We start from the raw sequence: 144179 nt of genomic DNA, 5'->3' as shown, positions 1-144179 counted from the left end.
GTTATTTTCTCTGATTGCGTGCCTCCCCCCCGTTGGAAGTCGCGTGTCCCCCCCGGTAGTTATGGTCTTGCGCCGACTCTGGTTGTAGTCCAAGAAAAGAGATTTATGTTGGAGACGGTAACTTGTGTCATCGTTTACTTTGGGGTATGTACCTTTTGCATATCGTTAACATGTACTAATACACACTTACACACCAAAGAAAATTTAAATCTTGAATCAGACCACCATAGGTGCTCTTTAAATACAACCTGAGCCAGATCGACCATGATTATTTTAAAAGACAACATTAATTTATGTAATAGTGCAATCAACGTCATGGCAAATATGCAGTAAGATTAAAACCAGCCTCTAAGGTGAAATGCAAATTCCCATCTCTAATTATGATGATTTTTTTTTCAGTTTATGATTACTTTGACATGCTTCCAAACATCATTCTATTTTGTAACCATAGGAATTTATCTGTTTTGTAATTTGAGGTGTTTAAATAAGGTTTGTTGTCGGCTTGTTTCCTAGATACCTCGAAACAATACCGTAGTGGGTCCGAAACTCTTTTAAGGATGGCCAATATCCTCAGAGGAGGGAAGGAAACGGTGTCAATTGCCCTGGTCTGAAGATTGTCAGATAGTCCTTATGCCACTGCGACCCGTTCACACCGTATATTACATCAGTGTGCCCATTATTTACTATCATGCACTTTTCCTGCTATAGAAATTCTGCATGACTTACGACCTTTTTAATGGGCGAGGCAGGAGCCACTGAGAATCCCATTATGTGTGTAAGGTTGTGTTTCAGGGGACGTGTGTGTGTGCTGGATTGGGTGCGCAACAATGGAAGAAGGGAGAATTAAAAAAGCGGCATGTGTGCAAATTCACAGCCTTTTCAATACTGTGACCCAAACAACATGGGTTAAGTTAACTATTTTGCATAGACCATCTAGTCACTGTGATCAAAGCTCTATTGGAACATGCTTAACCCATGCATCAGACCAAAGCTTTAGATCACTTATCAGCAGATCATTCTTGAATCAATAAATATATTGTAAATGAACACGTGTTAAACAAAAGCAAAATACATTCCAAATGAAAAAAAAAAATGGTTACTGGTCATCGCTTGTTTTGGGCAGTCATCAGACTAGAAGACCAGCTTGAAACATGCTAAAGAGATGACCAGCTAGACAATCTTTAAGAAGCAACTATGTTTAAAATCTTTCAAAGCAGGGTTATCACGTAGGGAAAGAAAGGCAAGTACATTACAAATTCCACCATTCCTTCAACTGAGACATAATGAAAAAGTTTTTTATAAACATTGAACTCATCTTGGGTGTCTTAATCACAGACAATCCCAGTCTGCTGATCCTTGGTGGAGTCTTAACAAGGAAAACAAGACCTTTAAACTTGGTGATTCAGATCATTCTCAAGAAGATGCTCGTGTTATATTCCCGAAAATATTTTCAACTCTGTAACCTGCCTTCCTGACTGGAAAACACATACAAGTATGTACAGTACACTGCATACAGCATACTGTACTGTATATGATGTGGACAGGAAAGGTTATATCCTGTGATTGTTAAGATTGATCATCTTCGATTCGGAAAAAAGGCAAAAGACAAATAGCTGGTAAGGAAATTAATCCTTACAGACGAAAATTTTGTTGTTTTAATGTGTACAAAGAAAACAGACAGAGTATAATTTGAAACACACCTCTTTGTACTTTATATATCAGAAACAAACATCTTCACAATCTATCAAAAGGAGAGCAATTATTTCTACACTGTCTATACCTGCGTGATCCAGACAGGTAAATGTGTAAGAAGGCATATATAGAAAAACTGTTAAAACAAGTCCCAATAATAATCTATATTCTCTCTGTTTGGGAAATTGCACAAATCAGAATATCACAAATGCCACAGAATGACGTAAACACATAATGATGTCATGTATTACAACGACTGCCATTGGAATTTAGAGGAAAAACACAAACAGCATCTGCTGCATTCTGTTTGAAGGACTGCAAAACAATGCATGCATGCCTATTTAAATCCCTGTGCTTTGGAGATGGCACTTATGTACAATGAATGCTGTTATTAATTCCTGTTTAGTTCCATAAATACATTAATTGTTTCAGAACAGCCAATGTTGGAATGCAGCTGTTTGGGTTGATATAATGGTGAGAAGTTTTATAGTTTCCTTCTTACAGCTTTGACTATTAAACAATTCAGGCAAAAAAACATAAAAAATCTTTCTTTTATTAGCATGAGCATGCAGTATATGTGAACCCAAAAACTTTAAAGGGATAGTTCACCAAAAATGAAAATTCTGTCCTGATTCTATTCTCATGAACACAAAGGAAGATATTTTGAGTAATGTTTGTAACCAAACTGATCAGAGGCCCCATTAACTCACATAGTAGGATAAAAGAATACTATGGAAGCTGCTTGTGCTATCGAGTATTATGTTATGCTATCTGTCGATTCTCTGTGCTTTCCACTGCTGCTATTAATGTAAAGCTGTTTTGAAACAATCACCAATTGTGAAAGCGCTATATAAATAAAATTGAATTGAATTGAAAGACCATGGGGCATCTGACTGATTTGGTTACAAAAAAATCCTCAAAATATTTTCCTTTGTGTTCATCAGAACAATAAACATAATAAATATAATAATGAGAGTGAGTGAATTATGACAGAATTAAAGAAATTTTGTGAACTATCTCTTTAATATTTTGCAATTTAGTGAGTATTTAACAAAAAACAATATCCTCTATACCTCCCTATAACAACTGAGTAATTTTAGATCACTGGTAACCAAAATGCCTAGTATGATCTCTTTAGAGCTATGTTATATTTTTCCTACTGAGGCTTTTGCATTAAGATCCCATGCAGTTTTCTTTTACACTGAAAAAATTATTCATTCAATTTACTCAAATATTTTAAGGTAAGTGGTTGCGATCAATTTATTTAAGCTATATTTTAAAAAAGTTTTTATTTTATTTTCTTTAACTAATCTTTTTCGTTTAAATGTAGCTTAAATAAATTGATTGCAACCACTTACTTTAAAAAAAATTAAGTAAATTGAATGAATCATTTTTATTAAACATATTTCAGACAGCTTGGTTTACTCGATACTTGATACAATATTCAACAACACATGGAATTGTACAATTTGCTGTGTAGATAGTTTTGTGCACAGATTTGTTACTGTGAAGAGAAAAGTTTGAAATGTTTGTCCATTCAGTGACTACAACTTTTTGGATTAGAGTGCATTAATACATTGGACATAATCCTTTATTGTGGGCAAATAAACATGCATGTGACGCAAGTAAAGCATTATTGGAAAGACTAGGTATAAGATGTAACCTCAAGTTCAGGCTTTTTGTTATATTTATAGATATATGAATACAAACATGAGTGTTACCTGCAAAATAATTCCTAACAATAATTCATGTGTAATGTTTACCGTATGTTTATTATAGATTCCAAAAACGTCCTTAACGTTTGTCTGTAATCCTGAGAAAAGTAATGAGAAAAAAAATCTGAATTATTCAATCATTAATTTTGACACTTAAAGTTATGTATAACCAATGTGGTTTTGTCTTATTCGCCACTATTACCTCTTTTTAAACCCTGGTTTGTAGATAAACACATTTTGCTAGAAAAGTCCAGAGCTCTCTTTGTCTAATTGATTTACACAAATGAAGGTCAATTTCCTCTGTGATTTTACTGTAGCTCAACATATTTCATTAATGCATGTTAGAGATGGAATGTTTAGTGTAAATATTTGGCCTGCTATTACTGGATTTCCCTTCACCTGCTCCCACTGAATGAGAAACCTTGATGTTTTGTTTTCTTTGTGTCATACAGTACAATGGTCACCTCGCAAAGGAATTTGACAAATTTGTGAGATGTGTTAGCTTTTATTTTCCAATTGTTTTTTTATTACAGGTCTCTTGGTATGATGTCATGACAGTTTGTGTATTGCCTCTTAGAATGATGTTATCAAAATCTGTATATTACATCAAGAATAGAATTTGAGTTAATATAGCAGACTGATCTCACAGAAAGTTGTGTTATAGTCACGAAAAATGTTATTAATATATAATTCAGCTTTATTCTTGCCTTGAGCAAAAATGTCTTTTTCGTGTCACTCGCATTAAATTCTTTAAATAGTTTTTCGTGTCCATGGCACGACTTTCTTTTTCCTGTAATTTTATGTATTGCTTTCTCATAGTTTTTTCTTATCATTGTCGCTTGGGGTTGGAATTTGAATCACTTTCTGTTACATTTACAAACCAAACCCTAACTCTAACCCCAACCCCACAATGATCGAAAAATATAATACTTCAATCAATTTTTGTGACTATAACACGACTTGCCGTGAGATCATGTTGCAATATAGAAAAAATATATAGTGGAAATTATAGTGGAAAAAATCTTTAATTTAGGAAACAAATTATGATAGAGGTTTGGATGAAAGATGTAAAACATGCGCATAGCCTATTTTATTATCCTATAGTAAATGGTGGAAGCTGACATTGACCCATATAATAATTTGGGTATTGTGGTCCTGTGCTTGTTTCTGTGAGTGGTTAAACAAGGCATTGATGCATTCCTTCAGTGTTGTTTTTTTCCTCAGTGGCCTCTTTCTCCCCATGCTATTTATGTTTCGCTTTTTACAATACATTTCAATGAGCAACTGTGATATGCATATATCTGAGACAGAGCATTTGGAAAAAATGTGGCAAGCTTTCTTCAAGAGAGGTTTGTTCCCCATGATAAATGGGTTGTGTACAGAGTTTTAAGGAAAGAATGCAATCTGTGTGCAGGCAACAAGAACGTAAACAATTCTGCATAAACTGTATATGTCTCTGGTCCATTAGCATGAGCAATTGATGGTGTATTGATTCAGGCCTAGTGTGTATCCGAAAGTTACATGCACAGTAAAGCATCCAATACATAAAACAGGCTACAATAGACAGTTAAACCTGCAGAGATGATCATTGCCGCTTGTTGCCTACACATCCAGATTGAAGACACTGGCCAGCAAAATTGACTCCACACACCCAGGGCCAAATCTCTTCCTTCTGGTAGTAGCAGCTGAAGAACTGACAACCACCAGAACTAGACAGGGCCGTTGTCGTGCCCAGGTCCCATGATGAAATTACAGCCAATTATACATTATTAGTGTCGTACAGTAAGATTTGTAGTGACAGCCCTGCAATTGAAAAACGTTCTTTTAGCCATCAATATAAAATACTCCAAATATAAAATACTAATCATACATACCACCTATAAAACCATGTTTATAACCAGAGGGGAAAAAAGTGTAGATATACAGTACAGTGCAATATGAGAAGACAAGTAGGCTACCTTTACAAAATCTGCCCTTTCCAAATACCCATGAGTAACAACTATCTGCAAATATATCCTTCATGATATTTTTGTTTATATGGTTCTGTAAAGGTAATTCTAGTTGGTGTATTTCTGGAAGCTACTGTCACTAGTGAATGCCCTTGCGGGCATGGCCACACTTGCCCAATTAAAAGCATCTCAATCCTGAAGTCATTTGCTGCCATCTGGTGACTGAATCTGGAACTGTTACTACAATAAATATTAAGTGCATTCCATTAAAATGTTATTACACAGGGTTAGTAGTGCAGCAACAAATACTGTTTAATTTAAATCAGTAAGTCTCTTTAAAAACTATCCCACTATGGTTCTGGCTGACCAGCATCACACACAGTAGTTGCAAACTTGGCCAACGTTGTACACCTGCCTGTAATTTTGAGGTTGGCCTGCCTGAGGACCTTCATTAGCTTGTTCTTGTTAGATTATGGTTGAGGATTTAAACACAGCAGGATGGCCCGCAAAAACGTATTTAAACTGCCATACGTCAGTGTTTTTCAACCGCAGTCCTTGGCCACCCTCCCAGAATGTTTTCGATGCCTTATATAAAACACCTGATTCCACTCATTTGCTTGTGTTTTGGTAATTCTGGAAGGAGTTTAATCAGGTGTTTTATCTAGGGAGATATCTAAAACATTCTGGGAGCAGGGACCAGAGGACTTGAGCTAAGAAACACTTCACTGAGTCACTTGTTTATACTCTTCCCTGGGCTACCTACTTGCTGGCAACCTGATTCACACACCTGCTTATCATTTTCAGATAAACCCAAGTACCTTGATGAATTCGGCCAGGTGTTTTTTGGATACAGCTGAAGCTGAACTCTGCAGGCTCTACAGGAGTAGAAATAAAAGTGTCTAAACTTAAAAAACTGCTTTTTATTTAGATAATAAAGTTATGTTAAATTCAGCTATGAAGGGCCACAGTATTACACTTGTTTTTTTTTTATTGTCAACAACTTTCCAACAAACATACCTCAATTGAAATTCACATTTTGAATTTATAAAAACAAGAAATTTACAATAAAATTTTATTATAATCAGACATGAATTCTCTCACTGTCCAAAACAGTTTTACACTGAAACAGTTATGGGGTAATCATGTCTTTAACTTAATTTGAAAAAAAAAGTAACAGCATATGATTCTGACTTCCAAAATATTAGTTTGGTGAAAATAATTCAGTAAGAATTTACTCCTTTAAACAATTTTCCAGCTTTTATTAAAACCCATACACAACACAACATTTACAAACATGGTTTGGGATGAACTTGAACAGTTCAGTAGGTCTTTGCGGTTTCATATGAGTCAGGGAAGGGGATAGACTTGTGTCCTGATCCCATGACCAGTGGCAAGATTCCGGCATTTGGCACCACATTCCATGAGAGAGACAGAGTGATGTTCTTATTTGCCCTGCATTATAGAAAAATACAAGTAAAGTAAAATCAAATACACGCATATATCAATATCTGTACTACTCTGTATGTTAAATATTATTAAAAGTATGGATGGTGCATAGGACATTTGTTTGTTCTCTGGAAAAATTGTAGTACATGAACCGCAGAAAGAAAAGTCAAAGAAAAGATACAAGAATGTGATCTCAATGGCTCTAAATCTTGGGTCAACACTTGAGGAGCTCAGATGCAAAGTCGCTAAATTCCGCCTCCTCCAAAATGAGAATGTTATTTAAGAAATTGTTCACCCAAAAATGAAAATTCTCTCAACATTTACTCACTCTCATATTATTACAAACCTGAATAAATTTTTGGTTCTGATGAACACAAAGATATTTTGAGAAATGTTTGTAACCAAACCGTTCATGGACCCCATTTACTTCCATAGTATTCTTTTATCCTACCATGGAAGTGAATGGGGTAGGAAATGGGGGGGCGAACGTAAATGATGATAGAATTTTAATTTTTGGGTGAACTATCCCTTTAACCAAATGCTATCAACCTGGCACAAATGATACGTTCATCAAAAACGTTCGATTCTAATCCCAGCCTCAAGCCATTCAGAAATACCGCTTTGTTGGCAGAATCTGATAAATGCCATAACGATTTATCAGAAAAGTCCTCTAAGTGTACGGAAGAAGAATTGAATGAACAAAGGCATGCGTGCGTACCTTGAGGGGCAAGAGCTTCTTACCAGGTAAAAAAAAGTTTAAATATATTAGGATATTAACTTTATTTAGAAAAGAGATTAAAGAGTGACTGCAGATTTTTTAATTGTGGAGGCAGTTCACATTTGCGATGCTAATGCGTTATTTTCAATGTAGACACGAGACAAAAGTGCTCAAATAGAGTGACGCGGTTGAATTGCTCAAGTGGTGCAAAGATATTGTCACTTGGCACTGCAGCGAGTTTGAAATATTTAAACTTTTCAAAATTCCGCATCCGCACCGCAGGACATGTGACAAGAACCACCCAATCAGCTTCACTCTTTAAGATGTAACAATATGGTATCATGTAAACATTGGATTATTCCGTATTAACTCAAAATGAAGGAAAAGCTGATCGGAGCTGTACAGGGCTATTATTTTGACACAAATAGAAGAAACAAAAGAGCGCTCAAATAGGAGACACATTACTGAATCCATGCAGAGCGTGGCTTTATGTTGCTTAGCAACGGCAGCCTCTACCCAAGCGCAACCGCCCAAACACATTGGAAACAAGGAGTAAAGCCACATGTGTTTTCGTATTTTCAGCGTAGTTTTAGACGTGAAATGTGAAACGCCTCTTTTGAGAGTTTTGCAGCTGAAGACAATCAAATTTGTTAAATACCAATTAAATATTGAAGTGACTTTTGTGGAAATAAGGCATTTACATTACTGACTAATTACCTTTTATTGCCACCAAAGTGAAATTACTGAACCTAAACATAAGAGCCAGATTGAAAAATGCTCATTTACAAGAAAACATGTCAGATGCACTTAAAGGGTTTTGCATCTGAACTCCTCACTTTTTCAGTAAACCTGGCTGCAACCTTGAATTTGATATGTATATTGTGAAAAAAAAAACTGGGTGCCAAGTACTTTTTTCTCTATCATTACCAATGAAAGGTTTCACTACATTTAGGCCCAATTCCGTTTCTACCCCTTACCCCTACATTTTCCCCTACGCCGGCATTTAGCGCATTCACGTGAAGGGCTAGGGATGTCCCAATTGTCTTTTAGTTGGAGGGGTAGAGTCAAATAGCCCTTCAAATGAAGATTTTTCACAATAATGTTCCAACATGGCTGCTCATGCGAGTATAATTCAAGTCTTTTTTCACATTAATACTTTTTAATGATAATAGGGCTGGGCGTTATGACGGTACATTCTGTTACCGTGGAAAAAATGTCAGATGTAACAGATTTTTTCTATTCTGCGCAATGTAAATAAGGACATAGGACGTATGATGTCATATGACAGTGTTGTAGTGGTGTCCCATTTCTTAGAGGAATATTTTTAATGCTTCCCCTTTTCACTATGTTTCAATGGTCATGGGGAAGTGCAATTTAACACCTGAAACGCGGTTGGTGTAAACGCAGCATTACTGTGTAATCTGAATGAAGGTGCTCACCTTAGACCGTTCCCGTCATCAAAAAAGAAGTATTTGGATTTAATATCCCTCAGGTTTAGTTTGGTATTGTCACCTCTCAATACAATTCTGTCCCATAGCACCACCTGGTTCAGTGCCTAACAGAAAACAAAGCGCAAAACACAAACAGATGACACAATAAAATGTACAATACAACATTCAAACACAAAGATTTTCTTTTAATAAAACAGCTGAAACACAGTATTTAGTGTTTAGACTGAATGATCAATACTTACATTGCTTTTTGTTGTATATTCAGCAGACAGGTAAAGAAAAAGCTCCTTGACATTCCAGTCAAATATTGGTTGAAGATGTAATACAGAGATTAAGGAAAAAAAATTAAATGATGGTTAAACTGAATGTTTTTGTTTGTTTGTTTGTTTAGTACAGCAGTGATCTGTTATGTAAAGGATATCAGCAGTAACATCAAATGTTACAAAGCCCAAGTCACTCCTCTCTCGTGGTCCTGTGAAGTCATCCACATTTTTACTAGGATGAAAGAGAAAGCACAATAATTAATTTACTTTACCATTACCAGAAATTGCAAAACAATGCTCCAAGTCACTTGCATACATGTGCGACAAACAATCATGACAAGCAATGCATATATAAAAATAAATATTTACCGCGCATACACGTCATAAAAATAAACCACATAATATTTCGCGCTTTTGCATAGTTGACGTGCTGCACTGTTATTGGACATCAGCTCAGCATCTACAAGTCCCATATGTTCCAAAAAAAAAATAACTGATTCAAATGACCTGGGATGCTGTACTCTTTCCCAGAAACTTTTGTTGTGATCTTATCATTGCTTTTAGTCCACAGTGCAGTTTACTTACATCATTACTTTGGATACGTGTATATCCACCGGAACACTTCTGTCTTTGAACGCTGTGGTAATGAAGCATCCGAATGTGAGCGCTGCCATTACACTGAGCGAAAAGGCGAAGAGCGAGTTCGCCCTCGATAAAACTGTATTCATGATTCTGCCCGGTTATAATCACAATACATAAACTGTATTGCTATAAAAAAATGTAAGAAACGCTACCAAAGAGGTTTTGCTAAGCAGGAAGTGAGGCAATGCGAACTGACGAAACGGAAGCAAGACCTTCTTCCTGTTTCTTATGGAAAGGGGTTAAACTGCCACCCAGTGGTCAGGAAGTGATATTGCATAAACATTCAATCAGCATCAATGCAAGATGAGTTATTGACCCTTTTAAATGTAAATCACTTTATATTTTTATAATTTTATCTAGATTAAAAGTATGATACACCCTCTGGTGGGATAACAAGTACTGCTTTATAAAACAAAATGTAAGGTTCAATCTTAGGATGATGTACTTTATGTAACAGTGATAAAATAAAAAAGCTGTTTAAAAATGTTGAACAATAACCGTTTTTGTCTTATGACAATTTTGATGATCCACTTCACATGTTGACTAGTATAGAATACACACCAGTAATAATAAAAAAGGAAACAAAGCTGTCATAAGGTATCATGGGACAAACATCCCAACACTCCCCTCCAAAATGCCAAAACTCTTTGCTATGCCTCAGTCGAGTGGCCCATTTTCCACTAGCTTAAAGTACAACTGCATTCATGCCTACTCTGAGTCCAGCTGCCTTTGGGAATAATTATGGGCCGGCCTGGCATATGATCCCCATCAACACATCCCCAGATCCCATTCCAAAACATTCAGAGTTACTGAGCAGCAGCAATGACCGAGATTCTGGAGGAGCGGCCTTTCGGCTCGCACTATACCAATGTCTATCTCTCAATTTTTGTCCTCTTTTGCTTCAAACTCTTCGTCAAGATCAGCTTAAACATACTGACCCACTTCTATGCGGTTAAAGGAAACCGTAAGGAGGCGGCACGGATTGCAGCAGAGTTTTATGATTTTGGCCAAGGACACCGTAAGTAGTCTGTATCTGTGGGATATGACTATATATTGGGTGAGTTTTGCAATATTATGGTTATTATTTCTAGGTAAAATGTTGAAAACTACACTTGTTGTTGTGAGGTGACAGAGGACAATCCTATAGCATGGCCCAGTTTGTAACACAAACAAAACTGGGTCATAAAGTATTCTTATCTTACACTGAGTTAAGGAAGATTTTCCTCATAGCTGTATGTGTTTTTAATGGCAGATTATATTTGGATATAATGCAAGGTTTGCATGTGAGATAAACAGACTGCTTTAAAAATGTATAATTAAAAATGTTTGGGGCAAACACACTGCATATAGCCTACATCTCCCTTACATCAGAATATTCAATTTGCAAATCTTATTATGATTTTGTTTTTTTTATTTCATGTAAACTAAATCCTTTGACATACCTGAAAATATGTATAATATACAGAAAAACTAACAGCATAATAATAAGTGCAATTTTGGTTGTCAAACTAAGCTCAAGATGATGTAACAAAACAGTAATCAACCTTGTGTTAAAATAATACATTTAAAACACTACAAATATATCTAGTTTGGTTGGATCTTTGATGAACCCTGAATTTATTACTATCCACTTGCTTCGGAAAAACAGTAACACGGTTCTAATTTTAACCCGTGTTATAAATAGTCGGTGCTGGTTTTATTGGAGCGCTAGCGGAAATGCGGATACTATGGCGAAGGATTGGCTCATGAATATTATTTACGTTCTGTGACGTGCAGACAGCCAGCCAACAGATTTGCCAAAAACCGGACGTCAGTCTCTTCGCAAATGAACAGGTGTTTAAACTCATGCGGCGCTGCGCAGACCGATCGGCTTATGACGTAAAAATATCGCGTGATCTATGCTATAAGCTAGTTTTTCGAATCGCTCTCGCGGTATTTTGAAGACATAAGCCATTGGTCTGCGCTGCACGAAGTCCTAACAAATCCTACTATGGCGAATACATGAATATTCATAAGCAAATACTTCGCCATAGTTGGAATAATAATGTTTCCGTGCCGTCGGCTCATGATATCAACAACAACTAGTCGAGCAGCCAATCAGGGAGAAGCACTGGCTGTGCAAAGAGGACATACAGTAGGCTACTGTAGCTTATGCAAACATGCCCGAAGTTCCCTGTAGAGACCCCGAGTACTCAGATAATACTTCAAAGAAAAGAAAGCGAGAGGACATCGACTATTTTCCTATTCAAAAGAAATCCCGTTGGGGTATCTTGACTAGTCAAGGTGAGTTAGCAACGCGTATTGATTATTTTGTCTATATACTGCGCCCTGTTGTCACCTTGCAGTAATGCATTTTGCTTATGGGTTGGACGTTCTGTTTGAAATGACATACAAATTCAGTATTTATATGATTTACAATATTCAATAAAATTTCGTTTGAACTAAATAAATATTTTGTAATAGATATAATACAATTTTTGTCTAAATTATTAATAAATAAAATATATACATAACATTTAAAGCACTACTATGGAGTGTGCTATAGAGTGAAGTAGATATACGTTAAATGAAATTTAAGTGCACCCACACCTGCCAACATCATTGTCAGTGGAACTAATTTCAGTATAACATACAGTAGTGTACATAAGTCTGATCTGTACTTAAGGTATAGGTTTGGTTATCTTCCTGGCAACATTTGAACCCACTTAGCAAAGCAAAACAGGCGGATTTTACTAGATTTTGTTATGTTTTCAGGAAGCAGCATGCATGATATTTTCCCTCTTATGTGTAGTTGTTTTCTGAAAAGATTGAGGAAGTCAGTGACAGTATTTCAATGCACCGCAGACTAGTTAAATAAGACTATAGCATCCATTGTCTCTATAGAACCCAGCTGTAGTTTACAGAACAGGACCTAAATATTCATGAGCGCACTTGCTGTTGAAGTATTAACAACACTTGGCAGCCAATGCACAGTAGTGCCCATAAAGAAAAATCCTGGTTTATTTTTTTATGAACTGAGTAAACACAGTTTATTGTCATACTATTTACTCATTCATTTTTTAATGAGACAACTCTGAGATCACATTGAAAATTTAGGATTAAAATTTAATTTGAACCTGGACATACAAAAAGTTGAGAATTGTGATCAATTTAAATTAAGAAACAACCCAGATAAAGTCTCTTTTTTTGTTATTTCCTATTTTCTACATAAAATCACCCTACATAACATAAAAAACATTCTATAAAATTATAAGGTAAGGTAATTTCAAAGATTGAAATTAAAGTTAAATCAATTATTGAAATCAAACTTTGGTGCTCCTAATCTCATAATTAGATTATGAGACTTTAGCCTGGATTTCACAGACAGGGTCACAGATATGTATATTTTCTAGGTTTGAATTTAAACGAGTAGGTTTATTCATACTTTACCCAACTATGGATTGAAACAACCCAGCAATTTGTAGAGTTCATCTGTAGAGAAGCACATACAATCCTGTTTGAATCATTAACAAATCATGCTGGATTATCATAAATTATCTAGGAAAGCTCAGGCTTTTTTCTAACTCTTTCCTAGCCATTGACGATTTATCTTGTCAATTAAGAGAAAACATTTGCATTAAAATGTGTTCCTGATGAATTTTTATGTTAATCTGCATTACCGCGATAATCCGCATTTATCCAATTTATAAAAAAAAACAATTATCCAATTTATGTTTTGATATTCATTCTAAATCTGATCTCAATTATTTTAGCTTTTTGCTAAAAAAAATATTTTAAAGAAAAATACCCATAGTTAAGAGATTACAAGCAGAATAAAAATATAGATAGGATGAAACTTTTTTCCACTTTTGTTTGTGTTTGTTTGTTGTTTATTTGAAACCAGAGGGTCTGTTCTTTCATTTGATATATTTGTATGTTTTTGTATTTTTCAAATACATTTTTTCCTAGAAGGCATTTTGTAAAACTTGTGTGAAAATTACAAAAAATGCTGGTAGGCGACTTTTCAAAAAATGGCTGCCGTGGAATGAGTTAAACACGTTCTCACTGATTTAATGTTTCAATGCAACATGTCACATATATTGATATGCTAAAAGCATATTAAATACATAAATAAAAACATTTAGTAGTAAATTAGAAATATGCAAAATAGAAGCATTTTCAATAGTGGTCTCCGATGTTATGTCTACAGTACATGTAGTCTATAACATGAAGCATTATAGTGACTTAAGCACAGCTGTGACCTAAAGCTCCACATGTCAAGAATCTCAGCACTCAGCTAGGCTAAATCGAGAAAGAGGCTGCTTTTATGCTCTCCAGTAGTTCCCAAGATGACAGACGTCCTCTTATTTACAGGCTATGGCGTATAGGTATCAGTGGCTAGATGGGCCTTGGGGCGACGGAGACATGGGTACGTATAGAAAGGAAACTCCTGCTCTAAGGCCTCGTTCTGTCTGAGCAATGACAGTTGCAGGAGGCAGCTGTCATGTGATATTATGGCTAGACCCATGGGTGTTCCTGTAGCTCAATTGTGATTGGAACACAGAAGTTGTTGTGGGTTTGAATCCCATACACACTGATGATAAATGTTTACCTTTGAATGTACTGTAAAATGCTTTGGATTAGGTGTTGGCCAAATGCATGTGAAATGTCAAATATGGGTCTCGTTTAGGCACTCTGAATAGATGCATACAGTAGCTGCGCTAGGAACTGCTAGCATTTTGTATTAAAAGAAACCCTTGTCAGGACCCCAATACAGGATTAACCATGCCAATATTGTTTCTGTTCCTTGAGTCTCTCTATTTGAGGCAAAGTTATAGAGAATGGCAGTAGATGTGCGTTGATAGATGTGTTTTTGTCACTGTTGTTAGTCTGTGTTGATTTCTTTATAACGCATTTGCCATTGCTAGCAGGTGATGTCACATTTTAAAATAGCATAATGAAATCCTGCATGTCTGCAGCTGTGTATGATTAAAATGTATTTACTGCTTGACTAAGCTCAAAAATGCTTTAGAAATACAAGTCTTACTGACACACTGTATTATATTTTTTCAGTGAACCTGTTGTTAATTTTTTAACGTTGGCACTTCTGATGTGGTCTAAGCTGTTTTGGATAAGGAGCAGGAATCTGGCACAATCTGCATTATATACTGTAGTAGATTTAATATGGGATGCTGTTCTATTTAATTAAATATCAGGCAATTTTGCATTATATGAGCAATTCTGTAATGTTTAGGACAGTTAGTACTAGTATGCAAAAATGAATGCTGTGGAATTGAGGCTATTGTTGTCAGGATACAAATGGTAAAGGACGAAGGAGACGAGGGATATCCTAAATTATATAAATAAACAAAGTGAGCTTAGTTAGTTGATGAAGGTGATTGCTGACAGGTGAGGATTGTTGTAGATATGGAAACAGGTAAGGGTGCGTGAAGGAAGTTGAATGGGGAAAACATGCAGAATAATAGACTGTTATCATGACAATTGTGTACTGTAGAAAGATTGAGATTGGAATATAGAAATTGTACAGATAAGTGCAATTGACATAATGGTTTGAATAAAAATTTTTTTGTTTACGTTGCTAAACATTTTGGTTTGCTTTCTTTATAAGTAAATATTATTAATAAGGTAATGCCAATGCAATAGTTTTTTTCTGCCTAACAAAAATTGGTGGCTATTTTATTTATGAAATAAGTGACTATTGTTAAGGGGTACAAAATGGAATGTTTTATCAGGCTCTGCTAAGGGTGGCCAGTTCTTTAAAAATGTGGGCATGGCCTTGTAAATTAAAGCTATCTAGGTTTCCTCAGTTATGGGCAAAATCATAATCATGATTATTTGGGTAAAAATCATAATTATTTAATATGATTACTCAGTGATTTTGAAAACATGTATTTATTTATCCTTTTTATTAAGTAAGTGTTGCAATAGGCTACACGTGTCAAAGCAAAGTGCCTTACAAACACATTGGTCCAGCAGAATGCAATTTATATTTTAATCACACAATAAATGTTTTACCTTGTTTTTGTAATTGTTTTAATCAAAACATTTAAATTGAAAATTAAAAACAATTAATTGCACAGCCCTAGGGTTAACCTTGTGTCACATAACCAAAATACCTGAGAAGTATGGCCATTAATGTAGTTCTTATAAAAATTCAGTCATGTTTAATTGAATTGAATTGCACCAGCACATGAGAATCTATTACGTAAATGGCTCGACTGTCGAAATAGTCAACTATTACTCTGTTACAGAAAGCTGATCTCTAACAACAATGATTTGCACTCACAAGCTCTCATCTCAACAGCTGTCAATAGGCAGTGTTAAAACCACCTGCACACTCATCACTCTCACTTTAAAATGTGCTGGAAAATATTACACTAGATTGCGGTTGAGTGGATATATTTAAGGCTCCTGAATCACACTTGATTTACAAAACAATTCAATTTTAAATACAGCAAATAATGTGGTTAATGTAATATTTAATAATTCAACATGTTTTTCACAGGTTCATGGGCAGATCGTTCTCCGCTGCATGAAGCTGCGTGTCAGGGTCGACTGTTGGCACTTAAGACTCTTCTTTCACAGGTTTACACAAATAATACTTTCCCCTATTTAAATTGCTAACATTCTGTATTTAAAGTATTTAATAATAATGCTCTAATAAGTCTGATCACATAAATCACGTTTTATGGTGTTATCTATTTGTAAGTCACTTCGGTATTTTTTTCTTCTTACCAGGGTTACAATCCAAATATCATCACTATTGATCATGTGACTCCACTGCATGAAGCCTGTCTTGGAGATCATGTAGCGTGTGCCAGGGCCCTCATAGAGGCAGGTGCCAATGTGAGTTATTACCACACACAAATGTTATGCAAATTATTGTACTATTATTTTGAATATATTATTCATAGTTTATCATTACTCTCTAAAGATCTGGAAACAACACAACTACAGTTTTACAACTACGTTCTACCTCTCTTGTAGGACTCATTTGTCATGCTATTGGGTTAAATGTCTCCTTTTATACAGTATGTACAGAACACAAGACCAAACCGCAAACACAAGTCACAGGTTTGGAATAAGACAGAAAAATATATGACAGAGAACTGTGAGAACTGTGGTTATTAACATACCCACCATCTCAGGTTTGGGACTGCAAAAACTATCATTTATGTCCACACTTTAATGTACTGTAGTTGCCACTAACCCTAATGTATCTCAGTTCTGTAAACATATAAGTTTAAAAGCTCCCGTTCTTTCTGTGTTTTTGAAGCTTTGATTGTGTTTACAGTGCGCAATATAACATGTGTTCATGTTTCATGTGTAAAAAAACGTGGTATTTTTCACACAATTTACTTATCTCTATAGCGCTGTTTTCACTCTCCTCGAAACAGGCTGATGTCTTTCTTGTTCTATGAAGTCCCACCTTCAGAAAAACGTAACGATTTTTTATTTTTATTTTGTTGTCATGCATAATAGTATTTTTACTAGCAAACTACTGCTTTCGTGTTTTGTTTTTTATTGGGAGAGTGGGCATGAGAATAATATAATTATAAATAAATAAATATATATAGACAAGCAAAGGGAAAACGTCATTCGTCCAGATGAACTTATAGACCTTACTAATATAACTTTGGACAAATATTATCCTTCTACATCTATCTATCCATCTATCCATCTATTCGTCTATCTATCCATCCATCCATCCGTCTATCTATCTATCTATCTATCTATCTATCTATCTATCTATCTATCTATCTATCTATCTATCTATCTACTGTATCTATCTATCTATCTATACGTGCCATTCTTCCCAGACGCTATCTATACGTGCCATTCTTCCCGGACGCGTCCTGGCCAATGGCATACGCCATTCAGTTAAAAACATAAGACATGCAATCGTAGTTTCATTCTTATCTTAAAATGTAACTGTTGCTTTTCTGTAATAATAATAATAATAATCGTTTATGATGTATGCGGTTGACAAATATGACTTCCGGAAGACGCACCCGAAATCCTGGCTAGGACGCGTCCGGGAAGAATGGGACGTATGGTCTGCCATTTGCAACAATCGCTAGCCGTGTTTCGCTCGCCTGCCTCTGTGTTGTTTGCCGTAAAGTGATCCTGCTTCTCGCGATATCTAAGACTTTGCGAGACTGAAGGACACCGGGTCGGATACAGCGAACTTGCAAGTGGGATATTATTCCTACAGAGGTTAGGGGCGGGCGATAGAGTCTTCATTCGTCCTGTTATGAGTCATTTAATCATATACCGACTAATGAAGTTGATAACTTAAAAATGCTACCTAGTGTCCCTTTAGATCAGGAAGTAGAGGGTTGTAGTCCAAACTGGGCATTCGCTGTAGGCTTTGACAGGGGAATTCTGTTAAAGAAAATATATGCCTGGCAGTGAACTTTGTGCTTTATTTATTTAACTAAAGTTTGAAAAATGGGATCAGGAAAAACGTGACCTTTAAAAACGGTATGGAATTTAGCAGTGGTCAATTGCTTTAGGTTGGGGCATCCCAGCATTTCTCAAAGTGTGGGCCGGGCCCCACTGGTGGGGAATAGGAACGTTACAAGTGGGACGTGACAAATGGGAGGAAATTTTGACATTTTTGTGCCCATCTCGATTAATTCCTTTATTTATTGACCATACACTCAAAACACCACATTTAAATATAAGCCTAACTTAAAACAACATCAAACTGTGAAGAAAATGTCACACAGAACTATAGCCTACAAGAATGAATTAATGTCGGAATGTTAATTGAAGCGGAACAAAAACCTTAATGTGGAGAGGTGGTGTATAGGTGGTAGCCGGTATAAAAGTTAACAATGGATAAGTTTGTGACACAGAATGTGTCTTGTCAAAATAAGTGCCTGCTGCTGACATGTCTAAAAGGTTTATGATAAAAGACACGCTCCCGTTTGCCAGATACTCACATAATGCGTAGAGTTTACTGTTATGGGAGTGTCTTGCGTGTATCTTTTATCATTAACGGTTTTGACGCGTGTGCAGCAGGCACTTATTTTGACAAAACACGTGATGCACATGATTAACATGATGCAACAAAGACTTATTTTGAATGAGCGCCTCTCGGATGAGCAGTCACAAGCCGCCACTGGTTACATTAAACTAGTATCTGTCCAAAAAGGCTTGAGTGATGAAGAAAAACATATTTTTTTCTCATTCAGGCAACAATAAACTTTACACCTCTATGTGCTGAAATGCATTTGGCCTTATTTTATTACTTACTGTATGCTTTAACACTATTAGAAATGTATAAAAGAAAAGCCTATAATTTTTTAAAGGGACACTCCACTTTTTTTGAAAATATTCTCATTTTCCAGCTCCCCTAGAGTTAAACATTAGATTTTTACCATTTTGGTATCTATTCAGCCGATCTCCGGATCTGGCGGTACCACTTTCCGCATAGTTTTCTCATTCGTGATGCTAATTGGTTAATTTGATAGTTGTATCCTTCTGTGCAGATCATTCTGTTGACATGTTGTTATGTGTGGTAGGTGAATGCCACCACCATCGATGGTGTGACCCCACTGTTCAACGCCTGCACGGCAGGAAGTGTCACTTGCACAGAATTGCTGTTGGAACACGAAGCAAAACCACAGTCAGAAGTGTGCCAACCTTCACCCATTCATGAAGCCTCTAGTAAAGGTGAATGATTCTGCCATGAAATAATTTGTGTGGATTATTGTGGATATATGATTGAAATGATTTAGTGTAAGTATAGCAGAAATGTATTAACATATCAATGATATCTTTATTCTCAATGTAAGTGTTTTTTTTTTGTCTCAGGCAGGGCAGCATGTGTGGAGTCTCTTATCTCATGGGGCGCGGATGTAGATTATGACATTCCCCATCTAGGAACACCGCTCTACATTGCCTGTATTTCACAGGAACTTCAGTGTACACAGAAACTTCTGGATGGAGGTATGTTTGTAAGTGTACTGTGAAACATTTTTCTTTGGTCAGTTTAATCCTTCATATACTGTTAAAAATACAATTAATGTGTGTTATATAAGGTTAAAAGGAATTATATAAAACATTTTAAAGTAATCATATAAAATAAAGCAACCCATTTAAGACTCTGCAGGTTTGCAAGCACTATGGCCAACCATTTCAAAATGTTTTGTAGGTGCCAATGTTCAGAAAGGCCGTTTTTTGGACACACCGCTTCATGCAGCAGCACAAAAGGACTGTCCAGAAATCATTAAAGTGCTACTAGAGTTTGGCGCTAACATCAACGCTCGTAACGTGGAACTACAGAGGCCTGCGGAGACAGCGCCACCCGGCAGCATGGCAGAGGGCATACTTCTGCTTTATGAAGGTAATGCTCCTTTGAACGCATTATATTTTTAAGGACATTTCTCTTCATATAATTTGATTTAAACCTAAACTCATATGCTTTGACTGTTTAATACTGTTCCACAAATCGTCCTCACTTTACATTTACTTAATAAACTACTAAGTTGTTTAATAATGTTTGTTCTTTGGTAATGTGATGTCTATGACCACCACTGGTGCCCCATTAAAAACTCTGTTTATAACACCCCAAATTATCTTAATGTCTAACAAAGATGTGTTTGTGTGTACTGATGCTCATTCTTTTTCTACCTGGACAGCCACACCGAGGTCTTTGTGTCAGCTGTGTAGGCTGAGTATCCGGAATTACATGGGCCGATCCAGACTGCATCTGATCCCTCACCTCAAACTGCCTAATCTTATAAAAAGTTTTCTTCAGTATAGATAGACCTATACATAACCTACACAAAACTCTCTCACTTTTCTTATATAAAGTGCATTAGTATATGAATGGTCACCAAACCATGTTTGTGACCATGCACGGAAAACACAACTTGCCTTTTATTTAACTTCTGTTAACATGTTTTTGTTGTTAAAATACTTATATATTTTTGTGCAAGTTATATTTTGGTAAATACTATCTGGAGACAGTTATTTGTAACCTGTGCATTAACTTTAGCTGCATGTCTACTATGATACCAATTTATTACATGGTGGAATTGATATGGTTATGCCTTGATGTGGAATGTAAGCAATCATTTTAATCTTTAAAAATTAGTACGAAGTTACAGCAGTATGCAAAAAAATAAAGATGCTTTTATGGTTTTTACAGTAATCTCTTGAACCATTTACATCATAACACTATGATAAGGAAGTCCACTTCCAAGGTTGTCTAATACTTTTCCAATTAGTATTCTTTGCTAAAGCATGATACAAAACATAAAGATAAACAACAAATAAACTATTTCAAAATTGAATGGACTTTCTTTGTCATCTCTTTAAAGCAAACTGGTATTGAAAACCCATATTTAGCAGATAATTATTTAAATCATTTTAATTGAAAAATTAATACATAAGTAAAGTGAAACTCTTGGACACTTAATCGTTTTAATAGTAATTATCACAAAAAGGTTGACATACTAGTCTTGCCAATTCTTACATATATCATCTTGTAATTTTATGATAAAATCATTGTTGTCAATATGGAACAGATGAGATGCTTGGTTCATGCAGAGTTGATGGATTTGGGTAGGTCCTCCTGGTCTCCAGTATCAATATGTCATTCCTTCTGTTGTGTACGGACAGTGATCATGCGAGTAATGTTAGGTACACGCATATTAGCTTTTTTAAACAAACTCTACAATAAAACTATGTACAAATAAATACAATTCACAGTGCATTTTGATGAAAATATGTCTCTGCATGTGGGGTTCAAATCTTCAAATACAATTCCTCCAAACTTTTCAAAATTCTTAGCAACACATTCAAAAGTTTTAAGATTAGAGTCACTTATTTAGAGAAATAACAAACTTATCAAAACTTTGTAATGACACAAATATGTTACTGTTTATCTTAAAAGTAGCCACCCATTATTATAAACCATTTGTATTCACACTGGTTGTATTGTAATGAAATAATGTGTTGGCACAGTTTTATTTTTCCCAATTTGAAAAATTCAGACATATGCCTTTAGATTAAAAGGCTTTTTAGATCATGACCCTAAACTTTTAATTAAAGCATTTAGAGGTGGTTTCCCAGACAGGGATTAGACTAGTCCTAGACTAAAATAAATGTAATAGCTGTCCAAGCTGAAAACAACTTGCACTGACATAATCTTAAAATACACCAGTGCCCTTTGATTTGCCTCAAAATGCACACAAGCAATGTTTTTAGTAAGGCATGTTTGTTAAAACTAGTTATATTTCCTAATTAAATTTATGCACAGTCCTGGCTTAAGCTAATCCCTGTCTGTGAATTCACCCCTCAGTTATTAGTTGCTCTTATGGGGCGGTTTCCTGGACAGGTCTTATCCTAATCCCGGACTAAAACGCATGTTTGAGTTGCCTTCATTTAAAAACATGTTGCATTGACATATCTCAACATATATCAGTGCTGTTGTTTTGTCTCAAGATGCACACCAGTAATGTTTGCTTGTAAAAACTAATTTGTCTTAAAGGAATATTCAATTTTCTTAAAAGAAAAATCCTGATAATTTACTCACCACCATGTCATCCAAAATGTTGATGTCTTTCTTTGTTCGGTTGAGAAGAAATTATGTTTTTTGAGGAAAACATTGCAGGATTTTTCTCATTTTAATGGACTTTAATAGAGCCCAACATTTAATACTTAACACTTAACACGGAGTTTCAAAGGACTATAAACGATCCCAAACAAGGCATAAGGGTCTTATCAAGTGAAATTTTTGACAAGAAACATAATAAATATGCACTTTTAAACCACAACTTCTCGTCTAGATCCGGTCGTGATGCGTCAGCGTGACCCCACGCAATACGTCATGACGTCAAGAGGTCACAGAGGACGAACGTTCCTACGAAAGAGGACCGTTCCTACGTTGTTGTATGTCAACTGATACTAATTAATGTCTTTGTGGCAGTTTATTGTTTACAATGGTCCGCAAATGTGCGTTTTATATATGTAACAAGTGACCTCTCTACGTCACTACGCATTTACGTTAGGTCACGCTGGACCGGACATAGACGAAAAGTTGTGGTTTAAAAGTGTATATTTTTTATTTTTCTTGTCAAAAATGACAATTGTTTCGCTAGATAAGACCCTTATGCCTCGTTTGGGATCGTTTATAGTCCTTTGAAAAAAACTGTTAAGTGTTGAGTTAAGTATTAAATGTTGGGCTCTATTAAAGTCCATTAAAATGAGAAAAATCCTGCAATGTTTTCCTCAAAAAACATAATTTCTTCTCGACTGAACAAAGAAAGACATCAACATTTTGGATGACATGGTGGTGAGTAAATTATCTGGATTTTTCTTTTAAGAAAATTGCCTTTAATATAACTATGGCCTAGTCCTGGATTTATCCAAACCCTGTCCGTATGTTTAATATCTATGTCTTATATGCCATTTTGCTAAAAATGTTGTCTTTATAAATACACTCCAGACATACAGCTTTCTGCACTAACAGATAGCAGAATTATAATGCGTCTCACTTCATGTATGTGTGCTTTTTACAAACTTATTGCCTAAATTAATCTAGACATATATTTTGAATGTAACAGCAAGGCTTAATCTCCTGTTCACACTTTATGGCAGTAAGCCTTTAAAACTAAATTACTGAAGTTTTAAACTCTCAGCACTCCTATATTCAATAGTCAATTAATATATTTTATACATAGACAACGGACATGATTGCCAACTTGTTTTTACAGTATGTTAAAGCAGCAAAATGAAAGAAAAAAAAAACATGTACAGATAAATACCTCTTACTGTACTCAAGTCTTGAAAAATAAGTTAGCTCTACAAAACATTCATAAGAGTGCATGATCCAAAAGCTTGACCTTAATAATGACGTGTACACCAACTAAATAGCAGCTAGAATTGAGAAATCCTTTTGGCTATTTCAACCCTTATACCTAAATGTAACATCATAATCCGTCTGTGTCAATAATTGTCCCACTTCATGTATAAGATTCATCAGCGCATCCAGCACAGAATTTCCGTAATGTTACTTAGATGTTACAAATGGCAATGCACAAGACTGCTAATCTGATTCTTTGCATATGCTCTGCAAGTCTTACTGTAATAAGCACATCATGAAGCACATTGAGGTGAGCAATCAAGGCAAAGCCTCAAAAAATGTTGGAGTGTTGTTCTGCTACCAGATGCTGAATTACCAGAGCCGGACCAGAAAGAATACTGTTCACATTCATTTGTGCTCAGAAGGGGTTAAGGCGTATACCCGTTCCCAGCGGAGAGAATGGGTTCACCTTCGCCCACATAAGGGCATCATTTAAAGAAATGGCTGATTTGCCATCCTCCAGGAAGAACATGGGACCCTATCGTTCAAAACAAAGATATGAGTTTAATGCCATTTAAGTCATGCTGCTCAGACACGAGTAAGAAAAACAGACCCACCTGTATCCTGAGGCCTGTGAAGCAGGAAATCTGGACATCAGAGTGACTGGGCAGGTTGGAACCGGTGACATAGTCAGGACCCTCTAGGCCATTGATGGGCTCCTCTCTCATCCGACTCAACAGCTGGTTGTACTCTAGTTTCTGGACCTCAGACGGTGAAGTGTACAAGCTTTCATCTGGCGCTCTGTGTTTGTGTGTTCATGTTTCACAGGTGTGCATGAAAGAAAGAAAGAAAGAATGAAAGAGCAAGAGTTAGAGAGATCATTTGTTAGATCTACAACCTAGAAAAATGACATTAGTTGTTTTCACAGAGTGTCACACATTCCAAAAATACATTTTAGATTCATTCCAATTTACCCTTTTTAAAAAAATGGTTCCCTTCATCTCAGTGGAATAAGATTTTGTGACTTTTCTACATTTTTTGTCAATGTTAATTTAAAAAACTGGGCTTGATTTGATCGTTTTGAAGATGTGTAATTTATTTTTTGTTAAATGTTGCTTTTACTGACTCAAATAGCAGCATAACTTGCTGACTATGTTGTGATTTAAACATTATTGCTTTAAAATTGTAGTATCTGTCTAGACAGGCAACCCAATAGATTTGGAAAAAGAGCTGTTGTGTAATATGAACAAGTCACTTATTGCACAGACTTTAGAGATTGAGTGCACGCTCTCCAGGCCTCCAACTCTACAGACAACTGCTCGATCTGCAAAGGCACAGCCACCTCCCTTCTCTTCAGCAGCTGACTGAGAGAGAAAGAGAGAGAAAAAAAGAGAAAGGAAGAGAGAAAACATATTACCATAGGCACATGTTAGACTGTTTGATTGCCTGATATCAGTGTCAAAGATTACTTTTAAAATGAAAGATGGCTTTGCACTATATTTTGACTGGAAGTAAATACAAAAAATGAAGTATAAGACATTAAAATCAGATTGTAAAAGTGAGAGTCTGGCTGATAGCGTCAAAAACATATACAATATAACTGTCTATTTAGAAAAGCATCTGTTGTTACATTTGCAATATTATGAATGTATGGCAACAGATACAGTATGCAGAATTCATAGACGGTTTCAGCAGCAACAGCATAAACAAACTGCTTTTGTTGACTAAACGCAACTTTCGGTAGACTTCCACATGATCAATGACAACAGTAGTTTATTTCTGATAACAAGGGAAATAAATGACAAGTAAATTACCTTCGTATATGTATCATATCTAACGCATATTATTTATTACACTGAGCTGTGTTAAATTAATGTATACAATCAATGTAAGCTACAGGTCCTTGAATTCTGCCTAGCTGCCAAACCTCTCTGCACAGTTGTAATCCATCCTTATTGTCTCCCCTCGTCTTTTGCAAACCAAACATTTTATTTTCGACAAGGTATTTTATATTCGACAAGTACACATACATATTATTATTATTATTGTTTTACTTGACTTACCTTGTGTATTCATACAATGCAGGCACTATACTTGAATACTGTCTCCCAATGGCTAAAAGTGCACCAATATATCCACAGAGAATCAGCAATTCATTGCGCTCTCTAGCCAAAGACACACACAGAGAGAGAGACAGTTAGACCACAAAACCTAAATTTGCAGTAAATGACACTGGTGACAGTTTCCAATGGAAGGTCATTGACTTACTCACTACACTTTGGGAGAATAAGACGGTCGGTTCTGACGTAGCTCAGTAGGTCTAAAATGTGATATACAGAGTCTACAGTCCAGTCAGGAGAGCTCAGCTGCTCTGTGAGGGGAAGAAAAATAGTCAGTTAGTAAAACAAACATAGCTTTGCGCTTTGGCAATCCGTCAGAGGAGGCAAGAGAGGCTAAGCCACTTCAAGACATGTATACATTCCTGAGATATAGAGTATAGAGTACAAATGCTAAAGTGATACAGTTGTAATAAGTTTAGTGCATTTGAATGTGCAGATACATATTTTGTTGTTGATTTGATGTTGTTTCTTGCACAGATGAAGTGATTTTAATTCCAGATGTTTACAGCATAAAGGTTTCTCTCATAAGTAAATGTCACACCTGCAATAGTTGTTATATGTATATTTAATAAGATACCATGTATATAGTTAGATTTATACCACGGGCCTGTTAAATGCTTTATTCTAATTGGTTGAAAAATGTTGCATTGCTGCTGATTTTTTTTTTTTCTGTAAACCGCATACCTAACCTGTCAAATGTCTTAAAAATAGGCACCAGAGCAATGTTTGTGGTAACTGTGGTATAAGAGGAATATTTGACTGCAGTCCTTTGAATATTTTGAAAATAATGTCCACCTGCTTCACGTCATGCCACATTACCACCTTGGTGTGCATTGTTTTTTTAATAGTTCAACGGCCCGCCGTCAATTATTCCTTACAATGTATATGACTTTGTACTGTCAGCCAAACACTGTCTGAGTTATATTAATTAAAATCTTGCCTCTTTTCACTTTTACAATGGCATTGGATAGTGCCCCATTTTTTAATTTCCAGAAAGTGTATCAATCCATCAAAAACTAATCCATACAGTTATTAAACGTGTTTTGAGGCAAAGTGATGGGTTTTTGTAGAGAAATGTTTCAATTTGTATTATCTAGCCCTATTCGGACGGGATTAGTTTTACAGGGGGACCTCTGAGAAAATCGTGCTTCTCAGAGGTCCTCTGTGTTTTTAATCCCGTCCGAATCGGCCATGTCTGTGTTTTTCTCTTACGACCTCCGTAAGAATTCCAGAGCAATTTACCTACTGTTTTTCGGCGAACTCAGAGGTCCTCTGAGAAATTTAATCCCGTCCGGATGCAAATGTCTGTGTTTGCCCGCAATATCTTTTGAAAATGCGGTTCATTTCATGTTTTGGCCACCGTGATCTGCCGTAAGGTCTTACTAATGCGCGTATATTGTATTTTCTGAGTCCCATTCATTCAGATATGGATGTTTTTTCGCATTCGGCAAAATAAAATAATTAGATCAAGACGAGCTGAATATCAAACACTGTTAAGACTGGCCACTGTAATATCAGTAACGTTATAAGAAACTCTGTTCAAAGTTGTTCAACTCCGGAATGTTAATGTTAATTAATAAAGGTAATAAATTGTTATTAATCATTATTTCTTCATTTCTTTGGGTTTATTATAAGCAGACAGTTAAATAAAACACGTAGGCTAACGGTACTTTAGTAGGATTTGTATATTTTATTTTGATTTGTTAAAATTAAATTATTAAATTACATGTTCTGTCATAATTTTACATTTAAACTAAAATATTAAACATTACAAACATGCATATCCAGAGCACGTGATCTTCTGCAACGGCCAAATGAAGAAACAGACACTCCCATCTCTGGAATACCCTGCATCATTTTAATCCCGTCCGAATCGGTACATAAAATCACAGACGTCCTGGGGGACATTTTGAAACTCAAACGTTGTTTGGAAAACTAATCCCGTCCGAATAGTGCTTATGACTGTAGAAGAGTCTTGAGGCCAGGCAATAAGCTGACCTCTGACCCATTGCTGCAAAAACCCATTGCTTTGCCTCAGAAGGCAATTCAGTTTGCCTTGTCATGTACTGCGTCATGTACTGTAGGAGATTGCTTAGAATATAATGAATTATTTAAAATGTATAGTTATTTTCATAGTTTCAACAATAAATATTCAATAAAAATTTCCTCTATATATATTCTCTGGCACATACCTTTGACATATGATATTCCAATGGGAAGAGCCTTTTCTGGTTCTTGGCTCAGGAGGTAATACTTTACTGCTTGGAAGATTTCCCCATCAGCATAAGCACTCTCAGCAAGCTCTTTACATTCTTCTAATGTCGGTAGACCACACTGAAAGATTAAAAGCACCTGGTTAAGTTTTATTGATTGATACAGTACTTGCTAAAATATATCACATAAAAGTAGCTAACTGTTTAGTGAATTTTACGTTTTGATATTTTTCGTAGTTTTTATGCACAGCAGAAACTCATTGAGATGCAAGTAAAACCCCAACACAAGATCTTAAATAAATCCATTTGACCAAATGCATTTATTTTCTAAATGATCGCAAAATAAAATGTATCTGTTGATTTGAATATGTACAATCTGAGAATGTTTATCACTTTTACTGTGCCACACAAGCATGTATTACAGTAGGTCATCACCTTTTCGTGCAGGTCGTTGATTTCAGCTGAGCTGCCAGGGTAGAAGGCACACAGTTTGGCTAACAGGATTTCATTATCAGGGATCATCTGAAGTAATCTGGCTGCAAGATCCCTAGGGATTAAAATACCAATGCAGCATGAGCACAGGATGAGGCAAACGCACAATGTCACTGCAAGGTGTAAGATGATCCATTCACATACTGATGTGACACATGAATACAATAGTATTAAAATGACTTGGATAAATGTTGAAGCTGATAAATTTGGTTAAACCATGCAAAGTTTCGGTTATTTAAAATGAGTGCTTAAATGTCACTTAATGTCAAAGTCTTAGCCCTGTGTTTATCGCCTTCACCTTGCCCCTATTTGTTTTGATTATCATCCTCATCGGTTTCTTGTTTAGTTATCATAAGTCCTTAAGTCCAATATACCATAGCCTTTGTTCAGTCATTGTGTGATCTCGTTAATGTTATGTGTGTATTCCCTGCCGTATGATTTAAGTTTTTCAGTTATTCTATTACTTGTCGTCCTTCCCCAGTCACGTACCATGACACTTAATGCATTCAAAAATGCCAACAGATGAAGGACCTAAAGTAAGGGGACATACAGTATAATTTATGATTTATTTAAACAGAGAATCTATTAAGTTTGCTTTAAATACGCATACGTGCATATGAACACAATTTTGACCAAACCAGATTTAATGTATGATGCTCAAAAAAGGCAGAGAAAATACCTGCATGCCACAGATGGAAAGCTAAAGAAAAATGGAGATGACAAATGTAACAGATGCATGGCAATAACAATTAACAGGATCATGGCAACACTCTTGTGCATGGCAATAAAAAAGATGGGTTAAATTTAAGGAAAGTATGCAAGCTACAGTATGTCTAACAATGTGATATAAACATATGGGGTCTACTTCCCCTTCCATAAGATTTGTACAACTCAAAAAGTCTACAATAATCTAATCCATCAGTTTTATGCTCACCATGTGGCAGTGGTCATGTACTTCCTGGCCAGGAGCTCCAGAACGTAGTGGGTGGCTTTACTGGCTGATTCTCCCAGGACTTTGCCCACACATACTGCAAGTTCCAACTCATTGCCTCTGATCAGTGAGGCCATAGCCAGCTGACACAATAAAACTCAAATTAAACTAGTTATAAAGGATTGTATATGAGCTAATGTTTATTATAGTCTACTAATATTTATGATTGATAAACAATTAGTTTTGAGTTTAACCTCACAAAACTCTCTCAGAACATATTAAAGTCACCCTCGTATTTGACATAAAATAAAAATAGTAGTTATTCTTAGACTCCATTTAAAACAATATCATTGGCTTGATGTTCTATGACTTTTTTAGGTGATATCTATATGTGACCTTGTTTAAGACTTCAGCCAAGTTTAGACAGAATGGGTCACATATGTCAGTACAGTAAACATACTTCAGAATTGTCTACAGCCAGGTGACAGCAGGCCGCCAACACAGCGCGGCCATCTTGGAAATACCACTCCGCCAGCTCTTTACACACTCGATGCAAAAGCCTGCTCACAGAAACAAAAATGAGAACGTGTAATAGGTTGTTGCTTTGTAAAAGCATTGCGTTAATCACTTACCCGCAGTACTTCTCTATGTTGTCATTGTCTGAATTTGCAGTGTGGTTTATTGGCATGACCTGAGGTCCACGGATATTTCCTTCACAAGCACCCTGATTGAACCAAGCATCAAATCACATCAGACTCTGCACAAAGAAGTCTCACAAAACCTATAAGTGGGCATAAATAACACAGTGACCTATACCTGAGCCACCAGCACAGCTTCTTTCACCTGACCTCTAGAGGTGAAGAAATTCACCAACTTTTTCACCTCGCCAGTGGCGATGCAATACGGGATGACGTCGTCATTGCCTTCCTGCATGAGCTGGTCCGCTCTCCTGCACAGGAGTGAGTGAATAAGAAATGAATGATTTGCAAATAACAATTGATTTGAAATGACAGATGACTGTATAAAATACCTTTGCATAAGCTTCTTCCAGTACTTCATGGAAACACCAGGAGCGACAGAAAGAGCCTTTTCCCACTAAAACATAATTATAAACATTATTTCCCAGCTACATAAGCAAAATTATGGACCTTAAAAGAAAACACTACAGTTTTTCAATATTTTACTGTGCTATTACCTCAAATTATTCAAATGAATACATACCTATCTATTTTCAATGCATGCACTTGTACAGCGGGTTGTGAATGTGTTAGCATTTAGCCTAGCCCCTTTCATTCCTTAGGATCCAAACAGGGATGAATTTAGAAGCTACCAAACACTTCCATGTTTTCCCTATTTAAAGACTGATACATGAGTAGTTACACGAGTAAGTATGGTGGCACAAAATAAAACGTGGTGATTTTTTAAGCGGATAAAAAATGAGAACTGCTGTATATCATATGGAAGAAAAGCATTTAATTTGCAGCACTTCGACCTTGGGTGCAGTAATATTGACGGAAGTTTGATCGAGAGGGGGAGTAGTTAGGAGTGATGATGTTACTGTGTGCCGAGGTCAAAGTGCTTTATTTACGTTTATTTTGTGCCACCATACTTACTCGTGTAAAAGTCTTTAAATAGGGAAAACATGGAAGTGTTTGGTGGCTTCTAAATTCATCCATGCTTAAGGAATGAATGGGGCTAGGCTAAATGCTAACACATTCAGGATGCGCTGTACAAGATTAAGTGCATGCATTGAAAAAAGATAGGTATGTATTAATTTGTCTAAGTTGAGGTAAGAACGTAGTAAAATATTGAATAAAGGTTATTTTCCTTTAAGCTTCAACAGCACACAAATAAGCTTTTAGATTGTACCTCTCCCAGTTCCACCATAAGCTCACAGTATCTCTGGATTTGACCCAGCCTGATGTGGATTTCTGCTGCATTCTTTAGTCGCTCTTCTTTACTGGGGGCTCCAATTCCACCTCCAAACTTTGACATCTTTACTATGGTCAATTCCTGTGCTTCAGACTACAGGATATACAGTAAAAACCAAACTCATAATCTATTCAAAAGATTAACAGAAGTACTAAAAGTAGAAAATAACTTTCAGCCCATGATTTCAGCCATGCTCTTAACCCTCATAAGCCCCTATATTTTCCTGTATACGTTAGAGTTCCATGGGGGTAAAAATAACCCCAGAAATTAAAAGGGTGATTACAAAAAATATATTTTTTGTAATCACCCATTTAATTTCTGGGGTCATTTTTACCCCCATGGAACTCTAACATTTTTTTAAAATGTATACATTTTTAATGATACAAATAATATATAATTTTTTCGTTTACTTCCCATCTATACAATAATGCTGTGTTTTGGGAGATATGAAGTACTTTTGTACCTGTTTACCACTCAATTCCTCAACTACACCATTAGCTTGCCTGTAAAATATCAAATTTTTATGAAAATTCACATAACTTATTATCTAAATTTGATTTAAATTGTTTTTAGATATTGATCTAGATGTTATGTGTTGAATTCGTCCATTTGGTGTTTAGAAAAAAACAGTTTTATGGTTACAGTTTAGGAAATAAATCATTTTGACCAGCAGATGGCCATAGAGACCCATTCATTTTACTGGATGTGGCCAACTGCTCAACAACAATACTTTAGTGATACATTTTGTGAATTTATGTTTATATAAACATTAGAAAGGACATTAAAAATAAATATTATTTCAAATAGTATAATTTTTTGTAGTTTTTGGAGAATTTTGAAATGTCTGTTTTTGCAAAATGCCACAGAAATTTGACTAAATGTAAGGGTGTTTGTCTGTGTGTGTGTGTGTGTGTGTGTGTGTGTGTGTGTGTGTGTGTGTGTGTGTGTGTGTGTGTGTGTGTGTGTGTATTTGTGTGTGCGCGCGTGTGCGTGCGTGTTTGTGACTTTGTCTTTTTGTGTGTGTCTGTGTCTTTATGTGTGTGTAAGTTTTACTTTGTCTTTGTGCGTGTCTGTCTGAGAGTCTCTGTTTGTGTGTGTTTGTACATGTGTGTGTGTGTGTGTATGTGTATGTGTGTGGGCACGCACACACCTGTGTGAGCATTTTACATCTTTGTTTTGCATCTGTGGCTGTTTTTGCCAAATTCTGTAAAAAAATGCTCTCCGTGGCAGTCATACCTTTGTGTGTCTGTTTGTGTGTGTCTGTTTGTGTGTGTGTGTGTGTGTGTGTGTGTGTGTGTGTGTGTGTGTGTGTGTGTGTGTGTGTGTGTGTGTGTGTGTGTGTGATTGAGCATGTCTTTTCTACAGTATATTGCATTTGTCCTCTAGTACCTTTCTATGTCAAAATTTTCAGATTTATTCTGGATGCATTGATTTTATTTGATGAACAAGATAAAAATTAGTTTTTTTGCATTTCCCATTCATTTCAATTTTTACCCCAAATGGCCTCTTTTGGTGAATTTGTTTTTACACCTCTTTAGAACAACCGAATCAAGCCCAGTTTTTTTTATATGAATCTTGACAGATAATCTGGAAAAGTCACAAAATCTTATTCCACTGAGATGAAGGGAACCATATTTTTTAACTAAATAAAAGTGGCTTGGGGTAAGATTGACCCCAAGGTACTTATAAGGGTTAAGAGGACGCAATGTCACTTTTTATACACTCACAGTTTTGAAGCGAACCAGGTGTTTCATATGCACAATACCCTGCCCATAGTTCTGTGGGAGAAGGCTATCATCTTGGCCGTTGATCACAGCAACAAGGTCCCACAAGTTTTGACTCCCCCCTGGTGGCTACAGAGAGAGAGAGAGAGAGAGAGAGAGAGAGAGAGAGAGAGAGAGAGAGAGAGAGAGAGAGAGAGAGAGAGAGAGAGAGAGAGAGAGATTGCAAAATTCTCAGTATCAGAGATATTGAGATTTACCCAATATATATTGAGATTCACCTACAGAAAAACACTCTGAAAACCATCTGAGCTTCTTCATGCGAACATCGCTGGTGAGTTTATCCAGCTCCTGTTTGATATCTCTAGAAACTTTTCCACACAGAAGGGGAGGGGCTCCGGGAACCATAGCACGATCTACAATCAAAAAGCATTGTGTCATAACAAGCTTTAAAAATTAAATAAAATGTATAAGTGTTTAAACTGATGATTTTACCAGTGTTGCCAATGATATCATCCCAGCTGTGGTCAGTAAGAATGTTGACCATTAAGGGAGCAATTAGAGGAGTGAGTGACCAAAGCCTGACTGTTGAGTCTCTGGAGCAGGAAGCCATTGTGAACGGACAGCTGGGGTGACATGTCAAACCTGAGGATTTCATATTTTTGACAAGGCTGCATGAATGATGTATAATACCTTGTAAGGACACATAATGACATAAGTGTTCATCTTATTGTTCTACAAGAACAGGGAGTATTATACAAAAATAAGAGTATCTACTGCATGAATGAATAATAATTACAAGCCATTAAATAGTAATCTATCAAAATTGAAAACTTTAATGAGGTTACTACCATAAACATCGGCTCCGTGGTCATATACAGTGTCTAGACAAGTGCCGTCTCTGGTATCCCAGACACGGATGGTGTAGTCCCAGCTCCCTGAGGTCAACAGGTATGGTACCTCTGTGTTCCACATCAGACCCCGAACCGGAGCCGTGTGGCCACTCAGCACATTAATGCAGGCATCTTGGGTGTAGTCCCAAATCCTAACAGTTCTATTAAACATACACACAAAAGCATTATATACAATGCATTTTTTGATTTAAATGATTAGACTTGACTTCAACCGAAACATGTTATTATGCAAGTAATAATGATTCATTACCCATCATCTGATCCACTACACAGTATGCCCTCTCTGAGGGGTGACCAACGTACATGAAATACTTTGGCTGTGTGACCCGTAAAGACTTTTAGTGGCTGATCTGAGCTGGTGGCCAAATAATAAACTCTAACATTCTTGTCTTCACAGCCAGTTGCAATCATATCTCTGTGAGAGAGAAACAGATGATTACACAATTAATTATAACAAGTGAGAATTTTACAGAATAATAATGCTAGAAGTTTCTGTCTGTTCTGTATTTGACTAATGTACATACTTGTTATTTTGACTCCAGTCACAGCCAAACACTGCTGCTGGATGTTTGTATTTGTGCAAGACTTTACCATCAATGGTTCGAATTATGCTGAAATCAGATTCCATTAACAAAAACGGTAAGAATGTGTAGGGCATGTCTATGAAAAAAAATTCAGTTAAATAAAAAACTCACCAAAACCCATCTCCGCTGCATGTGGCTATTCTTTTGGAATCTTTGTGGCTCCAAGCTACACAAAAAATACCATTCTTCCCATGCTGGAACACAGTCGAAAATTGTAAACATTCAGGTGACAATATTAATCTAAATTAAATTCATATGAATTCAAATTTTTAAGATTAAGAAAAACTAAAACTGAGTGTACTCTGAACATACAAAAAAACAATTAAACATTTTGATATAGATTATATAGATACACAATAGAACAAATGAAGAGTTTGCTTCCAAAACGCAATAAATCTTTTTTGACAGCGATCAGCTGTAAAATGTTTTGGTCCTGCTCGATTTTCGTTGACTTTTCCAAAATAATGCACATTTTTTCATAAGATCCCCTGAGATCAATGTGTTCGCATGACAGAAGCTTGATGCTGTCGTGTGAGAACAAGCAACAGCTGGCATTTTTTCCTTCGCCCAAGTCCCTCTCATGTAAATTATTTGATTTTGATGGCTTACGTTTCTTCCCTGCCACAGAAAACCACCAAAGGTTTATCAATGCCATCAAAAGTATTATGTTATTGTTTGTTGATCATAAAGTTGAGTACAAAGTAGACGAGAAAAACTAGGATTCTGTGTGTATTCAAAGTCCCGCCATTATTGTTTACAATGCGTGGAATGGTGCGCTGTGATTGGTTAAGCGGATTTATTGCATTCCGGTGAGAAAGAGGACTGGTGTTTGTCGCAGTTTCGCAGGAGAAAAGATGGCAGACATAAGATTATGGATAAAATGAAGAATTAACTTTTTAATATTGACCGGATACACCACTGATTTTGGCCCGTAACAATCTTTTTAAATAGCGCATTTTGGAACCAAACTATTCAAATATAGAATTTAATTAAATATACAGATAGATCGATTTAGAATTAAATATGAAATCTGTGTGAGCACTGTCTGGATTATATTTAGACAAACAAAAAATATGAACCAGTTCTCTTGCCTCATTAAATCTTGTGATCATTTTCCCCTTCTTCACGTCCCAAATAAAGGCACCATTCCTGGATGTGGCTCCTGCTATGCAGTTTAAGTCTCCTTTTGGTTTCAGTGAAAAATAAAGAAGACAGTTTTTTTCATTAGCTTTGCTTATATCCTTAAAACATAATCTGTCTAAATCTGCAGTATATTGTTAACACAAGCTTTTGTTCAGAGTGATTGCTGTGTCTCATTCTTACCAGGGGCCCAGGACAGAGAGTAAACCACTCCCTCATTGCCAGGTGATGTGTATACAGCAGTTAAAGTGTTTATGTCCCACACCTTTATCGTCCCATCAAATGAAGCTGTAGCTAGAAGGTTTGGATCATCTGGCTTAAATTTACAGTCAAAGATGGTTTCAACATGACCCTGCAAGAAATATTCAAATCATACAAATCATAATTATGCCATGCTATGGTTTATTGTTTCCTAATCTTTGTAAGTCACTTTGGATAAAACATTTGCTAAATAAAAGTTTCTGCTAAATGCATACACTCGAAAAAATGCTGGGTTATTTTCAGTGGAATTTCAGTTAATTTCTGAAATTCCCTTTTGACCCAGCGCTGGGTTGAAAATAACCCAGCATTTTCAAGATTGTATATTTAAATGTAAATGCCTATTGTTAAACTCTTAATTCTGACTGACAGATGTTGATTTATTAAGTGCAAGTTAATAGTTTTTAAAAAAAATAAAAGCAGAAAGCTACAGCTAAAAATACTTTAGTTTAATGTAATTAAATAAAATCATAATTCAAACTTTAATTCAAAGTCAAAGAATTGCAAATATTTTAGATCTGGATGAAAGCTGAATGGGGTTGTCTGGCTAAAATAAAGGCTCTGAATGTGTCTCTCCCACAAAATAACTTGTTGACTGCTTGGCCTGGACATAGTTTTTTTTAAGTCTTTACAAGACAAAAATCTAGAAAAGTATGAAAATGTATGGAAATATACATATATCAGGGTTGTAGTCGAGTCCAAGCCGAGTCCGACTTGAGTCCAATAACAGAGTTTATGTTTTATTGAAAATGTTTGGTCACCATTATTGTGATCACTGTTTCCTTTAGTTGGACAGTTTGACTCTTTGTTCCAAGTAGTTGTCTTTGTAAAAAAAAAAAAAATTTTGCAAGGAAAGTTAGAAATAAATATATCATAGCTTATGTAAAAATCCTTTGTTAATTTTGTCTTTCACTAAAAGTGATTTTTTATTTTTTTTATTTTTCTTCTTATAGTGTGAGTAAAAATCACTGAAATGAAGAATGACAAAATCAGGTGTTTATAAGTCTCATTTTGTTTTAACATTGGGGAATTTTTTTCATTGCACAGCCAGATATCAAGAATCGGCTCATGAATCAAAATCATGGTGACATAATTTATGTTGCAATGCATTCTGAGACCCACTCATGTGGATTCATGTGCCGATTCTTGATATCTGGGTGTGTGTTGAAAATTGAATTGAAAATTCCCCAATGTATAAAAAATGAGATTTTATAAACACCTGATTTTTTGCATTCTTCATTTTGAAAATTTTCCTTCATTTTAATTGAAAAAAAAAAAACTATATACAAATAAAATAACAGACAAAACAAACAAAGCATTTTTCTTTCACATAAGCTATGATAGCTTTTTATTTTTAACTTTCTTTGCAAAAATGTATGTGTTTTTTTAAAAGACAACATGAAACAAAGAGTCAAACTGTCCAACTAAAGGAAACGCTGATCACAATAATGGTGACCAAACATTTTCAATAAAACATCAACATCTTAAACTCTGTTATTTTTTAATCAGACAAAGACAGATGACAGAAATAAGAACAGCCTGTTTGGTAATAATAGAGATTTAATGTCTTTTGAGTTGATTTTATCTAAGGCAGTGGCTGAAAGTCATTTGTAGTTCTTGTGTTTCTCTTTCCTTCAGTGATTCTGCTCATTATCAGGTGTCTTTAATAATCAAAAAATCATCACTTAAATGAACATTTAAGAATCCAATTGACTCTAACACTGCTTCAATGTTACTTTAACACACTGCAGGTGAAATCAATAAATTCAATTAACACAGCGTGATTGACGTGGACTCGAGTCGGACTCGGCTTGGACTCGACTACAACCCTGGACATATACATATATGAAGAGCTCAGATGCAGATTTCAGAAAACACCCAAAGGACTGCACATTCATGATCACACTACCACCTTAGTTGCGCATTAGTTTTTAAACGGGACATTTCACAAGAACCTTATAAGATGTCAAATAATTACTTGGTGTCCCCAGAGTACGTATGTGAAGTTTTAGTTTAAAATAACACATATATAATTTATTATAACATGTTAAAAATTGCCACTTTATAGGTGTGAGAAAAATGTGTCGTTTTTGGGTGTGTCCTTTTAAATGCAAATGAGCAAACTCATATTTTCGAGGTTGATACAAGCACTTGGGACCCAATTATAGCACTTAAACATGGAAAAAGTCAGATTTTTTTTCATTTAACAATTCAAAGGCTAAACAACTAATATTTCGAACTTAATTACAGGGAAAAAAGGTTATATTGCATTTTTATTTTCACAAACAACAATCAAAGCAACAGTCTTTGTCTGACTAAACAACATGCACTCTTAGAGAAACTGATCAGATGACCTTTAAAATCTGCACCTTTTCAAAAGCAGGATAACTAATATAAATATGTCCTTTATGAGGTGCTTATATAAAGCTTCAAAACTAAAAGTTTTTCAGTTTATTTAGTGTGTTAACTCTGTATGTTACCTTTACTCAGAAAGAAAAACAAATAAAAGTTACCCAACAGATCATACCAGATCACGCAGGAAATCCCACTTTTTGGTGCCCATATCATACAGTCCCACCCCTCCATCCATGAAACAGCAGACAGCGTGACCGGGCGGGAGGGAGAAGGCCTGATTCTGTGAAAGAGTCGGTGGAGGCACAGCCTCACTAGTGGAGGAAGTGTAGTGATTCTTGGAAGGGGAATTTGAGCTAAATGCTAAGAGGGACAAAACAACAAAATGTATTGAATTACTGTGACATAAAAAGACACATAAATGCTAAATGGCAAACGTAAAATACATACATTTCTTTGCAGGCGGAGAGTTTAATACATGAAGTGCATGAAAGCCGGTTTTCTTAAGCTTGAAGTTATCCAGCGGTGTCACTCTCGATACATTCCATATTCTCAACACACCAACTTGAGAGTCTAATGATTTCATAAGTAGTAACAACATATCATTAAATCAATGGTATAAAGACTTTTTAATATGTGGGTGAGATAGTCTTGGTTCAGTTCCAGCTTAAAATAGTATAAAGAAAATATCAACTAAGAAAATCACAAAAATAATTATCTATTTATCAAAACATATTTAATATGTTTAAATATATTTACTAGTTCTTACTAGTTATATAAATTACCATAACAGTAAAAAAATAAGTACAATACATTTCTTGTCTACTTAATTGGCTCTAAATGCATCAATTGAAGCCCCAATGTTAAGGTGACCAGATGCCCCCGTTTTCCGGGACAACCCCGTTTTTTGGTGTTCTGTTACTTATAAAACCACAACAATAAAAAGTCAAAAACATTCAATAAGGTCTTGTCCTCATTTTTAAATTCATAGACAATAACACATAAGATTTCAAGGACATTTTAACCAGTGAACTAGGACTCTGACAAAAATATGGTCACCTTACCTAGGGTGACCATACGTGCCATTCTTCCCAGACGCGTCCTGAACAGGATTTCGTTGCGTCTTCCGGAAGTCGTATTTGTTGACCGCATACGCCATTCAGTTAAAAACATAAAACATACAATCTTAGTTTCATTCTTGCCTCTAAATGTAACGGTTGCTTTTCTTTAATAATAATAAATATAGCTGCAAGCAGCGATACGGGGCCAAGCACCTTTAACGCAATGACCACCCAAAGCACAGCAAGAAACATACAACGCATTGAGCACCCAAGGTGCATCAAGAATACAAGGCGCAACAAAGAACCCAAAGCGTAGCAATCACAGAGCAGAACCACTGCAGTGCAGAGAAGCAACCGAAAACATGGCAAAAATAGAACATATGTGAACTACAGACAGGTTGAGAAGAATAGGTGAGAAAGAACAAAACGTTAATAGAAGAAATTAACACTTGCTTCAGGAGGGATTCGAATCCAAGAACTAAGAATCTCTTTGCATGTGATTTACTAGATGCGCCACTCAGTTGACACAGTTCAAGGGGCAGCAGAAAAGAGCTTACAGAGATGCAAGCAAAGACATATGCCAATCACCAAAGATGCAGAAATGACACTGCAGAGCAGAAATAAAAGAAATACAATGTATATGAGAATCAAAAAGCTTAAGTAAGATTGAAGAAAAGAAGAACATTCTGTAGAGTAACGCTATAAAATGTAATATACAGTAATTAACTATGACAAATAGACAACGTCACAGGCACAATCAACTTTACAAAGGGAATTTCTCAAAAAAATTCCTAGGTGCCAGAAAAATCGCTTAGGTTACTCACGTAACCCCGGTTCCCTGAAATAACGGGAACGAAGCATTGCGTCAGTTTGCTGACGCTATGGGGGAAACTCCTGTTTACTCCGTGATTGAAGCCTATTGGTTAACGTCTGTAGAAAATACAGACCAATGACGTTTGAGCCCGCGCGGGGGCGTGGCACACGTCCCTATATAAGCCGGTGAAATACGTCAAGAGCTCATTATTATTCGACTGAAGCGCGCAGCCGAATAACACTCGCTGCGTAGACGTTTGTAGCACGGCCAGCGACGCAATGCTTCGTTCCCGTTATTTCAGGGAACCGGGGTTACGTGAGTAACCTAAGCGTTCCCTTTCAATACGGTTCACTTCGCATTGCGTCAGTTTGCTGACGCTATGGGGGAACGTAATCCCATCCCGCCGTGCATACACAACGGACTGAGGTGCCCTTACCGGAGAGACACTGCATGTGGCCCTAACCCAGCATATACATAGCTCTAGCGAGCGCAAGTGTAAGCACCATATATGAAACAGTAATACGCATACAGTGAAGTTTCTAAACGCACCATGATGCATATACAATAGAGCACGAGACGGCGGGTTCCCTGAGCGCGCCGCGAGCTGTGCATGAATTATTAATAGGTAGCCATGACGGTGAGCTAGCAACGCACCGTGAAGGCCTACAGAAACGCAGTCGCGTGAATCATTAAGCCGATAAGACCTGTGCTTGTAAGGCAGGGACATCCAGGCTATAAAATCTGACAAACGTAGACCGCGAGGACCAGCCGGCCACGTTACAAATGTCAACGATAGAAATCCCCGTAGACCAAGCCCAAGATGAAGCCATACCCCTCGTGGAGTGAGCTTTTAAACCAACTGGACAATGTTCATTCAGGGAGGCGTAAGCCAAACCAATGGCTTCGACGATCCATTTAGATAGCCTCTGTTTAGTGAGCGGCATACCTAAGGAATGTTGTGCGAAGCTTACGAACAGCTGATCTGACTTGCGGTATGAGGCAGAACGGTCCGTGTATATTCTTAACGCTCTGACGGGGCAGAGCGTGTTCGGGGTTTGTTCGCCGTCCGCCGTCGGAAGGGCGAGAAGTGAAACCACCTGAACTCTAAATGGCGTGGTCAAAACTTTAGGAATGTATCCCGCTCTCGGTCTAAGGATCACTTTGCTATCGTTAGGACCGAATTCCAGACACGACGGGTCAATTGAAAACGCGTGTAAATCGCCCACTCGTTTAACCGATGCCAACGCCAGGAGGAGAGCGGTTTTAAACGAGAGAGCGCGCAGGTCAGCCTGTTCGAGGGGCTCGAAAGGGGGGCCGCGCAGCACTTTCAGGACCGTGGACAGATCCCAAGACGGGACCGTGTTAGGTCGCGGTGGGTTTAGTCTGCGAGCGCCTCTGAGGAATTTAATGATGAGATCATGTTTTCCCACGGTGCGACCGGCGATAAGGGCGTGATTCGCCGTTATCGCCGTCACATACACTTTAAGCGTCGAGGGCGCGCGACCGCTGTCCAGCATTTCCTGCAGAAAGGAGAGAATATGCTCCACTTCACAGGTGTTTGGGTTTAGGTCTTTCGTCGTGCACCAGTCAGAAAAAATAGACCACTTTTGAGCTTAAAGGCGCCTGGTAGATGGGGCCCTAGCTTCATTTAGAGTATTTAACACTCGTCCTGAAAGGCGTGATGGTTGCCGTTCAGAGACCAAACGTGTAGATTCCATAGCTCCGGCTGTGGATGCCATATCGTCCCTCTCGCCTGAGATAGGAGGTCTTTCCTCAGCGGTACTGGCCATGGTGCTGATGTTTTCAGCTGCCATAGGTCGGGGAGCCATGGTTGGTTGTGCCAAAACGGGGCGACCAGAATTATCGCGCATTTCGTCTCTCTTATCCTCTGAAGGACCTGTGGTAACAGAGCCACCAGAGGAAAAGCATACAGAAGACACGCCGGCCATGCTTGCGACAGGGCATCGTGGTGTCTCGAGAAGAAGATCGGGCAATGCGCGTTCTCGTCTGACGCAAACAGATCGATCTCCGCCCGGCCGAAGACGGTCCATATTCTCTCGACCGTCTGAGGATGCAGTCTCCATTCTCCCGGCGGCGGACCGTTGCGCGAGAGAATGTCTGCACCCGTATTGGCTACACCCGGTACGTGAGTCGCTTTCAACGAACGTACGTTCGCGTGAGCCCATAATAAAAGCCGTCTCGCCAGCCTGGATAGGGGGCGAGATCTCAGCCCTCCTTGGTGGTTTATGAACGAAACCACCGTCATACTGTCCGACCGCACTAGAACGTGTTGATGTTGGAGTTTCGGTCGAAAGTGTCGTAGCGCCAAGATAACCGCCCACATCTCGAGGTGGTTGATATGTAGCTGAGACAACTGGTTGTTCCACGCACCGAAGGCGAGCTCGCCGTCGCAGTGAGCGCCCCAACCCGTCGCAGACGCATCCGTAGTCACCACTTTCCTCCTGCTCACGGAGCCGAGCTCCGTGCCCGAGAGGAAAAGGTGAGGGGATGTCCATATCGAAAGCGCTTTCACGCAGCTGTACGTGATTTTGATTAATAAGCGGCCCGACAACCAAGCATGGGGCGGAACTTTCGCTTTCAACCAAAACTGAAGCGGCCTCATGAACAGCATTCCCAACGGTATTAGTGGGGATGCTGCTGCCATCAGACCCAGCATTTTTTGGAATCGTTTGAGAGGGAGGTGTGAACCCGCTTTGAACGATGCCGCCTCGCGTCTGACCGTGAGCGCGCGTTCCTGTGTAAGCCATGCCCGCATCTTTAATGAGTCGAGCGTCGTGCCTAAGAACGCGATTCGCTGCGTGGGGGTGAGTAAACTCTTCTGGAGGTTGATTTTGAACCCCAAATTCTCCAAATGCTGGAGTACAACGGTCTTGTGCGCAGTAATTTCCCTCTATGACTGTGCTAGAATAAGCCAATCGTCGAGGTAATTCAATATGCGGATGCCGCTCTGTCTGAGAGGGGCGAGAGCCGCATCCGCACATTTGGTAAATGTGCGTGGTGCCAGAGATAATCCGAAGGGCAGAACTTTGTACTGGTATGCTGTCCCGTCGAGCGCGAATCTTAGGAACGGCCTGTGACGTGGCGCTATCGGAATGTGAAAGTAAGCGTCTTTCAGATCCACTGATATGAACCAATCGCCCGGTCGAATTAACGCCATGATTCGTCTGGCTGTAAGCATTTTGAACGGCCGTTTGGCAAGAGCGCGATTCAAAACGCGTAGATCCAATATCGGTCTGAGGCCGCCGTCTTTCTTTGGAACGAGAAAATAACGACTGTAAAAGCCTGATTCGCTTTGATCCGCCGGGACCGTCTCTATCGCGTCTTTTAGTAATAAAGAACGCACCTCTTCCCTGAGGATCTGCATACGATCGTCTGGGACAGTGGTGTAGAGAACGCCGCGAAACCGGGGTGGTCTCCGGGCGAATTGAAGTGAATAACCGTGTTGGATTACGTTTAGAATCCAGCCCGGCATACCGGGGGTGGATTGCCAAACGTGAAATTTGACGGCGAGCGTCGATATGCTTATGGACGTTAAGCCGTGTGTGTGTGTTTGTGTGTACAGAGGAGGAAATTTGCTCTTTTTGTGAAAAGGTAAAAATTTGTGTTTCGCTGTTACAGCGAGGGTGTGTCCAGCGCCCGAGGGGACTGAAACACGCAGAACTTTCGAGGGCGGGCCGGCCGAAGCGGGACCAGAGCCTCTTTTCCTCCTCAGACTCTCTTCAGGGAGGCGGCGCAGGCGTCGGGTCCAGCGTAATCCGAGGACGGGGACCGCGGCGTCGAGGCGGGCCAGTCGGTCGTGCAGGACGCTGGCGCTTGACCTCCGGTTCAGCTCTCTGCTGGGGCTGAGCTGGTGCTGGCTTAGGGCGCTGAGCTGGCGGCGGTTTTGGGCGGCCGGTCTCAGACGCTGAGGCAGATCGTTTTGGTAGAAAATGTCGCATAGCCTGCGACGATTTCTGTGCCTCAGTGAAGCTCTGGGTGAACCCCTCCACAGCGGAGCCGAAGAGCCCCGACGGTGACACGGGCGAGTCAAGAAGGGCAACCCGATCCGTGTCCTTTATCTCCGTCAAGTTCAGCCACAGATGTCTCTCCAGAACAACCAGGCTGGCCATGGCTCTTCCTACAGCCTGAGTGGCGACTTTAGTGGCGCGAAGGGCCAGATCAGTCGCGCTGCGCAGGTTCTGAAAGGTCGACGGGTCCGGACCTGTCTCGTCCATGTCACGGAGGAGTTTTGCCTGGTATACCTGCAGCACCGCCATCGTATGGAGAGCGGATGCAGCGTGGCCGTCGGCGGCGTAAGATTTCGACGCCAGGGTCGATGTCAGGCGACAGGGCTTTGACGGATGGTTCAACTTAGCCCTCCATCCGCCGGCTGAAGACGGGCAGAGATGGGCGGCGACAGTTTCCTCGAGCGGCGGCAGCTTGGAGTAGCCGTGTTCATCGGCGCCGTCCACTACGGAGAGGACGTGGGAGACGGCGCTCTGAGCTCGGGTGGAGTGGGGAGCACGCCAAGATTTGGTGAGCTCCTGGTGAACCTCAGGGAAAAACGGCGCCTGCCGTTGGCGGGACGATTGACGGCGCCCGGGCTGCAGAAACCATTCGTCCAACCGGCTGAGTTGAGGCTCTGACGGCGGCGAACACTTAATATTGAGCTCCGCCGTAGCTTGCGTCAAGATGCGGATGAGCTCAGAGTCGTGAGGACGCGACTCGGTAGGTTCATCAGCGGCGGCTGCGTGGGCGTCGTCATCCGAAGCCGCCCAATCCTCTAACTCCTCAGAGGATGACATCACTTCCAAGTTGTCACCGGACCCAAAGGAAACCATGCCGCTAGCACTCGGCAGGGGGCGTAGGTCCTCATGGGCGAAGGTGACAGGGTGACGGCGGGGAGACAGAGCACGCGGGGGATGAGCCGGCGTGGACTCGGTCTCAGGGCGTCTTCCAGCTTCACGGCTCCGCTGCTGTTTAGGTGGGAGAGCACGGGAAGCCTTCCGTTTAAAGATCTCGAGGCGGGAGCGCAGCACCGCGATAGGAAGGAGCTCGCAGTGGGCGCAGCCCGCCTCAGCGAGTACGGCCTCGGCGTGGGCAGGACCCAGACAGATGACGCACTCCTTGTGGAAATCCTCCACAGGCAAAGGGGCTCGGCAGGAGCCGCAATGCCGAAGCGACATTATCTCAACGCGCTTCTGCTCTTTTAGATAACTCTTTTTTAGGCTCACCGGAAAGCGGCAGGGGAACACGCTGGTGTGTTGTAGTCCGCTGCAGTGCTTGGATCGACGGCGAGTAAGGGCTTCTTCTTCGGAGCAGCGAGAAGGTTCGCGCTGAAGGAGAAAAGTAAAGAGCTCTTGACGTATTTCACCGGCTTATATAGGGACGTGTGCCACGCCCCCGCGCGGGCTCAAACGTCATTGGTCTGTATTTTCTACAGACGTTAACCAATAGGCTTCAATCACGGAGTAAACAGGAGTTTCCCCCATAGCGTCAGCAAACTGACGCAATGCGAAGTGAACCGTATTGAAAGGGAACTGTTCAGTCATTTCTGTGCGGATTGCTCCAAACATTATACGAGCAGAACCTGGCATAAAATAAACAAAATTTGTAAAAATCATTGACCATATGCCTTACAATAACACATGAACAGAACGATGGAAAATGACAAATGAGGTATCGGTGCAATTGGCATAAACCAGTGAATGCAATTTCACAAAAATGAAATTGAATATCAGACAAAGTATTCAGAAGTTATAAGCAGTTCTATAAGAACTGTTATAGTTTATAACCCCTAGGTGGCGCCGTACTCTGACTTCCCAGGTACCCTCGGGACATCATGCCGAAGCTCCCTACCGATTTGTGCGCTGATATATCCAATACTTCAAAAGTTATAGCAATTATGACAAATTTCAAAATGGACAGGCATAATACACATCCACAGATGCGGCATGAGCCAAGGAATCCGTAGACACCACAATCATAATTTTCTGACAAACAATTCAAAAATAGCCTTTTTTCATATCTCATGACCCATAGGTGGCGCTGTCACCAAATTTGGCAAGGGCCCCCAGTTTATGGTCAACAAGGAGTGTACCAAATTTCATTTCGATTGATCAAAGAAAGGTCGAGATACAGCTTCAGAACCAATTTTGCAAGTTCACGCATTTATTACTTTTGAATAAAGATAAATATAAAAATTCTGTTCAGTCATTTCCATGCGGCTCACTCCAAAGATCACCTGTGCCAAATTTCATAACAATTGAACCAATTTTGAAGGAGTAGTAGCGAAAAAACTAAATACTGCACATTTCAAAATGGACGCTACTGTAATGGGTGGAGTCTTACTGTAAGGTATTAAAAACTATAAGCGTGATGAGAGCAATCACGTGTACTAATTAAAATTTTCATAGATTAACTGGATCAGCAGTTATTACAGGTTAAACATTGAATTTTTGCACTGCTGGTGGCGCTATAGAGTTAGTGCTAGAGACCCCACTTTTGGCCACATGACTATTTATGACCACCACTACAACTGTGCCAAATTTCATCATTTTCCTACATACGGTTTATAGGGCTGCCATAGACACCAATGGCTAAGAAGAAGAAGAAAGTACAATTCCAATAGATGCCTCAGCACCTTCGGTGCTTGGCCCCTAATAATCCTCTATGACGTATGCTGTTGACAAATACGACTTCCGGTGACGAACCCGAAATCCTGGCCAGCACGCTTCCAGGAAGAATGGCACGTATGGTCACCCTACCTTACCCAATATAGCCTAGGTATTTTTTTAATTGATAAAAACATGTAAATATATGATATAAAAGTCTTTAAAAAAGTTCAGTTTCTTTATGTGTGTGTGTTTGTGTGTGTGTGTGTGTGTGTGTGTGTGTGTGTGTGTGTGTGTGTGTTTGTGTGTGAGTGTTTATCTTACCTCCTGTAATAAACATGCCTGGAGCGCTGGGCACCCAGGCCAGGCACTGCACGGAAGCAGCAGCGCTTGGGAAACTAAAGGTAGTAATGCAGGACAGAGACTCAGAATCCAACAGTCTGATGCCATTGTGCATGTTAGCCACCAGCAGGTAGTCTGTGCTGAGAGGATCCCACTCTAGTGCTGTGACTGGATCTTCTTCATCTGTGCCTTCTAAGGACTCAGGTCGCAGCACATGCTTTTGATTCTTGGAACCTGAGGTGATTAAGAGATGCCAGGCAATTACAAAATGAGGCCTTTAGTGGTCCCAGGTGATTTCAAAGACATAGAAACAAAGAACAGATTGTAACTACCATTTATTGTACAGTTTGCTGTAGTAGTTTAGTAGTACTGTAGTAGTCAACACAGTTTACTGTAGTCAAGTAGTCTAACACAGTTCTCAATTATAAACTCATATAATAGTTTATTTAAGGCGTCTTACTACATAAAATTTTCCTATATAATGTAAAGAACATTCTGTGAAAATAAAGATTAAAATTAAAGTGAAATCAATGACTGAAATCAAATTTTGATAAAATGTTCTCATAAATCACAGATAAGGTCAATATGATTTGTTTTGTTTAAAGAGTTAAAGAGCTCAGACATTAGCAACAAATAAAATTCATAAAGCCTGGACAACATTTTTATAGGTGCCCCCTCTTCCTCAGGCCCGAAAAGTAAGATAATCCAGTGTTTCAAAACTACTTTTCCCTTATGTAGTACCTCATAATTGATATAAATTACATAATTCACTCATTTACAGTATTGAGAAAACCTTGGAAGATCTGAGGACTTCCTTTTTGTAACCGGTGTCATTTTGTTTTACATTTTTTAAAGGGCATCTATTTCATTGGTAAAAATAATGTTATTTTGTGTATTTGGTATTATACAATGTGTTTGTGTAGTTTATGCTTACAAAAACACATTGGGCTCTATCATACACCCGGCGCAATGCAGCGCAATGCGCAACGCAACTGTCTTTTGCTAGTTTTAACCTGGCGCAATGATAATTTTCACGTTTAGCGCCACGTTGTTTAAATAGCAAATGCTTTTGCGCTAAATTTTGCACCCATGGGCGTTCTGGTCTAAAAACGAGGTGTGTTCAGGCGCATTGTTGGCGTGTTGCTATTTTGAGGCAACTAAAATAGACTACGCCATTGACCAATTAATAATGGCGCAATAATGTTTTTTTGTTATTTAATGAGCGTGTTAGTAACATGAGTCTATAAACGGGACGATAACGCGAGTTTGCTTAAAACACATGGATGCACAGCAGCACAAAAAGGGTTTTAAACATGAAAGATTAAAAGATTAAAATGTAAATGATTATTATTAATCTCCTGGACATAAATGAGGACCGATTATGAGACGTTAGAAGGCGTAAAGAGCTGCTTCACCTGTAGCCTGGTAAATACACAAATTTGGTAAACTTTACACAAATGCATCTATTTTAAAATGTTTTTTTAAATGCCACCCCACAGATTTATTGTATATGATGACTCTGTACCTGTGGATATGATGAGATCAGAACCGTTTTTAAGTTATGCTTTTTAAAAACTCATGGCGCTGTCCGAGTGCTGAAACGGCTCTCCGCACGTTTGTAAATTCTTTATCTCTTGTTTGTAACAAATAAAGTATTTTTAGAGTACAAACATTTTCTTGCATAATTGCAAATTATTTTATGAGATTACAATGATTATGTAGGATATCAATACATTTACAGCAATTAAAAGCCCGCTATTTGTACTTCTATAACTGAAAGTAAACGTCTTTTAAAGGTTTTAATCCAAAAATAACAATTTCAATAAAAATAAATTTTTTAACATTATTCTTAAACTTAAGTTTACAAAGTCTGTCATCTAAATAGGGATTACACATAGCCCCAGCGCAACTGGCTTTTAAAGGGGATGAGAGATAAGACTCTCATTGGTTTATTGCAGCGCCCAATACACACCCATTACTCATTATAAGAATAGGAACAACCCTTTTCGAGCGTGTGCTTTCAAACCATTTTTCCCGTCGTTAAATTGGCAAAAGTGGAATCGGACACACCCGTTTAGACTGTGCGCTGTGCGCTTTAGACAATCGTTAAAATAGATAAATAAAATCTATGTGAAATTCGCTGTGTTCCTGATTGGCCTGAATACCTCTGATGTCAGCTGGAAATGTGATGTGTTTTAAAAAATTTGGTCACAATGCAATGCTATCAGGAGTTAACTTACAGGCTGAGTCTGAAGCGGGAGGAATTATGATAATGTCGGTCTTATCTATGTCACCAATTCCAGGAAGTAAACTGTTGCCTACAATCGGTGTGTTTGTTGTAGTCCAAGAAAAGAGATTTACGTTGGAGAAGATAACTAGCGTAGGCGTTTACTTTGGAGTTTGTACCTTTTGCATATGGTTAACATGCACTAACACACACTTACACACCAAAGGCAATGAAAAATCGTGAATCGGACAAGAGGTGCCCTTTAAACGAAGCAGGCACTCAAAATGTTTGAGCTTCGGGTTTGCGAGCTGTCCCTTCCCCACATTTATGTTCCTGATGTAGCATATTACATTGTAAATGTCACTGATCATTCACCACAGTTTTAAAATGACTGTACAAGAGAAAACATATCCTAAACCTCACTGGTCATACCTGGTTGAAAGATTGACAGACTTCCATCAGTGTGTCCAAACACGACTTTTCCCTTCTTCAGTGTATGCCAGCGGAACAAGCAGATATCCGAAAGGAAACTGTGGGCTTCCTTGTGCACTGTGACTCCTGAGTCAGGCCCAGAGATGGTCCATACGTACAGAGGACCACGATGGGATACAAATGCAACACTGTCACCAGCATTCCAGCACCAGCTTATGGAGGCTGGGATACCTGAGACGCATATGAATATCCATTTAGAAATATTTAGAGCACAAACGACAAAGGTACCAGTATATGTGAGGTAACAATATGCACCTTTTTATTTACAACGGTGTACTTTTTGAAGAGTTACTGCACCTGTGACAATTTTTGTACCTTTTTTTCTGAGATTGCATAACAATTAGTGACACAAGTAATCGTCAGATACAAGGTAAGTACATTTACAAGTAAGTAGTGATACCTTTAGTGTTATCCAGGCGTGCAACAGCCTTCTGCTCAGCCACATTCCAGATGATGAGCAGGTTATCTGCGCTGGCACTGGCAAACATATCAGGGTTGTGTGGGCACCATGATATGGCTGTGATGGTCTTCTTGTGTTCAGACATGATTGCCCGCAGTTTAAACTCGTTGTATCTGTGATCAAGCTAAAAAAAGAGACTTCAATCAGAGGCACTCAGAACTATTTTACATACACTTTAAACACAGCTTGAAACAAAATCATTTCTCCGCAATCAAAAAGTTCAAGAGGATCTGCACACGGCACTTACTTGGTACACATATATGGCGAGTGTGGCACAATATGCAAACCTGTCCCCACTGGCAGCACACACATCTTTATTCCAGGGCTGACATCCAGCAGCCAACAGGCCGACCTGCTTCACCTGAGACATCTTTACCTGGACACAGAGACGTCAGTGATACCTATGAGGATTATGACACCATTGAGAATTCATGACTTGTCCACTGTTCTCAGAATTCAAGAGAAAACATACAACAGGGTTTTCAGCATTCATTTGCTTTAATGCACTGGTAGATGCTTTAAATGTGATACTGTAAACATCAGCCTGCTTGGTAAAGGGGGCCGTTCACATCAGATGTCTGCTAGCATCCCTCTGGTCTGTTTTTTATTTATTTTCTGTAAACGTTAGCTGGACAGACATCTTTGCGACACATCTCACCATTTCACCCCAATTTCCATGCACCATGAGTGCAGCATTTTAAAACACCATGTCAAGTTAAAAACACTTCAACTGTTAAAAGTGTCTTGTGACTCACACGTTATGTTCAGTTTGGCTGAGCCGCGTCAATCTGTATTTGAAAGCAAGAACACATCCTGTGTGACATTGGAGAAAAACATCCACATCTCTAGCAGTGTGTCAACTCTCTTCTTTACATCTAAAGGGACACAGCTACACCAGATGGTTAAAAGACGCCACGCTTCTCCTACCTTTGGTTCATTGTGATATGTGCTAAACCAGCACAGGCTTTCCATGTCTGCTCTCCTCTCCCATTCACAGATGCAAAGCCGACCGTGGCTCTGCGTTAGCAAAACAGCACGTATGCGTGTAAGTGTAGAAGTGGGGGTGAGAAAGAGAGCACATGCAGTACTCATTGACTGATGCAGGCTGCTCGTGTGGGAGAGGTGGCTGGAGACAAGAGCGACTGAACAGCTCCCGCCGGTAGCCAGGCAACAGCAAGATCCCTTCATTTCAACTCCCTCACTTACCCCCATCCTCCCTGACGCAGACGCACAACCGCACACCTTATCTTACCGCTGCATTGCCTCATTGAAGGTGTTTATTCTCAATATCTCTTTTTATGATTAATAGACACGTAAACATGTGCATAAACTCACACACGGCCCACACTGCACCTCCCACTCGGTTTAATTCAGGGCGTACAAGGGTTTTTCTTACAGTGGTAAAAAATACAATTTAAATAATTTTAAACAACTTCTGTAGTACAAGTGCAAAAAATATGCACATATGGTCCATTTAAATTGTCATTAGTATTGTGAAGACAGGCAGCCATAATGGAGATGGGGCAGCAAGTGAAATAGAAATAATGGGTATTTGATATGTTCTAAGAAGTGAATGATGTGTCGCCAATATAACTGACCTATGGCTAAGCCACCCCCCATCCACTAACTCGGACAAACAATCAACATTCGGTGATAGGCGCTATGGCAGCTCTCACAGTAGGAGACATTTCACAGGAGGCGATTGATGATTTTTGGAGACAGAAAGACTATATATCATCTCAAAGTCACCAAAAGGGCCTTAACTATGCATTGGAGGTTTATTTTAGTAATTTTATTGTTGAGAAGGTCAATGAAAATCTTCACGGGTAAACACAATAAACCGCATCTCAATGCCATCATGATCAAATTAAATATGTACAGGTCTAAGTTGCAAATAGGACAAGCCTTTTTAGCATCTTTACCAAGAGTACCTCTCCGTTAGTTTGGTGCTACAGTATTTACATGAATCATTCAGCACAACATTGGTATTACAAATAACATTTGTTATCTCGGTTATTTACAGATACGTTAATGAAGCTATGTGACATGATGTACAACGCAGCTAGAAGCTAACGTTAACGTTTTCTAATGTTAGGCTAACGTTACGTTAGAGATGGTAAAGATAACGTTCAAATACGTTGTTGACTTAGCTTAGAACAGATGTAGACATCCTTGTTTAATTTATCCTTGTTTAGTTGGCGTTGTGGTCTACCGCATAACTTAATCCAGAGAAGACACTCAACATTTTCTTGGTTGAAATGTGGCTTCGGAAAGATTAAAAAATACGTTGCCAAGCCTGTCGGGATACCTAGTGTCGGAATTGCATGTATCCCATGCACACCGTTTGACCATTTTAAACTTAAAATGACAACAACAACAAAAAAATGCAATGCATTTTAATGGACGTGTAAGCAGAGAATGTCCGAGGTGTATAAGGTTAGCTATGCGCACTGTGATTGGCTCATCGCGTTTGGGGGCGTGGCTTAGCCATAGGTCAATCATACTTGCCATCTCGTAATGACTTGATTTTGGTTAGAGGTGTTATAGGTACTGTTTTTGCTGAAATCACAGGTGTCATACTTGCCAATGAAGAATGCATACAACTGAAAAAAAATGACACTGTCAGTCACTTTAGAAAAAGCCAAATGCATGTATGAATTGCAATCCATTTCAAATGTAAAGCATTACAACTAAAACCTGGCTCAAAATCTGTTAGTCAGATGGTGTTATTCAGTTCTTTTGTGTGTGTGTGTGTGTGTGTGTGTGTGTGTGTGTGTGTGTGTGTGTGTGTGTGTGTGTGTGTGTGTGTGTGTGTGTGTGTGTGTGTGTGTGTGTGTGTGTGTGTGTGTGTGTGTGTGTGTGTGTGTGTGTGTGTGTGTGTGTGTGTGTGTGTGTGTGAGCGCGTGCTTGTGTGTGTGTAAATGACCTCATGCTGTAAATGCCATGGAGATCGTGACCAGAAGAATATTGGCTCTATAGTGATGTCACCCCTACTACACCTCCCACCCTTACAGATGGGCTCCGGGAATGAGTGTGATTGAGATGTAGACGGAATAAAACACATAGACAGACAGACAGACATAGAAAGAGGACACTCAAACTGTTTCCTAGGCAATAAAGACTCCGAGGCAATCGTGATGAAGTGGCAGGGGGCTATGATGGAGAGGGCCCAAGTGCTGCCCAGCATCATCAACAACCTACACCTGGGTAACTCACAACGTATTGTTACTCACTACACCTACGGTTAGCCCACAACGTTTCCCATATCTCCTACAATACAAAGGCAGAGGTGTAAAGAGTACCTGAAAACCATACTTGAGTAAAAGTACAGATACCTTAATGCAAAAACAACTCTTATGAGTATTTTACTCATACTGAATATAAGTTTAAAGATGCATTTTGAACACAGTAACACCAACAGATATGTATGTAAAAATAAGGAATAGTTTCTAAAATAGAAATTAAACTGAATATTTCATTAAATCAAGATCAACAGTCTCTTAAAGATGGCAGACCAAAACACGGACTAAACAAATCTTAACACCTTTCTTCATTTCTTAATTTTTTTTCTGTCAGTCTCCGATGTGTGTTCCCAACACACATGCTCCTGCATCTAGCTCCACGCGAACATAGGCATAATTAATGTCTAGAGGGGTCATTGAGTGCTTTTGTCCAATGCTACAATACATGTTGTGCTGTTTTCCAGCCTGTTGTGCTGTGCTGTGCATCCGCACCTTCCCAATTCACTTGTATGTGCTTACAGCCAGAGGCTGACAAAGAAGAGAAAATAATATGGAATAAAATTGCTCTTTTGTTATTTTTTTTAGCACCAATTGTATTCTCGCTGCTTCATGAAATGAAGATTGAACAATTGCAGGCACATTAATTATTTAAACAACGTCTTTCCTTTATTTCCGGGCCTTAAATGTAATAATTGCGTTGATCTGATAATCTGGGGTTCATAATGCTCTCAGTTCCCCTTAGGAATTGAAAACATCGAGAAACTTGCAAAACGCCAATGAACATTGGCAGGCAGTATTTGCATCTGCTGGCATCGCGGGTATAAAATGAGAGGCAGGTGCAATACCAAATCAGCTATTTTGCTTCGAAAGCCGGCAGTCAACTCTCTACTTCTTATGAGTTTGCGTGTGTGAGTTGCCCCCCGTTCTGTGTTTCATCACTTCACCAGCCAAACAGAGTGTTTTTCCCTAAAAGAGCAACGCAAGTTAAATTTGTGTCTTTTTAAAGACAGCCATTCTCACGATTCAGCTGTCTTTTTTCCGACTTTTGTGTGACTACTGACCTGGCACTCCTTGTGACTAAGGACACTGCACAGGCTGTTGGTCGTGCGATGTCCAAGCTAGTCGTCCAGGAATGCCATCTCTGGCTGTATCTCACGGACCTAAAGGAGGTCGATAGGAATGCTCCGATTTCTCAGACGGGCCTTTTCTGCGACATGGTCGAGAGGAAAGACCCTTTTTCTCAGGAAGGGGGCACAATATGGCACCCCCGCATCCCGACCTGCGGAACCCCCACATATGGTCTCTGAACAGGGTGCAGAGGTTCTAAGTGATTTACTGCAAGCAGCTGTACCCCTCCACCATTAAGAAAGACATTGCTCCCATATTCCCTCACCATGCCTCGATAAACGGCAGGTCAGTGGGTCAGCACGACCTGGTTATTAGATTTTTGAGGGGTGCCCGACAGCTAAAACCCTTACGGCCCCCCTCTATTCCTCCATGGGACCTCTCCATGGTGCTGAAAGCTCTCCAGGGAGCTCCCTCTGAGGCTTTGCAGTCAGTGAGTATCAAGTTTCTCTCTATGATAACTCTGATCCTGGTTGCATTGGGTAGGAAACCTTCATGCATTTTCGGTCGACGATTCGTGCCTCCAGTTTGGTCCTGCTGCCTCTAGCGCAGGGGTTTTCAAACCTGTCCTGGAGGACCTACTGCACAATTTCCATGTTTCCCTTATTAGACACACCTGGTTTAAATCTTCAGCTCATTAGTAGAGACTGCAAGACCTGAACTGGGTGTGTAAGGTAACTGAATGGGGTGTGTCACACAAGGGAAACATGCAAAATGTGCAGTGTTAGTGGTCCTCCAAGACAGGTTTGAAAACCCCTGCTCTAGCGTAACACTAAGGCCCAGGCAAGGCACAAGGTTCCCACCACTCCTTTCAGAGATCAGGTGGTGATCCTGCAAGCAGGGGAGGCAGACCCAGCCATAGGTTTAATATGTCCCGTATGTGCACTGCGCTTGTACATCATCAGAACACAAAGCTTCAGTACCTCAGACCAGCTCTTTGCTGTTACAGTGGTCAGTAGAAAGGGAAAGCTGTCACCAAGCAGAGGATGCCCTTCTAAATAGAGGACACCAATGCCCTTGCTTATCAAATGCAGGACATCCCATGCCTGCTTAACTTGAAAGCTCCCTCCATGAGAAGTGTTGCATCCTCTTGGGCATTAACTTGTGGTTCCTAGTTGACAGACATCTGCAGACCTGCAGGTTTACTAAACACGTTTACTAGATTTTGAAGTGTTTGTGTCAAGCTGGTGTCCTCTCCTCAAATCGGTGAAACACTGAGCACCGGCTTGCATGTTTAATTTGGTGCTACACAGTAGTGCCATGAGAGCTAAATTAGTGCCATAAATGCTTACAAGAAGTTTGGTACTCTTCCACCGCCTTTGGCAGCAGATGTTGCAGAGCATCAGCTGTATTCATGTAACCTGTGTAAGGCCTGGCGTCCATATAGCGCCCCCTATGTGGGGCTCCTATGTGTGTGTTCTCTGTGGGGTTATTACTACCAACCCACATTTTGTGATATTACTTTGAGACCTTCATATGTCAGAACCTATTGGTTGTTTCATATCTTATATGCCACCCAGACCTTCTCAGGGGGTGGCTTCTGCAGCATTTCTAGTTAAGCCCAGACGGGTTTGCTTCACAGTTTTACCTAGTTCACGTGAGTTAAGGGACAAGTAGTAACCGGCCTACTGCAGTAAGCCAAGGTTCCGTCTCTTCAGATCTAGAGATGGAAGGTTTACTCAAGCACTGGAAGGGTCAGCTTCACGCCGCATTCAGACAGCCAGCGATGTTATCGCTGTGTGTCGCACGTCGCTTTCAATGAGGCGTTTCTAAATCTGCTTGTCATAAACAAATGAGTACCATCCAAGCCAGTAACTGACGAGAGAAGGATAACGTGAACTCCACTGATTCGTTCTCATTGGTAGTTCCAAAATTCGGTCGACATTTGCATAAAGTTAAACTTTTCTTAACTTTCTTGCGTCGCTGGACACGCCCATACGGTCGCCAGCTCACACACTTCGAAGGTTTGTTTATTTGCAAGATCATGGTTAACTTCTGTGAGTCATGCACAACCCATTAATCCATATATTATACATTTAAACATTAGAATTGAAAAAATACAAAGAGAAGTGTTTTGCTAGAGACAATTTCCTTGTGGTAGTTTCTCAACCAGGCAAAATATTTCCATACAAATAGCATTAGGTTATCTGTGATAACATTTGCATAATTTGGATAAAAGTGGATTTCTTTTATCAGCAAAGAGAATACTTAAATGCTAATATTTGTTTACATTTATCTGGGCATGAGTGTAATGAGATGAGGGTCAGTGCCCGGTTGCATAAAAGCCCTTATGCTAGAAAATCCCTCAGATAAAACGTTAAGGGTAAACTTAATGAAACATGGGTTGCAAGAAAAAAACTAAGCGTTCACTTGCTGTCAATAAGTATTTACCCTTAAATGCTAAAGTATTCAAGTTTTAATTACTTTGAGGCTTTATACATGCAGTACTTTACAGTGTTTTATTTGCGATGTTTCATTGTACACAAATCCACTGTGTGTTGATCTGGGTGCATTGATTTGTTTACACTATGTGATTTTGTAACTATAGCAACCGCTTCTCCATTGTCATGTTTTGACAGAGACTACTGTAAAATACTTAGTATAAACACTTAGGTAATGGTGACAGTTAAGACATTTGTTGCAACTCTTAAAGAAATCCCTTCCTTCAGGGATTTTTTCTCCCTGAGGAATCACTTAAGGATTTTTATGCAACCGGGCACAGGGCAACTGACAGAATGCTTTTTGCTATTTCTGAACAACTCACTTCCTTAGAACAGGCGTCACATTGTAAATTAAGAGCTAGAGCCTAATTTCTGAGGAATTCATCCTGATTTTTTCTGGTCTTGGACAAAACTATAGACCGTTTCATCGGTCGTACATGCGTTGCTGCAGTTACGCATCCGGCCCAAAGATAACTTCCGCTCTGTGTTTGCTTATCGTCTGGCTAGCGACGAAACTGACATTTGAAACTGACATATGAAAACGTTTCAGTTTCCAAAAGACGAGGGAAGACAGTAAGCATGGATCACTGCTGTGCGGATTTGCACCCAGGCAAAAATTTAAGGATCTGTAGCTAAGATTGTATGCATTCATTTTTCATAGTAACATTAGCTCAGTGTAGTAGTTGATAAGCTTTAGCTATGATTTGAACTAAGGTAACTTACTGGTTATTACTTTTGCTTGTTATCAGAGATAATCTAGAGGGACTCTGTTGTTATTGATTCCATGTGGGGGTCTATCTGAAGTTACGTTTGGGCCACAAAAGCTGTTTGTTTACAGTATGTTGCCCCTGAAACCGTCTATAGCCAAATTAGTACATTATCACATGACACAACACACGTGTCTTACTCACAATACATTTTTAATGCAAGCCTGACACCATTCATCAGCTGATCCTCAAATAAATCTATATATAGACCAGAATGGGCAGGCTATTATTGTGTGATAATAAAACAAAGACAACGTCATGTCCCAAAAACAGGGGCTGTAGGTTAGAGATTGTCGCCACAGCTACAGATTCACTTGTTAGAATGAAAGGACTTTAATTGGTCAAGGGCCAATACGGCTTAATTCTTAAGGCTAAATGTATTTTTTACTCGATACAGATGATACACTCTAAAAATGGCTGGGTTATTTTTGACCCATATATTGGACAGAACACGTGCTGGGTTAAAAATGATCCAATCTTGGGTTGATGTTTTGCAACCATGTGCATAATAACCAAGCAGTTTGGTTTAAACAACCCAGCATTGGGTCAATTTTAACCCAGCAGTGTGTTCTGTCTAGTATTTACCAATTTTGGGTCAAAAATAACGCAGACATTTTTAGAGTGTACAGTATGATGAGTTGATGGAGCAACAAGATTTTTAAAAAAAGTTAGTTGGTTTGATTGAAAAGTCTTTGACACTAAGTTTGAGCCAAAAATTGAAAATTGAAATACTGTTCTTTTAATCTACTGTACTGTTAATTTATTGAACAATACCAAAGTATTTTGTCTTCAAATATATGTAACAGATAGAATTTAGGAATTTAAGCAACATAAATCTGCTACATTTAAAATTGATTAAATGATAAATCAAATTATCTCTAAATCACAATGCATACACTGACATTCTCGATCCATATAACTGTTTTGAAAATGCTAATTTTAACCACAATACATATGGGAATCCCTCATCCCCAAGACATCTTGAACACGCTTTGATGAATGGTTGAATGATTCGCTGGTTTGTGTAAATGATTATTTTAAAGGGATAGTTTGCCAAAAACAAAAAATTCTGTCATCATTTCCTCACTCTCATGTTTGTGTGCCAGTGCTTATTTGATAGATTTTTCATATTAGTGGCCTGATTATAACTAGTCTACCCACAGTTTTTACAGGTGCAAAAATTGCATTTTGTGTATTAAGAAGCGAAAAAAGTTCTTTAAAATGTTTAGTTTAAACTAGTTATAATTTAAATTATATCATTTGCTTTGCATTTATTTATAATTTTTTTTAGGGGAACAGTACAGGATTGTTAAAGGGATAGTTTACCCTAAAAATGAAAAATCTGTCATCATTTACTAACTTTATGTTACCAACCTGTATACATTTCTTTGTCCTGACGAACACACACACACAAAAAAGATTTTGGGACACCTGCCTTTTTATATACATGAACCTGAATGACATCCCATTCTTAATCCATAGGGTTTAATATGGAGTTGGCCCACCCTTTGCAACTATAACAGCTTCAACTCTTCTTGGAAGACTTTCTACAAGGTTTAGGGGTGTGTTTATGAGAATTTTTGACCATTCTTTTAAAAGCACATTTGTAAGGTCAGATACTGATGTTGGCCAATAAGGCCTCGCTCGTAGTCGTCGCTCTAATTCATCCCAAAGATGTTCTTTTGGGTTGAGGTCAGGACTCTGTGCAGGCCAGTCAAGTTCCTCCACATCACTAGCTCATCCATGTCTTTAGACTTTGCACTGCTGCACAGTAATGTTGGAACAGGAAGGGGCCATCCCCAATCTGTTCCCACAAAGTTGTGAGCAAGAAATTGTCCAAAATGCCTTGGTATGATGAAGCATTAAAACTTCCTTTCACTGGAAATTATTGGAACACCTGAATTCAATGAATTGGAGGAGTGTCCCAAAACATTTGGCAATGTAGTGTATTTTGATAAATGATTGTAACCAAAACAACTAGGTTAGGCAGAAACAATAAATAGGTTTCATAATTGCACTGACCAGGGTGGCTCTCACAAAGGTTTGCTTTGGGCCTCCAGAATCTAGGACCGACACTGGTCCTGTACAATCCTGCACTGTTCCCATAAAAAATTTAAATTAATGCATAGCAAATAATATTATTTAAAATATAACTAGTTTAAATTTAAAACTTGAAAGAAAAAGCTTGTTTTTTTAATTAGGCCACTAATATGATAAAGTTATGGCACATAATCCTACTGTCTCCACTTGGGGCCCAAAGAGGATCAATGCGATAAGTGACAATGAAACAGATGTATTAGGGATTCTGCATATCTAAGCCTCTGCTGTTCATAAGGACATTTACCCAGTGTAGTACATGTGCAAAAATATTTAGTCATCAGACATGTACCATAGTCCTCAATTTTCCTTTAGTTTCAGACACACAACATCCTTCATGTGCCACGTCATCAATGACTTAATCTGTAAATCTTTTCCTCTAAACAGCTCAAGGAATGAACAAATTTCCCCAGGGGGAGTATAAGCCCTCTCCTGAATTTGTTTGCGACTGTATCAAGCATTTCTTTTTAGACACAACAAAAACTTCTCTACCTTGAAATATGCTTGAACTAGCTTGTCCAATAAACTTTACAACTGTAATGTGGTTAACATCAGCTTCGTATTAATGTGCTTATGCGCCAAACCCAATAAAAAAGACATAATACTAACCAGTGGCGGCCCGTGACTGCTCTTCCGAAGGGCGCAAATTCAAAATATGTGTTCGGATTGTCATGTTTGTGGCTCGTGTTTTTAAAATATGTGTTTGTTGCGTCATGTGAATCATGTGCATCACATGTTTTGTTAAAATAAGTGCCTGCTGCACATGCGTCAAAACCGTTTATGATAAAAGAGACACTCACGTTCACAAAATACACGCAAGACACTCACTTAACAGCAAACTGTGATTACGCATGAGATTATGTGAGTATCTGGCATACACGAGCGTCTCTATTATCCTAAACCCTTTAGACGCGTCTGCAGCAGGCACTTATTTTGACCAGACACGTGATTCACACAGGTTCACTCCCAGCGCCGAACACATATTTTGAAATTACGAACCACACACATGACGGGCTACTTCTCATTAACAAATTCTAATATACGTGAGGCATACATGGGGTCACTTTACTTGATCAAATCTAACAAAAAAATGTATAGCTTTTTATCTTTTATAAAATCATGGTATTGCCAAATTTTGTCGTTTTTAATGGGCCAATATTTTTACAAGATGCAAAAGATGCCTCAGGTGTGCCCAGATTGTGTCTGTTAAGTTTCATCTCAAAATACCCAACATTGTTAGCATGTCCAAAATGCCCCTGTTTGGGCAGGAGCAAACACATGCTATTTTCATGTCTGTACCTTTAAAATGCAAATGAGCTACTGTTTTCGCTTAAAATGGATCTGATTCCTGTAAATACAGTCTGAGACTATAGAATCTTTAGCCACATTAGTGCTACACCGTGCTAACAAACACATTAACATTTACTTTTGGGTAAAATTAACCAGTTAGTCACTGGCTGTGGGCAGGGCTTTGTCAGTGTGACATCACATTAACAAGAGACTCAAAACAACATGTCTAATGAGACTGCTTTGGTTAAATAGGAATTAAAAAAGGAGGACTGGGTAGTGTTTTTTTTATTGTAGGGTGTTTGTGTTCACACAGCTGCTGGTCGTATTGTGCTGGCAAGACAGAGCTGGTTATGTCAGTCATTTCTTACTGTGTCTAATCTGTACAGTACTGTATGCTAATATAGGTGTATTTGAAATTATAATGAAATCTATGAAAGGACAATGATATGCGCTGTCAGCATTAATAAAGCATATTGTGCTTTTTCCCAACGACAGTCCACCTGGAGGTCTCCCACACATAAGCATCAAGAAAAGTTACAGAAATACTGTCAAAACAGTAAAAAAGAGACGACTGCTAACCTGCAGATTAAATTACAGTATTGTTGCTTTTTTCTTGGTTTTGTTGTACGTTTTATGGACATGAATTGATTGCATCTCTTTTTAAATGAAAAAATAGTAGCCTACAACATACAGTATAGAACACAAAGCACCTTTGTAAATGTCATTGTTGTAAATTTATTTCTACACAGGAACGATTTATGAGCATGATAATACAGTCCACGAGAAAAGTTAACGTGAACGCGCAGGGTCGGAACAAGTGTCGCTTCTGACTGAGATATGTTATGTCGCAGGTGCCCAGTGTAAGTGTATTAGTAAGTGAAAGTATTTTTGTGAGAAAACAGCAACGTATGTTTAAAATGCCTATGCCTTGGGGAAAAACGGCATATCCTGAATACTGCGTTAAACATTAGTGAACATTTAGGCTAATCTTAAGTAAGAAGATGGCTTACCTCTCTCGATGTCAGTGGACAGCGACCTGGTGCTGAGATTAGCTGTCTCGCTGACGGATAAATACTCGCTATGTAGTTTGGTAACGCTCGTCCGAATCTTTGCCACGATTGGTCAACTAAAAAGTGACGTCGCCACACTGTTTCAGTTTCAAATTCTGATTGGTCAGTTGCTTTGTCAATCAAACTAACCCATATGTTTGACTACCAGTGTTTTCTTAGTCCACAACGGGTGGGTTGGAAGAACGGGGGATTATACTTCACGCGACGAAAGGTTGTCATTTTGTAACCGTTGGTTTTGTGATTGACATGCAGCAGGTGTCCTGTGAGCGTTGTGGATATTATGCATAATTCAGAACATTCACCCATCTTTTCACACTGAGATTTAAGTGTCATCCGCGAACTTTCACCCCTACGAATGTGACTGCGTGCTGCAAGGCAAAAAATGGAAATGCATTATAATGTAATAATCATTAAAAAATATTCTGAATTGCAAATTAAGCTAATATTTGCTTGTAACTATTTGTAAAAGGCAGAACATCATTACTCACTGAACTATGATGTGTAAAGGGGATTATTTTCCCGTTGACCTATTCTCTTTTCAAGAATGCAACCCCTGTAATTCACCAGCAAAGGGCGCCACCAACCTTATTTATATTATGTGAAGAGCTATTGCAAGTCAGAATAGGGTGTGTTCTGTCACATAAAATATATGTGAATAAGACCTAAAATTTAGCTTTGTATCCCCTAGTAACACAATTATGCGACGCCATGACTGTTCTATCATCATATACCATATTTTACCAACAATGTTTGTGTACACACACAGAAACTATGTGCGTTATAGGGATATATTTGAAATTCTAGGCTTATGTGCATACACTGACTGACAAAAACAGACGTTTACAGATGCAATGTAATTTACATTTAACAGTATTTAATTAAAATAATTTTTCTAATATAGTAGATGCAATGTTTGAATATTTCAGGATCATATTATGATGCGTAAATATTTAATAATCAATAAATACTGACTAAAGTTTACATTGATAGTTATATGGCCGTCAACATTCTAAACAATAAACACGACAACAATCACTTTATTGCCAGTCACCCTATAATCAATAAACAAAAATCACTTAGCCTACATCAAAAGTATACATTGTTGAACAAATGTATAACAAATTAAGTAAATAATTATTAAAAACAAATGCATAAAAAAGCAAAACTGATGAGATTATTATGCAAATAACTTGAAAACTTCACATAGAGCTCTGGTTGTGCGTTGGCAAGTTTTCCCCGCCTGTGATTATGACGTCGATTCATCGCAACTGACCCTAGTGCTGTCAGTCTCCATCCCACAGTGACAAACTTCTTATCTGTGGACTTTTCAGCGTTGTCGAGGTCTTATTCTCAAACATGGGTAAGTGCTTTGTTGTTTTAACTTTAAGAAGTCAAGAAGACGACCTATTAGTCGACTTTTGTCGCTTTCTTTTTAAACTTTTACTAATAGTCCCTCAGGCGTAAAATTATAATACATGTATGACACCTCAATATTGGAAATGTCATAATATGCGTAAGTTGTTTCTCCCCCGTGAATGCTTTCTCATTTCATCCAAATCTCTCCAGCTATGTGATACAACTGTGATGATTCAACAAGTGTCTCGACCACGCAATAGATTTCCACCTACGTTATATATGAGAGAAAGTGTTTCGTTTGATCCAAGTCCAGAAATATTAAGAGGGCACAGTTGCAAACGCGATGTTACTATATGACGAATTTTCCTGTAGTTTGTTTGCCTTTCTCTGTTAATACTGATTTTAAGTAGACTCAGAATGCAGGTTGTCTGGTGCAGCTGAGGAGAATGGACTCTGTACTTTTGATGCCTGTCTCATTCAGACACAGATGAGACCAATGTTTGATGTAGCAAATTACAAACTACTTCCACATGGTTGACAGACAAGCGTTTCCTATTGTTATAAGTGGCGAGACGTGGACTGACCAAAAAATATGTTTTCCAGAGACTGGAAAGATCTGAGGTCCCACGTCCTGTTGCTTTTTTCTGAATTATGTGCAAACATGGCAGAGGAAGTGGGTTATTATTGTTAGGAAAACTTTTTGATAACATAGGAAATTGTCTCATCTTATGCAGAATTGAGTGAAACCAAACGTGCAGAAAAACATGCTTTGTTGTACTAAAAGCACCTCGTGTATACTAATGTTTATCGGGTTCTCGACAACCTGCAACAGCATCAATCACAGCCCCTTCAGAACTCATAGATTGCTTCAGAGCACACATTGAATAGATTCTATCTACAGTAGGCACACAATGTCCTGTTCCTATTTTAGGCGCCAAGATCCAGATCTAAGACCCATATAATATACAGTATCTAAAAGTTATGCTGTTCTGGGGATCTCACTACATGCACTGTTTATCAGTTGTACTTAAAAAAATGACAACACTCGTTTGTGCTGAAGAAAGACAGTTCTCATTCATGGTGTCTGCTGATGGCTTGCCCCCTCTGTGTTCTCTCTAATATATGCACAGTGTCACATGAGGGATAAATAGGCACATTATTGTCTCTCTGTTTGCAGCCTTCACCAAACATTCTCATCTTGTGTAGGGGGCCTTTGATAATCATGACAAGCGTCTCTGTTTTTGTGAGACCGCCCTCCCCTCCTACACCCCGTTCTCACTATTCCTTCACTGGCTGTTGGTTGGTCTAATGAGCAGAACATGATTTTGGGTTTATGGGATTCAGTGACTCAAAGCTGGAATGTTGTCTCCTAGGCCACACAGCCATGTCCCGCTACAGATGTCCGTTTAAAAGGTCAGCTAGCGCCTCTGGGGTATGCATGTGTTTTTATGCAGTGTGAGGGTACAAGTGCAAATATGTCAGTAACTTTATCTTTAAATGACTATTTTGCAAACACATACAGGGATGTCTAGGTTAAAGTCTCAATTTAATAATGAGATCAGCATCATCAAATTATTTTTTTTTTTTGACTGTGTCTAGATATATTTTCTTTTGCCTTCCCCATTCCCTGTATAGAATGACAAAATGTTAAAATGTCAAAAACAGACATATTCTCAATGCTGGCCAAAGCTGTGAAAACTGGCATGTTTTCCACATATTTTCCTTTCTTTATCTTCTTCTGAGATTTAATGTTTCCAAAGGAATAATAAACAGTCATTGGAAGAGATAAGTTTAGTTAGTTATGAGCCTTGCTTTTCTTTGTTTTTCATTTCCCCCACTGAGACTTAGGCTTTCATTTATTCTGGTTCAAAACAAATCTACTGGCTCATGCAATCACAGCAGTGAATCTTAATGGCCGTTTCACACGGTACGCGGAAAGCGGCAAAATCGCCGCGCAGCTTCAGCTTTTCTCTTGTATTGGAAGCGTTTTGTGCAGCATTTAGTGCAAATATGTTTATCTTCAACGGCGCCTGTCATGAAGTACCAAGTCCGGAGAAGGAATAGGATGTTGGGTGCACGAGCAAGGCGTGTGGACCAACTCCGCTTCACCTCTGTAACCGCCCCCGTTTTGCCGCTTTCCGCACGTCTCCTATTGAAAAAGAACTAAACACTCGCGGTTGCCGCGTACCGTGTGAAACGGCCTTTAGGCAGTAAGCATTTTCCCTAGTGGACTGGGAACCTTCTTCCTGAAATCAACCCACCCGTAGTCTGGGCATTATGGCCACACACAAAAACTAAGGGGTGTTTCTGTATTTAGCGGTATTATGGTACCATTGTTCAAAATATAAACTTTTTTATTAAAATTTTTTTCTGTAGCTCATTGGTAGAGCATTCCAAAACATCGCCAATTGCGTGGGTTTGACTTCCAGGAAACACACATACTTATAATATATATATCGAATGCACTGTAAGTAGGCCTGCGTAAAAGACTGCCTCAGGGATGACATATTTTTAGGTCAACCAGAAAGTAAGCGGGACATTGGTTCCCTTGCCAAAAAGCCCATTAGTTTTCCCCACAGACTTTTGAATTATCTGAAAAAAAAATACATTCTGTGTTAACAAAAAATTATGACACACATTTAAAAACATGTTTCCTGATAAGGAAATACTCTGTGGATGAATCTTTGTTGTGAATTGTGCCCATGTTGCTTTGTTTTTGAGATCTTAATGTGTGATGACGTTTAAAAGTCTCTGACGTATGTAGCAACTTGTTTTAAAAGACACCAGTGGCAGCTGGTTACTGCTCTTCCAAAGGGAAATATGTGTTCGGAGTGTCATGTATGTTGCACGTGTTTTCAAAATATGTGTTTGTTGCGTCATGTGAACCAATTGAATCTCTTTTACCATAAACCCTTTAGACGTTGGGTTTATGTTAATCCAAGGTCTATTTTTAACCAAAACCTTATTCAAAAAACCCATGACTTCAGGATGATGGTGCTTAAATGCTGCTAACTAGCCTTTGGGATTTGCTTTGAAAAATATGTCATTCCATAGTATAGCACTCTATATAATGAAATCACTGAAATATTGCAACTGCGCATATCATGATATGCATACTGCAGTTGTTTGCAATAAATGGACTATTTAATTTTAATACTTCAAAAAGTAACATATGGACACAGTTTTAGGTAGTTTTTAGGTGGATAAGGATTGTGATGCTTTCCTTTCCCTGAAATATAAAAGTATGTTATTTATATAATTTTTAAATATATTTTAGGCAAGGCATGTTTACATATTTTAAAGGGCATCTATTTCATTGCTTAAAAAAGCTATTTTGTGTATTTGGTATAATACAATGTGTTTGCGTGGTTTATGGTTATGGTTAAAAAAACACATTATTTTCCACATACCGTACATTTTTATAGCTCCAGATTTCACTCTCTTCCTGAAACGCACAGATTTAAAAAGCTCAGTGTCCCTGATTGGCCAGCAAATCTGTACATCGTGATTGGTCTAAATACCTCTGACGCCAGCCGGAAATGTGACGCTCCTCATCTTGTTTGAAAGATTTGTGCACAATGCAATGCTAACAGGAGTTAACTTACAGGCTGTGAGTCCGAAGCGGGGGAATTATGATAATGTCGGTCTTTACTACTACATCACCAATCCCAGGAAGCAAATTGTTGCCTACAATCCGTGTGTTTGTTGTAGTCCAAGAAAAGAGATTTACGAGATGATAACTCACGTCATCGTTTACATCGGGGTTTGTACCTTTTGCATCTCGTTAATCTGTACTTATACACACCTACACACCAAATGAAATGTAAAATTGTGAATCGGACCATTGGTGCTCTTTAATATAAAAGATTTTAGAAAAGGAAATATCAAATTGCATATCGAATAACACCCTATTTAGCATGCTTCTTTAACTCTTTCACCGCCAGCATTTTTAAAAAAAGTTGCCAGCCAGCGCCAGCGTTTTTCATGATTTTCACCAAAGTTTAATGCCTTCCAGAAAATGTTCTTCTTTATATATATAAACATACAATATACCAAATGAAAGAACAGACCCTCTGCTTTCAAACAAAAAAAAACCGTTTCATCCTACCTTTAGTGGTTCTTTTGCTATCAGCTTTTGAATATGGGTAGGTTTTTGCAAAAACACCATATTTTGAGCAAAAAGCAGAGATAATTCAATTTTTAAGACGGATTTTACATAGAGATCCCATTCAGAGCGATCTTTAAAATAGACACGGACATGCAGCAGCTTGCCATAGGGCAATACTTCCGGTTTTAAAAAGTTGCGGAATAATAGCGGTATTGCGGAAAGACGGAAAATCTCGTCATTGGCGGGGAAGCGTTTTCTCTTAATTGACGAGATATCTCGTCAATGGCGGGGAAAGAGTTAATAGGGATGCATCGATACCGATACTGGTATCGGGTATCGGCCTCGATACCACATTTTCTAAAGTACTCGTTAAAAGTCCCCCGATACCTTGAATCAATACCACGGTCTGAGAAATGTCTATGTTTGAGCGGCGTGTAAGGGGTTAATGCCTCTTGTGTTGTCCAAAGAGGCAGAGTTTACAACAAACTGGAAAACTAGTCCTTTGTTTTTTTGTTAAATTATATGACTTAAGCTGTTACCTGTAAATTTAAATCATGTTTTTTTATTAAGTACTCGGTATCGGTATCGGTAAGTACTGAAATGCAAGTACTCGTACTTGTACTCGTATTCCAAAAAAGTGGTATCGGTGCATCCCTATTCTTTAATATATAGTACTGACAGGCCTAACTGTTGGTCACTTATAAAATGTCTGCTGCTAATTGTATAAAAATACTTACCAAGCGAAAAATACAGTCTCTGATTGTCTTGCTGGGACAGAAGCAAATTTTAACATAACAAAATTATACACTTCAGCAAAATTACACACTAAAGTAAACTAGAGCTAAGAGTGTAAACAAATTTGTCATTTACTAATATCCATATGCAGAGTTGTATAGTACTTAAGTAATTTAACTTTCTACATAAAAGTACATTTTCAATTATTCATATTTTATTACTGTTTTTCTTTGGAAAACATACATTCCAAAGCATATTATCATAATTTTTACTCCACTACATTTCATAATTTCAAGTTTTTGGTTTATATTTAATATTTAAGCACATTAAACGTCTAGTATTACTCAAAGAAAGTAAAAGTACACAATTTTTATGTAATTAGGTATTAAATCAATTTTAATATGCAATATATAATGAATACACAGTATGATTCTATGCTTTAGAATGTAGTGAACATTTTTTAGTAAAGAAAAGTAATTTTTTATCCAAGACAAACACTCTGATAAAGCACAGATGCTTGGAAAGTGTAACTAAAATACTTGAGTATTATACACCTCTGTCCATATGCTAAAGCATTTGCATCTATGCAGGTCTCACTGGAGGAAGGGACTGTGGAGTCTCAATGGGATTGTCCTGGTTAAATGAAGGGTTAAAATAAATAAATAAACAAATACAGTTTTCTTTAAACTTATCTTTTAAGTGAACATTAGATAGATAGACAGGCACACAGACAGACTAAAAGACAGAACTTTATGGATCCTTGAGGGGAATTAGAGCTCTTCAAGTAATCGTGAGATCTTCAGACACCCACACGACTATGCACAGTGTCTAAACCAATAAAATAATAGGAGACAGCATATTATGGCCTGCGGTGAATTCCCACCGTCTGCCAGTCTAGTGATACAGAGACTTTAGTGGAAACAGGACCCTGGAGCAGTTTTACCTTCTGATGGGAAATACAGATTCCTGTGCTGGAAGCACATAAGTCTTTTGCACAGTAGTCTGTTTAATAGTTTAATTCCATGACAAATATAAATCAAGTTTCTATGAGCTGAAACTTATTTAATACGAATGGAAACTCTTGGCCAGAGTGCAAATCTTAGATCAATCAGTGTATTTTTTACGATCTAACTTTGTAGCCTAATCCACAGGATCACTAACAACAACATTCAATCAGATCTGATCATCCCTCCTGCATAGATCTAATTAGGTTGTAGACAGTTCAACAGCATGTCAAAATATTCAAATTAGCATTTTTTTTCTCTTGCATTATGGTACAGTTTCATTCACAATATACATTTAATGATCATACATGTGCTGAACTTTCTTATGCTTTTTGCAAATGTTTGCTGCACTTCAGTTTCTCATTCATGGTTCTTATTGTAAACTTAGATTTTGGGTGTGTTCCACTGTGTTGTAAACATGGCTCTATTGAATCCCCTGTGGAATCTATGCTGTCTGTGAGGTGACCACCTGACCTTTCATTCTGTACAATAGCTACTGTAGCAACACTCAGGGTCAGCAACAAACACAATGGCACACAGAGGAACACAGTACTATTTAGTCTCTGTTACATTGTCTTATTCTACATAGCATTACATAATTCCAACAGTTTGCTTGACATATGAGACAAATATGTAAAGTGCTATTTATAGAAAAATCATTCGGGAACATTTGTAAGTCAGTGACATTGTAAACTTGACCAAACATCTTTGATGTTAAACCCGATGCATTTTTTGGTTTTCAGTGGATATTTTTGGCCTGTCCCTTACACAAAGCTATTGTAGAGCTTAAGAGGACTTGGAATGTTAATTTTATGCCTGACAGATGTGGTCACCATTGTGTATTCCTCTGAAAACAACAAAAAAATTTATAACACGTGAGTATGAGTAAATAAAGTTTTAATTTTTGGGTGACCTACCGGTATATTTTTTTAAGCTAGATGACAAGAATGATGTTATAATTCTTGTTTTTTTATTATGATGTAATTTGATTTAGTTTGCATTTAGAATAGCTGTGATCTTTTTGAGGTGGAGGTGTGGAGTAACACACACGCTTTCTATATTTTGCTCTAAGATACTGGGTTGTCTTGAAATGTGTAAGTGGGATTCAATACAATAGCTAGGTTTATAAATAGCATTTTGTTCAACTTCTTGTCCATTCCCAAGGCCTCGCCAAGGAATTACAGTCTTTCTTTCTCTTCCAGTATAAAAAAATACATGTTTCTCTTGTGCCTTTATTTATTTTAAATGTCAGATTACTATTTTACATTTCTACTTTTTTCATTTGTGAATACAGCAAGGACCTGTATTCAATTTATTCATGCACAGAGGAATTCAACCACAAAACACTGAAGTGTTTATTTTTAACCATCTGTCTATATCTGATAATATCACAGTTTATTACAAGGCTTGTTGGAATGCTTGATTCTGATTGGCCAATCACAGTTTTCAGGATTTTTATTCCAAGATAATAACCGCTCAAAAACAATAATTGGTAACACACTGTAACTCGGATGCTGCAAATCCTTTTGACAGGTACAGTTTAATATCACACAAAAAAACTTTTAATAACATATAAGACATTATATTTACAAATGATTAATCCAAATAGCATGTTTGTGACATTTAAATGTCTTGTCTTATCTTAAAACCGATATTTAACTGGTTTTCCTCGCAAAATGTCTGCATTTGTTAGAAATTAACAAATAAAATATTTCAAATCAATATTTAATGTTCCTTACCTTACTTGTTTAGCGTGCACACCAAAGCACGTACGCATAGGCCGCTGTATGTTTTTAATTGTTTCCAATGGAAGCGCATTGGCACTGAATTGAATTATTTGAAAACAATGCACACCTAAGGACTGGGGTCAATTATTCCTCTTATACCACGGTTACCACATACATTGCTCTGGTGCCTGTTTTTAAGACATTTAAAAGTTTAGGTGTGCGGTTTACAGAAAAATAATCAACACCTATGGAACATTTCTCAGCCAATCAGAATAAAGCATTCAACAGGCCCCTGGTATAATAGGATATAATTTCAGGAAAGCTGTCATTTAGGAAACTCCACCATATGCTAGCCTTAAAGATTTGTGGCGTGCCCCTATGTTAGTAGTGCTTCCAGATGCTCTCTATTGGTCGGGATGTAAACTCCAAACGACACAAATGCCATGAATCTTGGATCATTTTTGCATTGATACAGTATTGCTTAAGTAAATATCACAATACTCACATATATAGATATTTTCTTACACCCATATTTACAACTAGGAGTGGTCATTGTGTGATTGTGAGGGTTTGCATTCAGTCAGTGTAGTGGTATAGGCAGAGTCTTGAAGAGAGGATGATTTATTATTTAATTATGACAATGCACACATGTTTTATGCATGACATTCCTTTAACCGGTCAAGTGTCAGCCATACATAATAAAATAGTACACAGGAAGCAACAAATTAGAGAATTTAACACTCTTTAGATCACTGGCTGATCTGGTCAAACAAGATAAGAGGAATTATTGAGCCTTTTTAGTGGACCCATTTATTTTTTACAGCACTTTACAATGCTTTACCTCTAAGTGGCAAGTTACCTCTAAGTATATATTGTGATTTATACCACGGCCTGTTAAATGCTTTATTTTGATTGGCTTAGAAATTTTGCATGGGTGTTGATTATTTTTCTGTAAACTGCACACTTAACCATGTGACGTGCTGCATTACCACCTTGGGTGTGCATTATTTTTTTAATAATTCAACGGCCCGTTGTCAATTATTCCTAACATACTGTAGTAATTTTTTGCTGGTTATTCGACAATCAAAACATGACAAATACAGTACACATTTGACCATAAACAACTAGAGATGCAGCGATACCGATACTGGTATCGGGTATCGGCCTCGATACCACATTTTCTAAAGTACTCGTACTCGTTAAAAGTCCCCCGATACCAGGGATCGATACCACGGTCTGAGAAATATCTCTGTTTGAGCGGCGTGTAAGGGGTTAATGCCTCTTGTGTTGTCCAAAGAGGCAGAGTTTACAACAAACTGGAAAACTAGTCCCTTGTTTTTTTGTTAAATTATATGACTAAAGCTGTTACCTGTAAATTTAAATCATGTTTTTTATTAAGTACTCTGTATCGGTATCGGCAAGTACTGAAATGCAAGTACTCGTACTCGTACTCGTATTCCAAAAAAGTGGTATCGGCGCATCCCTATAAACAACCAAACCTTCTTTTCTTGACTTGCATTATTTACACTGCTCTATTTACACACGACAAAGATTTAAAAAAAGAAACATGTATCTACTGTGGTGTAAATGGTTAAGCACACCCAAACTCCCAGCCAATCATTTTTGGATTCTCATATGCTTTGGACATTGGTACAGTACGTTGCACTTGGATAAATCTAAAACTGAGAGAGAAAGCAAGGCTAGATCATGTTAGCACTCAGACAGTTTTCACCCGCAGTAGCAACACGATAAGACGGTGGGGTGCAATGTCTTCCAATGTTCGTTTACATGTGATTCCTTCTTCATCAGAAGGTGTAAATCTGTGAAGCAGTCTGTTGCCATGGTTACAGGCTAAAACTGAACCTACAGGAGCATGTGATCAGCAAGTAATAGGTTTAGGCTAATTTATAGTGTTTGTTGTCAGTGCCACGGTATGAGAACAGGCCGTACAGTACATGTTTGCTTATTCACTATACTGTAATTCTTACTGTATAACAGTACACATATTGTAAATAGCCATGAAAGATAAAACACCTTTATCAATCTGTTTTCATTTATAATTTAAAAAATCTAGTTAATGTAGGAGTAGTTCATGTGATTAGTTGTCATATGGCACCTTTCATCACGAGACATGCAAGAATCAATGAGATTCTACATGATCAAATATCAATTATATTGGGGTTGACCCCAATATAAGATAACATGATGGCATTTTAATAAAATGAATATAAAATTGTTTGTGTTAAAAATTTGTCATGGCCTAAGGGTGAATAATAACTAAGAGATTTTTTATTTAATAAAGAGACTGTGTCTTTTTGTGTGCTTGGCAGTCATCTGCTCTTCGGATTACTGGCAATATTTTGTAACTTCTGTGAGTGTGCATCAGTTGCACATTGTGAGTATTACATGGTGCAATATATAGAAAATGAAATTTTCCCCTAGCGGCACTACAAAATGGCTAACTGCCAATATAGTGCACTACAAAAAGCTCAGGGAGTGATTTTGAACAGAGCAAATGTGTGTAATTATACTACACCATTAGCGTACATGATTGCATACAAGATATTACTCTGAAAGATATTTCAATTAAATTCGCACATCCATAAACATTAATGGTAAACACACATACTTCTCTGTCCATGCATATTTTCCTGGATCCAGGTCACGGAGCTTTGAAAAAGGCTCACTGGAGATTTTTACAGTTTGTTATAATAGAGACCTCATTAATCATAACTCAGGTGACATCTCGTTTCCTTTTGCCTGAGGTCGTAATTACTTAAGTCTTCGTTTCCTTATCCTTCATTAACGGTAGGCTTACCTAAAGCATCATTCTTACATTATTTATATCCACAGTTTACAATGCATTATAAATCTTTATCTCTCTTGTGTGGAAATGGTGAAGGGTGAGCCATTTGGTGGAGTGCCATTGATCTCTGCAGGAATCACCTGCCTTATTTGGCTTAATGATCATCAAGACATACCTTGTAGACAGTGTTAACTGTTAGTATTGGAAGTAGTATTATTATAGGTATCAACATTTGCAGTAAGATCAGTAAGATCTTTTTAAAGGGTGTGGTTACAGAAAATATGCGACCCAGTGAAATCCCAGCTAAAGTAATTTTTTGTGATTAACTGTTTTCTACATGAATTTATCCTACATCATGTAAAGAACAATATGTCTTTAATATTGACTGAACAAGACATAAAGGACTGAAATCAAGGTAAAACAACCGTTATCAAACTTTAAAGCTCCTAATATTGTAACTAGATTATGAGACTTTAAGCTGAATTTCACACAGCAGGGTCACATTAAAACTTTACAGATCAGTAATGGAGGTTTAGTAAATAACATTAATCTTTGTAGAAAAGATATTAGCCACTGAAAACATCTAAAGTGAAACCACTATGTTTGTGCATATGCATAATCTGCAAGATATTTATTAAAGAATAAATAAATAGGGACCATTACACATAATATATATATATATATATTTATCAGTGTAAATTTCAGTTTGGGGGGCAATAAACAAAAAATTATCTAGAGCAGTTTTTGAAGGTTTGAAGGGGACACATAATAAAGCCAAAATTGTACTTGTAGGGATATGTGTACACAGAGAAAAGACTAAAAGCGGTCGCACACCAGACGTGCAGCTTAGCGCCGCGTCGCGTCTAGGAGGTATATTAAATAGCACGAGCTTAGTCAGATAGCGTCTGTCTCAAAATGCTAAATATACGTGAGTAGCCAATGTTAGTCGTTAATGATTTGGGACAAATGTGATGTTATTTAATGTTAAACTGTTGCGCGACAGGTTTTTGAGCAAATTCCTTAGTCGTAGCTGGGCGCCGCGGATATGCCCCAACTGTCGTGCCGGTGTGCGCATACTCATAGAAAACAATGTGTTGGATTTTTTTAGAACGGCGCGGTACTGAGCTGCGCGTCCGGTGTGTGACCCCCTTAATACTCTTCTTCAAAATCATTTATTTATTGGAATGTTTTTTAAGTTGTTTACAATCAAGCTACCAATGAAATTTGAACTGGTAACGTTGTAATCACTAACATACTGTAGCGGACTTGTTATGATCTGCATATGACACGGGAGGTTGAGGATCCAACTACAAATTTAATTAAAGAGTAATCCATAACCAAAGTCCATAAAACAGGCAGAGAACAAAAACTCAGGCAAGCAATTCAAAAAGCAAGACAATAAAACAGCAGGAAAACCACAGGCTGAAAACAAGAACTGAGCTAGAATGAAAAGAGTAACATGGCAAGACTAAGCAATTAATGTGAACAATGACAGGGTTTAAATAGGCTGGGCTAAAGAGGTTAATGAGACATGGGGAGGGAGGACTCTTAGGGGCGGTTTCCCAGACAGGGTTTAGATGAACACTCTGGGGTTGACTGCGGCGCGGGCGCCGCAAACTCTTTATTTTTTAATCACTCCGCAAAGAGACTTAGATTACTCTGCTGATTTTGGACATACATATAGGATTTATAGATCATTTAAACATTAAAGTGTCTAGTTTTTTTCTGTCCACTCCCAATAAAAACAGAATGTTGTGCTTTTCGCAAAATTAAGAAAATAAGCATGATGCGCGTTTTGTTTTCTCTCACTCAGTGAAGTCCTTTCAGAAACACGTCAGAAAAATAAACTGTAACTTAACGAATACTTGTCATAGAAACAAAAGATAAATGTCTACATAATGCTTGGAATGTCTGCTTTTAAATGATGTAAGTGAGATCGAAAACAGATATTGTCATTTGGTGTAAACTGTATGAGAAGGAGGAGAGGTACTGTCTTTCTCCTGTTCCCTGTTTATCTGTAATGAGAAGAGATCGCCACACCCCTGTGCTATTGAAGTGAATAAGCAGAAACATCCATAATCATGACTCGTGCCTCCTGCAGTCAATGGATACGCAATCCACAACCCAGTCTCTCCATACCTTGTTCTTTCATCCGAGTGCACCAAACATGACATCTAAATCTTTATTTACTTGCGTATGTGTGTCAGTATCTCCAGACGCGAGTGTTTTCTTTGTCTTCCGCACATACACAAACACACGAGTCAGGAAATTCGACGTGGTTTTTGGAATTCTTATAAAATACGCGATTGCAAACAATACAATCCTTATTTAGTTGCGTCTAAGCATATATCTTAGCACAGCAAGTTTATTAAACACAGGATCACTCACATGTGCATGCATTCATTTGTACTGCTTTCATGATCAACACGTGAGTAATGGCGGCAGCTGTAAACAAACATTGATAAGTTTATCCCTTGTTGTGTTTTCTACTATAATGATTACAAAAACACAAATAAGAGTCCAGACAACGATAGGCAGTTCTTCTTTTGAGCTGGTTGCGGCATAAAAGTAAACCTCTCGCTGGCCAACCAAACACTAACTCTGTGTTCATTTTTACGAAGGGCAAACAGTACCTTCACCATGATTACTATGGTTTTTAAAGGTATACTTTATTAATTAATAGAAATACTTCAATAGAAATGTGTTAGCTTTTTCAAAAACCATGCATAAACGTTTTTCTCTCAAAAATACAAACATGTACATACATGTTGATCATATAATATTGTAGCCTAGTTTGTGCTGAACACAGTGTTATGAGACTTTTGCCATTAATATGTTTTTAAGCAACTGAAAAAAGCACAAATGTCAGTGCATGTCAAAACTTCCCCAGGGCCCTAAAACCCCCTTAGACCACAGAGGGTTAATCCAGGACTATGCCTTAATTTTATTAGGATGTTTTAATCGTTTTTACAAACAAACTATAAAAAAACAATACACGTGTCACAAACACAAAAGAATGGCATTGATTTGTGGTAAGGTATTGATATTGCAAGGTATTTTTAAATTAAGGTAGTTCAAACTTCCATTTTAGATAAGCAGTGCTGGCGCCAACCGAGTGCTGATGAGGGGGCGTCTGAAATACCGAAAGGGGGCGATCATATATAAAACATTCCTTAAGTTTTAACGCGTTATAAACAAACATCTTGGTAATACAACCACATAAACTGCAGCTACAGTGAGCAACGTACAGAGCTCTGAACCATCTTACTATATAGCCTACAACAACAACAAAAAATGCATAGGCTACCTACACATCATCAAAGCATTAAATATTTTACTTTATGACCTCATCCAGAGGGAAATCAATAGACAGCAGTCAACATGATTAATCGACACATTTATCATAGCATTACAAATCCATTTAGTTCACTGTAAAGTTCTCTCTACCTTAGGCGTTAGCTTTGGGAATAAAATCAACATCATGACTCGCATGCTGTTTGTGTGACTCCTCCCACTGTATTCTGGCATTTAATGCGCTGATGTTTGTGTCGATCCAGTTGGCACCTGGTATTTGATAAAGAGGTTAAGGCATGTGGGGCTATGAATGAGCATTCAATTATTTTTTTCTAAATGCTATTAGGTATCAAGGGAATCCTTAGCTTTAAGCAACATCAATGCAGTAGAGAAAGAAATTGGGAGGGGATTTAAGCTTTGTTCTATCACAGCATCATTTTTAAAGAGTGTTCCTGGTTATTTCGATTTTTAAGAGATTTATTTCACTCCGTTTCACAAAACATATACAGTATTTTAACCCCAGAGTATACTTTGCTTGTTCACATTCCTGCACAGAAACACTAAAATGATGTATATGAAAACCTTCCATATATTGTCCAGAAGCACTGTTAAAATGAGTTCTGGACAGGAACTATGCCAGTAGTGCATAAAGCTTAATTTATTGTCGCATGTAGGTGCTACCAGGATTTTAAAAACATCAGGGGCTGAGCCCAAATCAACAGGGGCTGGGGGTTTGCAGAATAATTTTTGCAACATTCATTGTTTATTGGTAAACACAAAGTTACACAAATTAATCATATCGTAACTTTATTTGCAATTTGTTATTCAGTTTTGCTTCATGTTTCTTACAAAATCTGTTACTCCATGTGCAGTTTTTATTACTTCAGCCTCTCATCTAACCCTTATACTGTACAACCTGTATATTCTGCCTTATACACGGCATAGAAAATGCTTGTTTTAGTTTTTTGTATTTTTTCTTTTTGCAGTCAAGCCTTAGCCTGGGTTTCCCCATGCTGCCTTGCGCGCAAATTTATAGAGTTGGGTCCGAGTCCACCTTTGTCGAGTACGAGTCAAGACCAAGTCCTTAAACTTCAAGTCCGAGTCCAAGTCCGAGTCCAAAAGGGTCCGAGTTGGACTCAAGTCTGAGTCCTTAAAGGCCGAGTCCAAGTCGAATCCACCCGAGTCCAGAAAGTAATTAAATTGAAAAAAGATACAAAATTTTTATTGTAAATGGTTACTTTCTATTAATACTTTAACCTTTCAACCCATTTAACCAATGGCAATATAAAAATGTAATAAAAATACCTCTATTGCATCTTGTCATTGCCATTAAACATTTTTATTCTATGTCAACTAGTTTCCTATCAAAACTGATTTCAAAGAAAAGAAAGGGATATAAAGGTATCTTCTTTTTACCAGATGTCTTGCAAATAAATTCTCTATGATTTTCGTAAGCAAAACAAATTATTTCTGACTTTGAGGACATCATGCTAGCCACGCATTGATGTGTGTGATGTGTTTGTCTGCAAGTATGATGCGACTGGCTGCTGCCTGCCAGTGTGTTGCAGTAAAATAACAGGACAGTCCCGTACACACTGCATATTAAATTGGGTTGTCACTTCACCTTTTAATGCTTAATCCTGTTCTGTACACACACACTTCAGTAATTTATGGTATTTACGTACAAAAAAGCAGAGGACCTGGCAACACTGCAAGACCGCTCGCTGTGGAGCAGCTCACAAAAGAAGCATACAATACACAACGCCCGGACGGAGGTTCATTGCAAAACACAATGCTGTTTAGATTATTTTGGTCAAAGCTGTGAGTGATAAGCACGCGAGACGGCAGAACGTTGCTATTTCTGTGTCAATCATCACATTTTCGGGAGTGAGCCTTGTTCCATACAGACATGAAACGAACATTTAGGGGATTCAGTCCTGCATTTAAATGCGATTGTCACTCTCGAAAGTTTGCAGTGTGTACGAGACGAGACAATTTCTCATCTCAAGTTCATGCTGTTGCACATGACGTGGACTCGACTGTACTCGGGATATTTTCCGAGTCCAAAATGTTCAAGTCCGTGTCAAGTCCGAGTACAAATTCACCCGAGTGCGTGACAAGTCCGAGTTCATTCAAAATTGGACTCGAGTCCGGACTCGAGTCCAAGTTCGAGTACCCCAACTCTACAAATTTATTCACGCTGCAAGTCTAGCATGGAAACTCTGGCCCTTTTTTGACCCAGAAATAGGGAACCAATCACAGAACGGGGAGGCAGCAGCAAGACGATGACGACGTCTATGCGGCACACGAAGGCAGTTTTGTTATTTGTTATAATACGGCAACAGACGCGAAGTTAAAGGAGCATTTCACCCGTAGAAACATTAATCTTTATTGAAAGTGCATCATATTTGTAGTCGAAATGTAACATACATTTCGAATTTGGTGCCTATTTGACAGAGAAAAGAGGTGTTTGTAGTTTTAATTCCCTCAACAAAGATATTGGACTTCCTTCTTTCAATGATGCAAAATGATGCATTTTACATCATTGAAAGAAGGAAGTGCAACACTGAAATCTGTATTTCTCCTGTCTCAGCGGCAACTGAGGAAATGATGCACGACCATTCTAAAACATGACTGGGGTTCTAACTATACAAAGCTTAATGCAAATGGGTGAAGTGTCCCTTTAAGTTTCAATGCCTTTGATAGTGTTCTAAGTAGTTTTAAACGCAAGTTTATTTAAAAAAGAGCAACGTTTGGCGTTAAACTGTGCTATTAAATATCCAAGAAGGATGTTTGTGTATGGCAAGACATGATAAACACAGAGTTTTATAGGACCAACCTGCTAGGCATCGTCGTCGTCGACGAAGTACATTTAACTTATAAATGGAAAGTGGTATTTATTAATATCATTGTCATTATGCGTGTACTGTGGTTGTCGTAGTGCCACTAAAATGTGTTGCTTTTCAATACAATATACAGCTACCGGTTAAGTTGCATAGCTTTCAGCTGCACTCGTACCCGATAAAAGTTGTTTACTTTTGAATTGATGTCGCTCTACATGGTCATCTGGTAAAATTGAAACGATTGGCTATGAGCTACGTACAGACACTTGATAAACATTCGTAGCGCTCAATAAACGGCTCTGGGCATTCGTAAACCACGCCTCAAATATGAGAAAATGATCATATGGTTCCCAGACCACGTCTCATTCTCTATGAGACTGGTCTGGTGTTAGCCAGGCTAGTCAAGCATAACCTTAATGTCTAAAAATTCAGATGCCTAACCTTACCCAATAAATACCTTTATTCTTAATAAACTCTTGTTAGGCACCTTATAAGAGTGAGGTCAGAATAAGTTGGATTTTATCCAGGAACATACGGGTGGAGTAAAAAATAGTGCTGGGCAAAGATTAATCACAATTAATCCCATACAAAATAAAAGTTTTTTTTGCATAATATATGAATGTGTAATTATTATATTTATTTTAACATACACACATATATACATGTATACATTTTAGATTTTTTTTATTTATGTATATAATATAGAATATATAAGCATATAAATAAATAAATATATATACACATAATAATATAGCAATAATAATATAATAAATGTTTCTTAAATTCATAAATGAATGTGTGTGTATTTATATATACATAATAATTACACACGGTGCACACACATATCGTATATTATGCGGAAAAAAAAAATATTTTGTATACGATTAATCGTGGTTAATATCTGCCAATGGGTTGAGAAAAAAACTTGAAATAAGTTAACTTTTTTCTTAAACACTTAGTTCAAGAAAACAATTATCCTCCTATTGGCAAATGTTTTTGCTTGTTTTAAGCACACATTTACTTAAATTATATATTTTTTGACTAAAAACTAGACTTATTTTCTAAGGTTATTTTGCTCATCAAGAAAAAGCATCTTAATTTAAGAATTTTTTTTGGATATTTCTACCAAGTGAAAAAGTCATTTTTTGCAGTGTATTTACTTAATTTGTATCACATTTCCCTTAAACTCATATTTTCCCTAAAACTGTTCCAGACCAAAACCATCAGGCTCGAGTCCCGAATGATTTCGGGATCATTCCGGCTTTTTTTTTATAAAATAACATTTATTTTATTTAAGATTTTTTTTCTTAAAGTAAAGAGCTTGACTACAGTAAATTGCTGTATATGCTAAAAAAACATTTCATAGCAAATAATGTGCTACATTGTGCACCCCATACTCGTGAACTATTCCCAGAGATTGTGAGTGCCAAATTCATTTTCCAGTCCTTTTGATTATTTGATTTTAGAGAGTGCAGCTCTTGTCAGCTGGTCTGTATATTATTTTCATGGAATCAATACTAACTAAATAGTGGATATTTTGCTTTAGGTTTTGTAAATGTTTTTTTCCACAATGATGGACAGCCATACATTCTGATACTTTTTAATTAGAATTGCATTTTTATAACAAAACTGTATTGATCTGAGGTCAGCTCGCATATGCTGTACTGTAGACCAGTAACTTATTCCTTACCCCAACCCCCACTCCACCCCCATGTACATATACAACAATCTGAGTGAACAATATGATGTAAAGAATAAATATATATAAAATTATTAGTGGAACATTTTATAATTTTTGTTACCTCAAAGCATAGGGTCGGCATGTTTTTTTTGGCCTTTTTATGTCTTTCTGTAACAAATCAACAACACAAACCACATTAAAAACAAATGGGACTACATATAACTTTGCAGATTTAAAGTGTACTTTAGCTAAAGTACAATACAATAACATAGGTAGGGCATAACATCTTTTTGTTTCTTGTCTTATAATTCAGGCAGGACCTTTAAGTCGATTTTGTAATATAAAGAGTGGAGTGTGAAGTGCCTTTGGTGAAGTGGTTGTAATGGCAGGGCTCGAGACTAACATGTTGCATTAGTTGCACTGGTGAGCATAACTTTATTTTTTAGGTGCACCAGCACAAAATTTAGGTGCACCTAAGTTTTTCATTGCACTAATGGCATAAGGTCACATTTTTATCGCTGTCTATAACTTTCATATAATGTGAAAGATTTTTAAACAAGAATAAGGTGTAGATACATGCTTGTCTTTATTTGAAGCACAATTATATACAGTATAAAACAAAAAATAAAGTGTTTAAATTGCTTCACTGAGCTGAAATTGAAAATTTCAAGTAAAATAAAACATTTTGAAATAAAAAGTTCTACTTCAGCTTCACTGAACTGAGACCTAACATCATGTCTCAAACTCTTATAGCAGGTCTCCCCTTGCTGTTTTCATCCGATGCCCAACACCTTGGCCTTCTTGCTCTTTGGTCTTGTCTAAACCAGCTTGCCACACTCTCCCTAGCATCAAAATCCTCCAAACTGGGCCCCTCAACACTGATCCTTATCAGGTCGTCCACTGTGTCTGTGTGAAGCGATGCTCTAGCATCTGATTTGATTCTTTTCTATGTAGAGAATCCTCTCTCACAAAGTGCAGATGACACAGGGAGGACCAGCAGAATCTGGACAAGGTGCAGAATGTTCTGAAAAATATACAAAACACATTCTCATTGGGATGTAAGCTGTCAAAGTTTTTTTTTTTATGACAAAGTTGACATTGATATTGATATCAAAATGTAATTTAAAAGAAAAAGAGTAAAACATTGCACTCTGAACAATATGGCTCTCTGGTTAACATCAGCTCCCAAAGGCTGAGGTGTTGTAGGTCTTGTCCTTAAACATCCTGTTGATTAACAGCTTCAGGCCCACAAACTCTTCTTTTGCCAACTCAGTGTTAACACCATTTCTGAAATTGACATGGAAGAAACAGCCAATCAGTGTTTAAATTAACACAATTGCTATCAGCACTACTACATACTATTATGTAGCGATCCACTATGCTACCTAGTGAGGACAAGGGAGAAGTGATCCAAGAGGAATGCTAGGTCATCAGCACCATGGTCCACTAAGTCCTCTTGGTCTTCTGGCAAGCAGTCGTGATTGAAGATGTTATAGCATTTGTCAGCCTTGGTTGTTGCAGATTCTGTAGCATCCTCTCCTATTGAAAGGATATAGACATATTAATAAACTGATTAACATCATTTCTGATCTATCAATGTGTTCATAAGACAGAGGAGTACACTTGCCTAGGTCCTCAGGAGGCTACAGAATCTTGCTTTAAGGTGTTTGACCATAGATTTGATTGTTGCCTCCATTGCTGTCTGCAGTTTAGTGATAGCACCACATTGTTGTACCTCAGCCAGGGGAATTGTTTCAGCCAGTCCTGTCTGAAGGAATACATTTTGGCCTTTTTAATTTGGATCTGGGATCTAAATCTGGGATCTAGATCTGGGAGCCGGGCTCTATCCCAGACTCGGTTGTCTCCTCCTCTGGTTCAGAGTCTGATACTCTTAAAAATTCTGGTCGCACTCTCAAGCCCTGAATGGTCATGTATAGTAAACGTACTGTAGATTGTTGTTGGACTATAGGTCTACATGGACACAATTAAGAATGCTAACAAAATTATTAGTTAATAATTGCTATTTTTAAACAGTTTAGTGTCTAACATGATCCCATTTACCTATTGTTCCCTCTCTCTTTAACAAAATGAATAATAGCATAAATCTGTCGATAAAGATTGTCATGCCCACTGGGCTAATTCATTGAGGTATGGTCAGATTTGATTTGTGTTGCCAAATCACAGTAACTGGAATCTATTTTGTCTAGAGAGTACTGTGACTAATGAATTAGAATGTAGGGTTTGAATCATACTACATACAACTGCATGTGTGGAAAACCAGAGCAGCCTTAAATCAAAGAAATCTTTTGATAGTGGGGTAAAACATGACCTTGGCAGGTGTTTGGTTTTCAGAGGTTCACCCAGTTATAGACACTATGTACAAGTTTTACATACACTCTCAGAAATAAAGGAACAAAAGTTGTCACTGGGACAGTACCTTTAAAAACGATCATACCTGTAGCATGTACCATTTTGGTACAGACATGTACCTTTTGAGGTACCAGTCTAAGGTACCAATGTGTACTTTTGAGGTACCAATATTACAGCCCGAATGATATGGGTTTTTTGGAGGCCAGCAGGCTGCTGCAATCATTGTACAGATCGTACATACAGCTTTTAAACTCTATTGGCATATCTTGTCATTGTTTCACATGTTCTTGTTTAGGAAAACAAGCATATCAACATGGTCAGGGGGAAGGCGGCTCCAGAGAAAGAGAAAACGTGCTCCGACGGCACAAAGGTTGCCCGGGACACACAAATAGTGGTGCACTAAACGACTAAGTTTACTGAAAGTTAATTGTCAGAACAAATTGTGGAGTTTGGAGTTTCATTTTGAATCTCTGCTATTGAATTTGGCAATCAGCATCATTTTAATATTGTCCTCAGTTAGGCTGCGTCTATGCTCTGTTAGAAGTGATGAATAGAGGAAAAAAGTCACTCCACATCCACCAAAGTTGTAGGGAAATGCAGGTACAATACAGCGCAGCCAGTGGGGCAAGTGTTGGTATTCTTTCTTCCCTAGCACCCACCACTCTACTGCACTAACCTCTCCTGAATCACTTTTGCACTTTTGAAGCCATGATGCCACTTTTCTGGAGAGATCATTTACCATTTATCATTTAAAGCAGGGACAATCTGATCATAATTCTTAAAATCAGCTTTTAAATCTTGGCTGGATCAAAGTTAATAGTTAAGTACAAAAATGTTTCTCCATCACATGAACCAACTTCCTGGAACCTTCTGCCATTGCCTCCTTAAATAGCTCTGAACAAGTGTACCGTTCATCCTCAACTTAATGGAAGCATATCTTGAGATAATTTTTGCTTCGAGCTGCATAGTCTTCTCTGGGAGCTGGGGGGTACATCTCCGCATACCTGCAGTCACGAATGCTGTGATTGGCAGCCATCTGTCTTCTTTCGGCAGGTAATTTCGGTGTTTGACCTTAATATTATTTTTCGTTGTAGTGGTGCTATATTGATAACTCAGTTTTACCTGACAAATTTTGCACATGACATGTTGATCATCATCACTTTGATTAAAGTAATTCCAAACTTTGCCTCGCTTTGTGGCAAAGGCCGCCATTTTGTCTTAAAATTCAACCAACTTGTTTTACATGCATGCTCAACAGCTCCATCCAGTATATATAGGTATAACAGTTAGAGCCCTTAAAAGTTTGTAAACATTGCAACGTCTTCGGGTGGGTGGGGCTTAGCTGGAGGCAAAAAGAGCCGCGGACCCAAATGTTGACAAGCGTAAGGTAGCATGTTTTAGGAGGGATTTATTAAACATGGATGCAGAAGAAGGTTCGGAACTTTCCGAATATGTACAGTCACTGATTCTGCAGTATCTATTTTTGTAAATTAACTCTCATGATTTTAACCAGGTTTGGGATATTTCCTAGACAACATACAACTTTTGGGTGGTATGGGGAATTTTGTCAAGGCTTATTGTCTAATGTAACCTATCGCTGGGCTAACTATGATTAGCAATTTGTATTATTTTAAGAGACCATTCAAAGGATGACACACACATCTATCGCTGTATGTTTGTTTAACATTTAAGCTAGCTAGGTTGGCACTGAAGGTTGGTGACTTTTCACCTTGCTGATTTGTACTAGATAAAACCAACACACCAGTACATATGCATAGATTATTTTACCTGATATGAAGTGTGCACTGCAAACATGAGCATTATTTATGATCGTCTCCGTCCAGTCTTTACGCCGTATTGCAATCAACCACAATTGTCTTCTTGATTTCCGTGAAGGAATGTCTGCCAGGATCCGGTAAAACTTTATTTTTAAACCAGAAGTACTGTTCCTTTTATTCTGGCAGCCAAAAACACAACAAGATGACACTTAAAGTCAAAAGCTCAAACTTTTTGCGCGCCTGCTATGGGTTCTTCCTTATGTTTTGCCTCCAGTGGTGACGTCACAGTGACGTAGGCGATTAAGGGGTCTATTGGTTTGCATGCTCAGGTTTTATTATTTATTTATGGCCAGCTTAGCAGCAATATGTAGTAAAATTTAAATAGCATTTTTTTCCTTTGAATAATTATTGCCAATCGAATATTAGAAAATTCGACTAGTCGTGCACATGCCTAACCAATATGCACTTTTTAGGTACAAAAGTGTACTTTTTGAAAAGGTACCGCCCCAGTTATAACTTTTGTACCTTCTTGTACCTTTTTTTCTGAGAGTGTAGTTAGTGAGAAGTGAAACAGATGTGTGTTATGCAAATACATGTGTGAACTGCAGAGAGTTTTTGAGCTCTGGTTTGATTAATTTTAATCATTACCTCGTTGCAGCCCAGTGGGGAAGAAAGCAGACAGCTTTTCGTACACACTGCAACAGAGAGTAATAAACAAAGAAAATAAAAACACACACACACACATCAAGACTTTGGTTATTTTAAGCAGGTCAGTATGCTAATCAATAACTATACATGCAATATTGATTACAAAGCATTTGAGAGATGAAACATGTACGATGTAAAGATTTATTTTTCTGAGCATGTTTTTTCCAATTTGGTAATCCTATGTAAGTTATTTTTTTTACATATATTAATAAACCATGACTCTATTATCAAGTTATCATCATTAAAAAAGCCCAAACAGCACACAATCCTATTCCTCTATCTTTCTTAATTGCCTGGACAGAAATTCACATGGTGACTGCTTTGCATTCTTTATAACGAATGTGCAGGCCCAATTCTGTCACTTTCTCACTGCTCACAGGCATTCTGATTGGATGCTGGCCCTGGCTACAAGAGCCTGTGGGGGTTCTCATTTCCACCTCCTCAATCTGCAGTGGGGGCCCAGATAAAGATGTGCTGTGAAACCTGTTCATTCCTGGTATACTAAATAACACACACCACTGTGTGATGTCACTGTGGCAGAAGCACATGTTGTGTCATTGGTGTCATAAAATAAGTGCTGAAGTGGGCTGTTTTGTATTTTTAGGACAGGGTTTCTCTTGTAATTTGAAAATGGAAATGATAACCAGAGATGTTACTAAAGCTAGGGCCATAAAGAAATGATGTTTATATGATGGACTGCTTTGTACATGTCTCATGTCCATCTTAACTTTGGACTGTACTTGCTGCGCCATGACTGTGGTTGTTATGGTTTCGTCTTTCATTAGCTCACTTTCTGATTAGGTATCGTTGTGTTCAAAGTGACAATCTACAGCAAGCAATCATTGGAAGGCAGGTTGTGTGTGAGAGAATGAGAGTAATCGATTGAAAGGAAATAAAAACTTTCTCACGTGGGCAAAAAATACCAAAAAAGTAAAAAGAAGTATGCGTATTATAAAAGATATAGAGGTATAAATAATTGTGTAATTAGTAACACAATACAAATGCAAATGGAGCAAAAATGTGTTTTAAATATATAGACATTTAAGTGCCCCTTTCCTTGCCTCGCAGTGGTTTGGTTCAAAACGGGATATTTCCCCCTCCGAAAGGCACTTTGAGAAGGGGACGCCACATAAACCATCGTTCCAGATAAAGAGAAAATGACACTGTTTTTCATTTCTCTGTTTGCAAAGTGTATTTTAATCGGCCACAGTATGTCTAAGAGACACAATTGCCCAACTCCCTAGAGTTTATTTATCAAGAGTTTTGATCTCTTGAGCAAATAGGTAATGTAGGGTACTCAATTTTGTGTATGAATTCATTATTGTTTAGAGTTCACAGTTAACTGCAGAGCCATAGCATAAAGTTTAAAGGAAACTCTGAAATAGAATTAAAACTTTAGAGGTTAACCCCCCCAAATTCCTAGGGTGAGCTGGCTATGCACATTTGCTATTGATTTTTCAGACCAACAAGGGCTTGGTCACTGAGGTTCTATCTAAGAACCCAATTACCAACTTTGATTGAGAGCTCCTGTGCAGAGGTAAGAGAAACTGCATGAACAACAAATTGTACCTGCATTTGCAATACCAGCTGGGGGCCAAATACTGTAGCCTAGATGTGTGCAAAAATAGAAGCATTAACTAAAACCTTTGAAAAAAGATTTGTTGCAAAAACAGTACTGAATAAAAACACTTATTCCAGCTACAGATAAAGTAGATGATATATATTTTGGATATATTTACATGCATGTTTGGAACGATTTAGATTTTATACCAGTGCAGTAATGGCAGTGGTGTTTGTCTTCTCTTTTACTCTGTAATACAACTTTTATTTTATTTTTTTGTTTTTAAGGAAAACAACATTATGTAATGTTTAGGATGAGAGCTTATGCAGCATACGGAGGCTACTCTGCTGCTGCTCTGTGCCCCCGCCCTCCGAATTTGTCATACGTCACTAAGAAAAGTGCGTACACTACGCTAATAGTCTCTCCTGAATGCGGACGCGACTAAGATGGCGGCGCTACCGGAAGGTATTTATTTTCTTTAATAAAGTTTTAAATATGGATATTTCTACAAAAACACCGCGCGGATTACCCTCAGAAGACCTTTGTTTATCATCGTGGAGCCGTTTGGATTTAATTTGTGAAGGATGGACGCACTTTTTTGGACTTGAAGGTCGTGGACTATGGGTGGACCCCGTAACATTACATTTAATCAACTGAAAGATCTAAAACATTTTATAAAATATCCGAAAATGTGTTTGTCTGAAAAACGATGGACATATGCAACTCGGACAGCTTGGGGGTGAGTAAATCATGGGTTTAATATCATTTTTGGTCGAACTATACCTTTAACAGACCCATGGTGTCTAAGAGGCTGTTTACACCTGGTATTAAAGGGATAGTTCACCCAAAAATGAAAATTCTGTTATCATTTACTCACTCTCATGTTGTTACAAACCCGCATAAATTTATTTGTTCTGATGAACACAAAGGAAGATATTTTGAGAAATGTTTGTAACTGAACCATTCGTGGACCCCATTCACTTCCATAGTAGGAAAAAATAATACTATGGAAGTAAATGGGGTCCACAAGCGGTTTGGTTACAAACATTTCTCAAAATATCTCCCTTTGTGTTCATCAGAACAAAGAAATTTATGCGGGTTTGTTACAATATGAGAGTGAGTAAATGATGACAGAATTTCATTTTTGGGTGAACTATCCCTTTAAGATGCGTTTTGGTTGATAGAATCATAAGTGGACAATGCTAAAGACAGGTGTTAATGGGGTGTGAAAAATTTTGAGCTTGTCCACTTTCAACCACATTCAGAGGTAGTCGTAAAAGCATTTGACCCGATTGCTATTGTGGTGTAGATGCTCATGTGGTTGAATGTGTCTCCAGCACAGTCATAGGCTATCATTAATAAAAGTAAAGCGGCTGCTCTCAGCCACTTTCATTTTTGTTTCATTTCAATTGCTCTTACATTATATACATATACAAAATGTTATGCAGTAAATGTTATGTACTATCAAAACAAGCAGCAAATTCAAACATACTGTAATATTAGTGCGTGTCAATTTAAACCCATTGTTTCTCCTGCTTGTGTTAAAAATTAAAGCAGAGGAACTTGCCCACAGACCATCCTCTCAAAGTAATCAGGACACATGAGGTCTAAAGTGGACACAAACAATGGATTAAAACATCAGGTAATTTATGTGTCTCTCGCATTAACTTGTTATTCGATTGACAAAAATGCATCTAAATACCAGGTATAAACAGCTTCTAAATGAATCAGAATGCAGATTTTGGTCAAATTTTAGGTTTTCATAAAAATAAGCAATCCCAATGCTCCAAATAGTAATTAAACATCTAAAATGATCTTTATTTGTATGTGTTCTGAGAGGTGTACCGTCCTAAATTCTAAACCTTATACAAATGTTGTGTGCATAAAATATAGAAAATATATTTATTTAGGTAACAATACATTATATCATGCAGGCCTACTCCAGTTTCTTTCTGTAGTGAAATAGATGTGTTCATATTCTTAAAGAGATACTTCACTTTAAAATGAAAATTCTGTCATCATTTACTCATCCTCATGTTGGTCTAAACCTGTATATTTTTTTTATGAACACAAAAGAAGATATTTTGAGAAATTATAGTAAAAACACAGCAGAAAGTGACCATTGACCTTCATAGTAGGAAAAAAATATTTTGGAAGTTTTGTGATAAATTATGAAGAAAATATTTTAATAAATGATGGTAAGCACACACAGTGCCGGCGCCAGCCGAGCGCTGATGAGGGGGCGTCTAAAATACCAGAGGGGGCGATCACATGAATGCATATAATTCCCCCAGCTAGAAAATACATAGGTTTGGTACATTAAGTTTTAAAGTGTTATAAACAAACATCTCTGTAATACAACCACAAAAACTACAGCTATAGTGAGCAACGTACAGAGCTCTAAACAATACAACAACAACAAAAAACGCATACCTAACGTTACATATTACAACACCACTCATTTGAAGTTCAGACTCAGAGGTAGAAATAAATTTTACGTAATGGTGGGGGACAGTGTTGGCAAATAGAGTTGATGGTTTTCAGCCCAAAAACGGTCCAAACGCAACATTTTATCAACATTTTCAATTTGATCATATAACGTAGTTATTTTAACTGCCACAAGTAATGCACCATAAGCTAGCGATTAAGCAGCTAGAGAACCACAATAGCAAAATGACAATAACTCGTTTACATATACAGCTATGCTGTAGGATAGGCTAATTCAAATTCGTTAATTATACATTTAACAATGTCTGTTTTTTATCTATTTACTCCTGATAAACAGGTGTGTGAGAGAGAGAGATCGTACAGGCTTACCTTTAACGTTAAATGCAGAACAATAATAGGCTGTTGGTTGTACGTTGACTTGCAAGGATGCTGAAGAACATGAACATCTGAACTTTTCAAAACTATGTACAGTCTGGCTGAAGTTCATGGTGCCCGAATTGACTTAATGACAGCCGAACATTTGGATCTTTGCACCTGAAATGCTCCGATAATTCATCCACGCCACGGCATTAATTGATGTGTGACAATCCGGAGTCCGGTTTGTAGAACTTCCAATGCTATTTTCCATATATCCATTGCTACAGGGCAGGCCCAGGTCACTCTCACACTCCTGTCTGTAAATTTTTATATAATTTCCCACTTCGACATCTTGATTTCCCTCTGAGACTCAGAACGCGGGCTCATTGTCGGCGTGCCTCAAGCCGTCAACACAAACTTGTTCAACTTCAGGCGCGGCTGCAAGAACCAACAACCACATGACGTCAAAGTACCGCGAGAACGATTCGAGAAATCATACTAAGTGTCGTTTCGTCTCGCTCTCGCGGCATTTTGACGTCTTCGCCTGATGAATTCGAACAAGCCTAAGGCTACACATGAGTGGGCGTGTGTCACGGTAGAATACATGCACACTTGTTTTTTTGTTTTGTTAAATAATTAGACTTTAAAATTCACTTTAGGAAGACAATACACAAGGCAAACGTGATTTTTAAATAGCGCATTTTATCATTAAAATCCCATTCAACATTAATGGTGATCTGAGGGGGCGGGATAGTGCCAGTGAGGGGGCGACGCCCCCTTACGCCCCCTCGTGGCGCCGGCCCTGAGCACACAGTTGACAGTACCCATTATATTTCATCATATTTTATATTCCTACTATGGAAGTCAATGGTCACTATCTGCTGTGTGTTTACCATCATTTCTCAAAATATCTTCTTTTGTGTTCATCAGAAAAAATAAATTCATACAGGCTTAGTACAACACGAGGATAAGTAAATGATGACAGAATTTTCATTTTAAGGTGAACGATCCCTTTAAACTGACATATGCATGTTGATGAAGGTAACATCTCAGTGTTCAAAGATAAAAGTAAGCATACTGTAGATAGACATCATTGGCATACAGATTGAACTCCTCCTAGTTTCTCTTAGTGGGCGTGGCCAGTTGCTTTATTGCAACCTCAGAGCTATTTCTTGTTGCTAGGTTCCCTCTTCTGTTGGCAGAATTGTGACAACAAGTGTTCAGTTTTCAAGCCTTAAGCTCGTGTCACTGACACCAATAAAAGCAAAACCTTTATCTGAACAGCTGGAGATGACAGGGGCCACTCGGTACAAGAATTTATGCAATAATGGTTTTATAAACAACTTGCATACAAATATCTCACAGTGGCATTTTATTATTAAAGCCTTCAAGACTGATGATGTTATTGAATATAGGGCTGGGCAACATACTGTGCTGAAGACTCGCTAAGTGCCCGATCACTTTATCAGACACCTGTCAGCGCCTCATCAATAATCCTATCACTTTTCAGTCAGTGCACTAATGGGAGCAAGATGGACTTTCAATTTAACATCTCTGAACTCTAGAGATGTATGTGTGTATGATAACAAACTTTCTTTTGAGAAATACATGCCACTAACCTCTCCATTATGATATTGTAGGCGAAATTAAATGTATCTGTAAGACGTGCATGTACAATTTGCACACATTGCTATCTACAATACATGGCAGTGTGGGGAAAAGGGTATGCATGTTAGAGGCTTCATGATGGAGGAAGGGGGGCTCTGCTGGTTACTAGGATACACCCATCCATCTGTTAGTGAGGGTAGTTTTATTTCAATGCGGTGCGTTTTACATCAGCGCTAAAAAATAACTCGGATTCTTGCATTGCCAAAGCAGCTCTGCATTAATTATCAAACTCCAAGCCAGTTACAAGACGGCGGGTTGGAAAAACACGTTATATTTCCTCGCAAAGGGCAGCGTTTGAGAGAGAGAGAGAGAGAGAGAGAGAGAGAGAGAGAGAGAGAGAGAGAGAGAGAGAGACAGGTGCAGATTGTGTTGAGTGATAGCTGCGGTAGCGCAGAGGAATAGCGGACCTGAGCGCTTCTCGCACGCACGCGCTTCATCCACACACACACACGCACGCGCGCGCTCAATCTCTCAAACGCGCTCATAGACGATCGCCTGCTTGAACGCTTTGTTGCATCTTATCTACTTTTATAATCCGCAATGGAGGAAAACATGGAAGAGGGTCAGACACAAAAAGGTAACGTGTAGCTGTAATTTCTTCTTTCAGCATCTTTCATCACGCACATTTGTCTTTGTGTTAATGCGTACGTGTTTATCATCTCAATCTGACGCTGTTGATGGCGACTGCCGCTTATTAGTTAATATTTTTTGCACATCTCTCCAAATCAGTGCCACACAATTTGCAGTGATATTGATAAATATCAGTGTTTTTTTCCATTGGTGCTGATGTGGTTTTAAGTGTTAAGTCTAAGAGAGTGGCTTTTGAGGTTTTCTTTTTGCGCTTTCCTTAATGGATAAAACGGGATCGTGTCTTTACATTTCCCTTCATTCTTAATTTTCGTCATTGAGCTCCTTTGGTTATCACTACAATGCAGCCATTACAAAACAGTTGCCAGGTCAGATTAGATTAGTGTGGTTGCCTTTGTCTCTCAAAGTGTTGTTTGTCACTTATCTGATTTAAAATCATATCTTTGTGTATGATGTGTGTTTGCCTTAAGGGATGTGTGCAGTCATCTATTGCAGAATGAGTTTTTTTAAGCACACAGTTTATTATGAATGCTGATTTGTATTCATCCAAAGCTTTTACACTATTAAATGATTTTAAATACATTTCATGAAGGAGGCTGTTAAATTTATCTTCTCCAGATGGTTTGTTTACACCTAAATGTGTCCTGCGAGAATATCTCTCCCACTCACACACCCACACTCCCATGCCTTCATTTTTGAATAATTGCTGTAGTTGAACGAGTTGGAGAACAATGGACGACAAATATAAGGTGGGGCTCTGGGTGAACTGAAATGAATGTCAGTTGCTATGGCATGAGTGCATGTGTGTCATAAAAATGGTGCTTATGAGCAACTGCAGTTCTTTAAGTTACGGCACTGCTGACCCACTTCTGATTGAGAAAGAATGGGAACATGGGAAAAGAGAAAGCAAATCAGGGTGGGTATAAGGATGCAGAATTATCTTTTTCAAAATACTGTACGAAATAGATGCATTGTCCATCTATCAAATACAAAATTCCGACCAGCCATCTATTCCCAATGGCTGAGATGACTGAAATCCAATTCAGAGAAAAATTGGAGTACCGTAAATAGAAGGTGTGTCGGTTATTGCTGATGCTGGTGTTGGCTGTAAGTGCGAACACCCACAACAAAATTCCTTGCACAGAGCCTACCGAAGCCGTTCAACAGATGAGAAATCGTTTGGCATTTGAAATCGTGGGAAAATCAATTATTTGCACTTCAGTCATGTGAGGCAAAACTGTATTTAAGACTGCCTATGGGGACGTGTAGCGTGTAGGGACGTGTAGACCAAATCCAGTTCTCCATCTCTCTTTCTCTTTTTCCTACTCAATGAATTTTATCTTTAGCTTTCTGGTCTTCGTTGTCGACTTTCTTTTTATTCTTTAGTGCATATTGTTATCAGTGACAATAAAGACATCAGTGTAAAATAATTAGGGTGGAAAATGATACCAGGGTGGCACGAGAAGATAATAGTTGTAGGGCACAGATGATGTGTAGGCATGCAAAGACATCCATACAGATGAAACAGATGAAGGATTGCTGTAGGTAAAATAATTTGATTAGGTAAAAATCCAGGCTGCTGATTTTGCTACTTTCAACAGTGTGAGTATGGCTCACCGGTTGCCTTGGATGAAAACCTGCTGGTTGTGTGGGTTTAGACAGATAAATCATTCCTCTTTGGCAGATGGCAGAGTGCTCTGGATTAATTCTCATCTTTACCGATCTTTACAATAGGTGGATCACCAGGCAGATACAACTTTAGCATATTGTCAGTATAGTGTGACATTGAGATATTGGATACAAAATCATAAATCAAAAAAGTAATTACACTTCTTTCCCTGCATGGATTAAGCCTCAGCTTGACATGCAAGCAGGATTGGGATGGAAACTGTATTGATCTTGCTCTTGGGACGTGCTACAGTGTATAGTGAAATTAAATACTTAGAAGTGCTCTTGTTATTTATCCGAGCCCATCATTCAAACGCTCTCTTAAACTGCATAGACTTCAAATGTGCAAGGAGTGAAATCGATTCTTTTCACTTTGATTTGCAGATTCTTATGCTCGGTTACATTATTCAGTCATTGTTGTGAAATACTCCAGACTGGATGAATCACATTTTATAAGGTCTCAGTGAATAGGTTATAGAGTCAGTCACCCATAAAGCAGGGCTGCCTGGACTTCCAGTAGATCACTGTTATGAATTTTGTGTCAGGATATGACACGGGGAACAAGAGAACCCAAGCGCAGGCGATGTCAGGGAGTGAACAAAGAACATTTATTGACACAACAAGAAAACAAAAGCCCACGAGGGGGCAAAACTCAACATTAAACATGAAATATCAAATACATACACAACTTGATTAACAAGACTAGACTAGACTAGACTAAACTGAAGTACAACATGGCAAACAGCAACAAGGCACGAATGAACAATGATCCAGCACTAGACAAGAGACAAGAGGAGCTTAAATAGGGAAACTTAACAAGGGTAACACAGGTGCACGGGATGAACTAATAATGAATAATTAACAGGGAGAACAAGGGGGCGGGGACTAGAGACGAGACACCAGAGGCACATGCCACAATAAACAAGGCATGGCCTCCACATGAAACAAGAGACTGTCAGAACTCTGCCATCACAATAAAACATAAATATAAAACCAAACTCTCGTGGCAGAGTCCTGACATTTTGAAGGCAGTTTTGAGACCATTTCAAAGAAGAGTGCATATCCAAATAGCTTGTCTTGGTTTTTTAGATTTGTTGGAGTTGCTGCTATAATGTTTTTTACTAAATTGAATCTGACTAAACAGATGGATTTGAAGAAGACAGTACCTTGTGTTCTATATATTTTCATAATTTGTAGTTTTCTTATTTCTCTACAGCCTTTACTAATACAGAATGTATTTACCGTGAAAGAGCTATAGATATAAAATTTAATGTATACTGTAATACATACAACAAGATTAGATCATTTTGCTATGGCGAAGACAGCAGTTTATGGCCAAGAGAGCAAATAGTAGAAAACTTGTGCTGTGTACGAAACTGCCTACTTCCATACCATATAGTAGGGGAAAAGCAGTAGACGAGGCGTTTAGTATGTCCGAATTCAAAGTATTCGAAAAGCAATAGGCGAAAAGTGCCTGGATGATCTAGTACTTCCAGCAAGATCCTGAAGTGTTCATTTGATGGACATTTTACTATGCCTTGAGCCCCCAGCAGATGACCTATCTAACTAAGTAGAAAAAGGAAAAATTTTATTCAAAAATTTGAAATACATATTAAAGGGACACTTCACCCATTTGCATTAAACTTTGTATAGTTAGAACCCCAGTCATGTTTTTGAATGGTCATGCAACATTTCCTCAGTTGCCGCTGAGACAGGAGAAATACAGATTTCAGTGTTGCACTTCCTTCTTTCAATGATGTAAAAACCATCATTTTGCATCATTGAAAGAAGGAAGTGCAATATCTTTGTTGAGTGCTTGAGACTTCAAACACCCATTTTCTCGGTCAAATGGGGACCAAATTCTAAATGTATTTTACATTTTGACTACAAATATGACACACTTTCAATAAAGATTCATGTTTCTACGGGTGAAATGCTCCTTTAAACAGCTGTCCCACTCCCTTGTGGTTAAATTGTGCTTGTTTGACATCATTTCAGTTAACAACTTGTTGTTGCTGATGACGTATGATATGTGATGCATCAAAATGATGTATTTAGTACTTCCGAATTCATTTATAATATTCATGTTCATACTATATAGTACCTACTGTTATAACCGTTGATGAGTAGGTACTTCATCTAATTTAGTATGTACAGTCACAATACTGTATGCGATTTCGGGTGCAGGGTTGGTCTTTTCAAACTTACCTGTTCCCACAACATTAAATTACAGACTGCGTAAAAATAAGAGTTTTGTGTTGGGTCTTTGTTCATCAACTTTTTTGAACAGGTTTTCTTTGACAGAAAAAGGACTTTGAAGTAGATTTTGAAATGGGATTCTCCATGTACTATTGATTTTTTTGGATGGGTTATTGTTTTTTTTTCATCAAATTGTATCTTTAAAAGTATGACAGGTCTGTGTGCTTATTTAAGAGATGCCACACTTATCATTGTTGTCCTCTGGCTGGGATTTTTTTATTTATATCCTGGGCTGTTTCTGTATAAACATTGGAATTGTGCAGTGATTTGATGTTTACAGTATGTGTGAAGCCTACTGTTATATTACACACTGTACATTGTTGAGACTTTACTACAATTATTGTGCAATTTACTATAACAGGAATGGCTGTAAATAGTAATTTTTTTCTTATTCTGTTTGAAAAAACACAGCAGTACATTTATGAAGCATACAGTAAAAGCTATCAAACTGACACCACATCCATTTCCATACAGTATGTGTGAAATGCAGCATAAAAGTGTTGTATATATTGCTGTGTCAATATATCATAAGGTGGTTTATACAAGAATAACAGTCAACATCAATGCTCATGATACCAACATCTTATTCAAAGCTTTTATCGAATACAATAATTGAGCAAGGCTTGTCCAAAATGATCAGCCAGCCTGATTCTTTTAGGTCTGATATCAAGGTTGAGATGGTCTGTGTTTACGGGCCCTATTTTAACGCACGGTCTAAATGGACATGTCCGAATCCACTTTTGCTCATTTAACGACCGGAAAAATCGTTTGTGCGCCGAGCGCACGGTCGAAAGGGGTTGTTCCTATTCTTTTAATGAGTAATGGGAGTGTTTTGGGCGTAACGTGCAATAAACCAATGAGAGTCTCAGCTCTCATCCCCTTTAAAAGCCAGTTGCGCTGGCACTATGTCTAATCCCTATTTAGATGACGGACTTTGTAAACTGAAAAACTAAGCAGAGGAAGAAGACCACCAGCAACATGGCGCTAAATGTGAAAATGATAATTGCGCCGGGTTGAAACTAGCAGAAGACACTTGCGTCGCACATTGCGCTGCATTGCACCGGGTGTATGATAGAGCCCTACATGTTTAAATGTCAGCAATGTGATTCTTTGATTAGTGATTTTATAGTCTGAGCCAATATGTCTATCTCAATCAAAAGCATTTACTGCATTTAATTTGGTGCTTAAGATGCTTAAAGAGGAGGTTTTTAGTTAGTGCCACCAAACAATGTGAACAAAGCATGCTTATATGAATAATGTAAGTGATGATGGAGGGTTCTAGGATTGATCAGAGAAGATTCAGGGACAATGTGGTCTCAGCCTGCTGGGCAATTTTCTACCATCTGTCTCTGCTCGATTTTTGTACTGTCAAACATCTTTTCTACATGATGACATGCTAATGGCATGGTGTATTTAAATATAACGCTTTCAAAATATTTTAATACACAATTACAGCTGTGTACATTCTTTGCATTGTACTAGAAGAAGAATGAAGTAGCTGTCAGTAAATAAATAAATAAAAAGACTAAATGTATACAATCTAAGTTAAGAATTGTTGAAGTGGAGATGGTTAATCCCCTTCATATAAACCATTTATATTTTCCATATATAAATGTAATGCCATGCTGAAAAAGAACTTGACAGGCTTTGAAGAACAATACCTTGCCTTTCTCATTATGCTGAGATGATTCATCTCCATATCAAAATTATATAACCATCAGTTGTCTTGACTAATCTAACCCCTCATTCCATTATTAGTAGATTTAGTCTGTCAGACAGTGTTTTGATCTTGTACTACCTGTAGAGAGATCTCAACCTGAAAATTTTTAAGTAGGCATCTCAGCACACGACTGTGTCTTCAGAAGACCTAATGGAGATGCTGTCAAATGTAATCACCTGCTTCCACAACAATACCAACACCCATTTAGAATCACTGAGCTGTCACATCACAGGCTGAGCCATCAGAAAAAAAATATTCATATTAAAAGCCTCAGAAAGAAAGAAATTGAAATAAGCTTAAAATTAGCAAATGCATTTACTGGAATGAATGTTTCTGGCACAATCTTAGACGAAAAGGAAGGGTTACTGGGGAGGAACCTTTTCAAAAAGTACACTCTTGAACCTAAAAGGCTTGTATAAGGTCAACAAATTTTCCACATTAAAACTAATCAAAGCTAAAATCTAAAGCAATCATAATATATATTTATATATCATATAATATATATTTTTATGTTATATTTAAGGTAAACAGACAGGCGCAGCTCCAGAAATGCGTCCATTAAGCTTTATCCGCATTGTAAACGCGCTGCTTGCGCATCCAGTGTCCAAGCACAATAAATGCGTGAACTAATGAACAACAGCAGTTTGTTTTTAAATATTTTAAGTGTAATGCACAGCCAACCCAGGTGACTTGCATGACCCACCTTTGCCCTGTGCAACGCATTTATTGGGAACCCCTAATATAAATTATCCTTTAAAGTGAAGGAATAATGGATGCATTGGAGCAGTTTATGCATGATACTTTTGGACATGAAGTTGCGGGTTTTGCACGCGTTTGATATAAAATAAAATATACAAGGTTTATATTTAGTTGTTTGCAGTTTGAAATATTTTTACAAGATATTTATAATAAATGTAACTATTTCTGAAATGTTTCTTTAATAAAGAACACCGCTATCTCATAACGCAGCGAAGTCCCTATTACATAAAGTGAATAATTGATTGTCGAGCGATCGATATCAACCTATTCAGCACCATCGCCATGGACAGCACCTGGTAACGTCGTACGTAAGAAAGAATCCCGCTAAGGTACAGTTCGGGAAACACGCCTAGAAAAGGTATATATGAAGGTATATTTGGTGCAAAACAACTGCACACCTGTGACAGTGGAATTTGTATTTGTAGAGATTATCCACACATGTGTATCAGTAAACTTGAAGTCGCAGAGGACGAGATGCAAACGTAAATGTTAAGAAATCAGAACAACTGTTTATATAATAATAAAAAGAATTTAGTTGTTCAGTAACCCGATTCAAAAAGACAGAAATAATCATCCAAATTAGTATATTAGAAGAAAAAGCATGATTTAAATATAAATCACATATTTTTCTTCAAAAAAAGGTTATTTTGCAAAAGAAATCCCAAACGTTCTTTCCATGGCCCCACCTCCTGTTTGAATTAAAAATTAGTCTGAAAAATAAAATAATTTGTTTTATGATATTAAAAATGAATGGGACTTACATCATTTGGTATCTTATTTAAAGTTAAAATGTGTGTATTTGCTGCTTGTATTTTTTAATCTACTTATATTGATGGTTTGAAATTTATGGAACTTATATTTTGTTTACTAATGAATCATTGGAGTATTGTATGTAATTACCTTCATGTGTGTATAATTAGCACTCCCATTTATATTGTTCTCCACTTGGTGAAAATAATACCTTGTTAAGGCGATTTACTTTGCTGAAACATTGGTGGTAATTAATAAACTCTGCGTCAGTGAGTGTCGGGGGCGCCACCTGGTGGGCAGTGCTGAACAGTGCTCGCCAAAGCCTACAGGTATACAAATCACTTTCGCACCATTTATCTCGAGATATTTGGTGCAGAAGAGAGAGCACACGAAAAAGAGTATTTGAAACTCGTAGCAGCAGATTCAAGCAGTTGTATTTATGTACTTGTGTTTGGGCTAGAAAATATTAAAAAAATAAAAAAATATTTGTGAAAAATAAATTGTACACACATGCAAGTCTCATCGCACAGATGCACAAACTGATTTTGCAAATGTACAAAATTTGTGTGTGACTTCACATTATTTGATGCAGGCGTTCAAGTAGGTTATGCACCATATTTACTGCATCAATTGTAGCAAAAAATGTGAACTTGTGAGTTTCTTAATCTGTGATTTGTAAAATGGGATTTGTGCAGTTGCACTGAAGGATTTGTGAATGTGTAACTGTTGTGTTGTATTTGAGGGAAAGAAAAAAAATCTACAAGTTTGCATCTCGTCCTCTGCGACTTCAAGTTTACTGATACACATGTGTGGATAATCTCTACAAATACAAATTCCACTGTCACAGGTGTGCAGTTGTTTTGCACCAAATATACCTTCATAGGTATACCTGTAGTTAAGGTTTAACTTAAGAGTCTTCGTAGCGCGCTAAGAGACAACGTTATCGGGAAACGCAGCCCATATTGGTACCTCAAAGGTATAGAAGCACACACTTTTTAATCTTTAACTACGTTTGCCTCAATATACTCCTAATTACTGCTTAATAATACTAAGTAAAGTAGTTGTTAAGTTTAAGTATTGGTAGGATTAAGGATGTAGAATAAGGTTTTGTAGAATCAGGCATTAATATGGGCTTTTTAAGTAGCCTTGATAAACAGCCAATATCTCAGTAGTATTAATGCTAACAACCAAGCATCTAATAGTGAGAATTGGAAACTAGGGTGAGTTTTACCAATATTCTTATAAACTCACCAAAGTATTTAAAGTAAAAAAGATGCATAAAAACATGCATTATAACCTTAGACTTCGTAACTAGTTATACCCAACACTGCTTAGAAGTACATACGGGCACCTCAAAACGGTGCATATTCAGACTTTTTTAAAAGGTATCGTCTCAGTGACAACTTCTTTACCTTTTTTTCTGAGAGTGTATTTTTACAATAGACTGTAGAGTATAAAGATGATAATGTCAGATTTCTTATCTCAAAGTCTCACAAGCGTTATTGTGAAACAAACTGACAGACCAGAGTATAAAAGGGTTAACACTACAAGACAGGCAATTGGAGGAGCTGCACTGTCTATAGAAAGAGAAATAGGACATTTAAAGAAAATGTTGTGGAACTACAGAAAGTGTTTGTTGCTGCAGGCGACAGTGATTATTATGATTTCATTGGTGGCTGATGTTGCATGCAGAGGCGTCATGCCCATTCAAACTGAGGGGGCACCTGCCCCCTTGGTTTTTTTGAGCCAATGGATTTTGCATCCAACCTCAAAATCAAATAAGCGTCCATTAATCTGTTATTTGACCTTTAATCTGTTTAATATGCACAATATATTTACATTCTGTGCCGCATCCTTGTCACTTTTCAGAGATTTTCGCCGTTTTGATAGTGTTTTGATCATGTTACATTACTTTTATTCTGGCGGCAGCTGGCGCTGCAGTCAGAGCGCAGTCGCAGACGTCATCAGTGTCTGGGCGCGCTCACGAGCTCTCTGCTGTTGCTGGCTTGCTGCTGCATTTGGCTATCTGAGGAATTAAAATGTATTAGAAACGCTCACAACATTTCCAAACCCCAGTACGGTAATGTGCAGTTAACTTCCTCTGTGTAGAAAATGTATGGTTTTAAATGTGACCGTCTCGACGTTATATTAAGATTCATCTTCTTGGCACAACGCCAAAGTTCACCAGAGTTCATGCGGGCGCGGAATCTCACATGCTCACATGAGGTAAAATTTAATGCAAAAATCCGTTCCTCTAATAATTTTATCTAAAGATATTTTTTAAAATCTTTATTGAACATTAAAATCAATCACGTGGCTATAGCTTATGTCATTTTCGTTGTTTATATACTTTATGGATTTAAAATTGCATTATTTTTATATGATAATGTTGTTGTGCAAAATGCATTAATGACACAATTAAACAAGCCATTAAGACTTAAATAAAACATGCCGTTTCAGATGTAAATATGATGCAAATGTGTCCTTATTCCGACTGAATAGTAGGCTATTTGATATTAAAGTTAGTCATCACTCTTATTTTGGAGGTTTTTGCATGACAGCAGGGGTTTTCAGATTGTTAGAAATGTAAGTGCCATGGAAAAGACTGAAAGCTCTATAATATTTCGTTTGATGTCTGTGTATGCACACATTTCTGTAAGCTGTTGACACTTTGCCCCCTTAAAAAAAATTGGTGCATGACGCCCCTGGTTGCATGTATAACAGCAGAGAGTGAAAATGTACATGGTAGATAGTTTTAAACATGTCTGAATAGAGAATTGTATTTCTATTTATTGTGAATACAGTGCCACTATCAGAATTACCCTTCATTTGATTTTGAACTAAGTTCATTGATGTGAACTAGTAAAGTCATTAGCAAGAGGTAAAAGAATATAAGTTGGTCTCAAGAGCACAAGTGTTTGAAGAACAAAAGTGTCCCTTGAACGAAAGGGCGACGCCATAAATAGATTTAGCCTTTTTGGAGGATCATTAAAATTTAAAAGTGACACCAAATGTCTTTTAAAAATCCCAGGTGCAAGCAATGTGTGGATCTGAACTGTTAGGTCCGCAGGTCATGGGCACAAATTCATCTGTTACCTTGTAAAAGCTAGCCAAATTATATAGATGTCAACATAATAAAACCAAAACTGTTACCATTTAAAGTAATAATATTACCTTTTTATATTTTATTTTTATGACAATAATTACTGTGTTTAGCACTACCAATGCAAAATGACTTAAAAATCACTGATCTACACTCACCTAAAGGATTATTAGGAACACCTATTACATTTCTCATTAATGCAATTATGTAATCAACCAATCACATGGCAGTTGCTTCAATGCATTTAGGGTTGTGGTCCTGGTCAAGACAATCTCCTGAACTCCAAACTGAATGTCAGAATGGGAAAGAAAGGTAATTTAAGCCATTTTGAGCGTGGCATGGTTGTTGGTGCAAGACGGGCCGGTCTGAGTATTTCACAATCTGCTCAGTTACTGGGATTTTCATGGACAACCATTTCTAGGGTTTACACAGAATGGTGTGAAAAGGGAAAAACATCCAGTATGCGTCAGTCCTGTGGGCAAAAATGCCTTGTTGACGCTAGATGTCAGAGGAGAATGAGCTGACTGATTCAAGCAGATAGAAGAGCAACTTTGACTGAAATAACCACTCGTTACAACCAAGGTATGCAGCAAAGCATTTTTGAAGCCACAACACGCACAACCTTGGGATACAACAGCAGAAGACCCCACCGGGTACCACTCATCTCAACCACAAATAGGAAAAAGAGGCTACAATTTGCACAAGCTCACCAAAATTGGACAGTTGAAGACTGGAAATATGTTGCCTGGTCTGATAAGTCTGAATTTCTGTTGAGACATTCAGATGGTAGAGTCAGAATTTGGCATAAACAGAATGAGAATTTGGCGTAAACAGAATGAGAGCATGGATTCATCATGCCTTGTTACCACTGTGCAGGCTGGTGGAGTTGGTGTTATGGTGTGGGGGATGTTTTCTTGGCACTCTTTAGGCCCCTTAATGCTAATTGGGCATCGTTTAAATGCCACGGCCTTGTCCATCCCTTTATGACCACCATGTACCCATCCTTTGATGTCTACTTAGAGCAAGATAATGCACCATGTCACAAAGCTCGAATCATTTCAAATTGGTTTCTTGAACATGACAATGAGTTCACTGTACTAAAATGGCCCCCACAGTCACCAGATCTCAACCCAATAGAGCATGTTTGGGATGTGGTGGAACGGGAGCTTCGTGCCCTGGATGTGCATCCCACAAATCTCCATCATCTGCAAGATGCAATCCTATCAATATGGGCCAACATTTCTAAAGAATGCTTTCAGCACCTTGTTGAATCAATGCCACGTAGAATTGATCCTTTAGGTGAGTGTACATTTACATTTATTTACTAACAAGAGCAGACAGTTTCATGCAAAGCAACTTACAAATGAGGAACTTCACAATCAAATCATTTCTAAGTAATAATGATTACATCATTATCATATCAATAATCACTTCAATACTGAACCCCTGTTAATTCACAGAGAATTCGTAAACAGCATTAGTCCATTTAGCACTATTTTGTAGCTCTACTTCCAACTGTGACTGCAAGACAGATGATTTTTCCAGCACCAGGAGATTCTCTGTGCACTTGATGTTGTGCACTATACAATTCATTAATCCTCATTGTTTTTACATTATCTGACAAGCCAACCACTGTTCCAGAAACACAAACACACACACACACACACACACACACACACACACACACACACACACACACACACACACACACACTTTCACAAACAAGGTTTTAAGTGGTAGAATGTGAACGTCTTATAATTAATCTTATCAATTTATATCAAACACAATGGCTACAGCAAAGAGCTAAGATGATTGTTTGCATCAAAGTGTAATTTATATTGTTGTGATGTTCAGTAATTAGTCGGCGTGAACACACTGTGTAAGTGTGATCTTATCACTTTGTGCTCGGCACCAACACAAAGCCCTGTTGTACAGGGAAGGTGGTGTGATGAGATGGGTGTCCCAGGCCTATTGTATGGTAATGTAGGAGGGAGTATGTGCCACTTTCTTTTGTCGGGCACCCCTCCCCCATCGCTTTATTACCGTAACCCCCCTCCTTTTTGTCTGGCCGGGGCAGCTCAGCTGAGAGTTGATCCGATTGCCTCAGAACTTCTGGGATGATGGGATGCACTCACACTTTAATCATTTTCTGCTTGATGTTGAAAGTAGTGGAGTTTGTGGCAATGATTATGAAAAAGAATAATGATAAATAATACAAAAAAGCAGCTGTTCAGATTTTAAGCTGAATCTGCATATTTTTTTGTTCTGGTCCAAGCTGGTATATGCTGGTATGCTAATTTGGTCAGTTTGGCCAGGTCCGTGGTACTGTTGCTGCGGGTTGAAGGTGGTAGGTTTTTGTTCATCTGCTGTCCATTTCTTAGGATTAGTCCATTTTCTTAAAAACAAAACCCAGATAATTTACTCACCACCATGTCATCCAAAATGTTGATGTCTTTCTTTGTTCAGTCATGAAGAAATTATGTTTTTTGAGGAAAACATTTCAGGATTTTTCTCATTTTAATGGACTTAAATGGCCCCAACACTAAATACGTAACTCAACACTTAACAGTTTTTTTCAAAAGTTTCAAAGGACTCGAAACGATCAGAAACGAGGGATAAGGGTTGTTGTATGTCGAATGAAACTAATTAATGTCTTTGTGTCAGTTTATTGTTTAAAATGGTCCGCAAATGTGCGTTTTATATATGTAACACGTGATCTTTCTATGTCACTACGCAATTAACGTGTGGTCTTGCTGGCAATGCACAGGACCAGAGATAGACGAGAAGTTGTGGTTTAAAAGTGCATATTTTTAAATTTTCTGGTCAAAAATGATAATGGTTTCGCTAGATAAGACCCTTATGCCTCTTTGTGATCGTTTAGAGTCCTTTGAAACTCTGTTGAAAAAAACTGTTAAGTGTTGAATTAGGTGTTGAAGTCCATTAAAATAAGAAAAATCCTGGAATGTTTTCCTCAAAAAACCTAATTTCTTCTTGACTAAACAAAGAAAGACAGACATTTTGGATGGCATGGTGGCGAGTAACTTATCTGGATTTTTTAAAAGAAAATTTACTAATCCTTTAATTATCATAATGATCTTATTTATGAAGTAGACTGTGTTTATCACTTATAGTGATATTAGCAAGAATTTAAAAAAAATATTCATTTTAGGTTAAATATGAATTTAGTTGACTGTTTAATGGTAAAAAAAAATAAGGTGCTCAGATGCCACAGTTTTCCGGGGACACTCCCGTTTTTTGGTATTTTGTCCTCCACAAACCCCAAAAGACAAAAACATAAAAAAAATCTGTATTTGTGTTTTTTAATTCATAGATATTTACAAATTAGTTTTTAATTATATTTTGACCGTTGAAGTAGAAAATCTCCCTGCTTTTCATTTTAAAAATTTTGTCACCTTAATGAAAACCCTTTTTGCAGCAAGACCATACATGTTGATTCCTGCCCAGTGTTACAAAGACAGACAGTCTGAAGTGTGGTTGCCAGGTCCTGGATAATTATTTACTACTGAATGGTCATGACTGGATGAGAGTGCTTTGCCAAATCAATGAAACTATGGCCTCCGCTTTACTCTGTGAATGGCCGAGACTGTATTCAACTGTTGCCAAATGAACCAAACTATGGTGGCTGATACCAACAAGCTTTTTATTGGCAAATCAAAGTAGTTTGAGAATTATGTTTATTTAAGAGGTCAAGTTGAGGTTAACCTGTGTGCAATGGAATTAATTATAGCTTCTTTAAAAGCTTTGGCATTGAAATGTACTTAATAGCTGAAGTCCACTTGACGTATTACTGTTGATAACAAGGAGTTACCCAAAATACCAGGGTGGCACACTGGCTCAGTGGGTAGCACTGTTGCCTCATAGTAAGAAGGTCCCTGGTTCAAGCCTTGGCTTAGTCAGAAGGCCTTCCGTGTGAAGTTTGCGTGTTCTCCCTGTTTCACTGTGGGTTTACTCCGGTTTCCTCCCATAGTCCAAAAACATGCAGGATAGGTGAATTGGAGATGTCAGATTGCCCCTCTTCCAACATGTTGACAGTATATATCAACTTGTGTAGATTAACTGGTTTTAGCCATGGATATAGCAATAGTTGTTACATGTTAACAACCAAACCACTGTAATAGAAATATTGAGTACAATAGCAGGATGAATTCGTATATTTATACATATAAACTGAATAATCATGTTCACGTCTTTGTGTTAGCACATATACATTTTTAAATAAATAGTTATAAATGATAGAATTATAAATATATATACATACTGTATGTCCACATATTTAAGCTATTTTATCGATAAAATACATTTTTGTGTTTCACAGCCTTTTTCTTTCCCCATTAGCATAATACTGTCACTTTGTTATGTGGGAATACTGCTTTTTAGAATTCTTATCAGTGTTTTAGTTGTATTCAAATCTAGCACTGCTGTTGTAGGAAATTAGGTTACATTTTGTGGAATGCATTAATATTAGTCTATCCCTGAAACCCACAGCCAAAGCTCCACTTCCCGAGCTTCCTTTATTTTCATCTCTATTAGTAGCCCTCAGGCTCGTTCTGTGTGAGATGTGTCAGATTCTCCATTGTTGCACTGATTTTGTTGACGTACGGTAAGTGGGTCATTGCGCTCAAGCAGAATTTGCTTGGATTGTAATGGCAGTGTCACTGGCCGATTAAACGCCCGGATGAGTTGGTTCATACAGGATGCTAAATGATTATAAAAAATGTATTTAATTGTGAATGTAATAAATAAATTCAGTTCAGTAACGTGAAAAATTAAATCAAATCTTCTGCATGGTTGATAGCTGTACAAAAACAAATGTGACATTGTTTCTGTCACGTAGGTTTTGTTTAACTGTGATCTGGACAGTTATTCAGGTCTTGTGTTTTAATACGGTACTGGAACAGGCCTTAATGGGGTTAATGGAAGAAGGAGCTCTGTATTTTAATTAGCCACCCGTGCAACACTTTACAGCCACGCCTGCTCTTTTCTCTCTCTTTGAGAGCTACAGTAACCATTAGATAATTATGACCTTTGACCCCAATGGGTAGTGGACGTGGGAGGGGCATATCCCCTCAGGACTGTTTGACAAGAGTCTGGCAGATGGAGCGAATGAACGAGAGGGATACGGATGGGATGGCTGTGCCAGGAGGACTCCCTTTTGTTGTTGTACAGCAGAAGCAGGACACGCTACATTGCCCTAGTCAAGCCCTTTGTTGGATCAGTCAATTAGTCCAGAGTGGCTTGGTGTTTTAATGTTACCCTGTCTTGTTTTTGTAGGCACGATTATGAAGGGAGTTAACCAACTTGTCATACAGATTCATTTAAAAGAAATGATAAAATAGGAGCCTGGTTTAAAGATCTGGCAGGTTTATTTATTTTGATAACAAGGTCTTCAAAGCCTGTTAATTTTGCTATTCTTAATGACTTTATGGTTAGTTGCATTTTATTTGCATTTTTTTTTTCATTGACTCTCTCTCTCAAAAAAAAAGTAAGCACTAAAACCATTTTTTTTCAGTAGTTGAAAACACTATATTGTAATAGACTTCTTTTGGACTATGCACATCAATGGACACTGTTCATTTTAAGGAGACCCAAGACAAAATAGACAAAGAGAATAAAGAAAAGATAGAGAGAAATGGAGGGGGCTTGTGGTGAGATAGTTGAATTATTGATAGTGATGGCAAGCCCCTCGCTGTGTCGCGCTGCACTGGTTTTGAATAATGGATGGTGCCTCCTGCATGCGCTTGGCTCGCTCGCACATTTGTCTCTCTGCTGTAACGTATGCTTACCCAAGCCTATTGATGAAAAAGCCAAACGCCAAGCACTGAAGAATCAACATATGTTCACTGTATGACAGGAACAGACCAGTGATTAAAGTGATTTTGAAGAGAATCTTGGTCTGGTGACAGTTCTAGGGATCCCCCATAGTTGTTAGCTCGTAAAAATAAGCATATATACTGTATATATTGTTATCTGAGGATTACATTGTACTGTAACTGTTACTTAATTTGACTGTAGCAGCTGCCCCTGGCAGGTTTTGTCACGACCGATTTTACCGGCCAATAAGAAGATATATTTATAGTGCCATATATACTGCAAATTTGCCAACGATATAAAATGATTTTCTATAGAACACATAATGCAGATCAGTACTTGTACATGGTGTGATTACTTAATTTTTCCAGCAGAGCGTGCTCCATTTTTATTACTGGTGGTGACCCAGGTCTCTATAGTGACACCAGCCAACTCTTACTTCAAACAAGAGTTGTGTCCCAATTTCGAAGGATCCTTCGAAGGACGCATCCTTTGAGGTGTGGACTCTGTCTTTGAAGGTTGCAGCTTCCAAAGTCCATTAAGAGAACTAAAAATAAGCCTTTGGAAGATCCATAAGTTGCGTCACCCGCTGTACGCGCCTACAGCGCCTGTTAGCAGGAGACAGTGTAGCAGTTTCTCATTTATTAAATTAAATATGGCATTATAAAAATATTCATTTTATTTGAGAAAATATAACATATTAATGTAGATTAAACTAACCAACAGTTTATCAAATTAATCAACCGTAGAAATATATGTAAAATACACTGAATAATACTAATACAAAACATAACTTATAATACTAAAACAGTAACAAGAAACTTTTTTCTGCTAAATACACACTTTAATTTAATGAAGGTTTATATGTTTACTTTTAAATATCCAGCTGTCATATTCAGCCGTTACAGGTGCACAACGAATATCTGGAAAGCTTAAGGCCGGGGTATACCTTTTTTCCGCGTCCGCGCAGCTTTCCAAGTATACTCCCCACGGCTACACGCGGATGGCCGCGTTTGACACTATACACAATACAAATGATTTCTTATTCAAATTATAAGTCTAACAGGCCATCAGGGCAGCACTGATTTGGCAACATTTTCAGTACATTAAAACATTAGGATAGGTGAAGAAAAGTAACTGATCCACTATTGCAAACACATTTTAGAACAAACAAAAAGACAACAAAAAACAGGAATCAAACATTATGGTACCAAACATGCTCCACAGCTTTCTGTCCTTGGAAGAAGTAAAAGTTAAAGAAGATAAACGATAGTGTGTGTGCAAATGCTGTCTATTTCCTTTGTATAATTGTTTATAGTGGAGTGTCCTGTCTAAATATTTTCACGCGCATGCTCTGTTTTACGCGGACTGTTTGGGGCTGCACACGGACGGTCCGTGCGGCCGGCCACGGACCCTCCTGATGACGAAAATGACGTCATGCGGACGGTGCGCATACGCGGAAGTCCCTAGTATACTTTAGGCTGTGAATGATCCATTTGTTTTATCCTTTGCAGCCCGGAGAAAGATGGACACATTCTGAGGTTGCATATTAAAGCAACACCAAAGAGTTTTTTTCCCTTTAAAATAACGTTTCTAAAAAAGTTTCAGTCGTTCATCCACTCGAAACAGATTGAACGGCACTTTCACATTCGCTTGCAGCCCTCTATCGGCCAAAACCGCACTAAAGAAGTTTCCAACTGGCGGGTCGCGGTCCTGTAGTTCGAGTGAAAACTACAAAAACTTGCTTTACGGCAGACCTACAATCCAATCAGAGCCAGCTTTGCTGCAGTAGGCTAAATTATTTACGACCGTGGTAATGGACAATTCCGCTTCCAACCTGTAGGGGGAGCAAAGATCAAAAACTCTTTAGTGTTGCTTTAAGCAGCCTTTCAATTGGGACGGCCTTAGGGGAGGTTCACATTCTGCGTCTTTTGTGCACACAAATACTTTATTTTGAATTTAGACGCGCGGCAAGCACGCTCAAAAAATTTATTAATTTAATTTAATTACTTATTTTATTATGCAGTTGTGTCCTAAAATTTCTGCCACTGGCAGAATTTTATTAGAGAATTCTTTTAATCAGAATGGTCATTATTGACTTTGAACATGTCAAACTAGCAACCAAAGATGACAGTTTTTGTCCCAGGATTATAGGAATCTTTCAGGGCCGGGTTTCCCAATAACGATTGAACTTAGCTCTTAAGAGCGCTTTCTACGAGCTACTTAACGAACATTCGTTGTTCATTTACGTGCGTTTCCCAAAGATGCACGTTTAACAATCGCTAGCAGCTGGGTTTTAAGTGCTACTTACGAGTCGCTATCCGTTTGTCAAGTGCTGAAATATCACCTATAGAATGACTCTAATTTGTAGCAGAAGCTTGTTTAGGCTAATGATCTTCAGCTGATTTGCACTAATGTTTTTTTATAATATTTTTCATTATTGTTTGATGACTAAATATTATAAAATGTAGTCATTAAAAAAGTATTTGTTTAAAATTATTAAAATGTTTTAATAATTTGTGCATAATGAAATATTCCTTTCCGTATGTACTAGTTAGGACTCGTCCCACTGCAAAATGCCTTCTGCATTTTATGTAACAGTTTAGATAATTATTATTATTTGTTTTTTATTATCTATGTTTATTTATTAATAGGGATTATTGCATTGTACCGTACATATTTATTTGGTTTTCTTAATCAGATGCCATTTCACTTCAAAACAATTATTTTTACGGTAGATTAATTATAGAAGCAATTTGTAGGAACCATTTATCAATTTGCTAGTACCAACTTTTACCAAAATTTACCAAATATGTGTTCCTTCTTTATTCATTTATGTTTAGTAATTAAAATTTCTCATTTAAAACATTACATTATCGTCATTGCAGGAGTGCAGTTTGCTGGTTGTCCTGCAGGTGACCTTGTAACTCTGTTGTCTTACGATGCACTTATGAATGAACGATTACTCCAGAGCACTCGTAGATCTACGATGATTGTCAAGTGCTACTTAAGTTACGAAGCTTTTGGGAAACGGCCCGTAATATTAAGATGATTCGTACGATCGTTTTTACGATCAACTTAGCCTTATGATGCTTTTGGGAAACCCGGCCCAGGATTCTTAGACACCGAAATCATAACCTCAGCTTTACAGTGTGCATTCAGTGTGCTTTACAGTGTTCAATTATTTGGGTTTAAGGACCAAAGCAGGAGACACGCAGGACTGTTTCTCCTGAGGTAATGTCAACAGAGTTCAGTTAAGTACGGTCTCTAGTTTGTGAACCAATGTCTTCTGTTCTGAGTCACACTGATGCCTGTGACAGCTGACAGCTGCATTAAACAAGAAAACAATGTTTAGGTCATCTGTCCTCACAGCAGTAAAAATACTTGTATCCCACAACTCACTTAGTATAATTGTAGAGTGAAATCTGTATTATGTCTATCATACAATAACAAATACAGAACTTGCGACTAACGTCTGGAAACAAGAGCATTGACAAACAAAATCATCTCTCTTTTGTTTTGCCATGTTTGAAAGATGTGTACACAGGAGTTTCTGTGCTTCAACTGGTCAACGTCACAAAATGTGTCTACTACTATGATAGACTATACAAGACACAAGTGCCCTGATGCTTATTGCCAAACTGATATATATGTCAAACTGCCAAAATCAGGCCATTACATTGTCTGAAACAGAAATTGTTGTCTACCATGTGTAAAGCACTCCTTTGAAGCTCGGGTAATAAAACTAAATACCTGTCGTAATGTTTGTAATGCATGCAATTATAAAACACCCACCTAGGAAATGACTGATCGTAAATTCTTCTCTTACACAAATGCAGTACAGTCAGTGGTCAGCAGCAGCTTGTTAAATGTATTTCATTAATTACTTTAATCTCAGAGGATGGCTCTATTCAGCCTTTACTTATTGAGCTATCCAATTAACAACATTTGTGTGAAACTGAGAAGAGCAGAAAGCAATCAACACAGTTCTTGCTAATTCACAGATTTTAATGAAAGCCCGCCATTTTTGGCTCCCCTACCTGTCAATCCCAAAGGTATTAGGAGAAATTTTGAAGAAGAAGCCTTCGGGTCTCTGATCGATTGACAATAAATACTGTATGACTACAAGCAGTGTACCATCAGATGTATCACTAGTATTCACATTCTGTAGCAACAACCACCAGCTGCCTCCATCTAATCTATTTATCCATGTATATATACATATTAGGTTTTAATCCCCATAAAATTTTTAAAAATCGTACCTATTATATAATATATCCTCTACAGAATTAGCTATGTCTGCATGTCCCACAATGTTTTTTCCCCTCCTAGGACTTTTCGCCCACAGGTTTTTTTTCCTTTGAGTTTTTTTCTACCCCTTGGCTGACATTTGCTTAACTTAGCACCCTCTTACATGGGTTAAAGTTTTACTACGCTCGCTAGTATGGTTAATCTTAAAGCAACAGCAAAGAGTTTTTTTTAACCTTAAAATAATGTTTCCAAAAAAGTTTCAGTCGATCATCCTCTCGAAACAGGGTGAAAGGCACTTTCACATTCGCTTTGAAGCCCTCTATCGGCCAAAACCGCACTAAAGAAGTTTCAAACCGTCGGGTCCCGGTCCTGTAGTTCGAGTAAAACTACAAAAACTTGCTTTACGGCACACCTACAATCCAATCAGAGCCAGCTTTGCTGCAGTAGGCTAAATTATTTACGGCAGTGGTAATGGACAATTCCGCTTCCAACCTGTAGGGGGAGCAAAGATCAAAAACTCTTTAGTGTTGCTTTAACCGCTGTATTGTGCTGTTTTTATGATTTTTCTGTGTTTTTCCTGCATCTATTAATGTAAAACTGCTTTGAAACAATTAAACAATTATAATAAGCGCTATATAAATAAAATTGAATTGAATTAATTTGAATTGAACTGTAGTTCAAATATCTAAGTGAATTTACTTTTGTTTATTTGCTCCCAGGTTCAATATTGATAGGCTTGGTAAATTTGCATTTCACCTCTTTAGCACTTCTTGTATTGTCGTTTAAATGATTTCCCCTTATAAATTATTTGCAGCAGTGAAAAAAGCCATCTTTGGGCAATAAGTACAAACACTGATCACATTTTCACAGCCTTCTTTAGGCCTCTTTTGTATGGATGCAATGAAATTCAATTTACGATTACTTAAAGGGATAGTAAGTAGGATTTTTCTCCATCTAGTGATGAAATTGTATTTTGCATTCAAACAAATAGTGATCTCTAGCGCCTCGCTTTACCAAGTGCGTGTTGCAACTACAATAGCCTTTATGTAGCCTACTCACTGATCTCAGCTGGTTTACGTGTTCTGAACGAAAACACATTGTGGAAACGCGTGCGGTAGGCTAGTGCTTTTTGTCCCTCTCTGCTATTGTAGTTTTTTTAATATGGCGGAACGACATGGAAGCCTTCTTGCGTTTACATGTTCAATGTAAGTAAAGAGAAGAAATTCTAACCTTACAATGAAAGGTCAGATCATTGGCAGAGGTGACTTGACACCAATGAGGACATATTTATGAATAAAGACATTGATTTTGACTAATAAAATACTTAAAAAACTACACATTGTCCCTTCAAACATATTGGGGCTGTTTCCCGGACAGGGTTTAGGTTAATCCAGGATAAGACCTTATTTATATTAGGTCATTTAAGAATTTTTTAAAAACATACTTTACAAAAAACACTACAGGTGTACATCTTGAGACAAAACAATGTCACCGATATATGTTAAAATTAGTCAGAACATGGTGTTTTTTTTTTTTTTAAAAAGAACTTAACATACCATGTTTTTTGTCAAATTTTGCATCTTATGTCTTTCATCAAATGAATTGCAGGAGAAATGTAGTGCTTTGTGGACTGAAATTGGGTGACAATTAGGTGACTTGTACAGTTTCCAGCAAAAATATGAATGCATCAATTAGTGTTGTGAAATGAAGCATAAAAATGAAATTTATTCATTCACATTTTTGTAAAATAACACTGTATGCTAACTATATTTTCCCTTTTGCTGATGCATATGCCCAGTTGTATGGGTGGCTTATTAAATAAATGAAGTGTAGACCATAAAGGCTAGTGGACTGCCTCTTGTATATCCACTAACATGGTAAATCTGAAGATTCAAGCCAACCCAATCCCTTGGCAGACTGTTATGCTTGCTTTGTTAGTAATGGGGCAATGGGAAGACTTTATAGGGGATAAACACTGTGAGGTCCCTAGTGGTTTTAGAGTGGTGCTTCTGATTTCCAATATTTGTGGTTAGCACAGAGCTTACTACTGGACAGGGCTTTCTGCTGCTCTGAGTGTATGCGTGTGAGGTGAGTATAGGGACGGCCCTCACAACAAGCAATAATTATAGCCAAAAACAAATTTACATTCATTGCAGATGTAATTATTATAAACAGCATACTATAATCTCCCACCAGGCTGCCCAGGTGTTCCCCATCCATGTAGCTAATTGAAAAGCCACTTGTGTCTTTTATAATCCATCAAGGATGGTCATGCCAAATCCAAACCAGTCAGCGCTAATTGAACAAACGTGAGAAGCAACATAGAGCAATCTGTCAAACACACAGCTCAAAGTAAAAAATAAATCACAATGATGGGAGTTAAATTATAAATGATCTTTGTTGAGTGGCTCATATGGAAATGTAATAGATGTCAGTGCTGATGTACCGCGCGCACATCAGCTGAATGATGCTGAGGTTCTCACTTTCACAGATGTCAGCTTGGCTCCTCCCTCTGTATCTGCTATATTGTTGATCTGCGGTCACTCAGCGTGCCATTAGTAGTAGCACACTGGGGAGCTGCTTCGTATTCCAGTCAGACCAGCAGCTGACTGTGGCTAACAGAGATGCTTGGAGCACTGCATCTGATGAAGTATATATGCGATGGTGGCTGCTTGGCTTTGTGTTTTAGACTGAAATGCATTACTGTCGAGATCAGAGTATAAAACCATTTGTTTACAAGCACGACTCTCTAACCATTAGGCCACAACTGCCCCATTATGGTAGAAATGTGGCAGCTTTGTAAGAATCCAGCAGTGTTAACAAGAATTTTCAATTTTATGCCAGGCTAATATAACACAAAATATGGCAATAAATAAAAATGAAAAACATTGCTAGATTTATAAAGTCAGTAGTCTGGTCTGTTGGATTTTGCCTTAGAAGCTTTACATATATTTTATTCCAACTTGCATTTGGAGCTTAGGAAAATATAAGTGGAAAGTATTCCAAGATTCCTTCTCTTTGGAATTTTGGCTGAAGGTGCACGATCCTTTTTCAAGTCCAAAATTGGCATGTGAAAAGTAGAGATGCCATTTGTAGGTATGGTAAGCTTTTACATCTGCCCTGTTGTTATTGTGATATATGTGATCCAGACACTACACTGACGGTGGATCAAAGATGGTGGACAGAGAGAAAATAAGACAGGCATTTTAGTTGTAAACCTACTTTACTCCAGCAGTGCTGCAGACAGATGAACCAACATATCATCTGGAATGCAATTGTTGTGTCTTTTTTGGGCAATTCATGTTTCTTTATTATTATGGGTGGCATTTCTAATGAGCTATACATAGACTGTAAAAATTATGGATGTAGTGTCTGTGACATCACCCATAGGTTGAAGAGCTTTATTGAAGCCAATAGTTTGTGGGGCCTATATTGGCATGGGACGGGACGTGATAAAGCTAAAGTGGCTGGTTGTTAAAACCACGCCCGCCTAGCTTGACGGTAGTGAAAGCAGTGGTAGTTCACCCGTCACTCAAGTGGCCACTCCCTTAATTATGCAGAACTTTAAGGTTTAATATAATTTAAACAGATGAGTTGAAAAAAATCACCCCCTCACATGGCAAAATTATCTATTCCAAATCCACTTATTGTACCAACCTGTAAACATGTTAATTTCTGCTGTAAAGGCTTTAAAATGGGCATTTTAAAATGGGGGGGCATTGGGAATTGACTCTCTTTTAAAGCCAGTTGATGAAATGCAGTTTAAAGGGATTGTTCGAAAATGAAAATTACTTGTCTCCGGTAATGCCACCATCTTAGTCGCGTCCGCATTCAAGATGAGACTGTATGCAGTTTACAGAGGGTTCTGTGCTGCTGCTCTGCCCCACCCTCCGAATTTGTCATACGTCACTAAGAAAAGTGCGTACACTACGCTGATAGTCTCAGATGGCGGCGTTACCGGAAGCTAGTTATTTTCATTTATAAAGTTTTATGGATATTTCTACAACAAAATGGTGCGGATTACCCTGAGAAGGCCTTTGTTTATCATCGTGGGGCCATTTAGATTTATTTTGTGAAGGATGGATGCACATTTTTTGGACTTTAAGGAGTAACTTTATATTTGATTAACTGAAAGATCAAAGACATTTTCTAAAATAACTGAAAATTTGTTAGTCTGAAAAATGACATATACATCTCAGACGACGTGAGTAAATCATGGGTTTAATATCATTTTTGGATGAACTATCCTTTTAAGTCACTTCCGTGTTGGCTTCACGATAGATATCGGAAGGTTGCCCCTTGGTGCTATATACTGTAGAGAGGCTTAGGCTGCTCTTACATTTCATTTTACACAATAAATCAGGTTATACCTCACTAACTAATTCTTAAAATAACTCATAAAATAATTATGTTCCTGGAGCTCATCTGGTAGAGTTGCAAGTTGTAACCCCAATGGGTTGCCAGGGACTAAGCTGCCAAATGTACAGTAAATAATGTGATTTTATATTCTCTAGTTTTATTAGGTGTTTATTTCTAACCATTAAACATATCTCATTAATTCAGGTATCAATAAGATTTGTAAATAATTTGTTCCAACATATTTATTTACGATAATAATCTGTGTGAGAAAAGAGAGGCGATTAGGAATTTAATGGTCTCTGGTTTAGAGTTTCTGGATCAGTGGACAAGCAGGCAGAAAGCAGAATTTTGGCAGAACAGGGAGCAATTCATCCGTACTGTTTGAGAGCTGCAATAAAATATATGCTTCCTCTCAGCCTTAAAGGCGGGGTGCATGATTTTTGAGAAATGCTTTGGAAAAGGGAGGCGGGCCGAGTACCAAAACACACTTGTAGCCAATCAGCAGTAAGGGGGATGTCTACTAACCGACATCGTTTCCTGGGTTACGAATGTGTGGGGCTATCAAAAGAAGGTCCAGATTCTATTGAGGCAGCGGCGTGTTTGTTTATTTGATTTCAAATATCAACATTGGCTTCCGGAGATTGTGCACACCACCTTTAATAAAGTCAGTATCAGTAGGGTTTTTGTTTTTCCTTAAATGTTTTGTTGAAAATGCTAGTAATGTTACCATTATCTGATAAAGACAATTTTTTTCCCTCTTTGTAGTAGATTTATACAGTAGATGTATTATTTTATAACACCCCAGACAGTAAAGCTTAACAGTCACAGATTGCTCCTTATTCCTTAGTTTCCGTTCTCTGTATAATACATAGTGCTCTTGCATATAAAGATTCAAATAGGACTTTATTTACAACGCAATCTGTTTTACTTTGATACCCGAGCTTGCATTTTAAATCTCACAGGGCAGACTTCCTTCCCAAGGGCAGCTATACTGTGTATATTGATAAAACTTCACTGTTTCTGAATTAAAATAATAATGAAAAGCACAGCAGGATATTCTCTGCTGAAGACTTTCAGACCATTCAAAAAGACAGACATATTTATCCAAACTAATCAGTTCATGCATTCCCTGGAAATCAAACTAATGATTGCAGCACAATATGCTACAGTCAGAGCTAGAAGAAAGTTTGGCATTATGTTTTACTTGCAAGTGAATTGTATTTCCAAAGGACAGTCTATTCTAGCAAAATATTGATTTCAAGTCTAATCCCACTGAGATCAAAACACACAGACTATGGGTCTCACATTAATCACTTCCAAGACCGACTGAATCCTAAGAACAAAGCATGGATGTCAGTATGATGCTGTTTATTGGCATTAAAATCTGACTTAAATTTGACTAAAATGAGACAGTATCTTGAATAATTGAGATTCAAACAGTAGTAGAAACAACCTGATCTCACAAATTATATGTCATAGTCATGAAATGTTTTGCTCATTTATTCGTATCATTGTCAAATATTTCCACCATTTTAAGTGTCCGGGTAATGACTTTCTTTTCATTTCAGTTTCACGTATTGGTTACTCAACTGTTTTTCCTATTTTCGTACCATTGTCGCGTTGGTTTAGGGTTAGAATGACTTTCTGTTACATTAAATGACGTCCTCACCCAATAGTATAAACCAATACTTAAAGTGACATCCTAGCGAAAACAGCAAATCTGACCACAAACCAAAGCGACAATGGTTTAAAAATAGGAAAAACAGTTGAGTAACCAATACGTGAAACTGACACGAAAAGAAAGTCATGGCACAGACATGCAAAATGGCGGAAATATTTTGTGACTATTTCACGTAATTTGTGAGATCATGTTAAAGCAACACTATGTAGTTTCCATGTAAAAATGACTTACAGCTCCCCCATGTGGTTGAAAAGCGCAACAGTGCCTGGTATCAGACACTCTTCTGCAGGCAGGGGGAGGGGCGGGGCTATGTTTCCTCCCTCCACCGCCACTTTCAGAGTGTGCTTGTAGCAGCTAGGAGGCTGCTCAGGTTGCAGCAACAGTACAATTTGTCCAGTTAAAAGTTGTTCTATCACTGAAATAATTTTAGAGACATTATTTAAAGGTAAAAAAACTACATAGTGTTGCTTTAAGTAGACACTACAGTAAACTACTGTATGCAGCATTTAATATTTTTGTGTAAAAACATATCATCTTTAAAATATCATCCTTAGTAATGCCCAGTATTATTAAAAAAGTATGTAATATTGTCCATAAATAATTGTCTTTAGCACAGTAATGATGTCCGTTAGGGCTATTATTTGTTTCTCCTGGTTTATAAAAACCTCAAAGGTATCCATGAATGTTTTCCAAGAGAAAAACGAATTAGTTATCCAAACAATGTTATACAATTGAACCATATAAGAATTGCACACATTGAATGTTAGAAAATGGACAATTGGTAATATGGCCTTTCTTATTTCGGTTGTAATGTAGGTTTATCTCCAAAGCTGCTTAGCTACTGTACACTAAAAAATGCTGGGTTATCTTCGCATTGGGTCAAAAGGGGACAAACCCAACCGTTGGGTTAAATTAACCCAGAAACTATTTATATTTGACCCAACAATGGGTTAAAAATAACCCAACATGTTTTAAAGTGTACAGCAGACATTGTGAAAGGCACTTTAATTGAAAAATAAAATTGAATTTAATATTGTGCAACATTTATCGTTGTTAAATCTCTGCATTTCTGTAGAGGCAGTCATATTTTCCTGCTCTCTAAAGCATTTACTTTCCTCAGATCTGCAGGCTGTTCTCAATGTGTAATGGAAGAGTAAGTCTGTTTTCCTTGTGACAGCCAGGACTCCTGAAAAATGCACATTATCCACACTCCTGTAAACAGCAGGTTCTGGGGCACAGCTTCAAGCAATGGGGAGAAAGCAGATACAATGCCATTGAATGGCTAAGAGATGCTTAGCGAGAAGCTAGGAGCTGTGAGCGTTCAGCTTAGCTCCATGTTCTGTATGAAGTCTTTTCTGCGGGGCATAAGTGCATGTGCTGTGAAAGTTTAGCAAGCTTAAGTCGGTCCCTCTATCATCAAATTCACAATAAGGTCATACTCATTCCTGAGGTCTGGATGATTGCATATATCCTCTAAAGGCCTGATCCACTATTTTTTTCTATTGGTAGGACTTTGTTTATGATGAACCATAAATCATTGCAGCTCTGAGCTGCGGAATAGCCGCCACTGGTGCCGTTCTCAGTTTGCAATTTTATGATCAATATTGCATGTGTGCCATCGAATTGCTTCTATGAATCACTCAGCTGCGGCGGTTATGATTGGTTAGGGTGATGTGATGGTAAACATCCTCCTTTGTGGGACATGTGCATGATTGATGTTGTGTTGGTCCATCTAATCGGAATGTGCTTTGCAGTTTCCTTCTGGTTATCACTCTGTACTTAAGCATTAGATAGTGGACTGACGGCACCCGTAATGTAGTTTCGCTGTTTAAAAACTGAATCAATTATGTTATTGTAGGGACACAAAAACTACAAGCAGCTATAGGCTTTATTTGTATGAAGCATTACCTTACAGCACAGGCTATCAAAGCATCTGTTTAAACTGTTTATTGATTGACTTTAACTTCTGTTCTCAGGGTGCTCTGAATGCTGCCTTAAATGTCTGAGCGGGATACCCTACGCCTCTCTGATCGCAACCATCTTGCTGTACGCTGGAGTGGCGCTGTTCTGCGGTTGCGGTCATGAGGCTCTGTCTGGCACCAACACCATTCTCCAGACCTACTTTGAGGTTGTCCGGTCGCCTACTGATGCTCTGGATGTCTTTATCATGTGAGTATCATGGTACCAAAACGATGTCATTATGCGCATGTACACAGGCTATGTTGCTTTTCGAACAGCAGAGCACACCAAATACATTTAATTCCAGTCCAGTTTTTGTAGAGTTAGTTTAAAAAAAGCCTTTTACACTTGATATGACAATGTAGCTATTTTAAAATCATGATTCATGGCCTGTTTTGACCTGTTGCGTACACCTACAGAATGTAAGGGATGGACATGTAACAAATTTTTGAAAAGGATAACAACATTTATTGGTCAAAAGAGGCTCATTATTATTTGGGGTTATTGTGACATAACTGGTAATGTACCAATAACATTCAAGTACTGTTCAACACTGGCACTTAAACTGCAAGAGGGATCAAGAGACTTTTAAAAGTAAAACTTTTAACTTAAAAGTAAAGCTGCACCAAATCAACTAAATATGCTCCCTGATACATTGAGAACAACATGTATTTTTTTTTTTCAGGAATGCTATATCTATGTAATGATCAGTTTATCCTGACACAGTGACGCACACACACACAGAATATTTTGGGCTGCCATGCTAGGTTTTTGGCATCAGTCCTGTTTAGAGAATTAAGTGTTGTGAAATGGCACCAGATCATTGGTGTACACCTGCTCACCGGATATCCACTGGTGAGAGACAAAGAGCAGAGAAAGAAAGACTGAAGGAAAGAAAAGAGTGGGTGGAGAAAGAATAATATCAGTCTTTGGACACAATACATTTTATCTTGTTATCATTGGTTTGTTTTGTGATACTCAGACTTTTGCATGAAGAGGGTTTAAAGCTGTCGTTTTTTGTGATCCCATTTTTCAAACTTTAGTTAGTGTGTAATGTTGCTGTTAGAGCATCACTATTGCCTGCAAAGTTATAAAGTTCAAAGTTCAATGCCAAGCAACATATTTTCTTTAACAGAATTCGCTTTCCAATTACTACAGAGAATGGCCGCTTTGGACTATAGCCCTCTACTTCCCGGATGTATGACGTCAATATAATAATTTTTGACTAACCTCGGTCCACAGGAATATGGCAGTCGCCAGCTAAGCTAAGCTGTTGTTGAATCATAACAAACACGAAACTAGGGCTGCAACTAGCAATTATTTTAATCTGTCGATTATTTTTCGATTAATCGATGAATCGGATAAAAAACAAAAAACAAGAAAAGCATTCATTTCCAACCCCTTATTCAAAACAGAACTAAAATCTTTAGAAATTACACAAACATGTTGCTCCTTGAACATACCTGAGCTGTTACAATAATAATACAATAAAAATGGACTAACACAAAAAATACAAATACAAGCTTTACATCTGCCAAATAAATAGACTTTTTTATGATGCATTAACCATCAAGAAGCCTCTCTTGGTGGGATCAAAAAGATAGTATACGAGTATACTTTCAGATACAAAGGTACAAAAGTTGTCACTGGGACAGTACCCTTTCAAAAAGGTACACCTTTGTACCCAAAAAGTGCATATTAGTACTTCAAAAGTACATATTGGCAGTTCAAAGTTACATATTTGTACTTAAATTGTACATATTAGGACCTTTTATAAAGGGTACTGCCCCAGTGACAGCTTTGTACCTTTATATTTGACTTCATGTGTTTTCTCTGATCGGATAGCTATCTCATTTGTTAAAACTGTTCCATTTACATTTGGCCACATAAATGCGTCTTGTGAAAACGGAAAATGCGTCTTCTACTCCGCAAAAAATGCAAATAAACCATTCATTACTTCACCTTAAAAAAAATTAAGACGATGTTTACGCATAAAGGCGGCACTTACTGTATGTTGTACTGTATGTTGGACCGGGCACAACCTTGCTCGCCATGAGCTGGAGCGCGCAGTACAGAACAGCAGGAGAGTGACGGCGCGATGATTTAACATACAGGTCCATGATGGGGAAAAGCGTTCATACAGCTCTCTCTTAAAGTTTTATTTCTTTGTTTAATATCATTGGAGTTTGTCGTTGGAGTTTTTATTGGTTCTAGAAACTTTTTTTTACCCGCTGTTGTCGCTCAATAAAGCATAAGCGTGTCGTCTTTGTTTGTTTACCTCTTTGCCGGCTAGCTTCCAGGTGACGCGCTTATGTTTGGGAGGAGTAAAACACTGACTTGTGGTTTTCCTCTACTTCCGCTGTTTTTTTATCTTTTCTCCGCCCTGTCTATTAGGCGCCGAACTCTGCAAGCAACAGTGCGCAAGAGAGACCAAGTGTGTTCACTCTTTTTTTAAATAATTAAACATCTCTGTGTCACGTGACACAACAAATCGATTATGAAATTCGTTGCCAACTCTTTTAGTAATCGATTTTTATCGATTTAATCGATTGTTTGATTCGTTGTTGCAGCCCTACATGAAACCAGCTACACAATCAAAACTCTTTACGTATTTCTGAAGAAGGGACTTCAAAGAACAAGGAAGACATCGGCCGTTTTTAGGACCATGAAAACAGCGGTATAGAAATAAGAAAATTAGTGCATTTTTTTACACACAAAACATGAACACGTGTTATATTGCGCACAGTAAACATAAAAATATAAAATTTTTATATAAAATCCCATAAACTACTGTAAACTTTTTACACTCTCCTTTTTTAAATGTCCACTCTCAATGTCCAACACAGTGTAATTCCACATTTAAAATAATATTATGTATCGACGGTTTCGTTGGAGGCATGTGCAGTGATGTCATTACGCATCTGAGCGGAACTTAACTTCTGGTCTCTGTTTGTTTAATGGTCTGACTAGTTGCTAAACTAAACTCTGGAACAAATACATCATCAAAAATAACAAATGTTTTAGTTTCCTAAAGACAAGGGAAGATGGCGATCATGGATTACCGCTATTTGATGTGAGGTTTGGCAGACGATCTGTAGTTACGATTGTATACATTATATAGTACACAATTTACACATTTATATAATATGCACTTACCCGCCTATTTCCAACATAACATAGAAGTCTTACTTACCGCATGCAACTCATGAAATGGTTGGGACTTTTCAATCAAATCCAGCGCATCAAACACACACGCAAAACTCCGCTGCTAGCCCGGATAAACAAACTATATCCATTGTTTCCATAATGCTGGCTTTCTTCTCCTTACACCCCAAAACACACTTCTTTCTTCATGCCATTGTTGAGTCTTGTAATTAAACAAAGCTGTCACGTGATGTGATATTTGTAAGTTAGTGTCTCCCACTGATTTATGGGTGGGCAGGGTTTTCTGGGGGAAGTGCCCATAAAAATAAGTGATATGTATGGAAACGTTAGCTGGGGCCGTAAACGAAAAATACTTTTCGTTATAGTTGTGCTAGGTCCTACGGCGTAGGTTCCGCGTCGGAAACAGCAACTTGTTGTGTATGATTTGAGAAGACCAGCAATAATAAACAGCGACTTTTGTTGCAGTTTGAGTTAAATCACTCCTCAACTTGGCTCATCTTTGTTTTTACTGTCGCAAACAGAAATACCTATGATGCGTTTTTTTACATGATGGGAGGGGTTTTGGTGGACCAATCACAGCGCTTGCGGTCCGTGTAGAACTGACGTGCTGTAAAAATTTTGCGAGGTGCACGTCAGGCTACGCAGAGCTACGCATAGGCTACGGATAGCCTACGCCGTAGCTACAGTGTGGAACTTACGTACGACTATAAATCGGGCTTTTAACAGTTTTAATAAGTCAGAATGCATGAAATACCATTGATTAATTTTATTAGTTTAATATTTTTTAGAGAGAAAACTAACTAATAGAGGCATGATAAATATTTATATGACAGTTTTAATGTGATAATCTTGTGGCCCCTTCACACTATATTTTTTTGTCTGCTATAATAATCAGAATGTTGGGTTAGGTTTAGTCTATGCCATTTTGACACTTAGGAATCTTGAGGTGAAAGAAACACGTCGGACTACATGATGTTGCATGATCAATCATCCTTTGCTGTTCATGATGTCATTGAGAAGAAGTAGCAACTGACTTGCGTAAACAATAACGTATATAATATCAATATGAGGAATGATTTGTTACTTCCTGTACTTTATGAACTTCTGTGACATCGTTCATCAGCATTAATCTGTATTATTCTGTCGTGGTACTCCCTCGTATTGTTACCATATAGGTCCCCAAACCTTTCCTTAGTTGCATAATTCCAGCTGGCAGCACCAAAACCTTCTTCACTCTTTCGTTTCACAGTGTTTTTTAGTTGTGTACATAAGATTTTCAGCAACCAAGTTTCAAATGTGGCGCAACTGGTCGTGCATGACTGAACAAAAAATTCAGCATGCTAGTCATATTGTTGTAGCCTGAAATACTATCCTTTGCTATTTTCCTTCGCTTCATATACAGAGTCTGGCTGGGCATAATTGACAATTGTTTTCCTTCTAGTGGGAGGTGCTTGTCTGAAGTTTAAAATCATTGGTCTAAACATAAGCCAATCACATAACGTTTGGATATGATGTGGGTTATGCGCCGGTTCAGCCGCATCGAATTTCTGCTGTAAAACACACAGATGATGTGAAAACAAAGCCATCGAGTGAAATACCAAAGTTAACATGGCTATGAACGACTTTCGCAGATTATGTAAAGTAAATCAGGCCAGAATACTATCCTTACGGTGTCTTTCCATTCACGTCTAAGTGGAGGAACGCCCCTCTCTCCTCTCAAACTCTTCCACCAGACAGCCATAACCACATGTAAATTAAATCTTCCTACCTTATTTTCTGTTAATCAGGAATGTCACCAAAGAATGTTTGCTCACGCGTCCTCCACCATTAACTGTGAACAATGAAACTCCCTTCCATGATTTCTCGATCGTTGTGCACGTCAAGCTGTGCTGCACACCGGTTTTCGCTGACGATCGGTAATAGTTGATAAAATAAACTTTTCCCAAAACCTGTCGGTAGTAGGGCAACAACATAATCTCCATTCAAAATGTTTAACAAACACTCTTCTTGTTCGGGCTTAAGTTGGCAAGTGCCGGTTCTCCACAACAAAGTGAATAGCTTTCTGTGCCTTCATGTCCACTACAAACTACAACCGTACATTCGGTGCTAATGAGTACAGAAGTGTAATGAAATTTAGCGGAAGTACAAAGCCTGACGTAGTCAGGCTAATATTGTTGTGGAGTGCCACAGATGTGGCATTGTGTGTCGTACACTATGACACACCATTCAAGATACAGCGATGGAGTCTCACATCCCGACGTCCAATGAAAGATACAAATCACCACGACACCTTACAACACGCAGGTCGTGCCAAAACCTGGCTAAAATTGTATAGTCTGATCCAGATATTACAATAACAAAAACTTGTTTTTTTTTTTACAAAGATTTGACAAAAAGAAAATCAGTCGACCTCACATGGACAACTAAAAATCATGTCAGAAAAGTACAATTAGCACATCAAAACTCCAAAAAAAATCAAAAATGTATTTGACATTAATGTAAAAAAGACTTTAGAATGATGTTTGATGTTTTAAGCATGCAAGCTTTTCATCAGATGTATATAAAAATTACCCAAGAGTTATTTTTTCTCCTTTAGGATTGACATCTTAAAGTATGTGATCTATGGAGTTGCATCAGCATTCTTTGTCTATGGTATTCTCCTGATGGTTGAGGGCTTTTTCACAACTGGGGCCATTCGGGACCTGTATGGAGACTTTAAGATCACCACCTGCGGGCGCTGTGTTAGTGCTTGGGTAAGATCAACCATCCATTTTAAAGAATTATAGCTTTAAAACGTTTATTGTATTGAGGTCAAATTAAAGCAGAGCTAGAGCAAAACTCTGAATGTATGACTCCCTGTCATACATAAAATTAAATTTCAGATTACAATTCTGCATCCTATGTGTAATCAAATGTTAAAATCAAGGAAATTATGAAATTTTAACATTCAATTTCAAACCTGAAGTAAATGTTACAGAGTTACTGAAGTTGATAATTATTGTCTGCCTCTCTCTCCTTTAGTTTATCATGCTTACCTATATCTTCCTGTTGGCTTGGCTGGGCATCACAGCCTTCACCTCTCTGCCAGTATTCATGTATTTTACCATCTGGAACACCTGTCAGAACATCACAGTGAATAATCACCCAAACCTGTGCTTCGATTTGCGCCAGTTTGGTGTGTAACTCTCTTTATTTCATCTGGATTTCAAACATTGAGAAAGAATTTAATGTCAAGTCAAGAAGGCAGTAGGTCTGTAACTGGTCTGTAAGAATCCAAATCTCACTCTTTATCTAAATTGCAGGAATTGTGTCTGTCAGTGAAGAGAAGAAACTCTGTCCCACTTCTACCACTTCTGATAACTTCGCAAAGCTGTGTGAATCTAATGAGGTCAGTAGGCAGTTCTGAAGCTGAACCTGCTTTATCTTGAATGATGCACTTTATTAAATTCCTTAACATCCATTAAGATCTTATCTGCCATTTAAAGTCAACTATCGGTGGCACAGGAGCAAGAAAGATGGCATATTCATAAATTTCTAATCTAGTGCTGCTGGGATTTCTCCATAAAAAATATTCATAACAGTTAAATCTTTGTTTGCAAGCTGTAGCCTTGTAGGCAGTGCCACCAATGTATGCGCATAAATGTTCAATGCTAAATGATACATGTACATTATTGTTAGAAATCAGACTCTTTACTTTAGCTTACTATACCTTCCTCTTGATGGTTTGTATGTTTTGAGAGGTCTACAGTAAATGTCGATATTTTTAATAGAAAACCATTTTTTTTGGACGAATAGTTCTTTCTTATCAATGAAAAACATCAGTGTTTCATCTTTTGTCTCTTTTTCCAGCTGGACCTGACATTTCATTTATTCGTCTGCGCGCTTGCGGGGGCTGGAGCAGCCGTTATCGCCATGGTGAGGCTTTGCACAGCTTTACGTTTCTTTATTTTTTTATTATTTATTGCTCTGTTTTTGTATACAATTGACTTAAATCTAAATTCTGATATTAGATGTGAAGATTGATTTATGTGTGGCATTAATCCCGTGGCTTCTAGGTTGAATAAGCCTACATAAAACCCAAGGAGTGTGTTACAGAAATCAAAAACAATTTAGTATGGCAATGTATCATAAAGAATGAGTGTTGTGTCTAAAATCCAGTACACATTCATGGCCTTTTTTAAGATGGAGCGAGTAAAAAGAGAAAGGGAGCAAAATGCTCATCATTGAAAATGCAGGAGGTGTTGTTGCTATGGAAACAGAAGAGAAGAGGGAAGGAAGGAAGGAGTGTTGCTTGTTTGGAACAGCGATAAGTGATTGTGAGACACCATTTTCTGCTTTTTCCACCCATTGGTCGTTTTTCTTGGGTTGATATAAGCGCTTATGTGGAAGGAAATGCAGAATTTATATGCCAGCATTTTAAACACCGAATTGTGCTTTATCTTCCGTGTAAGCTTCCACGCAGTGCGTGTGTGCTCGTCTGAAAAGCACAATAGATTTCTTTTCTAGAAAGGCAAGAGACTTGGCCTCATTTGTATGAGTTAATTACATTCCACGCGGTTTACAAACGACAAAACAGCTTGGACATTAAATACTCACAAACAATGAGGCTGCTGAATTGGATCATCATTTTTGCTCCTTTGATTATATAATTACATCATATCTTGTGGAAAATACTGCTGCATTCTTGCAGCTTTTCTGAATTTGTGCAGCGATCATGCCACCCTATGGCGAATGGAGAAATTACATTATGTTAATCAGAGTAACATAGAGCCATTTTTGATACAGTACATAATCCATTTCTTCAACCATCTACATTAGTTTAGTCTTTTGGAGACCCACTGCAGAAATACTGCTGCAGTTGTTTAAAGCAATTAATGGAGTAGTTCACCGTAAAATGAAAATTATCAAATTATTTACTCAACATCATGCAATCATGTATACGACTTCCATTCTTCAGCTAAACACATGATATAAGATATAACACATGATGTGTGCATTATTTTCAAATAATTAAAAAGGACCAGAGTCAATTATTCCTCTTATACCACGGCTACCACAAACATTGCTCTGGTGCCTATTTTTAAGACATTTGAAAAGTTAGGTGTGTGGTTATCAGAAATTAATTGGAACATTTCTCAGCCAATCACAATACAGCATTCAACAGACCCGTGGTATAAAATTAAATAATGTCTTGGTTCTTTGTAATGTGGTGGATAATGCTCAACTGAAGGAAGTAAGGAAGGTATATAAACGTGATATGGCATGAGTATCAATAAAATGATGGGATCATTTTATTTTTACGCTAAACTATTCTTTTAAATATACTTAACACTACATGCAACATGCTGTTCACACTCTGAAATAAGTCATACATGGTCACTGTAAACTGATACCATTACTAGCTGTAAGCAATCGTGTTTTCAACAAAAAGTATTTGGCATATACAGTATGTTTTTGTCAAAATGTGTAAAGTGTTGGAAAATATTTTTGAAAATATAATACCAAACAATTTTTTGTACTAATTGTCTTCTTCAGGGATCAGTCAGTATTTAGTGTGACCTCTCTTGGCACGAAACACATTTTGAGCTTTTTTGAGGAGACTGAAGTCCTGAACTCATCAGAATAAAAATTAGGTTTTAATTTCTTAAGGAGATCCTGCAGCTGCCTGCTACTGCTCAAGTGGAAGAGGAGTTTACCCTAAATACTTAACACTGAAGTTTATACTTTTATACTCTTTTTAATACTACATACACATTTCCTGTCTTTTCTTGTTGTATTCTAAAGAAATTGAGAAATAAGTATATATGATCACTATACAATTGCAAAAACAACAAATCTAATGGTAGCATGGTGGCCTAAGACTTGCACAGTACTGTATATATTTATAGGTTATATTTTCAAGAATATTTTCCATCACTAAAATTTTTCAGTTATAAATTATTATAAAATTATTATATTTCTGCAACATTTTTTAATTTATATTATTATATTATATTAATATATTTTATATTATTTATATGTGTGTGTATTTATGTATGTATGTATGCATGTATGTATATGTATATTTTTTATAAATATATAAATATAATAAATACAAAATATAATATAATATAATTAATATAAAAAAATAAAAAAATTGCAGAAATACATCACTTGGGACACAAAGGACTTTTAGGCCAAAATTCACCCCAAACCAAAATATATACACTCTCATAAAAAAGTACATGAAGATACAAAAGTGCCCAGGGTACTGGGGCTGTACCTTTTCAAAAAGTAATATTTTGTACCTAAAAGGAGCATATTGGTACCTTAAAGGCACATATCTGTACCTAAATGGTACATATTAGGATCTTTTTTAAAAGGTACCATCCCAGTGACAAATAGGTACCTTTTTTCTTGTCTTTTTATAGCCAGTATGGCTTCCTCAAAACAGAATAAAAAACAGCCATATATATCATTAATAATTGGGTCTCTCACTGCTTACCATTTTCCTGTAAGAACTTTTTTTAAAACTATCATGGATGATCTGAACCATTCAGCATTTAGACTTGTACGGTGTCAGCGTGTAACCCTGTTCCTTTCTCTCTTTTGCCTTTCAATGATACGGTTACTGTGATAGGTGGGGGCCGTGTCTGTCCTCATCCGTAACTACGTCACTCTGACGTCTAAGAACACGGGGAGGTACTGCACGCGCTTCTGAAGCAGCTCCGGTCCACCACTCGAAACAAACTCTGATTCACCATGGGTCCCAACAGCGACTTTTTATAACTGTGTTCATTAATTGGCTTTATTAAAATCACACCCAGTTTTTCTTTTGCGGTTCCTTCCTCCAACTCCTCCTGCCATAATCATTTATATGTAATCAGCCTTACCAACAAGTTAACCCTCCAGTAACAAATGATGTACAAACAAACAAAAAATGTACTAACCAGGCTTACAGTATATTTTGCTGACCGACAGGGGACATAACTGAGCCACTTTCTATGACTAAATGCGCCCCTGGTCTTCTCCAGCGTAATCTTTCAGTTCAGTTTAATAAGATGACTAACACCAACCCTCCCCTCTAACCACTGTGTTGCTGTAGGTTCACTACCTGATGGTGCTGTCAGCTAACTGGGCATACGTGAAGGACGCCTGCAGGATGCAGAAATACGAGGACATCAAGTCCAAGGAGGAACAGGAGCTCCATGATATCCACTCTACTCGCTCTAAAGAGCGTCTGAACGCATACACATAAAGCATGCGACCAGACGCGTGCATACACATATATAAATATGTATACACACACAAGCATGTCCTTCCCCTCCCTGAAGATACACATATAAACTAAACTATGTCTACTATCATCGGTTTCCAGGGGTATAAGGGATGGCCGGGTGGTTGGGTTGGGATGGGTTTGGGGAGGTAAATAACACTTGCTATGTACGGGTGTGACACAGAATGTTGGTCAAGGAGAACTCTCATCGTCTCCATGGCAACGTCTCTGACTACCCATAATCCTTCAGCGTTTAGATTTAGCTTTTTTCACCTCGGTTGCAGTTTCATTTCTCCACTACCTCCCTGTTCCATCTTTGTGTTTGAGATAGCACACCCTGATAAGTTTTTTGTAACACGTATTATTGCGTCTCATCGGGTATTGATTGGGTTTTCGAGTTTAGCCAAAGGGATTACAGCACACTTTTTTGTATTACACAACGGTGATTTTAAATTTCACACTAGTTCACCCTAAATAGATTAGATTTACAGACTTTTTAATCTTTTAAAACCAAAATGTGACCAAACTTGTAACTTATGATTTACAGGTTTAACGCTTCAAGCTGCCAAATTTACAGCGGCAATAGCACACAAAAAAAATGTACAGATACTTTTCACTTTCTCAGTTTTGGAGCGCCAGGGATTTCAAAAAAGTACCTTAAAGTGACTTTTAGTGCTATACTGTAGCTTGGCCTAACCGTATAAGCTAGCTGCGCTAAGTATAAATGATGGTGTGACACTGGTGCTTAGTAACAGTTTCGACAAAATGGCTACCGCGAGATAACATCTCAAACTAGCTAAAGCAGTCAGGTAGGATTTGCCTTGGGAGACTTATTTGTTTTCACTCATCCATTGCAAGCCATACTGTCACATGCAAATAACATTTTCAGGTGTTTTATTGCTTAGTTTTAGCTTTAACTTTTTAAATGCAAGTAATTCAACGAAACTTTTTTTGACATTGATCTGAACTGTATATATAAATATCTCGATAAATGTATACACATTTCATGTTTCATGGTTTTTGAAACACGTCTCTGCAGTCAGTGATGGGTGATATAAGATGATACGTTCATATCTAAAGGCAGTGACTTTGCCAAACACTGAGGAAGGTTTAATACAGTATCACAATTGTTGGCAAGCATGTTAGCAAGGCATTTACCCTGCATCATTCAAGATGTTTAGGCATGTATTACTCCAATCTGGACCAGATTCAGTGTTTTGGCTCGGTCTTGCCTACTTCAGCTTCCCTACTTTTACAGTAACGTGTCTTATATTTGTTTTTTGACAGTTGTGCTTTGATCAGTGTCTCATAAACAAACAAACAAACAAAAAAAGCTAGTTTTTGTGCACCTATGGGCCATTGTGAGTTTTGGTGCAAGTGCATTTGAAATCGGCGCATACTCTTGCTAGTCATTCAGCTTTTTATAAACCACAAAAGTATTAGGTAAAAAAAGAAAATGTAATTCTAGTTGTTATTTGTGGCATGGTTATGCATCTAATGGTAATAGTTTTAACTAACTCGAAAGAAAAAAACTATCCTATATTTTGATTTCCATTTTTACACTTATGACTGTCTTGCTGGGGTCAACTATATTTTTTCTAAATGTGCAGTATTACAGTGGCAATGCTAACAATATTAAGCTAAATATCTTATTAGATCGTAGTGTTTGAGTTTTGTCCTTTATAGTTCGTGATGATTTTCAACACCATGTCTTAAACCTATACTCGTTCTGATGTTGCGTATTCAGTATTACCCTGACATTGCTTTCAGCTCTATCCATGTACTAGCGTTTTGTATTTTCACTGAGAATGCTGTGTAGCAGGCAGTAAAATTAACTGGTTTTGTACATAATGTGTGCCAACAGCTTGACAGTGGCTTTTTTCTTTTTCAACTGTAGAGACAAACTTGCTTGCGTAAATAAAGACACTTGTGTACTTGTTAACAATTTGTTCACATTTATTGTGTGTGTTCTGCATTTTGAAGTCATTTAGTTGCCCTTTTGTAAAGCCTTTTAAAACAATATATTCATATATTTACCAAGGGGGCTGTAACGCTGTCAGTGGATTTTCTGATCATTATATAAAAACAATGCAAGGATAGGCTGAAATTAAATGCATTACAAAATGCTTACAAGGAACACTGAATTCTGTGAGAAGGCATGATGACAGAAGTGAATTCTAACACAAAGCGTTAATCTTTTTTAGTTAGGATCAGTCATGACAGCTTAAACCTAGAAAATATGTTTGTTTTCTGTAAGTCAAGTTTGAATTGTGTATCACCTTTCACATACAAGACCAGCCATCGTCTCCATCCATCCACATTAAATACATGTTTACAATGCTAATTCTTTATCATTAAAAAATGTATTACATGGACAGAGACGGTCTTAACATAGAGGCATAGGTATGCGGCTGCTTGGGGCCCCCTACCAGCGGTCATATTAGGGGGGCCCCTAACCAACCGAATAAATAAATAAATAGGGTTTTATTTATTTATTTATTTATTTGGTTGGGGTTGTATCATCATGAACACTTTAAAAGCACTGTAAATTGTATTAATATTCTTAGGAAATACTTTGAAACTTTGAAATAGTATAGTTAAAATGTCCAGTTCATGTTTATCTATCACTACACACATACACCCCCTTCTTTCACAATTAAATGGACTAGTGTGTAAAGGTGCGCGCTGCGCGAAAGATAAACACAGAGTGACAGGAGGACTGGGAAAGAACATGAAAAGAGATGAATCAAGACAAAAATAAATGCGAAAATTGTCATTTTAGCCCTACACTGGTAAAAATGATTTTGTGGTGAAGTAAATAACGTTACTGTCATGGTTAATCCGTGTCATGTCTTGTTTCTGTTCTGATTGTTGTCCCCTTGACATTCATTGATTAATTACCTGCCTCATCACACTGGCTGTATGTCATTTAGTCTGTGTATTTATACCCCTGTCTGTGTTACATTCACTGCTGGATCATTGTCATTACTTCCTTGTCGGCTCCTGTGTCATGTATTGGATGTTCCTGTGTTACTTACCTGCCCGTTGTTTTATTCTTGTTTTGTTTCATGTTTTTGTAAATAAATGTTACCATCTCATCATAAACTCTGCAATTGTGTCCTTATGCTGCGTTTACACCAACCACGTTTCAGGCGTCAAAATCGCGTCTACCGCGCCTACTTTGCCGCTTGAACAGTTTGAATGCATTCGCAAGTGTAGGGCGAAGTACACGCGCTGAAAAAGCAGGCATTTGATGCGCGTCATAGGCTAAATCCGCTTCTTGTGGTAGGGGCAAGTGCTATGCGGTTGTATGCAAGGTGACTGATGTTGATTGTGCATTTATCGAGAGAGTTACCAATTTGTATTTGGTAACCTTACTATAGGGGGGAAATAAACGGCGCGGGTCGATAAACGGTACGTGACTTAAAAGTGAAATGTGTATTACAACTTACCAGGTTGCCCAATGTCCTTACTGACACTCTTACAAGTGAGGTCCTTTTAATTCCTCTCTCCTCTATAGAAATAAGAACTTGTGTCTTATAGCTCCGGGTGACTGCTTACGTACAATATCAAGCGTTCCTTCAGGTTGAATGAGTGACTCCGGGTGGGGCTGCCGCCACAGGAGCAAGCATTCTGGCAAAGTTCAAATCTTTCAACTCGGGCGTCAGCAGCAAATTCGCGTGAACCGCAAAATGCACAAAAAGCACCATTCGAGCGTACCGCACACAGCACTTAATTCGTGCCTTTCGTGCGAACTAGACGCGCGAATGAGGCGGAAACGTGTCTTCCGCGCCGTGGGACCTCCAGACGCGGGTCAACGCGTCTTCACATTGACTTAACATTGAAATCACTTGCGCTTCACGCCTCTACCGCGGTTGGTGTAAATGCAGCATTTCTCCTGTTCCCAGTAGTGACAGTTACTACAGAAAAAAATTATTTAACCCTTTTGTTATGTTGGGGATGTTTTCATCCAGTATGGGGTGCTGTTGAGTCTCTGTGTATCAGCAAATGGAATCATTTTTGTGACAAATCTTATTTTGACACATATTTTGGGAAAATGCTTTGAATTTTTTTTTTAACTCAACAATACACGGTGGGCAAATTCACAACCCTTATGTTATGTTCATGAAGAAAACATCCACTAAATTAAACTGCTGTAAAAATCGGATAAAAATTTGGTTTATTTTTTTTGCATAAATCTGTTAATCAACCTCAGTCCTGATTAAAAATCCAGGATTTTTACTCTCTATTGCCAATGATTTTTTTTCAAAAACTCTAAACTGATTTGGGGAAACACACATAGATGGGGGGCCCCATACATACCTTCATCTTGGGCCCCCAATTTGCTAAATCCACCACTGTACATGGATGTGTTACTACTATAACAGATGTATTATAATTTAAACTATGGGTGTAAGGACTGTCCTTACATATCAAGCCAAGGTGGGGCTAAATGACCCTTATCCATTTGCTAATATTTTTACATGTTCTGTGCAAGCCACACCAATATGTGACCCTGGACCACAAAACCAACTTTTTTTAATTAAGATGTATACATCACCTGAAAGCAGAATTAAGATGCTTTCCATTGATGTGTGATGTGTTAGGACATGACAAAATTTGGCCAATATACTAAAAATCTGAGGGTGCAAAAAACATTAAGGAAATCGCCTTAGGTCCAAATTAAGTCCCCTCACAAAAATGAAAGCTTATAAAGTAGGACATGTACAAAATATCTTTATGAAACATGATTTTTACATAATATCCTAATGATTTTGGTATAAAAGAAAAAATTATCATTTTGACCCATACAATGTATTGTTGGCTTTTGCTACAAATATACCCGTAATTAAGTTTTGTGGTCCAGGGTCACATGTGTGTGTGCACAATAAATAATATGAAGAGGCAGGAGAAAAATGTTTGTGCAGATAGCCACACCATATCTTGTATAATTGTTTACATCTCCTGTAGTGTCATTGCTTGCCAGAAGGTGGAAGTGAAGCTCTAAAAATAGTCCACTTTGACCTGGACCTAATATTCTGAAGATGAACCAGTCATATAACATGGACTTGACATTTATCTTTGGCATTTTACTTTTAACATTTAACGTGACTGACACACACGCACGCACGCACACACACACACACACACACACACACGCAAAAAAACATGGTAAACTCTAGTGTTCTGACAGGAGTCTAATCGTAAGTGTCTTATGAATAACATTAAGGCATTTTATTGACAAATTATGAAGTTGTTAATGAAACTGAAAGCTCTGATACTGTATCAAGCAAGCGCAGATGTTGGCTTCACAAGAAATAACCAAGTCTATCAACTATATACTCACTACTGGTCTTCTACCCCACAAGGTCAGAAGGGACACCCAGGTAAGACCCCTCATGCATTAACATACCAGCCAGAAAACATACAATTAACAGATTTAAATTTTCAATTTCAATAGACAGTTTGTGTAAACTGTATTTTGTTATGAATACAGTTTATGATGAGCCTTAGCATAACATTCAAATATTGTCATTTTATTTTTATTTATTTATAAGTTTATTTGTCAGGGACAATGCAGCGCAGATTATTACTTATATAATTATCACAGTTAAATCTATAATAATATGGGTAAATGTGTTGCAAGGTTTCTAGCCAATAGTCTCCGGTCAGACCTTTACATGTCAACTGACATGTAAATATTCACCTGTAAAATGTGTGGTAAATATATTTGTACCTACAGTATATGTAAATATCAAAGATCGTTAATATGGGTCATTTTTTTGTGTAAAACTGATATTAAAATACAATAAACTGTGTTTGTTTATAAAGGATGAAAGAAAAAATAAACATAAAGATTTGGGGAAATTATAAGCAAGATACATAATACCTAAAATAATAAATGATCAAATTAATATATTTTTAAGACTAATCAAAGAAACACTCAGCTGTGATTCAAATAGCATACACTCTCAGAAAAAGAAATGTACAAAAGGGAGATAGCCCTTCAAAAAGTATACATATGTACCTAAAAAATGAATATTAGTCCCTCTGTAAGGTATATATTGGTGCCAGCTGTTACATATCTGATTCTGTACACATTCTGAGAAAAAAACATAAAAAAGTTGAAATGCTGTAATTTTTATTTTATACTGTAAAGATAAAGACTTGTTAATGTTTAATGTTAATTTAACTTTGAACAAACTGTTGCCAGTAAATAACATACATTTAAATTTACAGTAAGTTACTGGCAAACAGCTGCCACTAATACTGTAATTTCTATAGAAAATTTTACAGTGCAGGTTAAGCGGTCTGAGCTATAAGTAGCTGTAAATAATCATCTGTGTTATTGGAGAAAAAGATTTGAGATAAACTGAAGAAATGATTAAAACAGAATGTTCTCAACAAGACTTTCAGGGTAACAACTTAAATGTCATTCTTTTTCTCAAACAAAGCTGGCTATAGTCAGAAGACTTCAAATACAGAGCACAAGTCATATGGATTAAAGTTACAATACTTTGATGTTTTTTTTGTTGTACTTTTGAAGATTGACCCTAGCCTCAAATCCTTTCAATGTATAGAAAGAGAACAAAGGGTATACATTTTTTTTTAACTTCTCTTTGATATTTCAAATAGACATGAATGACACAAGTGAGTGAATGATGATACAACTTTCATTTATTTATTTAAGTGCAGTAACTTTGCAAACACTGAAACTGAGAAAAATGCCCTTAAAGTTTTTTACACCAGCCAGTCAAACATGTTACTGCAATTTTGGTACAAACCTTTCTCTGAAATGGGACAAAATTAAACCAGGAGACTTTGTCACAAGACACAACAGATCTCACAAAGCCCATTTCAACCCTTAACTCAGTTTTGACCAAATGCGTAGTTACTGCGCTTTGGCTTTGTAGGGCAGTATTTTATGACCAGTTTTTTAAAGTCTTCTGTCAAATCCTTTAACATACAGTACTGTTTCAAAGTTTAAATCCAAAGTGTACTACGCAAAATGAAATAAAACTAAGCTTTACAACAGATTCATATGAGGTTTTCATTGTGTAGGGAACATAATGACGTTCTAACTGTCTAACTTTAATGACTTTTACAGCAGCCATTTCATGGCCATTCTATGGCATGCATCAAGAGCAAGATCAATACTGGAGAAAATGAGTTTCCATTCATTAAATTAGAGAGATTACAGTTTGTAAAATATCTTTAAGTAGTAAGTAGGCTATCTTTGAAGAAGCAAACATTTTTAATGTTGTGCTGACCAATATGTCATCTTGGATCAACACTGACATCTTGTGGTTGTGAGTTAAAGTCATGCCTTAAAGAGAACAAAGAATACTATGGAAGTAATGGGTTCCACAAACGGTTTGGTTACAAACATTTCTCAAAATATCTTCATTTGTGTTCATCAGAACAAAGGAATTTATGCAGGTTTGTAACAACATGAGGGTGAATTTACATTTTTGATAGAACATGGGGGAACTGATTTGCTGAGTTGAGGAGTGTGTTGACTGTGTTCGTATTGACTTTATGTATCCATGTATACACATCCCTATTTGGAGTTCTCTGATCTGCAGTTAATCTCATTACTTATAACTGTGTGTTAATGATAGCGTTTAAGCAAACAGTTTGCTTCAGGTTTTAATCTATTCCATGAGTATTTGTCACATCAACAGAAAGTTTCTTATACACATGCTTTACATATACTGTTTGTCAGCATTATAGGATAACCAGTATCAGATACAGATGCTTTCATCTACTTTTCTCTGTCTTTTATGTTTTACTATTATTTTTCTTCTCTGCTGCGTGATATATGTAATGCAGTGCTTTTCACCTTTTGTTTGTTTCTTTTTTTGGGGGGGAGCTGCGAGGGGATGCATCGTACCCAAGGGGGTCCGGTCCGCATGCCGAAAAAGTTTGAGAACCACTGCTGTAATGCATAAAAGGGCCTGTCATTTTCACACTCCAATTAGAAGACAAACTTGAGCAGTTCTTAAAATCTTTACAGCTCTCTCATAATGCGTTCACCTTGAGCATGTCAGAATTTTGATGCCATTAAAACAGAAACTTGACCGTTCCTACGTTCTCACCAAGGAGCAATTAATTACTCCACACAGCACAGTAGGTCCGTGAAACTTAAATCTACATAAATGTGAACTGCCAGATTTTTTTCATAGGCCAATGAAATATCAGACATTAAGTGTTAAAAGGGGCATGTTATCAGACCATTAGACAGGATGGTGCAATGAGTTATTTCTGTGCAATATGCTTCATCAGTATTTAGATTGGGCATTCATGCCTTAGGCCATTGAGGAAGACACATACTGTATATATTTAGAGCCAGAGGTGAGGACGTGTGTAGTTTTCCAAGATCTCTCACAGCCAATGAGAAGCAGCCACTATTAAACATCAATCTTCTTGACCAGAGAAAACTTCCTAATTAGCTCTTCAAGTTGTACCTGAGATTGCTGAGCGTTTCTGTGGATTCAGTTGAGATTCACATGGGATACAAGTGATTTTCTTATTTAATCCGTGTCTTACGTACAGAATGCTGATGACCACAGCATAAGCTTGTTTCAATTCTACTAAGCAAACCTACGTGGTTTGAACTAAGCTCCCTTGAGAAGTGAACATGGGAGTTTGAAGGACTTTCCAGGAACTGATATAAAGTACAGTATAAGAACCCTCTTAATTGGATGTACAACAGTATGTGATATCCGCACAGCAGTAGTAAACAAATTTAGAGTTTAGATGCGGCTAAACACCACCTCTGTTAAAAAAGAGATAAATATATTAACTGAGTGTTCTCTGAATGTATAATACGTGCATCAAATACTCGAAAAACGGTTTGTTGGCAAAATCTGTTAAACGTAATCCATGCACGGACAGTGCAAATATGTAAAGGTGCAAGATTTTTTTTAAACCTGGTTAAAGGAGGTTTACTGAATATAATAAGATAGTGACTGAATGTTTAAATGGAACCTATAATGCTAATTCCATTTTTACAAGGTGTTTGGACATAATGTGTGTTTGCCACCCTAAGATTAAATAAATCCACCCTCTCCTTGTTTTGTAATCCTTATTAAACCAAAGCAGTGTCATTAGACATGCCGTTTTGATTCTTTTATCAATGTGAGGTCACACTGATAAAGCCCAACCCACTTACAGTCCTGCATTAACATAATTTTCATCCTGATTGAGTTGTACTCTGTCCACTAGATACTATTGTCTTATACTGTATCTATTTTAACGGAAAGTGCTCCCTGTCTGTTTTTAAAGGTGCAGTGTGTAAATTTTAGCAGCATCTAGTGGTGAGGTTGCGAATTGCAGCCAACTGCTCAGTCCACTGCTCACCCCTCGCTTTTGAAATGCATAGAGAAACTATGGTAGCCTCCCCTGAAAATATAGTTTTGTATATTGTTTTGCATTCCTGTCAAGAGATCCTTCTAAACATTATACACTGTACCTTTAAGGAAGTAAGGAGCAATAGCTCATTTGCATTTAAAGGTACAGACACAAAAACAGCGAATTTTGCTCACACCTAAATGGGGCATTTTGGACATGCTATAACGAATGATCTGTGTGATAGACTGAGACTTATATTACATCTTGCAAAAAGACCATAATAGGTGCCCTTTAAGCCTTTTACCTTTATTCAGAAAGGACAGTGAAGAGTGCCTGAAGAATTTTTTTTGCAGCAAAATGAAATAATAATGAAATGAAGTGACCAAAGGCACTTTCATTTACAAGAAAACATGTCAGATGCACTAAGAGGGTTTTGCATCTGAGCTCTTCAAATATTTGTTTAGATACTCAAGGCTTTAAGGGATCAGCTTTATAGAAAGATGGCTCTCTTGTTGTTGTCCAGCAGTGTAATCCTCTCTCTCTGAAGATTTAGGATATTAGAAATTTTCTGCCTGTCATGTGGCTGGCGCAGATGGATTTTAGCCATTTTTACCACAAGGAAAAGCAATGGATAAGGATGTCTGCTTTACACTACAACCCTGGGGTAAAGTTTGAGCAATTGGCACCTGGAGGCCTTGTGTTGGTCTGACTGTCAAACTTTAATGAAGCCATTTCTATTACAAATCTGACACAGAACCCTCATATGCTCTACTTATAGAAGGAGGGACATGTATGTAAAAATGCTACATTCCATGGCTTCAATTTAGGATAAGCGGCTGTAAATTCATTCATAATTTATTATGTCCATATTTAAAATCTCTCATAAATACAATGCGTGCTCATTTATGGAAAACACAGTTGCTGTGGGGCAAACAATATCAAGTTTTGTATTTGTATTTTACATTTCTGCCTCAGGTTTGTCATGCATAAAACATAACAGAATATGAATCCGGTTTTTCATTTTGAACAATAATTGGCTTTCTGAGGGGTGAGACCTCTTGTGACATATTGCTGCCCACTTCTGAGCTTAGGCTTTCAGACCAAGAGAATCGTGTAATTGTCGTTGAGGCTAGTTTTGTCTTTTTTGAGGCTTAATGTTTTGCCAAGCTTTACATATCTTTCCCTGACTCCAATTGTATTTTAGGCCAGCGCTTGCCTTTTTGACAGTGCTTGGATTAGCCAGTGTATGGAAGAGAGGCCGTTATTTTTAATTCCCTGCCTGTTGCTAGGCAAAGGCATTGCTAGACATGTTAATGCACAGCCACAAATAAAGAAATAAAATGAGTTTAACAGATTTGTCATCATAGTTTAACAGTACAGATTAAATGTGTAATTTATCATGTTTACTTTTGGTGGTCACTTAAAGCTTTACTCCAACCAAATATAAAATTGACCTCATGATTTACTCACCCTCAAGCCACCTGAGATACATATGTCCTTCATCTTTCATACATACTCATTTGGAGTTATTTGTGACCCTGGACCACAAAACTAAAGGTAAGGTTTTTTAAAATTGAGATGTATACATCATATGAAATAAGCTTTCCATTCATGTATGGTTTGTTAGGATAGGACAGTATTTGGCTGAGATACCCATCTCCTTGATGCCTGTCTGGGCTTCAAACTGCTTCCTTACTTGACGCCCTCCTTAGAAACCTCAGAAGGAGGAACTAGCAAGTGATAACATTAGGCAATACTTACCTTTAATCTTAACTCTGTGTATGGGAAATTAATAGCCCGGATTTGGGGTTTTATTAGTCTTGTTTTAGAGGTATGGCCTCGTTTAGAAGACTTTTTTAACTTAAAAGGGAGAAGAGAAAGAATTGTGGTCAATATTTATGTCAAGTATTTTTGGAAGAGATGGGTTTTTTGAATGTTTCAAGAGATGTGGCGGACCAGATTGCAATAGGAAGGTCATTCCACCAGCAGGAAAAAGTGAAGGAGAATTAGCTGGAACGTGATTTAGTGCCCCTTTGTGAAGGTAACACAAGGCACCGCTCATTTGCTAAATGTAAGGTTTCTGGATGGGGTGTAGGAATGTATGAAGGTGAAAGTATGCAAGTCGGTCCCAGTGAAAGTTCTGTAAGTGAGTACCTGATGTGCGCTTCAATTGGTAGCCAGTGGAGAGGAATAAAGAGTGGCGTTACATGAGCCCTTTTGGGATCCTGGAAGATGAGCTGAGCTGCTGCGCTCTGAACCTGTTTGAATGGTTTAATAGACTGTAGAGAAAGGCCAGCAAGAAGAGTATTACAGTAGTCCAACCTAGAGATTACAAGGCCCTGAATCAGAAGTTGTGCAGCATGCTCTTTAAGATATGGCCATATCTTCCTGATATTGTATAGCAATAAAAGGCATGATCGCGCCATCTTTGCAATGTTATAAGAGAAAGACCAGGGTTTCTTGAAGTTTTGGAAGGAGAAATGGTTGTGTTGTCAAGTTTTATGGATAGGTCGTGCTGTAGCGTTGGTTGTGCTGGAAAACAAGCAACTTTGTCTTAGCGAGGTTCAGCTCAAGGTGGTGTTTCTTCATCCAAGCCGAGATGTCTTCTAAGCAGGCTGTAATACAAGCTGCTATGGTGGCA

General features: G+C 37.8%; 4 protein-coding genes across 16 annotated transcripts; 2 read left to right on the top strand and 2 right to left on the bottom strand.

The window, feature by feature from the left end:
* Nucleotides 1-6600: 6600 nt before the first annotated feature.
* On the bottom strand, nt 6601-10097 carry spcs3 (signal peptidase complex subunit 3). The gene is made up of 5 exons (XM_073814547.1): nt 9820-10097; nt 9393-9466; nt 9214-9290; nt 8960-9075; nt 6601-6808 (listed from the first exon to the last, which is right to left on the bottom strand). The coding sequence occupies exons 1-5, from the start codon at nt 9960-9962 to the stop codon at nt 6676-6678; spliced, it is 543 nt and encodes a 180-aa protein (XP_073670648.1). The 5' UTR covers nt 9963-10097; the 3' UTR covers nt 6601-6675.
* A 530-nt stretch (nt 10098-10627) lies between these two features.
* On the top strand, nt 10628-21182 carry asb5b (ankyrin repeat and SOCS box containing 5b). 6 transcript variants are annotated; one of them, XM_065295683.2, is made up of 8 exons: nt 10686-10894; nt 14230-14284; nt 16382-16461; nt 16615-16722; nt 19407-19557; nt 19699-19833; nt 20039-20230; nt 20526-21182. In XM_065295683.2, the coding sequence occupies exons 1-8, from the start codon at nt 10823-10825 to the stop codon at nt 20651-20653; spliced, it is 921 nt and encodes a 306-aa protein (XP_065151755.2). In that variant the 5' UTR covers nt 10686-10822; the 3' UTR covers nt 20654-21182. The 6 variants fall into 6 exon arrangements, 5 of the variants coding, with proteins under 5 accessions (XP_065151753.2, XP_065151755.2, XP_065151754.2 ...); XM_065295682.2 differs by having other exon boundaries at nt 10686-10933; XM_065295685.2 differs by lacking the exon at nt 10686-10894 and adding an exon at nt 12048-12159.
* Nucleotides 21183-23605: 2423 nt separating this feature from the next.
* wdr17 (WD repeat domain 17) lies at nt 23606-62418 on the bottom strand. Of its 6 annotated transcripts, none has more exons than XM_065265417.2 (31): nt 51290-51401; nt 51118-51150; nt 50610-50738; nt 50303-50486; nt 49843-50073; nt 47166-47417; nt 38803-38925; nt 38528-38715; nt 35926-36094; nt 35694-35785; nt 34714-34796; nt 34543-34629; nt 34269-34433; nt 33956-34158; nt 33600-33749; nt 33390-33520; nt 33111-33236; nt 31321-31476; nt 30482-30546; nt 30268-30400; nt 30084-30175; nt 29912-30011; nt 29455-29594; nt 29200-29220; nt 28464-28575; nt 28008-28149; nt 25964-26066; nt 25759-25860; nt 24964-25059; nt 24313-24496; nt 23606-24233 (listed from the first exon to the last, which is right to left on the bottom strand). In XM_065265417.2, the coding sequence occupies exons 3-31, from the start codon at nt 50730-50732 to the stop codon at nt 24114-24116; spliced, it is 3873 nt and encodes a 1290-aa protein (XP_065121489.1). In that variant the 5' UTR covers nt 50733-50738; nt 51118-51150; nt 51290-51401; the 3' UTR covers nt 23606-24113. The 6 variants fall into 6 exon arrangements, with proteins under 6 accessions (XP_065121489.1, XP_065121490.1, XP_065121488.1 ...); XM_065265418.2 differs by having other exon boundaries at nt 51118-51175; nt 51290-51382; XM_065265416.2 differs by lacking the exons at nt 51118-51150; nt 51290-51401 and adding an exon at nt 62335-62418.
* A 1199-nt stretch (nt 62419-63617) lies between these two features.
* gpm6ab (glycoprotein M6Ab) lies at nt 63618-134129 on the top strand. Of its 3 annotated transcripts, none has more exons than XM_065265545.2 (7): nt 63618-63754; nt 121782-121974; nt 127526-127682; nt 127951-128104; nt 128232-128317; nt 128779-128844; nt 132014-134129. In XM_065265545.2, the coding sequence occupies exons 1-7, from the start codon at nt 63751-63753 to the stop codon at nt 132164-132166; spliced, it is 813 nt and encodes a 270-aa protein (XP_065121617.1). In that variant the 5' UTR covers nt 63618-63750; the 3' UTR covers nt 132167-134129. The 3 variants fall into 3 exon arrangements, with proteins under 3 accessions (XP_065121617.1, XP_065121618.1, XP_065121616.1); XM_065265546.2 differs by lacking the exon at nt 63618-63754 and adding an exon at nt 92982-93415 and having other exon boundaries at nt 131549-132154; XM_065265544.2 differs by lacking the exon at nt 63618-63754 and adding an exon at nt 92988-93415.
* The last annotated feature ends 10050 nt before the right edge of the window (nt 134130-144179 follow it).

The sequence above is a fragment of the Paramisgurnus dabryanus genome, chromosome 4, assembly GCF_030506205.2.
Source record: "Paramisgurnus dabryanus chromosome 4, PD_genome_1.1, whole genome shotgun sequence".
NCBI classification, from domain to species: Eukaryota; Metazoa; Chordata; class Actinopteri; order Cypriniformes; family Cobitidae; genus Paramisgurnus; species Paramisgurnus dabryanus.
Note: the sequence above shows the minus strand (reverse complement) of the source record. Positions and strands in the feature narration are given on the sequence as shown.

Bases quoted from the DNA above. Each gene is read 5' to 3' on its own strand.
- spcs3 (XM_073814547.1), bottom strand. From the start codon at position 9,962: ATGAATACAGTTTTATCGAGGGCGAACTCGCTCTTCGCCTTTTCGCTC. The intron at 9,467-9,819 runs GTAAGTAAACTG...CTTTCATCCTAG, and splicing joins CACGTATCCAAAGTAATGAT to TAAAAATGTGGATGACTTCA. The intron at 9,076-9,213 runs GTAAGTATTGAT...GTTTTCTGTTAG, and splicing joins AATATACAACAAAAAGCAAT to GCACTGAACCAGGTGGTGCT.
- asb5b (XM_065295681.2), top strand. From the start codon at position 10,699: ATGACCGAGATTCTGGAGGAGCGGCCTTTCGGCTCGCACTATACCAAT. The intron at 10,895-16,381 runs GTAAGTAGTCTG...TGTTTTTCACAG, and splicing joins TGATTTTGGCCAAGGACACC to GTTCATGGGCAGATCGTTCT. The intron at 20,231-20,525 runs GTAATGCTCCTT...CTACCTGGACAG, and splicing joins CATACTTCTGCTTTATGAAG to CCACACCGAGGTCTTTGTGT.
- wdr17 (XM_065265414.2), bottom strand. From the start codon at position 51,574: ATGGGGGTAAGTGAGGGAGTTGAAATGAAGGGATCTTGCTGTTGCCTG. The intron at 38,926-47,165 runs GTAAGATAAACA...TGAAATCATTAG, and splicing joins AGGCATGTTTATTACAGGAG to ACTCTCAAGTTGGTGTGTTG. The intron at 31,477-33,110 runs GTGAGTGTATAA...TATATCCTGTAG, and splicing joins ACCTGGTTCGCTTCAAAACT to TCTGAAGCACAGGAATTGAC.
- gpm6ab (XM_065265544.2), top strand. From the start codon at position 93,379: ATGGAGGAAAACATGGAAGAGGGTCAGACACAAAAAG. The intron at 93,416-121,781 runs GTAACGTGTAGC...TTCTGTTCTCAG, and splicing joins AGAGGGTCAGACACAAAAAG to GGTGCTCTGAATGCTGCCTT. The intron at 128,318-128,778 runs GTCAGTAGGCAG...CTCTTTTTCCAG, and splicing joins AGCTGTGTGAATCTAATGAG to CTGGACCTGACATTTCATTT.